The sequence below is a fragment of the Haliotis cracherodii genome, unplaced genomic scaffold, assembly GCF_022045235.1.
Source record: "Haliotis cracherodii isolate W230 unplaced genomic scaffold, xgHalCrac1.p SCAF_10, whole genome shotgun sequence".
Taxonomy (NCBI): Eukaryota; Metazoa; Mollusca; class Gastropoda; order Lepetellida; family Haliotidae; genus Haliotis; species Haliotis cracherodii.
In genome coordinates this window covers 31,819,522-31,947,247 of record NW_027266265.1, presented here as the reverse complement: position 1 = coordinate 31,947,247, position 127,726 = coordinate 31,819,522, and the positions used below count along the sequence as shown (strand labels likewise).

General features: G+C 40.2%; 5 protein-coding genes across 5 annotated transcripts; 4 read left to right on the top strand and 1 right to left on the bottom strand.

The window, feature by feature from the left end:
* Positions 1-2,055: 2,055 nt before the first annotated feature.
* LOC139449126 (arrestin domain-containing protein 1-like) lies at positions 2,056-18,215 on the top strand. The gene is made up of 12 exons (XM_071230613.1): positions 2,056-2,325; positions 5,157-5,383; positions 8,117-8,246; positions 8,355-8,494; positions 8,919-9,023; positions 9,551-9,680; positions 10,858-11,315; positions 11,856-11,996; positions 12,581-12,752; positions 14,286-14,391; positions 15,736-15,881; positions 16,942-18,215. The coding sequence occupies exons 1-12, from the start codon at positions 2,073-2,075 to the stop codon at positions 17,319-17,321; spliced, it is 2,388 nt and encodes a 795-aa protein (XP_071086714.1). The 5' UTR covers positions 2,056-2,072; the 3' UTR covers positions 17,322-18,215.
* A 4,415-nt stretch (positions 18,216-22,630) lies between these two features.
* On the top strand, positions 22,631-23,587 carry LOC139453717 (uncharacterized). Its single transcript, XM_071235192.1, has 2 exons — positions 22,631-23,175; positions 23,572-23,587. The coding sequence occupies exons 1-2, from the start codon at positions 22,631-22,633 to the stop codon at positions 23,585-23,587; spliced, it is 561 nt and encodes a 186-aa protein (XP_071091293.1).
* Positions 23,588-23,765: 178 nt separating this feature from the next.
* Positions 23,766-48,089, top strand: LOC139449115 (uncharacterized). The gene is made up of 13 exons (XM_071230602.1): positions 23,766-23,837; positions 32,133-32,408; positions 35,536-35,762; positions 37,474-37,603; positions 37,696-37,835; positions 38,872-38,976; positions 40,515-40,644; positions 42,792-43,105; positions 43,606-43,746; positions 45,018-45,189; positions 45,941-46,049; positions 46,921-47,066; positions 47,583-48,089. The coding sequence occupies exons 2-13, from the start codon at positions 32,156-32,158 to the stop codon at positions 47,963-47,965; spliced, it is 2,250 nt and encodes a 749-aa protein (XP_071086703.1). The 5' UTR covers positions 23,766-23,837; positions 32,133-32,155; the 3' UTR covers positions 47,966-48,089.
* Positions 48,090-80,666: 32,577 nt separating this feature from the next.
* LOC139449104 (sperm microtubule inner protein 8-like) lies at positions 80,667-89,971 on the top strand. The gene is made up of 7 exons (XM_071230592.1): positions 80,667-80,909; positions 83,677-83,738; positions 85,406-85,464; positions 87,766-87,851; positions 88,284-88,345; positions 89,056-89,120; positions 89,848-89,971. Exons 1-7 carry the CDS (start codon positions 80,687-80,689, stop codon positions 89,909-89,911), a joined length of 621 nt encoding a protein of 206 aa, XP_071086693.1. The 5' UTR covers positions 80,667-80,686; the 3' UTR covers positions 89,912-89,971.
* A 1,422-nt stretch (positions 89,972-91,393) lies between these two features.
* On the bottom strand, positions 91,394-104,399 carry LOC139449100 (uncharacterized). The gene is made up of 12 exons (XM_071230578.1): positions 104,239-104,399; positions 102,963-103,008; positions 102,063-102,237; positions 101,374-101,543; positions 99,743-99,804; positions 99,377-99,429; positions 98,997-99,063; positions 97,571-97,663; positions 96,616-96,693; positions 95,745-95,800; positions 93,679-93,791; positions 91,394-92,193 (listed from the first exon to the last, which is right to left on the bottom strand). The coding sequence occupies exons 1-12, from the start codon at positions 104,341-104,343 to the stop codon at positions 92,030-92,032; spliced, it is 1,182 nt and encodes a 393-aa protein (XP_071086679.1). The 5' UTR covers positions 104,344-104,399; the 3' UTR covers positions 91,394-92,029.
* Positions 104,400-127,726: the final 23,327 nt, after the last annotated feature.

Below are 127,726 nucleotides of genomic sequence, written 5' to 3'. Positions count from 1 at the left end.
CACACCCACAATTGACATTGACGTCTGTGTAATTGAATCAGAATCGGTCCGCAGTATGGCTGTCGTGCTTGAAGGTGAGCAGTTCTCAGACGGTTTAGAACAGTTTGCGCACTGTCTACCCCTAAACAGTTCATTTGTGGTTGATGTAGCCGTCAAAAATCGGTTACGGAGGTGACGTAAGACAATCTGACGATCCTCTGCATGTGACGTCACACGTGGTCGACCTGGCCGAGGGCGATCAGCGGTGGTACCCGTTTGCTGTCGACGCGTCTGTAAATCATAAACAGTCCGTCGACTACAACCCATCGTCCTTGCGACTTCAGCTACGGACGTTCCCGTCTGCAACATGCCGATGGCACGTTCACGTTGCAAATTTGAAAGGCGTGACATGACAAATTGCCATCTAGACTTTTGTTTTCTTGTGTTTTTCTTTTTTTGTTAATGACTGCTAACAAGTATGGCTGAAAACACGTGCGGTATTATGGCCACGTGACCAGTTGCACGTGAAAAAACACTTTTGCCACTTTAGTGCTGTGCACATGATTTTGATCGATTCACCTGCACAAAAACGGGTGTTATCTGAAGACAATACGTGGCCATTACTGTTTAAATACACAATACACACACATATATAATTAAATTCAACAATTCTCCTTTTAAATTATTTTACCTGGCTTAAAACCTGCGATGTAATTGGTAATTTGGGCATTGCCTTTCAGAATTGCCAGTTACTCAGATAATGTAGTGAAAAGTAGCATTTTAACAATATATGCGAAAAAGAAAAGCACGTGGGTTTTGTTATTTAATACTTTAAGTCCGTTTCCTCATAGGCCATTGATGTAAAGCTGTGATATATTGTAAGCGTGCTTCGGCGGATCAGAAAGAGGCGGTTTCACCTCTACTGACTAGCCCGAAGTTGCCATGCATGAAGACACTGACGAGTTGCGACCGTGACTGCAACGAAAAATGTGACATCGCCAGAGAATGTCACGGAAGCCGACACAAATAATGTTCAACATGAGTTAACATCAAAGATGACGAAACTTGTTTTGGTTTTTCTTCGAACTGTCCACACTGGACTACACAATGACGCTAACTGGAGGACAGAAGGATATTCCAGTCAAAACATGCCTCCTGACACAGGTTGAATCTTGTTAATGTGTGAGAACGACGGTATATAATGTAGCAGGACATAAGTACCTATTATTCAAAGATAACCCACACACTTATCACATTCTTGGTATACAATGTCTACGAATCACCTCTGAGGTCTGAGACTAAAATTAACTTTTCGACCTCCCTAGCACATGGCCCTCACGTGACGTAAACATCGTAGCTTGCAGTCGACAGCCACTAGCCGCAGGAAACTGGTAATCTGGTCGTTGTATGTATAATCAACCGCGATAGATCACTAATGTTGTTGAAGTAAATTCAGTGACGGTTTGCAGTCAAAGGTAACCATGATCACCTAGTTTAGGTACCCTGGTGCTTTTGTTTGCAGTCACTGTGTTGGAATTTTCAAAACGTTGTTGAATACAAGTATCTTTTTAATACATTTATTGCGCATCCGCGCGTGTGTTGAGACGGAAGCCTGTTCACTGTATGGGGACAAGTTGCCCCATTTCCCAAATTCACAGCCGAGTCTTCTTTCCGTTACAAAAAGGAGTGAGGTGTGCCGATTGTTCTACGGATATCGTGACGTCATAATGGTCGATGTGAAATATTGGATATTGAAAGGGAAATAATCACACAAAGTTGAATCATCTGGTAATTTCCGTTGACAAATACGGCGTCATTATCTCAGGTGTGTAACTGATTGTATAAATGAACGCTCATCTAATATATCAAAGCGTTATCACTACCACGTATCTCGTTACTATCTACAACGATCGGGTCAGCAGGGCTGTACACTCACAACAGCGTTACAGTCACCTGTTCAACAGTCATATAAAATGTGTTGGTATATAACACCAGTGACCATAACAGCCACTGAACGTCCGATGCACACAGAGTGAACAACTATTCACAAGGATATATAAAGTGTGACAGGTCTGTTTCTCTAGCACTGAGCGATGCCGATATTCCAGACATGCGCAGTGCTCCTAGACGGCAAGAAGGAAGTGTACCGGAAGGGAGAGACGGTGACGGGGTCTTTAGTGCTGGACGTCACAGAGAATGTCATAGTGAAGGGGGTCAGAGTTTACCTGTATGGGGAGACGCTCGTCAAGTGGGACGAGTTCTCTCCAGGCAGCCTTGGAGGAACCAAGGACTTCATCGCCAAGGAAAAATATTTCGGACTTGTGTTTACAGTATTTGGGAAGAAACGTAAGTTTAAGAAATTTTACGTGGAATAAAATATAAAATTTGAGAAGCTTATTTTTCTTTCCATCGAATCTCTTAACTAACTTAGAAAATAAAACAATTTGAACAAATTTAATCAAAACAGGAAGAGAAGTGACATTTTACCTTAACTTTGATTCTGTGTTCATTGCCACTACTGTCTTAACATACATGTTAATGTTCGTCTTTGCATATGTGTTTTCGTTTGTTGACGTCCTTCCTTGTCCTTGTGAAGGTCTTTCATAAAAGGGGAATAAAATTAAAGAAAATCAAAGTTCATCGAGTCTGTCAACAACTTTCATTCATGAAACACTCTTCAATAACGGCAATCAATTCGTGAAGGGAAGTGACCTTTTACCTTGACTTTACGTCTGTGTTTGTTAATACCATTATCTAAGCATATGTGTTTATGTTTGTCTTTGGATATGTGGTTGTGTAAGAAGAATTCCCTTAGGGGCAATACAATCTTATCTTATCTTATCTTAAATTACGTCAGTGTTTGGTAATATATGTTGGTTTTGGGAATGCCAACCTGTCCGTTCACAAAAAACAATCAATATTTTCTTTCTTTTACCATTATTTCAGAAGGTCAAGATTGGAAGGAAAGTAACAGTTTGACTATGTTCAGAAAGTAGATATTAGAAGTGAATTTGAAAAACCCCATATGATTTACAATGTTATGTTCACGTCATGTTTCCAAATATAACTAATTTAGTAAAAGCATTATTGATTTTTATTGGACATATCCGGATTTTGATTTTAATTCTTTTAAGCATTTGTAATCGTATAGAATTTGAATTTAGTTATGGTTTTGGTTACGTGTTATTATGTAAGGGTTGTCTTTTAATAATCAGAGGCAGGCTCCTTTGTACGATTCTGACTATATCTCAGTGAGTGAGTATGGTTTTACGCCGCTTTAGCAATATTCCAGCAATATCACGGCGGTAACTATATCTCAAGCACAGGATTATCTGTGTCCAATCTGCGATACGCCATTCGCATGTACTCACAGCCTTGATACAAGTGATAACAAGTGATATTTGAATCAATATTGAGATAGCTTCCCTTGAAACATAATCTCTGGTATGAAGTAGGTCAACACGGATTGTACGTGAAGGTGTATGTAAATTTATGACTTTGAACCAAGAGTCTGTAACAGGATAGTTTAACATGAACATTCCGGGTTCGTCAATACACAAAAACGATTTGCTTAATGTTGAATTGTAATCGCCTACGCCCTTGAACAACCCACAAATAAGAGAACGGATGAGATGATAGTGAAGGTTTAATGACGTTCTGGCGTTCACTCTCCTCCGAGAACATCACACAGACGTCCTATTGGGGACATGTCAAGGAAATTAAGGGTGACAGTCCAATGTCCGTATGTCTTTTCGTCGCAGGATATCGGAGACGACCTGGGCACGATGTGGAATAGCGTTGTCAATTTCCAGTTGAAAATTTCCACCGAACAATCTAGCAAATGGAACAAGCACTGGACGCATAATTTCGTCTATATATCGCTGGCCAGTCAAATGTCCATTCACTATAACCAAATCAGTTCGCCTGTCATATAATACCACCCGACACCAAGACGACACTGCCCCATACAGATCATGGTCAATACTTTTTGGCCTGGCATACCCCGCGCCGCTAACGCAGTTTCCTGCCTTCTGAGAATTGGAAACAAAACCTTGATTCGTCTGTAAACCTGGTATTTAAAGGTGTTAGGGTCACACCCTTAGCAGGACGCCTTGCTTTCTCGTGGGAAGCACGGTGCCGGTTTTTAACGGTAGATGTTTAAATTCCCATTCGTGTTATTGTGCCGAATTCTCTATTGATAACAGGTGCAGATTTGAATATATTCTGAAGTTAAATTGATGTAATGAGACGATATTGTCTAGGTGTCGTTTTGAGGCCTGCCCTGCCCATGCCTCATTACAACCGTCTGACCATACTTGTCCAACAGTTGGGAAATTACACTTTTTGATTGGCCAAACATTCAGGCAACTTGGGATTTTGACGTCCACCCCCGACCCCGCTACAGACGCTCGCTTTTTGGCTTGTGTGTGCACGTGCTTCACATGCTGTTGAAGGGAAATTTCATTCTGATACGATGATGTTGAGACCACGGTATTGTAAATATGCATCTCAACGATAGCTACATTCAGACCATAAGAACCCTTTTTTGTAGGTAGTATAATTGCGTGGGTAATCATCTATGTAAGAATTAGCTTGGGATAATATCAAAGGATGGTATTTGTTGTTCAAAATATTCTTCACGGAAGCCCAGAAATTTTGCATACACAGACAAACACTCACATCTACAGACACACTAGCATGCACACAAACATGCACACAAGCGAGCACACAAGCAGACACACACAGACGCACATGGAAATAAGAATGTCACATCTTCAACCTTGAACCTTTCTCGGTAGTTTGATAAGGTTACAATAATAATCAGATCTGATAAAATGCACAGCTTGTTGATAAACTCTATAATTCCGATTTATTTTTATCAAAAACTGTTCGTTTTGGCATACTAAAGGTCAAGGTATGCTGCTGGGGCAGAATCGCACACCATTGTCGAATACTTGTCATGAGAGCCAATCAAAGTAGAATGGATGATTATTGAGCCCACACACCCTTGCTCGTTTCTCACACAATCAAACATTGGATCCTGGTCCTGACTTGATTACTACAGGCTGCTGTGATATCGCTGTGATATTGCTGACTGCGGCATTAAACAACTCTCACTTCTCATTATTTGTATCTGTGCATATTAACAACTAAATAATGTCATCTCTGTCTCCCAGAAAACGCCGATGGACCAAACCACACCCTTACAGCGGGACGACACAATTACAGGTACAAGTTCAACCTCCCAAAGGAAGGCCTACCGTCGTCTTACGAGGGCGAATATGGCGCCATCAGATTCTGGCTTAAGGTTGAGGTGGACAGGCCGTTTCCCAACTTCAACCAGTGCTGGTACCGTGGCATCACCATGCTGGACGACATCAACGTCAACGACTCTCAGTATAAGGTACGAGAGTATAGCAATGGTCAACAGGGTATAACTTACCTTTTTAAAGTTAAAACTTTTTGTGATGCACAAGCCACTGTTCGTACCGTTCGTAACAAATAGCACACTATTGACGACCTTCATACAATGCTGTTCTGTATAATAAGTTTTCTACTACTACTACGACTACGACTATGACTACCACTACTACTTCTACTACGTTTACGACTACGAGTACCACTTCTACTGCTACTGCTATTACTACTGATCTACTTAGTGTCTAAATTACATGAAGGTGCTCGACACTGCTGAATTTTTTTTCAACATATACTAAAAGGGATGATGTAAATAGAATCGAGAAAGCCATATTCATATGTAATCTCAGGGTCGATTGTACAGTTCCAAATAAATCATGAGCATGTGTCTATAAATAACTATTAAATTGTGATGATACCAGGTGTTCATAAAAACGAAGGCGTATTGCACCCGTCACATTTGTCTCTGATGATTCAGTTTTAGAAATGTCTTCCGCATGTACATGTCTACCATAAAACCTTTAGAAAAGTGTACTGTATAGAGTTGCATCCCTTCGAATGCTGGTTCACGCCGAATATGTTTCCTGGTTTGTCAGCTCCATACCTGTGCTCGTGAGTTTCATCAAAGTGGTAAACGTCTGAGACGTCTGCTTTCCTCCCACATTAAGATGAAATGCTGTGATATAACTGGAATACTGTTCAAAGCGGTGTTAAACCCAACTCACTCACTCATTTTGACACATTGCCCCCAATCTCCGTAGATAGAGATGTAACTATATCTGTGTCACCACGATTAGTAACATATGGCCCACGGATCAAGGAATATAGCTTTCCCTTTAGTTGAAAATGAAATGTTTTGACAGAATTGATCCTTGGGTTTTTTTAGACTCCACAAAGAATTAATTTCACTTGTCTCAAATATTGTTTGTGATTAAATCAAAGATATCATTTGGTCACCATCCTTTGTGACCATGGCTGCATCTACGTCGGGTGCCGGAAACAGACTTAATACATTTACGTCAGCTTCTTGGTTAGAATGAGTTGTCTTTTATTTTCCATATGGCATTACTGTATCCAAGGATTTTCTCTGTACATCCTATAAGGATGCATTTAATGCTATTAGATGGATGGTATATTTCCATGCAAAGCATAGAGTGATTTTCAGAATTGAAATGTTGGTCAAAAATATTGGAAACATTTCTGTTGATGCCTGATCACTGCTGGCTGACTCATGTCGATAATTGTTATCTCTCGAACAAAGTGAACATTCAGTGCCAAAGGTGACTTTATAGTTTTGCCTTGACAGGTCTTCAAAAGGTTTCATGCAGTGTGTTTTAGCTGTAAAGCTAGATTTAAATTCAGGATCACTTATCAAAGTAGGACAAATTTTGCGATTTGTTTGTGCAACATGGAGAAATATGTCATCCAACTTCACTGATTCTATTGTAAATGAATCTCAGTTTTTTTAAATAGAAATTGCCTTCATGTTGAATAGGCAATTCGCGATTTCCTGAAGGACCACCATTCTATATCATAATAAATATAGTTATGTGTGAGAAGTTGTAGCTTGAAGTCAATTCTGTACTTCACTGGGAGCCAATGAAGGGAGTTTACAACAGGAGGGATATGTTCAGTCCAATGAGTTCTGGAGATCCTGAGTTCCTATTTGTTAGCAATTTTGCCAGCAGAGGTCCTGAGATGTTGATGTTGAATTGGTCACGTATTATTACATTCATATCCCAATGATTGTAAAAAAATAAGTCATGCCCACCAAAGCAGACTCCTGTCACCATAATCGAATGTCGGGAATCCCAATTACATTGGAGCGAATTCCACTACTTCTTACCTGTATCATCATGCTCAGGATTTCCCCCCAATATTCATCTATATTTCAATTGTCCAAATCTCCCTTAGTGGTCAAAGGTGGAGACAGGATGTATAGAAAGGGTACAGGATCGCTCGCCTGGGTTCCACAAATTTCCTGTCTTGGGTTTCATGTCTACCTCGCATTTTCCAACTGTGTCTTCCCTTTTTGAGGGAACTAATGTTAGAATTTGGTGGTTACTGAAGCTGTCAATTGAAACAGCTGCCTTCTCCCTGAAATGTTTGTTCCGGTTTATTACAGTCTGACAGTTGCAGTTCCTCTCGCCTCTTCCCTTGATTAACAAGTCATGTGAACTTTGTTTGCTGCTACTCTCCGTTGATTGGCTACTGACTTTGTAGAAGTGTCAAGTTATGTGCATAAATTAAACAATCAACTGATTCATGTCACGCCATAGTATGTATTCCTAGACCTGGAACTTTATCAATTCTCGCCATTTTTGTCTGCTTTGATTTATGTTATTATTTTTTATTAAGCTGTTGATGCTAACACATATGTTTGTTGTCGAATTTGATTATAAGTATTATCTGTGTATTTTGTTTTGGTTCATTTAGGTATGAATCGAAATAGCGATGTGTAAACTTGTAGCGGATTCACACAGTGTGTACATAGTTGTTTCATATCTCAATTAACCCTAAAAAATATGCAGTCAATACTTCATTGCATTTTATAGGTGATGACAAAAACCCACATTTGCTCCCCAAAGCCGATACTGTGAAACCCATTCCAATAACTCGGGTCCAATAACACTAAGTATGTTGTAAATTTGTTGATCATTTAGTGGGAGCCCATTTTGACTTTCCACAGGGAACTAATAAATATGTTTATATATGGCAGGCACCGGTACGACGTCAGGCAAAGAAACAGATTTCTAAGGCTCTTGGTTTGGGAGATGCTGGTTCTCTGACCTTGACCGCTGCAACTGACAGGGGTGCTTACTGTGCAGGAGAAAAAGTCGCACTGAAAGGTATACTTTAGATCAAACTCTTGGTAACATGTCCAGTATGATCTAACTATGCTGATATGTTTGTGTTTTGTTTCAAGCCTGGAGTATAGAATCAATCCTGTGTTTCAGTTGTGGTGAAGAACGAGTCAACGAAGGACATGGGGAAACTGAAGGCTCAACTGGAGCAGAAAGTTCTCTTCACGGCAAACAACGAGACGAAGACACGTTACAGCGTTATTAGGGTCCTGGAAGGATCTCCTGTCGTTAAGGTTGGTCAACATATTGCCACATATCTCGTTCTTTCAGACTTAGCTGTCACTTCACACATGGAAATTTAGAAATAACGTCCATTGATGTTCCATTTTTCACAGGCCTGCGTCATGCCCGAAGGCTATTACTGGGTGCGGCGTTACACTACAAACACTTTTGTTTTTAATGACAACTGTGTGAGTGGCGGGTGTTACCAGTGGAATAAGACATAGGAACAACTGGTGTTCCAGTAATCTATTCATTCAACTTTCTGAGTATTTTGCCATTTATGCCCTATGGAATCAGTTTCAGCAGATAATCGATATTCTCTGTTTTTGAAGTGATGATTTCCAAGCATAGGCATATATCTTTTCTTCCAGTACATTTGATAGGTAATTGGTCCTTAACAAAATCAAAGAGTTAACACGTTCTCTTACTGTCCAGGGAGACGAACGGGCTTGGAACAACCAACTGCTGGAGGTAGACGCCATTCCTCCAACGACCAAGACCAGGTCCTGTCACATCATTGCCGTCAGCTACTGCATCAAGGTAAATCAGAAAAACTTTCATCAAACAATCTTATTTCATCACAAATTGTCTGTGCCATTCTTAAATCTTTAAAAATGTAAACATTTTGTTGGGTAGAAAAGAGACCATAAATTTGGTTACATGATTTATGAACGATCTCTGTTCTCACCTAAAGGTCTCGGTGGTATATTTTATTATGAAATACATTGTGTCACACACAGAAACACAGGTTGGGTGTAATTACAAATGTCTAAGGACGTTACCAAATGCATCAACTTTAACTCCACAAAGATTGATTTTGCTGCATTAGAGCATGGATCGGCCTGTGTGGGATTCGAATCCCAGAATTGCTGCAGTGAATACTCTTAGCTTATCAGAAGCATACATGTACTGTATGATTTCACCAAAGAGGTTAATTTCTTTGACTTCTGTCACTTTTGTCTTCCCACCCATATGACGCCGATCAGCTGTGAAAGAACTATTCCAAACAATCTTACTCATTCACTTTGTCCCAATAACAGGTAAAGAAAATGTTGTTATTCCATCAGGTACTGGTTGAGGTGCCTCTAGGATTTAACCTTGAGACCATCATGCCCATCACTATCGGCACCATCCCGTACGGCCACGCCCCTGCTGCTGGGGCACCGAGAGGGGGAGCTACTGTAGGCGCTGGCTCGGGTAGGTCTGACCCGGCTGATTCAATGTGTGTCCAGAGTTGTGGTTGCATTTAATTCTGGGACATGACATTTTGAACCACATAAGGATTGTTGATACAAAGAAGAAAAGCCATCGATAAGTTATCGAGTCATGACATCATCAAAACGTTGATAATTTATTAGAATGATAAAATATTATTAAGGCATATATGAGAAGTGGTGAGTTGTTTTTTACGCCGCATTAACAGTATTCCAGTTATATCACGGTGTGACAGGTTAATGTGAGAGGAAAGCCCGAGGTGATGCAGGCCTCAGACGTTTACCATTTTGGTATAACCTGCATACACTGGTATAGTGCTGACAAGGCAAGAAACATAATCAGGGCAAACAGGGATTCGAACCCAGAATCATAGTTTCTGGCGTGCCCAAGGGTAGTTATTTCGTAAGGTATTGATCAAACTGTGATATAGAACAAATACGTAAGTTATATAGTACGTTGTTGCATATGATAGGGTCTTAGACATTTCTTTATTAACCAAAAAAATGATTCATGCACCCTTGAAAGTCAAGAAACTATCCACGTTTCATATCCATTTAACAACGTTTTTCAATCAATCTGAGAACAGCACCCACTCCCGTCAATTAGAATTGAATAAGTGACGTTAGCAATTAACCAAAGCATTTATCCATGAAGTATGCTTATAACATGTATGCCATACCCCAATAACGTAAGTATGAAACTGCACAACGGCACATTTTTCACCATCGTACAAACACAGATTCCAGAGAAATGATTAGCAGTGTTGGCAAATGGCCATCACAGGTTTATGATAAATGGTGTCAGATTGCATATATTAACAAATCACCCTGCATCACAACTTGTCCAAAATAATTATAACAACAATATTCCACCAAAATAGATCATGCTGATAATTGGTCACAATAACATCGATCCTGAGAATAATACCCATCAAATAAATTCTAATAAGCACAAGCAAATATCCAATGTAAGTTTAGGAAACATCCCATCTCACACAGCACCAACCCGTTTTGATGTTCCTGAAACTCCTGTTTTGCATAGCAGCCCATTATTATGTTCAAATCGTCAGTGGACAGAATGAGCCATCTCAATTTATAGTTTCCAGTGGTATCAACTAACGTGTACCAACCGGTCTTTCCTCACCGTAAATTAATTTCAGAGATTGATGTCTCCAGCGCCATAACCTACACCAAATGCAACGCCGGGTTCCATGTCTGCCGGAAGTCGGAGGGGAACTTTGTGAACTACAACTACATCCCCATGTGTGCCTACGTCGTTAACTACACTTTCCCCCCTCCCCCTCGCCCCGCCAGTGGTGCTGTAAGGACACGCCCTGCTGCTGCTACTGCAACTGTTGCTGCAACACCACGCCCTGCTGCTGCTACTGCTGCAACACCACGCCCTGCTGCTGCCACCACAAAAGCACAACCCAAGCCGGTATCTCAAGGCTCTCCAACTCCTGCCCCAGCCCCTCTCCAAACCCCACCCCAGGCCCCGCTGCGAGCCCCACACCGAGACCCGCTCCAACCTACTGCTCCTCCCATGGAGCTACCACCGTCATATGATGATGTGCTGAAGATGGACAATCCGTCTACCACCACAGAAATTGCTATCACAGTAAGTGGACATGGGATCAGCAAAGTAACCTTCAACAGCTGCAGATCTGAAGAACTCGAAGCAGTATTTCTGTGTTCTGTGCCCTTTAGGGGCCATGTCTTAAGTGAAAACATGCTTCGTTTCGTTTATATGAATAAGGAACTCGCATCTGTTGAGATGAATCGATTATCCACAGTAAAATTGGGTGTGTAGTCTTATTTTTCGTTTCCTCCAGGAGGCACGGGTGGCCCAGTCGTCTAAGCCGCCTGGTTTCGCTGTGCAGAGTTGCGTCCCTTGGACACGCCAGAAACCTATGATTGTGGGTTCGAATCCCGGTTCGCCCCAATTATGTTTCTAGGTTTGTCAGCACCATACCCGTGCTCGTGGGTTTCACCGAAGTGGTAAACGTCTGAGACCTGCATCACTTCGGGATTTCCTCCCACATTAAGCTGACTCCCACATATAACTGGAATAGTGTTAAAAGTGGCGTTAAACCCAACTCACTCACTCACTCACTCGTTTCGCCACAGTTCAAACATTTTGTCTTTATTTTGTTTCTAGCCGGAGAAGGCAGACAAGCCGTATGGACTGCTTTTCCTTCGGTTCCCGGACACCCGTGTTCAGGAGTTCAGAGACACCATAGTGAGAGAACACCAGAGTCTTGCAGAATGTGAGGGAGAAATCATTGCATTTGCGCCACAGGTGATACAGAGTTTAGTTTCCATGATCCATTAGTCGAATATAAATTCTATCCATCTTGTAATTATGTGATGCACAGCCGTGTCTCAGCTGTAATGTGCCTTGTTGATAGGGTCAGGAATTAGACCATAGAACATTACCAACTGAAAGGACAATGTATGATGCAGATCATGTAATCATGTGTTATCAGACATCTTTGAATGATTGGTTTTACGCTGCTTTTAGTAAAGTTCCATCAATATCACGGGAATTGGACCAGGGCCTTAAGACATTGTGAATGATATGTGAGGGTATACGGGCTACATTTGAAACACACTTTTGATTAAAATATGCTCACTACTTTGTTTTACGAAAATGTCCATACAATTTGCGCTGGGCGTGCTGGATGTCCCAAAAAATTGTTTGGTTCATCTTCTCAAGAATACGCAAATCCTCTGGCGCACGCTGGTGAGAGGAATGGCGACAACATGGTGTTTAATGATAAAGAAAGTCCCCGTTTGTCATATTGTTTCAAGCAAATTGATAAACTATATTTGTTGTTTCTAACATTGATGATCGCAAAATCCTAAAATAGTGTATGCTTTAAGGTCCTACACGAACCCAACCAATGGCCAGCACGGACGTCTATCGCCATTTTGAAGTTCCTGTCTGCGGAGGTGGCAACTGATTGGTTTAACAAGACGACAGGGGTCGCTGATCCAAAATGGCTGGAAACATGTGACGCCATTGTTGGAACAATGAATGAACAGTTTAGAGAAGGTAGATGAAATTCATCTAAGCTCACCTGAAAATTGAAATGAATGATTGTTAAAGACGACAGGCAAGAATATCATGCTATATCACGGGGTTATAGAATACTAAACGGGCGCCCCTGTAATGCGTATTTTTATGAAACGAGTGAATAGTTCTGGTATCTTCACGAGTCTCATAAAATTGGTATTATACGGGGGCGAATTTAGTATATCATCTGTTACTTGCTGTTTATAACTATGTTTTAATTTCACTGTCGTGTGTGAATAGGCAGACATCCACAACATAATCATATTGAGTTTAACAGAATAATGCTTCAAACACTTCAAACGTTGATGCTTTCACTATCATTTTAATACCACACAACGGCCCACCTTTAGAATTCAGGGGTCCGCTCCATTAAGCTATCTTAGCGCTATGATTATCATAACTCCCATAATTCAACAAAGACTTACGACTGTCGTTGCGCCACGATCGCCTTGTGGAACGGAGCCCTGCACAACAAAGTTTACGATCACGTCACAATACCCTATGACGTTATTTTGTTGCAAGACACACCGGCAAAACAATGCTTTGTGACATCAGCTTTGCAACAGGGTTGCTGGGGTCATCGAGTGTGCATGAACTCCGCTCAGAAATCTATCATCTTTACAGGCAATGTCGATGAATTTTGCAAGGGACGTTGAGAGTTTTCAATATTTGTTTGTGAAACTTGCTCCCACGGTACATAAGCACGTGCTTATTGTTATTAAACAGGTGATACCTTCATGGGCGAGAAATAAAACAGTTATGAACAAAAACCAACCAACCACAAAACTGTATGAAAAGACAGATAACTTCATCTTTCCAAAAGTCAACTTTCTCTTTGTGAGTAATATCCCGCCAGCTCCGTCCTTGGGTCTCTATATTTCTTAAAGTTTGGGGTTCAGTGGAGCATGCCTTCTTTCTATGAATATTTCAAAGAGCATTATACGCCTCAGGCTTAAAGATTGTTTCATCATGGTTACACCTTTTAAGGTCTTGTGAAAGCTTTCAGAAAATTTAGTGTGTATTTGTAGGTGAACAATCGACTTGCCCATGCATGTGTTTGTGAAGGGTGCCAACGATGGCGCAGGATAGGTTAATCTTTTCGCGAACACCTGTTATCATATCATAGTGATTCATAAACACCTGATTGTGATATAGTCGGTGTGACTATAGTGTGTACACAGTTAGATCAAAGTGTTCATATATTCTATATATTAGTCCATATATCAATATATAAAAAGGCTGATAACTGCATCTGTTTTTTAGACGTCAACTTGATGATTTAATGAGAGAAACTGCGAAAATAAAGAAAACTGGAAAAAAAGTTTTTGATTCAGTATCAGTATAATAAAGGCATCTCGCCAATATAAATACACGAGCAACTCTTTCCATATGCATAAGAAATCTCGATTGTACGATTCTGACTTTTTCATGAGCATGTGTTTATGAATCACTATTGTTGATTGTTAACATGAAATATGTCAATACCATAATCTGGATTTTCCTTGTTGGCAGCCAACCATATCTTTTCAATGATAACATCCACATACAAGCAACCAGTCAAAAAAGCCAAGGTCAACAAGTACGTCAAACTGTACCCGAGGACACTGCGTCCTCTCAGGTGAGATTTATCACCCACAGTGGTTTAGCTGATGAATCTTCCGTCATGATGCAATGTAATGTCTTTGAATTCAGTCGGAGATCACGTTTAACTACAGTGCTAGACATTTCACCAGATTAGTTTGTTGTAGTATTCAGCGCAAAACAATTCAAATATATTAATATTTTTTAAGTAATGCTTTAAAAGAAAATTCGTATGTGTGTGAGGTGTGTGAGAGAGAGTTCCACATTCCCCTGGTTGTGTATATGGCGTATGTAGAACCCCCTTGTTTATTGGCATGTGTAGAATCCCCTCGCTGATTGGTGTTTGAACAATCCCCTTGTTGATTGGCATGTGTAGAATCCCCTCGCTGATTGGTGTTTGAAGAATCCCCTTGTTGATTGGCATGTGTAGAATCCCCTCGCTGATTGGTGTTTGAAGAATCCCCTTGTTGATTGGCATGTGTAGAATCCCCTCGCTGATTGGTGTTTGAAGAATCCCCTTGTTGATTGGTGTATGTTGAATCTCATTGTTGACTGGTGTTTGAAGAATCCCCTTGTTCATTGGTGTATGTAAAATCCCCTTGTTGATTGGCTTATGTTGAATCTCATTGTTGATTTGTGTTTGAGGAATCCCCCTGTTGATTGGTGTATGTTGAATCTCATTGTTGATTGGTGTTTGAAGAATCCCCCTGTTGATTGGTGTTTGAAGAATCCCCTTGTTGATTGGTGTTTGAAGAATCCCCCTGTTGATTGGTGTTTGAAGAATCCCCTTGTTGATTGGTGTTTGGAGAATCCCCTTGTTGATTGGTGTATGTAAAATCCCCTTGTTGATTGGTGTATGTTGAATCTCATTGTTGATTGGTGTTTGAAGAATCCCCTTGTTGATTGGTGTTTGAAGAATCCCCCTGTTGATTGGTGTTTGAAGAATCCCCCTGTTGATTGGTGTTTGAAGAATCCCCTTGTTGATTGGTGTATGTAAAATCCCCTTGTTGATTGGTGTATGTAGTATTTTTTTTGTTGATTCGCATATGTACAATCCCATTCTTCTTATTTTTCTGCTGTATTTGTATCCACATGCGATAAATCTTTCCATGATTGCAACATAACATACAAACATTTTAGGTACTGTCCATTTTCAAATCATCACCCCTCTCCCGACTTTGCTTCTATAGTGGAAAAAATAGTTCCTTTTGTTTTGTCTGATAGCGTCCAAGAAGAAACTTATATGAGGCCATCCCTTTATGCGTGTAAATCTTATGTGTCCAAAAGCTTATAACTTGACCAGAACATATCATGACACATTTAATTGAGCTATTCATTACATACCTCCTTTAACTATCTCCTGCTGTTTGCTGTATTACAGACTATTGAAGACTGGGGTGAATCTGGTGTCGACGAACAAGTTCACCACACTGCGGGGCAGCTGGCTGGAAGACAAGTGTAGCCTCTCGGTCACACAGTGGGAAACTATAGATCTTTACTTCGAATACAGAAGCGAAAAGAAATGTGGTAAGCATGTTTGTGGTTAACCTCCGGAAGTTTTGGGTATCAGATTTATGATACTCGTTATAAGTAGTCATCTGGAATTTGCCAGAATCCCCTTATTAATTGCCGTATGTAGAATCCCGTTCTGCATTTGATTTTTCCCATGTCTACTTGCAAAAGTTAGACATTAGGATCTTTGTTAGAACCAGTATATTTTTGCGGTCACTTGCTCAAGATATGCCCAAGTCAAATCAAGTCAAACATTGGGTATCAGATTTATGATACTCGTTATAAGTAGTCATCTGGAATTTGCCAGAATCCCCTTATTAATTGCCGTATGTAGAATCCCGTTCTGCATTTGATTTTTCCCATGTCTACTTGCAAAAGTTAGACATTAGGATCTTTGTTAGAACCAGTATATTTTTGCGGTCACTTGCTCAAGATATGCCCAAGTCAAATCAAGTCAAACCATTATTTCTTTGTTTGTTTGTTTGATAGTTTCACAACTATTTTTTTAGGACATCCAGCATGTCCAGGTTTTTCTAGAACCTTAGGCAAAAATATATTTTTCACAATCAAATTACCCCCTACCCCCATTGATATCTTATGGTTGGTCGCTTAGCTGTTGTTTATCGGTGTCTTCAGTCTTAAATATTGCCAGGCTTGCTTGATGTTATATGGGAACCGTCACACGTTATTTAGCAACGTTCATAAAACGAATTCCGTATTTGTAATTTATTTCTATCATGGTCTAACATAGCCCTAACCAATCATAATGCAGGGTTAAAATATACCATAGTAGAATACCAGTTACTGTTGCACGTTGCCTTGTGCAATCCCTAGACTTATTAGTTGTTTCATCTCTGGAAAGAAGGGATGTTTTAGGACTGGAAGTATAATGTTATGATTGTTTGGGCATCGAGGAGACGGCAGTAAAGGGACGGGCTTCTGTTTTTGCAAATATACATTAAAGCGACAAAAGTACTTGGATGTTCTTGTACACACTTGTTATTATCAAAAGTGCTCCTGATTCATCCTAGGTGTGTACTCCCGCATCAGTAAAACTATTGCATTTTGTTCACAGGTGTCTGTAAAGAATGCCATGATTTGTTCCATGAAATAGTTGACGCACGACCTAGTATTATCTTCAAATCCGAGGATTTGTCTCTCTTTCAAATGACATCCATACTAACGACCGAGAGATCTGACAGCCCGGCCGTCGAGATACAGTCAGAGACTACACAAACTCAAAGCGAGGCTCCAGGGGATGGGACTGAGGGTCCAGGGGAAGGACAGACAGACCTCACAAGATCTGACAGTCCAGCCATCGAAGTGCAATCGGCGAATATCGATAGTGCCGCTACCCAAATCCAAAGCGAGGCATCAGCTGATGGGAATAAGGCTGGAGAGGAACGTCAGGAAGAAACTGCTGACATAAAAACCACAATAGCCGACTTACAATAAAGTCTTTGAAGACTTGCTGCAAGACCCGACATTGGTATGGAAGGTTGTGGACTCTTCCTGTTACAACCTCAGTTGATGTGTGTTCACGTGAAGACTTGCTTCTTGACGTATTCGAACACATGTATGGTCATGTTGATTTGAAAGTTGTTCTCCTGTTTCTTGTCAGCAGCACACGTTCAACTTTAGGTTGATTATCGCTAACTAAGTTCGTGCAATTATTGATATATGTAATGTGCAATACCGTGTTAAACAGATACCTCTTTGTGATACCCGTTCACATACCGATTGAACGAAATCAGCGAGCGGCAGGAGCTGGCGGCAAGTTTCTGACATATACCCAATGAGTGTGACTTCGACCAGTGATTATTGCCACTGTGAACTGCTAGTGCTACTGTGATAATAGCTTAATTTGACTGTCAGCAGAGATTAGTGTTATTGAAGCTAGGATATTACTGCGATTGTGATCAGATCAGATATTAGATCACCAACGAACGTTTGTAGATGACAACATGCAAGATGTGCCAACATGTCGCTACCCGATATTTCAGAAACGAATACTATTACGTCTCACAGGTTGAATTATTTAAGAATTCCATGTATTGTTTTCATTTGGTTGGTTGGTTGTTTTATGCCGCACTCAGCAATATTCTAGCTATATGACGGCGGTCTGTAAACAATCGGGTCTGGACCAGACAATCCAGTGATATCATCAGTTGGAATCGATGACATGCTTCAACCAAGTCAGCGAGCCTGACAACCTGATCCCGTTAGTTGCCTCTTACGACAAGCATACTCACCTTTTATGGCAAGCATGGGTTGCTGAAGACCAATTCTACCCCAGACCCTTCACGGGTCTGTTTTTATATGACCCGTATTCGTCCCTAGCCACGATAAAGGAGCTGATTGATGATTCTTGGTTTATTCCTGTTTGTAATAAAACTATATAGATATATCAGCTGATTTGTTATTGGTAGAGATGAGTGAGTGAGTGAGTTAAAGCTTTACGTCACATCGGCAATATTTCAGCCATATCGTGGTAGAGATGAAAGCACACATTGGTATAACAGCCCAGTCCTACAAGTCTCCATCTAATGGGTCGAAGTATTTTATTGACACAATCCTGGCATCCAATGTTCTGTCTTTGAGATATCCATACGAGCTTGTCCAATGCAGTGTCTACCTGATAAAGTGAATGACAAAAGTGTATGAATATTTGTGTGAGTGGCGCATGAAACTAATGAAAGGTGGTAAAGTGATCAACTTTAGTTAAATTAACGATTGAGAGAAATTACTGTAATTGAATGAGTAGTTACATCAGGGCACACGTCACAAGAGGAAATACACGAAGACATGAAGATATAGGCTGCAAAACTCAAAAGAAATCTTTACTGAAAGCAGAGTTCTTTGTATGCTTCAAAACAATATCATAAGCATGTGTTTTTGAATCACTTTCAAATAATGATGATAACTGTTCTTCGCGAAAAGTCGTACGTATCCTGCCCTATCGGGAATGGCAAGTCAATTTTCACAAAACAATGGAAAATATGGTATAAGTCAAAATAAAGACTTGCATAGGAAGGATTCAGTTGATGCGTAAAATGTTGAAATGCCTTTCACGTGTCTACCATTAAATCTTTTGAAAGCCTTTACTAAGGTCCTGAATATTGTAACCCTGACAAAGTTGAGCAAGAGTCGTATGATGCTCTTTGAAATTTTCGTAGAGAGAGCATGATCCAGTGTGCCTCAAAGGTTATGAAATATAGACCTTAAAGGCTATGAAACGGGGACCAAAAAGGCTGGAGCTGCTGCAATATGTATAGGATAAAACACTTCCATGGGTTTTTATGATATAGCCTGGAAGGTAATTTAAGGTACCAAAGTTTACTACAATATCTGAAAAATTATCGGACCTACACCAGTCAAAGCTGGTATGAGATTATTAAACAGTCATACATAACTGGATATTACATTTGAAGACAATATCGGCGCATGAATATAAAATCTGTATATTTCATCAACAACCAGACCTGTTCGTCGCGGATGGAACAAGCATTCATTGAAACAGCCATCTGCATAATGCTACCCCTGCATCACAGGGCCATATGACAGAGTTGAACCAATCAACTCAACTCGAAAGGTTGCACGGGAATCACACACGCACGAATACGGTGTTAGCGTTGGGCGTCTCAACGTGCGTGATTCCCGTGCACCCTTTCGAGTTGAGTTGAGCATTTGCAGCATTTTCGCATTTTGGTAGACATATCTTATGCTCTGAGTTAAAATATGAACACACAAAAATGTAATATTCATCTACAATATCGGATAGATGAAAAATAGTATGTTTGCACTCTGGTGGGGGTAATTTATTCAATCTTCTGGCTTCAATTGGTGAGCGATAGCAGGAAGTCCAAAAAAAGAGCAAGCGTAAAGCCAAGTGTAGAGCGAGTTTAATGAGCTAGCTTACAAATCTGAGTTTGCTTTTTTAACATATGGTAAGCATCACCTTTTGAGGAATTTGAAATATCCGCTTCCCAATATTGCCGATAGATGTCATTTAGATATGTAGATACCGCATGCTTTAACCAGGCAAATTCTGTGTTAGACACACATAAGATAATCAAGAATTATTTTAAATGGTCTGTATACATGATTAGATTCAAATGATAAGAATTAACAATTGCACCTTTGCAGAGAACAGAGTAAAGAATAGAGGACAATTTTGTGGTTTTGAGAGAAATTCACTTACCGAAAAGCTAATCATTCTTGTTTTAATCGAAATATATGGTTCAAACACATTTTTATTTCAAAAGAAATATTGATCGGAAAATTAGCAAAACTTGCTTATGTAAATACCCCTCCAAGTAATAACTTGAAAATAACTGGTTATATAAGATAGAGCTGAACATAAATGCAGAAATGAAATACATGAAGCCAACATATTGAGTCAGTGGTGTCTATGAAATTTAATAATCAACGTTTCCTTTCTTTCTTTTTGCATAAATATATAGCCACTTATATATTTTGCTTTTGACAATGAAGTCACAGACTTGACATGGAATGAGATCGTTGAGATAATTGAGTGAAATGGTGTTTGTTTCATTTTGTAAAACGATTTTTTTCTTTCCTTTAAAGTTTTAAAATTTGAAAATAAATTGAATAATTATATTTGTTGTTTCTATCATTGATGATTGCAAAATCCTAAAATAGGTCCTTCACGAACCTAACAAATAGCCAGCACGAGCGTCTGTCACCATTTTGAAGGTCCTGTCTGCGGAAGTGGCAACTGATTGGTTTAACAAGACGCCAGGGGTCGCTGATCCAAAATGGCTGGAAACATGTGACGCCATTGTTGGAACAATGAATGAACAGTTAAGAGAAGGTGTGGATTTAGGATAAATATTCCATAGATGAAAATCATTTTAGTTCATCTGAAAAATGAACTGAATGACTGTTTAAGGACAGTGTGCATAAACTCCTCTCATTAATTTATCATCTCAACAGGCAATGTTGTTAGGTTAGGCAAGGGATGTTGAGAGCTTTCAATATTTGTTTGTGTACACATGCTTTGGTATTAAACACGGTGCAATACCAGCTTATTGTTATTAAACGGGTGATCCCTTCACGGTCGAGTGATAAAGCAGTTTAGAGAAGGTGTGAACAAAAAAAACAGACACAAAACTGTATGAAAAGACAGTTAACTTTACCTTTCCAACAGTCAACTTTATCTTTGTCCTCCAGCTCTGTCTTGTTGTCTCTTTATTTCATGACGTTTGCGGTTCAATGGAGCATGCCTTCTTTTCTACGAACATTTCAAAGAGCATTATACACGTCTTGCTCAAAGCTTGTTGCACCAGAGTTACACTATAGAAGGCCTCGGTAAAACTATGAGAAAATTTAATGTGTATTTGTAGGTGAACAGTTGACTTGCCTATGCATGTGTTTGTGAAGGGTGCCACCGATGGCGCAGGATAGGTTCACCTCTTCGCGAAAACCTATTATCAAAATTATTTGATAGTCATTCATAAACACTTGAATGAAATTGAGTCGTGTGACTTTAATGTGTACATAGTCAGATCAAACTGTTTAGGAACATAGTCCATATATTTATAAAGAAAAAGACGTCAACTTGATACTTTTACGAGCAAAACTGCGTAAATTGAGAAAGAAATCGAGTTTTGATTAAGTATCAGTACAAAAAAAGGCATGTTACCAAAGGAGGTACACGAAGATATGAAAACAGAAGTGACAAAACCCTTTCCACATTCATAAATCAATTGTATGATTCCGACTGTATCATGAGCATTCGTTAATGAATCACTATTGTTAATTATAAGTTATAAACATGAAATATGTCAATACCATAATCTGGCTCTTTCCTTATTGGCGGCCAACCATATCTTTTCAACGCTACTATGGCATTCCAGCAAACCATTTCACAGGCACTAAAAGAAATAAATATTGATATATGTAGATGACATAATCATATTTTCCAAAACCTCTAAAACCAAGCAAATGTGAATTCGCGACAAAACATGTTACCTACTTAGGGCATATCTTCAGCAAAGATGGCATCAATGTTGATCCTTCCAAAATAGATTCATTCGCACAGATTCCATCTCCTGAAAATGTCCATGGTGTTCATCATTTCTTAGCTTTGGCATCATATTATCGCAAATTTGTAGCAAACGTTTTCGAGCATTGCCTCCCCTCTTTACAACATATTGAAAAATATGCATCTTTCGAATGGTCATACAATTGTCAACAGGTATTTGAAAAGCTAAAACATGCCCCTACAACTGCACCTATCCATGCATACCCCGGCCAAAACCAACCCTTCATCCTCACAACTGATGCATCTCAAACTGCAAAAGGGTACATCTTAGGCCAACTTGATTCTCAAGGCAGAGAAGAGAAGGTATTAAAAACTTCAGGGCGTACCTTGCAAATGGATCTTTTTCTGTTTACACAAAACACTGACTTGGCTTAAGAAAACCAAAAATGACTCTGGTCGCCTTAGTAGATGATCCCTAATGCTGCAAGAGTATGATTTTGAGATCATACACAGGCCAGGCAAAGCAAACATAAATGCAGATGCCTTATCTCGCATTCCTCATGCAGAGCAAGTACATCAACCTAACACTGATGATATACCCTCCCCATCCATTTCAACAGAACCCATCTCATCAACCCGCACATATGCACAAGTAGCTGCCACTGCTTCATCTCCACTCTTACCCACTCCAACTTCACATTCAACATCACCATCAAGCAGCCCCAAAGTGTCCTCATTTCCTCATCACTCAGGCAATATGAGGCCAACTCCCTCGACTGCCTCCACTCGCCCATATCCCAATTCTTATGCAGGCAACATGAGGCCTACTCCCTCGACTGCCTCCACTCGCCCATATGCCAATTCTTATGCAGGCAACATGAGGCCAACTCCATCGACTGCCTCCACTCGCCCATATGCCAATTCTTATGCAGGCAACATGAGGCCTACTCCCTCGACTGCCTCCACTCGCCCATATGCCAATTCTTATGCAGGCAACATGAGGCCAACTCCATCGACTGCCTCCACTCGCCCATATCCCAATTCTTATGCAGGCAATATGAGGCCAACTCCATCGACTGCCTCCACCCGCCCATATCCCAATTCTTATGCAGGCAACATGAGGCCTACTCCCTCGACTGCCTCCACTCGCCCATATGCCAATTCTTATGCAGGCAACATGAGGCCTACTCCCTCGACTGCCTCCACTCGCCCATATCCCAATTCTTATGCAGGCAACATGAGGCCTACTCCCTCGACTGCCTCCACTCGCCAACATGCCAATTCTAACTCAGCCAATATGAGGTACACGCCCTATCAAACTATCTTCATTCACACATTTGTTTATGTCCAATGCAATCTATTGTATCATCGTATTTTGATCATCCATGTACATTTGCTTCATTTTAATCCTTTTTTTTGTCTTTTGAGGATAAAAGCTCCACGACACAGAAGGGTATTATTACAGTGCATATATTTCATCATACTTTATATATTTTTCACAAATTTAACTTAACCAAGGAAATTCTAAAATTCGAAAGTCGCTAGACCAGTATTTCTCGTTTTTATCGCCACTCGTCGGCCATGACGGCTGCCCTTAGTGAGCTCATTCATGCGAACAGTAAATTACATAATCATAGATAAAATCGGCAGATACGTCCACCCCGGCCCTTGTTCTCTTGATGAATGTTTTGTTACCAGCTGGTGCAGGTTTTGACCATCATCTAAAACTGTAATTAAAATCAACACTTGTTAGGCAATACTGAACCTGTTCTATTACCACCTGTTTTGTGTAGTCAACTTTGACAGCCTATGGCAGATAACATAGACGGAAATGACATCAAAGTAATTGTTTATGTGATACGAGTAGAGCTGCGGGGGTCTATAACTCCTTGGATGTTGGTCCTCAGCACACTTGCTTGGATAAACCTTAAGGACCTCACAGCTCTCTCCTTTCTTGTTTCAAGGTAAGAAACACTTAGATATTCCTATAACTTCTTATTTCATTGATATTATCTAGAAAATGTTACGAGTTAAGTTGAATCAGTACTGTTTTATTGTAACGCTCAATCTACTATATACAAGTTCTAAATGACTGCTCATTATATATTATTAACCGTTTTATACTCATGCACTATCCGGCGGTGTTTGAAGTGTATAGCGTCGTGGGCTCTTCCAGTTTATATGTCAGTAATATGCGAAACCAATATTTATCTCCTATATTTCGACATCCATGATTATAGTCGGTTATTATATGTTCAACATGCCAGATGCATATACAGTTCATATTTCCATGCAGTAGCGTAGCGAACATGTAGCTTGGTCACAAAACGGTTCGTGCGCGCTTACAGAATAACCTATAACGACACATTCCATATTTCTTATGTTTTATCCACCATGAAGTAAGTGTTTGAATGTATTGTAACTAGATCCGTCCCTGATACAGTTGTTTACGGTACAACACAGCCTATACAACAATTTCATTACCGTAGTCATTTAAATACAGTTATAGTCATCCTTTATACTACATAATAATGTGCATTCAATTGTGCACCGTTTAAGTATACAATTACCGTATTCACTCCATTAGCTCTTATCGTCTAGATCCGTTTATATTTAGGAAATGCACGTTGTCAGTAGCAACTTAGCCGTCGTGACCATAGTCACCAAAATAATCACTTATAAAACTAATAATTACACTAGCTAAAACCGAGCTATATATTCTACCGCGTACATTCGTATCTTTATTTGGATCAAATATTTACCTTCCTTATTTGCCCAAATTATTATGTTGTGAAAATTGTTACTAAAACTACAAATATGAATGTTTACCATCTTTTCAGAAGCACATGTCATGTTCCTCATCTGAACAGTTTGTGCAGTCTATCGTATATACTCTACGTATTTATTTTCATTTAATGTTAATAGCCATAACTAGTTTTCCGTAGTTACCCAAATATGCGCGACATAGCACACATAGAATTGTCATGTAGGTTTTACCGTAATGCTCTATTAAAATGTTACGATTACTTAATTTAGCTGTAAAGAAATGTTATCTGGCATCGCCGTTATTCCTCTAGTATATATTGCAACCGTACATACTCCAATATTAAATACATTGCCTTTATTCCCAGATTTAGATTTACACTGTGTTAGCATATTATTATCATTATTATCATTGTATGTCATTGATATATATTAATTAATGTAATTTGAATGATATACGACACTTGATTGAAAAAAAACCTAAGGACCTCACACCTCTCTCCTCTCTTGTTTCAAGGCTAGCTCCTAATAGCTAATTCCCAATATCGAGGCCTGACAGTTATTTGAATCCCCAGCAAGGCTGTCTTAGTAATAAAACTACATGGACCAATGAGCTGATTTATTACTGATAGACAACAGACGTATTTGTATGGTAGCCCAGTCCCGCAACAATCCTGCATCTGATTTGACGAAGTAATGTGGTTTTATCATGGCATTTAATGCGCTGGCTGGGATGTATCCATACACGCTTGTGTTAACTGGTGAAATGAATGACAACAGGTAATGTTTGTAACAGTTAGTGAGTGACACATGTAACGTTGTAAACTGATCAGCTATAGTTAAATGTGTCATTGTAAACGAGGGTAAATCGAAAAGTTCGTGGCCTCATTTACATTGTTTTAACGCTTGTATTCCTGTTTACAATCAACCTGTAGTTGATCCACTAGGTTGAACTTCCAGTGATTATTCCCGTGTATAATAAGCCTATACATTTATCAGGCTGATCATCCAGTGATTATTCCCGTGTTCAATAAGCCAATAGATTTATCAGGCTGATCATCCAGTGATTATTCCCGTTTACAATAAGACCATATATTTATCAGGCTGATCATCCAGTGATTATTGCCGTGTACAATAAGCCAATAGATTTACCAGGCTGGTCAACCTGTGATTATTCCCGTTTACAATAAGCCAATAGATTTATCAGGCTGGTCATCCTGTGACTATTCCTGTTTACAATAAGCCGATAGATTTATCAGGCTGGTCATCCTGTGACTATTCCTGTTTACAATAAGCCGATAGATTTACCAGGCTGGTCAACCTGTGATTATTCCCATTTACAATAAGCCTATAGTTTTACCAAGCTGGTCATCTTGTGATTATTCTATTCCCGTGTACAACAAGCCTATAGATTTACCAGGCTGGTCATCCTGTGATTATTCCCGTTTACAATAAGCCTATAGATTTATCAGGCTGGTCATCCTGTGACTATTCCCCTTTACAATAAGCCTATAGATTTAAAAGGCTGCTCATCCTGTGATTATTTCCCTTTACAATAAGCCCAACTAGCACGAAAATGTTATGAAAACACGCCTAAAGAGTTATACGAAACGTTCCGGAAATGTTTAAAAAAATGTTTTCTTCACGTGATTTTGTATGGTTCCAGAAACGTTTCAGGAACATTTGCCGAAAACATTTGGTGATAACGTTTGAAAAATGTTTTTTTTGTAAAATATTGCAGAAATGCCTTTGAAAACGTTTTATTCATGTGATTCTGTATGGTTCCAGAAGCGTTTTAGAAACATTTTCTGTGAACATTTGATTATAACGCATCTAAAATGTTTCTGAAAAAATTCCAGAAATGCTTTTTGAACGTTTTATTCGCGTGAATTTGTATGGTTCCGGAAACGTTTAAGGATCGTTTTCTGTGAACATTTTGTTATAACGTTTCCACAATGTTTTGAAAACGAACCAGGGTGTTGGAAAAGCTCAGTGTTTTGCTGCTAATGTTAAGATACAAATGATTAGGACAAATAGTCTGTGACTGTACACCCTTCAGGCATGTACTGCAGAAAACGCAATACCAATGATTGACATGGTAATCCATGCCATGTCTTCAACATTCAGTCAACAAAGAACTTCAAGACTCAGTTCTGTGGAGATTTTAATATTTTTAGAAAACTTTTACACCATCTAAATTATTGATTGTCAGAATCTTCTTTCTTTGGTTCAATAGTACAGATACATTGAACTGAAGAGGACAGATAAATTCTTGTGGTAACTTTAGTAGTATAACAGTATCATGCATCACATTGACTACAAAAAGTGGTACACAAGGAACACCCCAGCCAACTTAACGGTCAGTGGCTGAATGCAGATACAAATCCAATTCTTAGCATTAATTTAAAGCCACAAAACCATCAAAAAATACTTGATCTAGTAGCTCATGGTATTAAACAACAGTTTCTGCACTTACGTTTGCATCATTCACAGCCCCCCCATGGTCCCTAGTATGGTGATCTACCTTCAGTTGCTGGCGATCTATAGCCTGTTTTTAAAATGTAATGTATATGTATAGTGCTATTGCTTTTATTATTACATACTAGTTTTAAATGTTATTGCTGTGATACGTCTAGTTGTTTTACTGTCCCTCGTTGGCAGGTTTTTACATCCGTTTCAATATATGTATTATATTTAACTTTTGATAGTCACGATATGGCTGAAATATTGCCGATGTGACTTAAAATTTTAACTCACTCACAGACCCCCCCCCTGGTGTATTTGGTATTCCTCAATACACCTGACATGTTCGTGTGTATCTCCTGTCAAGACTAATTATCATGAACCTCAACAATTATTTACTACCCCTAACGTATCAGTGTTAAGAAACCTCAGCAGATTTGTCTCCTGTATACTTAAAAACATTTAGCGTATATTCTCATACTTATTATCACGTGAATATCCTCTGTTAATCAAACTACTTCCTTGTATTTATGTCCATGTACCACTGTGTGTGGTTAGTTACGGAAAAAACTAAAACTATGCAGAAAACAGCTTGATTGGTCTGAAGTCAGGTAGAGTTAAGTAATACAGTAATGTACGGTCCACACAGGAAAGTCATTGATTGTCATTGTTTGATTTGGCAAGCGCTCCATTGCAGCATTTATGAAGTGTCATTAAGGAACTGCCGTTTGTTTGTTTGGTTGATTAGGATTACATTCTTGGAATAGCTTGTTAGCATCACAGTGAATGTATTGTTGATATTGTCTCACTTAAGATGAGATACCTACAATACACAGGGTTCAGCAGCGGACAACCATGTGATCATATCTTAGTATACGGTTTAGAACCGTGGCTGATTGGTGTATAAGCAGCCTGGAAAATTACCGGCCAATTACTATGTCCTGGAAAATTATTTTTGTGGAAAGTAATACTATTTTCTTCCATAAGGCTTCCAACGACAGATCATATTTTTGTCCTAAAGGTTTGACAGTCAGTAAACAAAAAAAATGTACTGTGTATTTGTTGACTTCAAGAGTTAGCAAAGGTAATGTGATACTGCCTCATATAAATATACTACTCAAATTTACTAAGAACCAAAATAGCCATATTAGTCAAATATGGGGCCCCTGACAAATGTTGAGTGGTATAAATACATTTACTGACTTGTACGTGTACCACTGTGTGTGGTTTTGATGAAATAAAGATCTGGAACAAATATCAATCAATCAATCTTTATTCCTGGTACTTATCAGGCCAAAGGCCTATAGTATATTGTCTGGGGCGTGTTACAAATTCATACATTTTCTTAGTTTCATGGCATGATAAATGAACATTGATAAATTTCTAATAGTTTCTGTACAATCACAAGTCATTAGTTTACAACATTTGTTACCGTTTGGGTTGCGGTAGAAATAGTTATTTAGATATTTTGCTCTTAAATCTTTATACAAATATCAAGTGATGTGCAAGTCGATGCGCAGCTACATGCATTTTCATAGTTGTTTACACCAGGGCATTTAAGCATTGTGAACTTCATTTCAAAGCCACACTTCATAATGAGACTATTACTAACAATGGATTGCAACGACAGATCATGTTTGAAAAGAACTTGGTATCAAACAAACCGTGACATTAACATTACGAGGCCGTGGGAAACACCTAGTTGTATTCGCCTGGTTGTATACTTAAGTACAACAGTCTATTTCTATACAATATGATATGCCACAAGCTGACCTCTGAAATACGCTATAAATACACGTTACGCTCTGCATTCAACACGGGTAAAAGTCATTCATTGCTCATGTGAATTTGATGATTGTTCAAGTACATAAGGGAATATATTTTTCCGCATATGCACATTAAAGTTTTCACTTCGATCGTTACGTTACTGTGCAGGTTGGTGTCTGGTGCAGTTGTAAGGCTTTCAGGAATGCTAATGTCCAACCCCCTCAGCAACCGAGGCTTTCACAAAATGAAAATCCGACAACTGGTAGTCTAGGGGCGCGTTGCAAGCCACGAATCGCTCAGAGAAAGCAAATTAATCGCTGCAACAGTTCGAAACGCATGCGCACTCTTCCAAATGGCGGCGCAACTACCGCTTGGTTGCCTTGACGTTAGAAGAACGTAATAAAAGAGGCTCGATGACGAGCTGATGAAATTTATGATAACTTTGAAGATGTTGACCAGACTGAGGATGATGGGGTGTTGGCTACTTTGCTCATTTCATCGTTGATCCAGTCAAGAATTTCTTGTTCCGGTGTCAAAGTCAGCCGCCATTTTGGTTTGAGAACGAAGCGACTTCAGCCAGCGATTGTTTCGCTTGCAAGCGCCTGAAAGTTAGCGCACTGTTGTAAGGCAAATCGCTGTACATCGCTTGCAAGCGATTCGCGCTTTGCAAAGCACCTCTAGATCACGTACTTTGTATACTCCTCTGACAAGTGTAAATTGGCACGGCTCCCATGGCCGAAAACTATGAATACACAATGCCATTTAGAAAGTGGTCAAATGTAACAAATGTTATATTTAGACAATGTCATTTAGATACTGCTTAGACAAGCGGATACTGCTTTTGAAAATGAACTTACCCCCTAAGAAATCAGAGATCCAGCCCTTGCTGCACAATGCCACTTGGATGTAGAGTAAACTTGTACTGATGATATGGCGTAACAGCGTTTTCGAAACGTTTGTGTGATATCAATGTCCATTTGATACAGTGAATGGGGAACAGTTTGTTTCATTGGTGGCACATGAAAGTTGAAGGCTGAAAACTGATACACCACAGTTACATGCTTCCTTCCATTATGTACTCAAGATACAAATATTGGGATATCAAGGAGACAGTTTAATCCTGAAAATGATATTTCACTGCAGTCCCTTAAAAATAGTACAAAAAATAAATGATACGTTCACTTTAACATATACCAGAAACTGATGGTACTGCAAACGTATTTTGTGAAGTGATTTGACGCAATGATTACGTCGTCGGTGAGAATGTAATAATTATTTGATATAACAAATGACTGGTGACAGTCGGTATCGGTATTTTCTGTGTGTCTGATAAAGCAGAGTGGACAACCGTAGTCCTTTGTACGAAAAGATTTTGTTCCAGAGGGGTTGATGTGTGTGCAGTTATTTACCTGTTTGAACGCCCTTTACCAGACAGTTATTGGAATCAATGTACACAATTTATTACTTGGTTGACACAATCTAACGAAATTTTCACTGTAAATTAGGTAACTTTTGGGAAGAAATTTTGTAACTATCATCAAACTGTCCACACTGGACTACATAATGACGCTAACTGGAGAATAGGAGGATGTCCGGTCAAAAAATGTCTCCCGCCACAGGTTGAATCTTCACGGGTGTGTGAGATCGACGGTATATAATGTAGCAGGAGATAAGTACCCATTATTCAAAGATAACCCACACACTTATCACATTCAGTGGCAGTGGCTGAAGCTCCCCCATTCACCTTACCCTCCTGACCTTACACCCTCTGAATATTGTCTCTATGATTATTCCTGCTCACAATAAACCTTTATAGATCCATTAGTTGATCATCCTGTGATTATTCCTGCTCACAATAAACCTATATAGATCCATTAGTTGATCATCCTGTGATTATTCCTGCTCACAATAAACCTTTATAGATCCATTAGTTGATCATCCTGTGATTATTCCTGCTCACAATAAACCTATATAGATCCATTAGTTGATCATCCTGTGATTATTCCTGCTCACAATAAACCTTTATAGATCCATTAGCTGATCATCCTGTAATTATTCCTGCTCACAATTAACCTATAGATCCATTAGCTGATCATCCTGTGATTATTCCTGCTCACAATAAACCTATATAGATCCATTAGCTGATCATCCTGTGATTATTCCTGCTCACAATTAACCTATAGATCCATTAGCTGATCATCCTGTGATTATTCCTGCTCACAATAAACCTATATAGATCCATTAGCTGATCATCCTGTGATTATTCCTGCTCACAATAAACCTATAAAGATACATTAGTTGATCATCCTGTGATTATTCCTGCTCACAATAAACCTATATAGATCCATTGGCTGATCATCCTGTGATTATTCCTGCTCACAATAAACCTTTATAGATCCATTGGCTGATCATCCTGTGATTATTCATGTCTCCAATAAACCTGTACAGCCCCACTTGCTGTGCATTTCCCTTTTTCATCATGTTTAACATTTATACACTGTACGTTTCTTCTAGATTATCGGGTTATTAGACAAACGTCTCATGCCAGTGTCACTAATTCAGAGCCTATAAGCGCTGTCTTCCTATCGAAACTGTAACATGGAGCAATATCGATGCATGAAATGGACTTTGTAATCTATGTCATATTGCTACAGTTATATTACCTGTTTGAACGCCCTTAACTACACAGTTATGGGAAAAAAATGTACACATAAATATTACTTGATGGCCACAACCTCCAAGAAATGCTACGAATTATTCAATGAAAATAGACAGTGAGTGAGTGACTGAGTGAGTTTGGTTTTACGCCGCTTTTAGCAATATTACAGCAATATCACGGCGGGGGACACCCGAAATGGGCTTCACACAATGTACGCATGTCGGGAATCGAACCCGGGTCTTCAGCGTGACAGGCGAACGCTTTAACCACTAGGCTAACCGCCCTGTTTTGAAGAATTCTGTTACAAGAATACATTATCAAACTGTCCGCAATTGACTGCATACTGGTACATCCTCGTAGGGACGTAGAGTGCCCCATCAGTCAGTGCTTGTGTCAGAGGCGTCCTAAGGGATCATATAGTCAGGTCTGTTATCTGGCTGTAATCGTACACTGACGGCGAATGACGTTGCTCACAATATTACCGGTGTGTGTGGTCCAGGTTCGATTACTGACAGACCACGGTCATACCGCTGGACTATTACCGAGCCCGGCGTTATCAACCTGCAGCTCCGACTCTATATTCACAAGGTAATATAAAGTGTGACAGGTCTGTTTCTCTAGGAATGAGCGATGCCGACATTCCAGACATGCGCAGTGCTTCTAGACGGCAAGAAGGAAGTGTACCGAAAGGGAGAGACGGTGACGGGGTCTGTAGTGCTGGACGTCACAGAGAATGTCATAGTGAAGGGGGTCAGAGTTTACCTGTATGGGGAGACGCTCGTCAAGTGGGACGAGTACTCGTCAGAAGCCTTTGGAGGAACCAAGGACTTCATCGCCAAGGAAAAATATATTGGATTTGTTTTAACAGTATTTGGCAAGAAACGTAAGTTTAAGCTCATTTTTCAAATAATGTTTATCCACCAACAAGTGATGAGGAATCGATTTAAATAAGACATGTTAACAACACGACCTAATTGTTGCCGTTTGAGAAACTTTGTTAACAAGAACTAATACCCAATTATTTCTCATTTACCTCGCTGTCTACGAAAATGTAGACCCATTATTTCAAATGGACAGTTCCGGACTTATTTCGTATTTAGGATTTGTAATAAAACGGACGACACAGATAAATTAATAACTTACTGATTATAGCTGCATGTGTTAATGTGAGGATTCTCTTATTGGAGTGAGTGAGTGAGTATGGATTTACGCCGCTTTAAGCAATATTCCAGCAATATCACGGCGGGGGACACCAGAAATGGGCATCACACATTGTACGCATGTCGGGAATCGAACCCGGGTCTTTGGCATGACGGGCTAACGCTTTAACCACTAGGCTACCCGACCGCCCCCCTCTTATTGGACACGCAGTGCTTTGAGTCCAGTATGTGACCTGACATTAGAATGAACACAATACCTGTACATTGATAACAGGTGATCTGTGAGTCGATGTAAAGCGCCTTCAGTAGAAACGTGATCTCTTATATGAAATGGGACAACACACATTGCGTAAGAAATGATTGAAAGTGCTGTAATTGAGGCAGATAGGCGTGTTAATGTTGTAAAAGGACATTAGGTGTCTCATATACGCACGGCTTATCGTCAGGGGTATGTGGTACATACGGCGTGACACTTAGGAGAATCTGATACCCACACCGTGATAATAACAATTATGTGTGATCACATTGTACGCCATGTCAATTAGGATTATGTGATACTTACGCCATGACAACTACACGTTTGTGATACTTACGCGATGACAACAACACGTATACGATACGTACGATATGACAACTACACGTTTGTGATACTTACGCGATGACAACAACACGTATACGATACGTACGATATGACAACTACACGTTTGTGATACTTACGCGATGACAACAACACGTATACGATACGTACGATATGACAACTACACGTTTGTGATACTTACGCGATGACAACAACACGTATACGATACGTACGATATGACAACTACACGTTTGTGATACTTACGCGATGACAACAACACATATACGATACGTACGATATGACAACTACACGTTTGTGATACTTACGCGATGACAACAACATGTATACGATACGTACGATATGACAACTATACGTTTGTGATACTTACGCCATGACAACAACACGTATACGATACGTACGATATGACAACTATACGTTTGTGATACTTACGCCATGACAACTACACATATACGATACGTACGATATGACAACTATACGTTTGTGATACTTACGCGATGACAACAACACGTATACGATACGTACGCTATGACAATTACACGTTTGTGATACTTACGCGATGACAACAACACGTATACGATACGTACGATATGACAACTACACGTTTGTGATACTTACGCGATGACAACAACACGTATACGATACGTACGATATGACAACTACACGTTTGTGATACTTACGCGATGACAACAACACGTATACGATACGTACGATATGACAACTACACGTTTGTGATACTTACGCGATGACAACAACACGTATTCGATACGTACGATATGACAACTACACGTTTGTGATACTTACGCGATGACAACAACACGTATACGATACGTACCTTATGACAACTATACGTTTGTGATACTTACGCGATGACAACTACACGTGGGTGATACTTACGAAAGAAAAGAAAAATACAAGTATTGAATACTTACATTGTACGCCATGACATTTATGAGTATCTGATACTTACACCATGACAGTTACAATAATGGGATACTTACGCTATGACAATTAGGAGCATCTGATACTTACGCTATGACAATCACAAGAACGTGATACCTACACTTTGACAATAAGGAGCATCTGATACTTACGCTGTTACAGTTAGGAACATCTTATGCTTACGCTGTGACAATAGGGAGCATCTGATGCTTCCGCCCTGACAGTACAAGAATGGGATACCTACGCTATGACAATTAGGAGCATCTGATACTTACACTACGACAGTTACAAGAATGTGATACTTACGCTATGACAATAAGAAAGCGTCTGATACTAACGCCCTGACAGTTACAAAAATGTGATACTTACGCTATGACAACTAGGAGCATCTGATACTTACGCCCTGACAGTTACAAAAATGTGATACTTAAGCTATGACAACTAGGAGCATCTGATACTTACGCCCTGACAGTTACAAAAATGTGATACTTACGCTATGACAACTAGGAGCGTCTGATACTTACGCCATGACAGTTACAAGAATGTGATACTTAGGCTATGACTATTAGGAGCATCTGATACTTACGACATGACTGTTACAAGAATGTAATACTGACGCTATGACAATAAGGAGCATCCGATACTTACGCTATGACAATAAGAAGAATGTGATACTTACGCAGTGACAGTTAGAAGAATGTGATACTTACGCTATGACAACTAGGGGCATCTGATACTTACGCTATGACAATAAGAAGAATGTGATACTTACGCAGTGACAGTTAGAAGAATGTGATACTTACGCTATGACATTTAGAAGTACGACACAATTCTGATACTACGACATGTCATTAGGGGTCACTTACGACAAAACCATTAAGAATATCTGATACGGCATATTATTAGGGGTATCTGAAACCTACGTCATGTCCCTCGGAGTATCAGATACTTACGACATGATCATCTGGAGTCTCTGATGCTTATGACACACGAGAACATGTACGTTAACGTTTACATTGTAGGTGCTTTAACATAATGTCAACCTAACCAACTCCGCAAGAATCAGCCTCCATTCCATTATCCTACAGCATGCCGTAGAGCCAGTTAACACGAGTCCTGGATGAGCTCAAAGTGCTCCGACGTCGTGGTGGATTGTTTCCCACTGGATTGTGACCGACCACTGGTTTCCCAGACTTTATGTTTAGTCAAAGCTGGGAATAGCTGGAATATTGCTGACTGCGGCGTTAAACATGTTCGTGATTTATATCTGAGTATATGAACAATGTACCCTAATCTACTGTTAGCTCTCCCAGAAAACGCCGATGGACCAAACCCCACCCTTACAGCGGGACGACACAATTACAGGTACAAGTTCAACCTCCCAGAGGAAGGCCTACCGTCGTCTTACGAGGGTGAGAATGGCGCCATCAGATTCTGGCTTAAGGTTGAGGTGGACATGCCGTTTCCCAGCTTCGACCAGTGCTGGTACCGCGGCATCACCGTCCTGGACGACATCAACGTCAATGAATCACAGTATAAGGTATAGCAATGGTCAATACGGAATAAGTGTAACTGCTGAAGTTTTGGTACACTTTGTATCAATCGACCTAAAGTGCTTAGAATACTGCAGTTCATAACACATACCATACTACTTAATGGCTCCAAGTGACCAAAAGTAGTGGATATTTTGTTTTGAGGTGAAACTAAAGGAGGATAAACCCCATTGTCTGGAAATGAAAGTGAGTAATTTATTCGGCAAGAACTCCGAACTCCTAAATACAACATTGTCACATTCATGAAGCACGTGACCTTGGACAGCACGTCAAGGGGTGGAATGTCAGATTTACCATTGTCACTCAAACTGTGTTGTGAGCAGACGCATCTTGTTTTCTTGGAACCAAACGCTCAAAGACTTTATTGTACACATTAAATCTATCAGCTGGTAAAAGCATTGGTCATGCGACGTTTGCAACGTGCTGAACGTTTACGTGTCATGGGCATGTTACAGGTGGGCACACGTCAGAATATTGTTGGCCTAACGCTGCATGCTTTTGAATCTGTCATCAGCAGACTGTGGGCCTAATACCAACAAACACATAACATCGATGATCGACGCCGCTCCGGACGCCCAAAGGGCATCACCTTCAGCCCAGGACAGATTAGTCAGAACGATGGCATTAAGAAATCGGTTGCACTACCACTCAGACAATGACCACCCACCACTCTCAATGAACTCGGTGCTTGTCTCACTGATGAGTGGAACAACATGGTCGACTCATCAGAAGCATGCATCGAAGATATTAGTGCCGTTGGCTGCAATATGCAAATTTCGAATTTGATCCAGTACCTCTTTAACGACCTAGTGCGCCACCATCTAATCACACCAACCATTAAAACCCATTTGATCTGATCGCCTACTCCCCAGCATATATGATCATATCATTTCTATTTGCCAATACTATAGAGATCAGAAGATATGTCTTGCTTCCACTATCCCCCACTTTTCTAATTACATTGACGATGTTTGTTGTAAGAGACGACTAACGGGATCGGGTGGTCAGGCTCGCTGACTTGGTTGATGCAATTGACGTGGATCAGTGCTCATGATAGAAATAACTAGATTGTCCGGTCAGGTCTCGATTATCTACAGACCGCCGTCATATAGCTGGAATATTGCTGAGTGCGGCGTTAAACAACAAACAAAACATATTTCTTTTGACTTTTGTCCAGTAAGTGAGTAGGGGAGTGGGGTTCCCTTCTGTTGAATAAGGATAATAGGCACCAAAGCGGGTACAGCTTCGATTCCCCACTTAGAACAACGTGAATGGCTAGTCTTGGTGTTCTCTGTTGTCGTATGGCTGCTACATTGGTAACATTGTGTAACACTTAGGGTCAATAATACTCAGTCTGGTGTGATTCCTGTGATCTCTCTTAACTTACAACCATGTGTATATTTGTGACAGGCATGAATCCACCACACAACACAGAAACAATTGTCTTATTATCTGGGATTAGGAAATGATGACCTTGATCACAAGTATTCCTCGAAGAATCCGTACATGTCTAGCCAACAGAGGTGATTTCACCCGATATTATTGACGTTGGCTGCAAATGCAAATTTCGAATTTGATCCCCGACACCTCTTTAACGACCTAGTGCGCCACCATTTCGTCTCAACAACCATTAGAGCCCATTACATTTGATCGACCATTCCCAAGCTGATGTGATAATATCATGTTTTTTTGTGACAGGCACCAATCCGACGCATGGCACAGAAACAAGTGTCTAAGGCTCTGGGATTAGGAAAAGCTGGTTCTCTGACCTTGACCGTTGCAACTGACAGGGGTGCTTACTGTCCGGGCGAAAAGGTCGCTCTGAAAGGTACAATTTATTTCGCGTATAGGTAATATGACCGGTCTGATTGATACACACGTACTCCAAACCTATTGAATACCATCAATCCCCTGTTTCAGTTGTGGTGAAGAACGAGTCAACGAAGGACATGGGGAAACTGAAGGCTGAGTTGGAGCAGAAAGTTGTCTGCACGGCCAACAACGAGACGAAGACACTTTACAGTGTGATCAGGATCCTGGAGGGATCACCTGTCAAGAGGGTTGGTCAACGCCTAAAGTTTAGCTGTGGTTACCGTTTCCCACGCCAGATCATAGTTTATGTTTAGCTAAATTAGGATGTACAACCGGCTGGAAAAGTCTGCCACTGTGTGCTGTGGTATTTACAGCGCACTTCCAGATATATGTTTGGCTATAAAGTTTCCTTTTCTTCTTGAACCTCCAAATACGTCAAAGTGAACGTATTTGAACTTGAAAACAAAATCTGCCTCCCTCGAACCGCTACCGCTTTTGTTTAATCCTGCTGATCAATAATTGGGTCGAATCAGGGACTTGAACCCATTACCAACGGAACCAATTGAAGCAATAAATAGTGACATTAAGTGAATAAAACCTTATGAAGAAATCCTGACGAGAAAGAATTCATGTCAAAACTTGCCAATTTACTAATAAATTATTTGGCAAACCACAAGAATATCTCCATAAATAAGATTTACATTAGAATTTACTCCAAAATTTACTAATATTGCTGGGCTACATCACGTCCAAGTTTCCCTTATACAAACATAGCTGATAACATTAACAACAAACTATCAGTGTTTTAATAAATCTTTATATTGCATATCCTGTGAACCTTATCGTACTTTGTCCTTTGGAATTAGCCACACAGAAAGTGTTGACGTTGACTCCTTGTTCTTTCCCGGGGGCACGGGTAGCCCGGTCGTCTAAGGCGCCCCGATTCGCCTTGCAGAGTTGCGTCCCTTGGGCACGCCAGAAGCCTATGATTTTGGGTTCGAATCCCGGTTCGCCCCAATTATGTTTCTAGGTTTGTCAACACCATACCCGTGCTCGTGGGTTTCACCGAAGTGGGAAACGTCTGAGACCTGCATCACTTCGGGCTTTCCTCCCACATTTAGCTGACACGCCGTGATATAATTGGAATACTGTTAAAGGCGGCGTTAAACCCAACTTACTCACTCACTCAGCTTGTTCTTTCCCAGAAATGAAAATTCCAGTCCGTGTGGTAGGTTACTGATCCTTAAAGAAATAAAAGAGTTAACAAGGTCTTGTATTATCCAGGGAGCGGAGCATGTGTGGAACAACCAACTGCTCAATGTAGACGCCGTTCCACCGTCGACAAAGCCCAGGTCCTGCCACATCATCGTCATCAGCTACTGCATCAAGGTAGGTAGGTCACTTGGAGCACAACAACTGCCAGATTTCCCAGTTAAAAAATTCGTTGGACAAAATTGTTCTGAAACATAGCAAATGTTCATACGACTGGCTGGTGGCAGGTTCTGTGGTTTATACTTCAATAAGTATTGTCTATTACACTATTATTAGAAACGTCGCTTTTCGCAGTATTAAAGAAGTTGTTATCGATAAAATTGTGTCTACCTCGTCATCCGTCAACTTTTAAGTAATGCCTATCAAACAATTAAAAGGAATGAAATAGCTCGCCTTGGTTCCACAACTTTCATGTCTTCGGGTTTCATTTGTGACTAGCATTTTTCCAACTGTGTCTTCCCGTTCTCGGGGAACTAATGTTTGAATCTGGCGGTAACTGACCATGTCATTTGATACAGACGTCTTCTCCCGAACATATTTGCTCTGGTTCGTTACAGTCTGACTGTCGCAGTTCTTCTCGCCCCTTGCCTTGATTAACAGGTCCTATGAACTTTGTTTTTATCATACTCTCCGTTGATTGGCTACTGTTTTTGAAGGCGTATCAAGTTATATGCATAATTTAAACAATCACCTGTATCACGCCACAGTATGTATTCCTACACACGGAATGTTTATCAATCTTGTCATTTTTGTCTGCTTTGATCAATACAACTGTTTTTGGTTAAACTATTGTAGATAAAACATGTTTTCGTTGTCGAATTTAATCATAAGCATTGACTGTGTATTTTTTCGGTTCATTGAGGTATGAATCGAAAAACCGATGTGCAAACTTTGTAAGAATCCGCTATGGCTTTGCAGACCGTTGTGACGTCGTTGTTACCATGACGTCACAATCAAATGACATCACTTATGGATCTGCCACTTAAGTTGTTAGCAGTACTTAAGACACTGCTTATTACAGTCTACAAACTGAAAAAGTTCGAAGAATGATGTTGGATGATTAATAGAATCTCACATTTGTGTCTTTTGATATCAAATATATCAACACTCGTCAATAAAAGTTTTAAAATCCGAGGTTTGCCGAACTTGTATTGACTCGAACCTCTGATAAATCAATCAGAATCGAATATTTCCCAAATTCATCTTAGAAGTTAAAATATCGTAACTTGTTACGGGGCACTGCATTAAAGGGACTTAAACAAGGACTTGTAGGCTCGGAGTATACTCAGTATACTGTGTCTGTGCATGGTATCTCAGTGGTCATAAAACCGGCACTAGTAAAGCAATCACACGCACGCACACGCGCGCTCACTCACACACACACACGCACACGCACACACACGCACGCACGCACGCACGCACGCAGGCACACGCGCTCACTCACACAAACACACACACACACGCACGCGCGTATGCACGCACACACGTCGTTATACATACGCAACAATCTTAAATGGGTCGTCAAACCCCATTTCACCTAATGAGTTCACCCACTTAGGCTGACATACAGAGACACTACACATACACTGTTGAAAGAGGCATCAGCACCACCCTAGGTGTTGAAGTTCAGAAATGGGTTTGCTTTATTCCACCAGGTCCTAGTTGAGGTGCCTTTCGCATTTGACCTTGAGACCATCGTGCCCATCACTATCGGCACCATCCCGTACGGCCACGCCCCTGCTGCTGGGGCACCGAGAGCGGGAGCTACTGCTAGCGGCGGTGCAGGTAAGTCTGACCCCGGCTAATTCAATGTGTTTTCAGATATATGGGTGTAAGGGAACATTTAATGCCTGGACAATGTAATCGACACTGTACATAAAAACGTTATCTGTAAGTTCGAGAGTTTTCAACGTGTATTCAAGCACATGTTTTTAATGGATTCTTCATTTCAAAGAACTACCTGGCCAGCAGAGTGCTGAGAAAGGTCAATTTATTATGTAATATTTGTTATTTATTCAATTAAGTACTTCGTTTGCTTCCATGACAACTGTAACGCCTTGTCACTAGCATATGGAAGGTTAGTTTATAGAATGGTAGTCAAGCTATGTTTGTAATAAATATATAATAAAAGCAACAGAACTCTGCTAAAAACAGTAATGATTGTACGATTCCGACTATTTCACGAACATGTGTTTGTGATTCACTATAACAATGACAAGTACACGTTTATTTGAAACAAATTCAGTTCAGTTTTAACAAGTACATGAAAATCAAAGTGATCTTTAACATAGCATAACGACATATATTCATCTTAGTGTAAAGACATGTTTTAATGCATGGCTAATGATTTGATGACATTTTCAATTTGGGAATTCAACAAATTTATCATTAATCGATTTGTGTTTAATTTTCAAATTAAATAGAAACTTTGATCTCAAAGTATTATGTTGTTTAACAAATAAAACGAACATGATACTCGTCTTCAAATTCCTGCTTGGCACAATAAGTACATATACAATTATCAGAATCAATAGCTTTGGTTCTACAATATGTAACATAAAACGAGTTTTAATACTTTTTACCCAATATTTAACAACACGAGGCTGGCCATGACTATACTACAGCGACCAGTTTCACCAAACACGGCCTTATTTGAAGCATAGTTGTGGATTTGTAACTATACCTTAAGCTGATTATCGGTACATACGAAACTTAAAATAAAAGTGTCAAAACCCTTTCCATACAGATAAAGACTCCATTCTACGATTCCGATTCCGGATATATCATAAATGCTCGTTTGAATCACTGTTAAATAGTGATGATTCCAGGTTTTGCTAAAAGGTGTGCGTATCATGCCCTGCCGGTGTCGCGGGTCACAAACAGAAAGGCAGGGGCAAGTCAGTTATTCACCTGAACAAACACGTGAACAGAGGGTGCGAGTCTAAATAGGGTCTTGCATTGGAGATGTTTTTGGTCAGTGATACGAACAAATTGGAAATGTCATCTTTCGTTTAAATGTTTTTAAGCATTACTGAGGCATTGACGGATGTTACTCTGATCAAACAACTTTTTGAGCAAGAGTCGTGTGATGCTCTTTGGACTTTTCGAAGAAAGGGCATACTCGACGTATCTCAAAGGTTGTAATGTAGACGCCAAATGCTCGAACGGCTGGAATATTGCTCACCTGAAACGGACAAGTTGACTATTAGAAAGATGAAGACATCCTTACCTTTTTCCACTCGGAATCTGGACGCAAAGATCTATATATGTGTGAAACAATTGAAGTGGTTTCGCTGCTCTCGTTATTTCTAGGTCAGGTCTAAAAATCAGTTGGAGGGATTGGCTGTTTGACCATTATTAAACAATACCAGATCATCTTTGTGCCTGAATATTAAGTATGTATAAAGATGAGAGCACAAGTGGTGCCCATGGTGATAACTATTTCTTGCCAAAATGACCTATCCCCAAATTTCACACAGATGTTATCTGTGAGTGAAGTCGAACTTTTCACATACTGCTTTCTCAGTAAACTTCAGGCATTTGCTTTCTCTTTTGGCAAATTGTCCTGAACCTTTGAGATGTTAATACGTGTATACCTATGGTCGCCACGTGCAGCTGCGGGGCACACTGTGACACTATCAGCATCGATCTACACAAATGTGAAACGATGACATGCATCATCCAAGACAGGGAGCCTGACAACTCGAATTGTCTCCTCTTACAAGCAAGAGTTGCTGAAGATCAATACTAAACCATATCTTCACAGACAGCTCAAGTCATTTAATCTAGAGTCAGTGCAGCTGTCATATAGCTGAACTATAGATATCTAGAGCGGGCGGAATTTCTGTTTTTAAAGGTGCATATGACGTGTCATTAAGTGATGTTCCAGACAAGATTCCACCCGGTTGCTCGTCATTGAAGATTCATTTCAGGGATCGATGCTTCCGCTGCGATAACCTACACCAAATGCAACCGTGGATTCGAAATGTTTGATGGGTCGGACGGAAATTTTGTGAACTATATCTACACCCCCATGTGTGCCTATGTCGTCAATTACACCTACCCCCCTCCTCGATCGGCCGCCACTGCTGCTGCACGACCACGCTCTAGAGAACAGACCAGGACAGTATCGCAAGACGTGAAGGTTCCTCCAGCAGACTTTGCCCAAGCCCCACTCCAACCCTCTGCTCCTCCGGTGACTATGCCCCCGACTTATGAAGATGTGTTGAGGAAAACTGCTATTACAGTGAGTAAGACTCGTGGAAAGATAGTATCAAAGAAAGTAACGTTCAACACTCCATTTCGCCATTCTCATTTTGAAATGATGCCCTGGCCATGCAATGATTAGTCATGGAAGCGAATATAGTTGGTCACACGTTTGGTATTGACGCGACCAACATTTTATCAAACATAAAAAGGAATTTTAAGCTGTACCAACATTTATCTGGTAATTAATTACAGCCTTTACATTGTCACTGTTTTGATGTCGATCGTGATTTATCAAAGAAACCAGTGGCAAATACATTTTAATACATTTAAGTTTTCTGGTAACAGTTCGCATTTATGTTGCGACAATGCGTGCTTTAAGAGGCACTCCTAAGCTGCAGCTGGGTTGGTGTTTTGAATCAAAGTCAGTTGGATTTATTGAGGTGAATCGAATATCCAGTAGTATATCTACACTTTACTCATCTTCGAACGTTTATGGCCATTGTCCCTCACGTGGTATATGCCCTGTTTCTTTTCCAGGTAGAGAAGGTCGACAAGCCCTATGGTCTACTATTCATTCGGTTCCCAGACGCCTGTGTCACAGAGTTCAGAGACATCATTGTGAGAGAACAGCGGAGTCTTGCAGAGTATGAGGGAAACATCATTGCATTTGCGCCACAGGTGATACAAAATCTTGCTTTCCTAAGCCGCGTTGTCAGTCGTCCGAAACTTAATTATGATGTATATGACCATAAGAAGGCTTAAATTTGTTTTGGAGTTAAATCCAACTTAAATTTGTTATAAAAATATTAAAAGAAAATGTAATGATTAAACACTTTAAGGATATATTTCTCGGAAAGCGGAAGGTCTAGAGAACTGGAACTTAATGAAGGACCATAATGTCTATAACTTGGAAATTTAGTTTTTTGTTTTAAATTTAAATTAAAAATTTCTTCAAATGAGTAATAGGTTTAATAATCTCAAATATCAAGTTACTCTGAGTGAGTGAGTGAGTGAGTGAGTGAGTATGGTTTTAGCAATATTCCAGCAATATCACGGTGGGGGACACCAGAAATGGGCTTCACACATTGTACCCAGGTCGGGAATCGAACCCCGGTCTTCAGCGTGACGAGCGAACGCTTTAACCACTAGGCTACCCGACCGCCCCAAACTGCTCGGGAAGCTGACATTTGGTGTTCTAAATAGGACCTATGTACCTCATGTTTCTATAAAAACGAAGTTTGTATACACAAGGCAAGGTCAACAGCCCATCATGATTACCCTTTCCTTAATCCATTGTACAATTCCAACTATATCATAAAATAATTAGCATGTGTTTATGTTGGATGGTATCCTGCCCCATTAACGGCATCCCTCATCCGTCACCAAGTGTTTATTTCAACACGAGAACATCGGGTACAGGTCAAAATAAGGAACTGATTTTAGTCACCGAAGGAACTTTTGGAAATGTCCTCCACAGTCCTGGAAGGTCATAATCCTGATGAAACAGCTTTTGATCAAGAGTGACGGTCGACTTAAAGGGAATGTTGACTGTTATTAAGTTGAAGTCATCCCTATCGTGTGGATATTATGTGTCACTCCGAATCTATATGCATAGGTCAAAATATGAAACAGATGACATATTTTCACTCGTCTATTTATTTTTAGTTCAGATTGGCAACCAGTGTACGGGATAAGGATATCAGATAATCGATATTGCTGAAGCGAAAGTTGAACTTCTTGGCCAGATTCCAGTTCTGTTTCGATGCAGAAATGCAGAGTAAGGGGGTTCAAGAAAGAAAAGTGCTTAGTGTTTAATAATGAAACATGGTTTTGTATGTTTTCAGATACGTATTTGTCGCATTGCCTTATAGAAATTGATTGCCTACTTTTTAAAAACTTTTTTGTAAGGATTAATGATGGCAAAATACTAAAATATTGAATGCTTATAGGTCATACACGAACCTGACCAATGGCCAACACGAACGTCTATCGCCATGTTGAAGTTCCAGTCTATCGATGGGGCAACTGATTGGTTTAACAAGACGCTAGAGGTCGCTGATCCAAAATGGCTGGAAACATGTGACGCCATTGTTGGAATTATGGAGGAACAGTTCAGAAAAGGTATGGATTTAGGGTGTAAATTCCATGGATGAAAATTCTTTTAGCTCACCTGAAGTGTAAAGTGAATGACTATTTAACGCAATACCTGATATATCACGGGAAAATGAACAAAAAGTTCAGAGAATACGTTAGCATAAACGATATTCTACAGATACAAATAAGTGTTTATATCGTTAGTGGTTAGTGAACGTCACTGAATTAGATGCTGAGATGATTGATATGGTCAGAGACCCGTGAGCATCCGGTGAAGAATAGGTTTTTCAGCAACCCATACTTGACGTAAAAGTCGACCATGCTTGTTATAAAGGGCGACTAATAGGATCGGATGGTCAGGCTCGCTGACTTGGTTGATGCATGTCATTGTATAAGACAAGACAAAATTGCTAAATAGGTTAGTTAAGCACATGATCATTATTCAAGTTTTGTATATTTTAATGAGATTAACGTCTCTCTGTGTGTCTGTTTTCTTTATTGTTCAAGGTATGGTTACTTGCATTCCCCTCTTTTGATGTTTAACAGTGTGATGATAATAGAAACTTGCCATGTGACTATATTTCAATCAAAAACGCATTGAAACGACACACAAAATCCAAGGTCTGTCAAGTATTCTTTGACAGATAGAAGATCGATCAATCTGTAAAGATATCCATTCCGGTCATCGTAACTATATTTAATAAAATAATTATTAAAAAACCATGATATATGAAAATGAAACATGTCAATGTGATAAACCGGTGATTTCCTTTTGCAGCGAACCGCATCTTTTCCATATCAACATCGCGATTAAAGGTTTTACCACAACTAAAGGCCAGGTTGACCAAGCTCCTGAAACTATACGATAAGACGTTACGTCCTCTCAGGTGTGTTCTGTCGGTCACCATGTTTTAACTCCCGTCATGTCGTAATGTCATGTCTATCACTGAAAATTACAAAATGTATCCCATTGTTCTCATAACGTTGTAGGGACGTCACGATTTCGTATTATTTTCCTGTTTGTTTTCAACCTCCATTATATCGCAATGTCCTGTCTTCTGAAATTTACGAAATATTCCATTGTTCTTTTTAATTTATCTTATAATATTGTGAACATTGGTATTGCTTTCCGTAATTCACAATATTTCTGTTTCTTAGATTCTGACAAGAAAATTGACCAATTGTCGAATATAGTCGAATGTATTGAAATATTGAGAAAAGAGAAAGTTTTGTGTCAAGACATCATTCAACCTAATGTAGAATGACTACATATTTTCCTGCTGGTTTACCGACTTGAGGGTGGTGGAGGAGCCAAGCGGTATAGGGTGCAATGTTGGTTCACTAGGGTACAATGTATCAAGCCCATCTCGGGTGTTCCCGTCTTGGTATTGCTCGAATAAAGCGGCGTAAAGACATACACCGGGGACATATTTATACGCCACATATACCTCTACAATGAAGTACAGTCAAGTCTCGTTAATCCGACACTCGGCTTTATCCGACACAAATGATGGGAACCGATTGATTCAGCGCTATTTAGTCCCGTTAATCCGACATTCTCGCACTCCGACTCCGACACACCTAATTTGCAACGAAATACCGAAATCACTCATTAATCAGTCTCGTTAATCCGACACAGTGATCAGCGTACTCCGTGGTCATCTGCCCGCGAGTACACAGATTACAGAGTAGATTACGGAAGGCAATCACTCTTGCTTTACAAAACAAATTGACGGTGACAACACTATGCTATTACAGGATAAAGAAGACCGGCGTGTGTCTAGTACTGACGAGCAAGTACATAACACTCCGAGGCAAATGGGTAGAAGACAATTACAGCATCACCGCCACACAGTGGAAGAGTATGGATCTGTTTTACGAGTGGAAAAGCGAAACCAAATGTGGTGAATACAATTATTGATTTGTCATCAGGGGATTCTGACATATTTGGTGATACTGGTGTAATGTAGACACATGACTTGATCTCTCTTTGGGGGGGATGTGAGTGTGAGAGTGTGTGTGTGAGTGTGTGTGTTTGTGTACGTGTGGGTGTGTATGTGTCTGTGCACGTGTGTAAATGTTTGTGTGAGTGTGTGTGTACGTGAGTGTCAGTGTCTGTGAGTGTGTGTTTGTGTACGTGTGTGAGGGTGCGTGTATGTGTGAGTGCGTTTGATGACGTGTGAGTATGTATGTGTTTGTGTACGTGTGTAAACGTTTGTTTGAGTGTATGTTTGTGTACGTGAGTGTGAGTGTCTGTGTGTGTGTGTGTGAGTACGTGTAAGTGCGTGTGTGAGTGCGTTTGTGTACGTGTGAGTATTTTTTTTTTGTACGTGTATGCGTGTGTGTATGTGTGCGTGCGTGCGTGCGTGCGTACGTCCATGAGTACTCACATGAGTAAAATCATTGGAATTTGTTCACAGGTCCCAATAAAGAATGCTATGACATGTACAGGGAACTGTATGACGAAAAAGAAGGCATAGTATTTCAATCTGAGGATTTGTCTCTCTTTCAAATAACATCCATACAAACTGAAAACCCGGCCATCGAAATTCAGTCAGAGTATTCCCAAGCTGAAAGCGAGGCTCCAGGGGTTGAGATCGAGGGTTCAGGGGAACGACAGACAGACCTCACGAGATCTGACAGTCCAGCCATCGAAGTGCAATCGCAGAATATCATTAGTGTCGATACCCAAACCCCAAGCGAGGCATCAGCTGATGGGAATGAGGCTGAAGGGGAAGAGGAAGAGGAAGAGGAGGGGGAAGAAACTGCTGACATAGAAACCACAATAGCTGACTTACAATAAAGTCTTGGACGATTCCCTACTGTTTGGTACGGAAAGTTTGTGGAGTCCATAGTTACGGCTTTAGTTGATGTGTTTTACGGGAAGAAGACTGTTGCTTAATGATGTATTTATGATGTATGTTGCTTTATGATGTATTTATGATGTATGTTGCTTTATGATGTATTTATGATGTATGTTGCTTTATGATGTATTTATGATGTATGTTGCTTTATGATGTATTTACAATGTATGTTGCTTTATGATGTATTTACAATGTATGTTGCTTTATGATGTATTTGGATCGTCTGCTCCAGACTCGATTTTTTTACAGACCGCCGTCATTTAGATGGAATATTGCTGAGTGCGGCGTTAAAAAAGAAAGAAAAAAGGGTACATTGAAGTGTCTTACAATCAATCCTTACCTAATCTCGCAATGTCGGCCACCATTTGACATTTTCAAATCATATAAGATTACAGTTCGGTGTACGTAGTACATATGGAAATCATACTCGTGATTTGTGGATGCATGTTCATATTGACTGACATCTGTAGATACTGAAATGTGTCAAGTTTGACAATTATTGGATTATCTGGTGAGGACCAATAGGTTAAGATTGTTGTTGTACGTGAGTTATTTTAAATTTTTTTTCCCCGTAGCCTTCAGAACTGTGAAGCTGCAATTAGGGATTACTATCGACAGTCTTAGTCTTCATACAAACACAAAAGTTGGTCGTGATTGGACCACTGGTTTCTGAGGTACAGGTGGTTGCCAAACGGTTCGTAGAAACACAAACACAAACACGTTCTTGACACTAAAGCGGATCAGTGAAACGCATTCGAGAGGCCGCGGTAACAACGACAATGCTTGGTATTTTAACGTAAGGGTCAACGGACAAACCAGTGATGGTTAAAGGTACAAGTGCGACCTCTGTAATGACATTGGGGCCATGGTTGAATAACAAACTTATATACTCGTTCGAAACCAAACATTGCTGCGTCGTTGCTTTAATATTATGTCTTATGTATTGCTTATGTATTGCTGCGTTGTTGCTTTAATATTATGTCTGTACACCATACATCGGGAGTTGTGCAAATAAAAGCATGGAATCTTGAAATAGTACAACATTTGAGGTCCGCTTCAAACATGGGAAGAGGAGACAACTCCTTGGAACAGAGACAATTCTTTGGGGCGGCTTTGCAGTCGGCAAAAGCTTGATGTACAACTTTTAGTTTCTCTTAATCCGTGTTACATTCAACAAGGATGATACAACTTGCAATTGCATTATATGCAAGTGCTTTGTTGGCTTGTTATTGCTACGATTATCATTATTATTATAGACGTAAGGAGTTCGACCGTCCGTCCGTCCGCTTCTCGAGAGGGACAAACTTTCTCAAAAACTATTTATGTTAGAGAAATGAAATTTGACACACCGATTTACTGGTCATGATCTAAAATGATTTCGAAAATTGGTGTCTTAAGTTTACTTGTTACAGAGTAATGGCCCTTGTTCCGTGTTTTACATTTGTGCATACTGCGTGAAATGGAGACAAGTATTCTCAGAAACTACGGAAATAATTTGGTTGAAGGTTTGCAAGCTTATATCAGAGATACTTGCCAAGACAGAGTTCGAAAATTGGTGCCGTAAATGATTTTGTTCAAGATTTACGAATCTTTGTTCCATGTAAATTTACTCATTTTATCTTTTCTATAGGTTTTATATGACTCTTTTTTTTAGTTTATATTCACTATCTTTGAACAATAAACATTCTAATGTGCCCGTGGCGGGGGCTAGAGGCACACGTAAACACGTGTCAACAAATGTGCGTGTTTTCGAGTATTCATTAGGTTTATCGACATTATAAAATCCAAAACTATTGGGTGGTGACAACATTTGTCAATAACACCCAAGCGGACCGATAAGCAGCAGAACGAGAAACATTAACGACGTTTTACTGTGATACATTAACATTAACCCAACTCAGACACAGTATACTGACTTCGAGCCGACCAGTCCTTGTTTTAACCCCTTAATGCAGAGCCAGGCAGGGTAACAACAAGTGCCATATTTTGACGTCTCTTGGTATGACCTGGGATCGAACCCCGGACCTTACTCTCTCCGTTCACACGCTGTACCACTAGACCACGGAGGCGGTCAGAGAATGACAGAAGCCATAATGAAAGGCGGCCAAGCAGGAATTCAAATCTTACAGCAGGCATTCGGATCAAGAGGTGGCATCTGCGTGCAGAAGCGAAGCATTGTTAAAGCTACTGTCAGCTATCAACCCGCAATTCCAAAACTCACTACAATCCATCACGGTGGGTAATATCGTCCGCTCTGTGGTCATGTGTCAGCCAACGCCAATGTAAATATCTTCCAGAGTGCTCCGAGCAGAACAGAACAAGCTCATAGAGGAACTGTACAAGTACCATGTATCGTGTTTCTGTGATGAGGTGTGAAGATTCAGAAGATCGGCTTTTGTTTATGCTTCAAAAGCAAAATTGTTACATTGACTGAGTGAGGCTACTGTTGGTGGGTCTGTGTAAATCATCATCGGTTTCTTCGACGCTGTGATCAGTTTAGAGAAACACCGGCTCGAATTTCAGGCGGGTCTGGACTGCCTGGATGGTCTGGACACTCAAAAAGCGGAAAGGAAGCGACTTGGCCCATGGGTGACACCATTCGGACCTTCATACCATGTCACCATGTCAGAGGACTTCGTACAAGCCCGAGTCTTCAAGAACGTGTGGTAAAGGCCAAGACGCCTGACTACAATGGCTATGATACACGGCTCTGCCGTGAGGTAGGAATGCACATAAGTCAGCAGTGATCTATCTTCCTCTCATCAACATGAAGGCAGGTGATCCAACTGCCGTCCTAACCTCAACTTACCGCAGGTAACAGAAGCTTACAATACGCAAAAATAGCTTACAACACATATCATCTCTCATTAGCAAGACATAACACACAGAACACAGGACATGACGTTCAACCTTGTGACTCGTCGTGGCATAATGAATCAACTCTTATTATCTGATCTCAGTTTAGCGAGACATGGCAGTGACAACCTTCCCCTGGAGGCAAACGACAAACACTTTTTGCTAATTTTGCTTTTTCCATTTTAAATATTTAATTAACTCCTCTTAATAGGAACTATATTTAGCAACAACACACGACAACTCGTGGGCACGCATTATTATGAGAACATCACAACACATAAAAAACAAGGGGACAATAAAGCTTTATCATGTTTCAAATGAATACCGTTATTCCAAAGCCCTGCAATACGAGAGACAGTATTAGCATTTCAAGTCTACACAGATCTAAAAGATCTAAATTCTAAAACATCAGAGAATAACCAAACAGTTTCTATGAGGAAATATAGATTCCTTCTACCCAAACAAATTACCTCTAAAAGCGTCCTCTTTGCTTGTAGTCCTAATTTCTAATAACCTTTGTTGGTTTGTTGTCTAACGCCGCACTCAGCAATATTCCAGCTATATGACGGCGGTCTGTAAAATATCGACCAGACAATCCAATGATTGACATCGTGAGCATCGATCCACGCATTTGGGATCGATGACATGCTTCAACCAAGTCAGCAGGCCTGAACACCCGATCCCGTTAGTCGCCTCTTACGACAAGCATAGTTTCCTTTTACGGCCAGCATGGGTTGCTGAAGACCTATTCTACTCCGGATCTTCACGGGTCCACATGCGTATGGAAATGAGAATGAATACGGAACTCGCGAGTAACGTATTCATTGACGTCTTCTGCTTTCTCAAACAGATAGGCAGAAGGAAAGCAATGACATTCAGGAGAGACAACTGGCGCATGTAATAACGATTGGGACAGGAAACCTGATATACTTTCATGGCCTAATTGGCATGATGCTTATTTGCAAGTAGGGATGTCATACAACAACATTTCGACATTTTGTGTTTGTTGACTTGAACAAAGTGTGTTTGCTTGACGATTAGCATCACGAACATATATGCATTAAAATTTTAGTGCAATGCATACACAATTATGATGCTATATATGCCCTGCTTGTCTCATTATATTAATATCGAGTTATGCATCATCATGGAAGAATTGTGTAAAGGAACCCTCTTTACTCAGTCTGACGATTTGTAATGAACCTAATAGAACTGGGGAGGAACAACGTACAGCAAAATCCTTGGTCCAAGGCGAAAGATGCCATATTGCATTACCTAATTCAGCGAGACCCAGTCAGTACAATCTTCATTCTCATATTATGTTGGTCACTTTAAATTCGTCATTTGTTGTGCCAATGAATTGCAGTCCTCTCCAGACCCAGGATGTTCTGGCATGGATGTATCTGTTCTACTGGAATATCCGGGTCAGATCTCTGTCTCTTCCCATACCCGAATAAGCAAGCCTCTCATTTTCAACAAAACAGATGCGATTGCATATGCATACAAATAATTTGTCATGATAAGAGGTATTCCTTGCTCATGATACGATAATAGCTCGGCCACTGCTTTCGTAAAAGGATAAAAATTCAAGAACGCCTTTAAATGTTAAGTAACATATATATCCAAAGCCTCAGTCACACAAACAATGCTACCACGATGCAACCTCCTTGCGACCAAAATATTTTCGCAAAACCCATTCGGTCGCAACCAGTCTTTTGAGCATGCACATAAGATTGGCTGCGACCGATTTGGTCGCTCGGAGGTTTCATTGGTCTCCTAGAGGTCTCCAAGTATGTTATTTTAATCGCAGATTGGTTTCCACTGTGCGGCGATCGGTTTTGTCTACTCGTCGACCCTTTGCAACCTAGTGGCGACCTATCGGAGATTGATCAGTGATAAGGCGGTGATCGACCGGCGCTTCGTCGATGACGACTTGCAAAGAAATGATTTGATTCAGAAAAGCACCCTTTTTATATGCATTATGGTTTGATCGGTGATCGATCGACAACTAGTCACCGACAAGTCCCCGTTCAGTTGCAACAAGTCACCGAAGATTCGCTGACTAGTCACCGATTGGTCTCAACCAGTTGCCAACATTTCGCCGTATCTGCGGTGAACAATTGCCGATCAATCACTGACAAGTTGCAAAACCTATCGTTGATCGGCGATCATACCCTAATTCCAAATATGGGCAGAAGAAGTTGCACCGGTCTCAGCGATCGCCAGTCGGTCGCACAGGAAATCAGTCGCCAAGAGGTTGCATCGCAGGTCTCATTGTCTGTGTGACTTTAGCTTAACACTTCCACCTTCTAAATGACGTTCGGAGCCATTAACTGAACTTAAGATCCCGTTTGTCTGTTTGTTGTTTAACGCCACACTCTGCAATATTACAGCTATATGAGGGCGGTCTGTTAATAATCGAGTCTGGACCAGATAATCCAGTGATTGACATCATTGGCATCGATCCACGTAATTGGGACACGATGACATGCATCAACCAAGCCAGCGAGCTTGACCACGCGATCCCGTTAGTCGCCTTTTACGAAAGCATAGTGGCCTTTTACGACAGGCATGGGTGGCTGAAGACTTATTCTACCCCGGATCTTCACACGTATTGAAGGAAGTCGGCTGGCCTGAAAAGTGAAACAGAAGGCATGCTGTTTGCTGCTCAGGACAAGTCACTTCCCACTCGAAACCGTCAATGTGTTGATTTTACTTTAGAATGAAATGTAGATTATGCAATGAATTTAATGAGACTGACACATTGTCATAGGATGACCAGCTTTGTCTCAAACACAATATGTTAAGCAACATGACGGAGTGCCTCGATCCTTTTATAATCGTCTTCGCCATGCTTGTGGTTTTGACACAGAGGTCATAGAAAATGATAAACATATAATTCTTTGGAATAGGCCCGTATACAGCCTCAGACCTCTCCATGCCAACAAAACCCGATCTTTTACTTTTTGACAAATCCAATGAAATCATTTACGTCATATAATTTTCAGTCCCTTTTGACTCAAATGTGATTGACAAGATTCAGGAAAAACATGGCAAATATACGGACCTCCAACGCCCGATCGTTCTCGGAGACTTAGGTTTGGTAACTCCCAGTCTGTTAGGAGAGTACCCAGGTTTGCTGCCAGATATTCTTCGGTCTTCTTTGAACATCAACTCGCGCTACATTCAGCTAGATAAATTTAAATTATAGAAACATGACACAGATGAGTTAACCTTTATTACAACCGCAAATGAAACACTGTTAGTCTAGAACAAACGCCATTGTACGAATATTAAAAGCAACAAAACAAAAAGTGAACAGGGCTCACTGATACCCCCGACTTCAACTTCAGCATATTTCTCATTTCAAAACATGAAAAAGCATTATTTCTCAGAAAATCCACTCATCGAAATGAAACTTTGCACCCCTCCTATAGGTATAGAAGCTGTACCCCCAATTGGGAAAGAATCTATGAAGTAGTTTTTAAGTAGCAGATCGCTCATGTTTCAGTTAAAAATAATTCTAAGTGGAAAATAGCTGTATTTTTTCAGAAAATCCCAATAATGAAAACAAACTTCGCACTGCACCTCTCCTATTGTTATAGAAACTGTACCCCCAATTGGAAAAGAATCAACGAAGTAGCTTTCAAGTTATAATGTTGAAGTAATGTGTTTCACAACACGAGAAACATCTTTTTCAGAAAATACACTTAACAAAATCAAACTTTACACGCTACCTCTTTTATTAGTATAGACACTGTTCTCTGAATTTGAAAAGAAACAATGCAGTAGTTTATAAGTTATATTACGCACAAATGTTTCGGTAAAATATTTCTAAGTAAAAAAATGAAAAAAGCTTTATTTTTTCAGAAAATCAAAATATTGAAATCAAACTTCGCACTGCACTCCTATTGGTATAAAAAAGTGATCACTTAGTTTTAAAAGAATCTATGCAGTAGTTTTCAAGTTGTAGGTCACCCACAAAAACGGAATTCCTTGGCGCAACTAGTTTCCATCGCTCTTTAAGGTCGGAGTTATAGGAAATAAACAAAAAACAGGCAATTAAGCTACTATGGTGGACAGACAATTATTCCGCTAAAATCAGGGCGGTATTGACGGTCACAAAATTGATATTGAAACAAGGAGTCTAACCGAAGGCAGGTAAAAAGTAATGATCGCCATGAAAAAAAATCATCATTTACACGGCATCACTAAAGTACGCTACTATTTATTAGAAACACTTTTCACCATTTTACGACCTAACGTACAAAAGAAATCTCTGACCAACTCTACAACAATTTGGAACGTCCTGGTAGTACAATATTTAGAACTACACCATGTCAAAAAAGTGTATTCAATTTGTATGAATGTTTGACTCTGTCATACTGAAAGGTTGTCTTGAAAGCTATATCAAATACTATTGTTTCCTGTGTAGAGTTCATATAGGAGTTTGAAATATATTTAAAAGAGTGTTTGGGTTTGGGGGAGTTAATGAAGCCTAATGTTGCAGAAATATCATTTCACAACTTTTGAGATACAATGGGGCATACTCTTTTCACACAACTCTTGCTCAGAAGTTTTGATGAAGGCTACAACATTCAAAGTTTCCAAAAAGCGTTTTGACAGACATGTGGAGGACATTTCCAAATTTGACGCATCAGTGACAGAAGGATGTCCTATGCAAGGATGTACTATATGTTTCTGTGGGGTTTTTTTCAGGTGAACAATCGACTTACCTTTTCATGTGTTTGTAACGGGTGCCACCTGTGGGGTAGGATACGGTCACCTTTTCGCGAACACCTGGATCATCATTATTTTGTGATTCATAAATATATGCTCATGATAAAGACGAATCGTACAATCGACACTGTTTTGGGCAGACAGATCATAATTGAAATATCTTAACACAGTGTCTTGCATCATTTAAAAGATTGATAGGCTATGACATTGTCAAATCTGTTGGTTTGTTTAGCTATGCCGTGAGTATATCCTGATACTACTAGTCGAACTTGATAGTGTCAAGTACTAGTATTATTGGATGCATCGTCTTAAGAGGTCAATTCTTGATCAGACGAGTTTGCATTCTGTTCCATCTATACAAAGAAAACCAGAATGCTGAGACCCCACCATATGAGAGATATTATGAAGGAGAGCTTGTGTAAAGTATGTGTACGAGTATTGTCATTTGCGTTTTGGGATGCGTCAGTTTGGGAGGTTGTTATATTTCTCTGTCGAGAACAAGGTCTCCTTTTCATCCAGCAGCCACTGTTGCTGATGACCATTGTTGTTATGATGGTGAGACAACTCTGTGTGAGGACTAGGATCAGATACACAGCCATTCTTGACAGGGACCCCGACTTGGGCATCACGTCGATGATGAAGACAAGAAACACAGAATAGGACAAACATATAGAGATGAGGTACGACATCCTTTCTCCCGAGTCGATGGGCAGTAGGAAGGAGCAGGCGTTCAGGAGAGACAACAGACACATGGGAAACAAAATGGTGGTCACGTAGAACGTTGACTGACGTTTCATTTGAAGCGTGAAGAATATTGCACCAGATACTGTTTCTGACGATGTGTTTACAATGTGCCACTCAGATGAGTTTTCTATTTCAACAGGCATTGGCAGTCTTACAGATGGTATAACATGGCACATAAAAGGAGACAAAATGACCATCTGACATCTCTGACTGTCAAATGGAAACATTGTGCCATCAACATTACAAGTGGTCTGGTAGGTACTCACAATTATCTGAAACACACTACCGACATTATTCACCACCAAAGAATTATCACCTTCAAGAAGCGACTTTGAGTCCACACTGTTTAATAGTAGAGGCTTTGGAGTCCAGATATCGGTGGTAGAGAGAACAATCCCTTGAATGTCCTCATAGTCGTCAATATTCCATGTCAAATCAGAATCAACCCACCTCGATTCAAACACTGCAGAAATTGTTACCACCGAGTTAGCTAAGTCTAGTCCAAGAACGGAAAAAGGCAAAAAGGACAGAGATATGTTGAGAAGTTCTGAATCTTGAGTGGTAGGTACGATCTCAGGAGTATAGTTGGTAAGTAGTTTGCTTCTTAGTTGTTGGTAAATCTGTCGACTGATGGTTAGACTCAATGGAAGGTTCATGATCACCATCAACGCAGTTATGACTGGAAGATGCATGGCCTACAAGCTCTAGCTATGACCTGTCGCTTCTGTGTGACGAATGCGAGTGCAGGTTGGATCGAGAGAGCAATTGCTGTGGTCAATACAGTTATGTCAGGTAACGACGCACTTATATTGCAAATATCCTATTGATTATAAACGATATATAAACGAATTTAATTGCATTATTCTATGTCTGATTATGAAGTGTACATTTCATAGCCTTGGACGTAACCGGCTTTGATCAATATTTACAGGCACTAACATAAGCTTTAAGTGGCAATTAAGTTGTTGTCCTCTGTTCAGTGGATTCTTTTAAAGGTACAGACGTAAAAGTGAAGTCGGTTACATAGCTCATAGAAACCAGGTTTTGGCCAGAGACTTTAACATGATAATTTGTATTATTGAATTCTTCTCAGTTGTTAAAAATACTTGAGTGGCTGAGAACAAAAAAGGTGTTTTGGATAGGTTTGAATCATTCCATTATAAAACATGCTGCTAAATGTTCGTAGTTCAATGTAAATGTGACATATACCAATGTAAATCTACCAGGTATCAATCAATCAGTCACTCAGTTGCATTGACATGCCGGTCATCATAGTTTGAAACAGAAGTTTTACACAATCATATTATTCTGTCCCTCGTAAAATATGTCCATCATGTAGTGCTATGCGTCATCACAGGTGTTAATTAATCAATCCAATTTTTCGAAAATGTCACCCAATAAATCATACTGACTACCCATGAAGATTTGTATGATATTGGTATCTCTTTGTTTTTGAAACAAAAGTTGACAAAGTAGTTCCTTACAATCATCAAGTTTTCTGCTATGGCTGTATATCCTGAAGGCAAACTAGTATTAAGTCTATTTATTCTATAATATAATTCTTTTCTATTCTATTATATTGCAAAATGATCTATTTGCTTATAATCACTAATTGTATCATGACATAAATAACCCCAAATGACATATTTAATACAAGATTCATTCCATGTAGATATGTGTAAATGCTACATTTATGAAGAAAGATTAGTAACATTTGTTATATTTGACCACTTTTTAAATGGCATTGTGTGTTCATAGCTTTCGACCACGACAGCCGTGTCAATTTATACTTGTCAGAGGGGTACACAAAGTACGTACCCTTTGCAACATATTTTTCAAACCACGTGAATTATGACTTTGTGACTTTATAATACTTCAACCTTATTGCTGAGGTTTAGAACATTTGGTGCTCCAGATTCTCATGAAAAGGGAAAATATGTTAGTCGTGACGCTTTGAACAATCTTGGGCATGCTTACTGGCATTCATTAACATTCAGCATGCGATATACGATATATTACAGCCCTTTTATAAATCTTGTAGTGAAATATTTAAATAACAATAGAAATACAACGACTTGAACAAAGCATCCTCAGATAAATACGCATAACCGGATTTTTGGTGTGGGAATTTGCTGCACATTTGCTACACATTTGAACACTTGAGTAAACACTTGGGTGATGGCATACAGGACAACAGGAGGCACATGTCCGATATGTAGACATTACACGGAAAATACAAAGGTCATGGTCAAGAAAAGGAAATCTGGCTATTTAAAGGGCCACGAGAGGAAGGAACTGTATATTGTGGATGCATCTGACATCAAGCCATCTGGCATTGTCGTGTTGTAAGATGACATTAGCATGGTTCATGGTGGGAATAAAACGCAGCAGTAGGTTTTCATCAGGATAGGGGGGCACGGGTGGTCCAGTCGTCTAGGGCGCCACGATTCGCTGTGCAGAGTTACGTTCCTTGGGCACGCCAGAAACCTATGATTGTGGGTTCGAATCCCGGTTCGCCCCAATTATGTTTCTAGGTTTGTCGGCACCATACCCGTGCTCGTGGGTTCCAGCGAAGTGGTAAACGTCTGAACCTCCATCACTTCGGTCTTTCCTCCCACATTAAACTGACACGCTGTGTTACAACTGGAATACTGTTAAACCCAACTCACTCACTCACTCTCGGTTTGGTGGTGCAGCTCTTAAGTTCATGTGCGCAAGTTTGACCTTTCATCGAGTGTGATATTATTCACCACCTCATAGAAGCGATAAACATTTGGACGGTGCAACAGGCTGTGAAATCCGTCGTCCGTGGTCTAGTGGTCTCAAAGGGGTTTCATTTGGACAAGAGGAATCTCGTTTCACCATCTACCCAGGTGTTCACCGCGTTATCGTCCACGGCATGGTCAATATCAGGTGACGAGTCAATGGCTTCTATACATGGGTCTTGGACAAAGTTCTGGGGAAGCATGCGCAGTGGCAGACCAGCAGCTCTTCTTAACCACTGCCTCAGTTAGGGGTCTTCCTTGTAGAGCACCGCGAGTCCAAGGTTTTGAATGTTTCTCAACAGGGTTTGACAGTAATGGAAGAAGTAGCCCTTGATAACAGCTTGGGGGAATCCCATCTCAATAGCAATGACTGCAGCCTGTTCAAAGTCTATCTGAACTATCTGGTGTTTAGAGTGGACTAAATAGCCTGACTTTTGGTCTGCGATCAGAGAGTAGTACGAAGACAAGATGATATTGGCTTGAATGAGCACTAGTGTATATGATGTACTCACAGTAGATCATCTACATGTCCGGTGTACCAGCAGGATTTAAATCCCCTCCGTCGCAATTCCTTTAACCGACAAATAAAACAAATATACTGCAGTTGAATACGTGTCAGGCTTAAAAATATTTTTGTATAGAGCTTACACACCCTATCTGGGTTATAATTATTTTATGCTACCTCAACCCACTTCGATGGTAGAGCCACTAACACAACCAGTGTATTAAATACTGTCTTTTGATATAAATCATCCATATTTAACCAATAACCACACCAACTGGCGTGTAAGTGACTGGATAGGTTGTGTAGACCTATCAGCAATATCCCAGTAATGTCATGGCAAGGGAGATAAGGAACGTGTTTCTCATCTTATGCCCCTCAAGGGAATCAAAGCAAGCGATCTGTTTTTCACGCGAATGCTTGTGATCACTGGGCTACTCAACCGCCAGTTTAATATGATAGTATAGAACATCGGGTTACAGTCAGTTAAGTAAATGTACATAGCAGAAACAAGACACAGATCATTTAATCTTTATTACAACAACAAATACGGTTACAATGATACACTGTTAGCAATCCAGAAGATCACTGTTCGGAACGTATATTCTGAGTAATAAAAACGCAATGCTAATTTTGTAATACAAAGAACCAATATTGCGAACTGTACAGTTCTAGTCTCATCACATCACGTTACGTCACAACCGTTACACGCTAACCAGGCTGTGTAATCACAAAGCAGACAGTTAAGTTAAATGATGGAAAGAAAGTTATTCCATCATCACAAAATTAATATTCGAACAAGGTTTTACTAAAGGTAGCTTAACATCAATAACCCCCATGAAAAATAATTGTTTACAGGGCATGTTGAAAGTGCTGCCGTACGTTTTATGACCTTAACCTTAACGTACAAGTGGCTGTCCAGCTCTACAACACATTTGGAACGCCTTGAATTGGAAACTATATACCATGTCACAATTATACTAAAAATTCATGCAACGTGTTTAACTTTGACATACTGAAATGGTTGTCATGAGACCTAGATCAAATATAACTGTTTCCTGAGGTCGAGTTATAGAGGATTCATATATATATATTGAAGAATAGTTGTGTTTGGGGATCATAAAAGCCTTATATTGCACAACATCAATGTTTCTTTGTCAGTAGTATTCACCACTCGTGATGGTATACTACTGTCAACACTCGTATATGACGTAATTGAATAAAATAGTAACTCGCAACACTGTGTAGTAGGTTACAACACACAAAAGTAGCTTAAATATCTCAATAGTAGCTTACACACACACATAGAGTAGCTTATTTCCTTCAGTACCTGACAACCCACATGTTCAGCTGAGAACACATTCCAATAGTTATCTTCCTTCAATAGTTGCTGACAACACTCGGTAGTGTCTGACAACCCACATGTTCAGCTGAGAACACATTCCGATAGTTATCTTCCTTCAATAGTTGCTGACAACACTCGGTAGTGTCTGACAACCCACATGTTCAGCTGAGAACACATTCCGATAGTTATCTTCCTTCAATAGTTGCTGACAACACCCAGTAGTGTCTGACAACCCACATGTTCAGCTGAGAACACATTCCGATAGTTATCTTCCTTCAATAGTTGCTGACAACACTCGGTCCTCGTTTACAACACACGTCGGGGTGCTTCCTTACTTTAGAAGTAGCTTATAGTTTCATAATCACAACGGTCAATGGTATCTGACACAAGGTTACATCTCTTATCCACCTGTTATCACACAAAGGTGCAAGAAGTTGACAACACCCAATATTAGCTTACATGTCTCAATGGCAGCTATTTACACAAGCCAATAGCTCAATGGTAGCTCAATATAGTATTCCAATATTGTAGCTTACAACACTCATTAGCAGCTATGTCAGGACTTGATTGTTTACAGGCCGCCGTTGTGTGGCCGGAGTACCGATGTTTGGCATTGTGCTACAAACACTTAAGTTTTTATGCAAAACGTGTGAGTGGCGGGTTCTACCGGTAGGGCAGGACATGCTTACCCCTTTTGGTAGCACCTAGCGTCAACACTGATTTTCAATGATCCACTCGTCTATTCTTTTGCCTTTAATTTCGTCAGATGTTGTGCAAATGATAGCATGAATTGCAGATAACCCAGACCTAGCATAATAGGCGGATCTGGCACGGCTGTCTCTCTTTCTCTCCGTACCTGATTAGTCAAATTTCTCACTTTTACATAACACCATATCTTATCAACACTTGTGGTATTACACAATGTATACAAAGAGAAGAGTTGGTTAACACATGGTATTTGACGAAAACTGTGGAATGACATGACGTTTCTGATGACAAATGTTGGATAATCTATGGGTTAATTGAGGAAAGTATGCAAATGTAAAAAAAACCCGTGCATATAAATGTAAAGAAATACCTTGAATTGGTAAAAAAAGAGAGTAGAAAAACAAGTCATACTACTGTTGTTAATTGAAATATTAGTGTCTTACATACTTTAGAAAATTGATATGATATGATAAAGTCCAAGCTGTTTGTTTGTCGTGAGGATATGTTGATAATTCAAATCGAAATTGATAGCATCAAAGATTAGTATTACAAAACGTCTCAAGAGCTGAAGTCTAGATGTGACGAATTGTCATACTGTTCTATACGAAGAAAACCAGAATGCTGAAACCCCACCACATGAGAGATATGATGAAGAAGATTACGTGTAAAGAATTAGTACAAGTAATGTCGTGTGCGGTCTGAGATGCATCAGCACAGGAGGTTTTTTGTGTGTGGCGAAAACAACATCCGCTTTTTATACAGCGGCCACTGTTGCTGATGACCAGTGTTGTTATGATGGTGAGACAGCTCTGTGTGAGGACTAGGATCAGATACACAGCCATTCTTGACAGGGACCCCGACTTGGGCATCACGTCGATGATGAAGACAAGAAACACAGAATAGGACAAACATATAGAGATGAGGTACGACATCCTTTCTCCCGAGTCGATGGGCAGTAGGAAGGAGCAGGCGTTCAGGAGAGACAACAGACACATGGGAAACAAAATGGTGGTCACGTAGAACGTTGACTGACGTTTCATTTGAAGCGTGAAGAATATTGCACCAGATACTGTTTCTGACGATGTGTTTACAATGTGCCACTCAGATGAGTTTTCTATTTCAACAGGCATTGGCAGTCTTACAGATGGTATAACATGGCACATAAAAGGAGACAAAATGACCATCTGACATCTCTGACTGTCAAATGGAAACATTGTGCCATCAACATTACAAGTGGTCTGGTAGGTACTCACAATTATCTGAAACACACTACCGACATTATTCACCACCAAAGAATTATCACCTTCAAGAAGCGACTTTGAGTCCACACTGTTTAATAGTAGAGGCTTTGGAGTCCAGATATCGGTGGTAGAGAGAACAATCCCTTGAATGTCCTCATAGTCGTCAATATTCCATGTCAAATCAGAATCAACCCACCTCGATTCAAACACTGCAGAAATTGTTACCACCGAGTTAGCTAAGTCTAGTCCAAGAACGGAAAAAGGCAAAAAGGACAGAGATATGTTGAGAAGTTCTGAATCTTGAGTGGTAGGTACGATCTCAGGAGTATAGTTGGTAAGTAGTTTGCTTCTTAGTTGTTGGTAAATCTGTCGACTGATGGTTAGACTCAATGGAAGGTTCATGATCACCATCAACGCAGTTATGACTGGAAGATGCATGGCCTACAAGCTCTAGCTATGACCTGTCGCTTCTGTGTGACGAATGCGAGTGCAGGTTGGATCGAGAGAGCAATTGCTGTGGTCAATACAGTTATGTCAGGTAACGACGCACTTATATTGCAAATATCCTATTGATTATAAACGATATATAAACGAATTTAATTGCATTATTCTATGTCTGATTATGAAGTGTACATTTCATAGCCTTGGACGTAACCGGCTTTGATCAATATTTACAGGCACTAACATAAGCTTTAAGTGGCAATTAAGTTGTTGTCCTCTGTTCAGTGGATTCTTTTAAAGGTACAGACGTAAAAGTGAAGTCGGTTACATAGCTCATAGAAACCAGGTTTTGGCCAGAGACTTTAACATGATAATTTGTATTATTGAATTCTTCTCAGTTGTTAAAAATACTTGAGTGGCTGAGAACAAAAAAGGTGTTTTGGATAGGTTTGAATCATTCCATTATAAAACATGCTGCTAAATGTTCGTAGTTCAATGTAAATGTGACATATACCAATGTAAATCTACCAGGTATCAATCAATCAGTCACTCAGTTGCATTGACATGCCGGTCATCATAGTTTGAAACAGAAGTTTTACACAATCATATTATTCTGTCCCTCGTAAAATATGTCCATCATGTAGTGCTATGCGTCATCACAGGTGTTAATTAATCAATCCAATTTTTCGAAAATGTCACCCAATAAATCATACTGACTACCCATGAAGATTTGTATGATATTGGTATCTCTTTGTTTTTGAAACAAAAGTTGACAAAGTAGTTCCTTACAATCATCAAGTTTTCTGCTATGGCTGTATATCCTGAAGGCAAACTAGTATTAAGTCTATTTATTCTATAATATAATTCTTTTCTATTCTATTATATTGCAAAATGATCTATTTGCTTATAATCACTAATTGTATCATGACATAAATAACCCCAAATGACATATTTAATACAAGATTCATTCCATGTAGATATGTGTAAATGCTACATTTATGAAGAAAGATTAGTAACATTTGTTATATTTGACCACTTTTTAAATGGCATTGTGTGTTCATAGCTTTCGACCACGACAGCCGTGTCAATTTATACTTGTCAGAGGGGTACACAAAGTACGTACCCTTTGCAACATATTTTTCAAACCACGTGAATTATGACTTTGTGACTTTATAATACTTCAACCTTATTGCTGAGGTTTAGAACATTTGGTGCTCCAGATTCTCATGAAAAGGGAAAATATGTTAGTCGTGACGCTTTGAACAATCTTGGGCATGCTTACTGGCATTCATTAACATTCAGCATGCGATATACGATATATTACAGCCCTTTTATAAATCTTGTAGTGAAATATTTAAATAACAATAGAAATACAACGACTTGAACAAAGCATCCTCAGATAAATACGCATAACCGGATTTTTGGTGTGGGAATTTGCTGCACATTTGCTACACATTTGAACACTTGAGTAAACACTTGGGTGATGGCATACAGGACAACAGGAGGCACATGTCCGATATGTAGACATTACACGGAAAATACAAAGGTCATGGTCAAGAAAAGGAAATCTGGCTATTTAAAGGGCCACGAGAGGAAGGAACTGTATATTGTGGATGCATCTGACATCAAGCCATCTGGCATTGTCGTGTTGTAAGATGACATTAGCATGGTTCATGGTGGGAATAAAACGCAGCAGTAGGTTTTCATCAGGATAGGGGGGCACGGGTGGTCCAGTCGTCTAGGGCGCCACGATTCGCTGTGCAGAGTTACGTTCCTTGGGCACGCCAGAAACCTATGATTGTGGGTTCGAATCCCGGTTCGCCCCAATTATGTTTCTAGGTTTGTCGGCACCATACCCGTGCTCGTGGGTTCCAGCGAAGTGGTAAACGTCTGAACCTCCATCACTTCGGTCTTTCCTCCCACATTAAACTGACACGCTGTGTTACAACTGGAATACTGTTAAACCCAACTCACTCACTCACTCTCGGTTTGGTGGTGCAGCTCTTAAGTTCATGTGCGCAAGTTTGACCTTTCATCGAGTGTGATATTATTCACCACCTCATAGAAGCGATAAACATTTGGACGGTGCAACAGGCTGTGAAATCCGTCGTCCGTGGTCTAGTGGTCTCAAAGGGGTTTCATTTGGACAAGAGGAATCTCGTTTCACCATCTACCCAGGTGTTCACCGCGTTATCGTCCACGGCATGGTCAATATCAGGTGACGAGTCAATGGCTTCTATACATGGGTCTTGGACAAAGTTCTGGGGAAGCATGCGCAGTGGCAGACCAGCAGCTCTTCTTAACCACTGCCTCAGTTAGGGGTCTTCCTTGTAGAGCACCGCGAGTCCAAGGTTTTGAATGTTTCTCAACAGGGTTTGACAGTAATGGAAGAAGTAGCCCTTGATAACAGCTTGGGGGAATCCCATCTCAATAGCAATGACTGCAGCCTGTTCAAAGTCTATCTGAACTATCTGGTGTTTAGAGTGGACTAAATAGCCTGACTTTTGGTCTGCGATCAGAGAGTAGTACGAAGACAAGATGATATTGGCTTGAATGAGCACTAGTGTATATGATGTACTCACAGTAGATCATCTACATGTCCGGTGTACCAGCAGGATTTAAATCCCCTCCGTCGCAATTCCTTTAACCGACAAATAAAACAAATATACTGCAGTTGAATACGTGTCAGGCTTAAAAATATTTTTGTATAGAGCTTACACACCCTATCTGGGTTATAATTATTTTATGCTACCTCAACCCACTTCGATGGTAGAGCCACTAACACAACCAGTGTATTAAATACTGTCTTTTGATATAAATCATCCATATTTAACCAATAACCACACCAACTGGCGTGTATGTGACTGGATAGGTTGTGTAGACCTATCAGCAATATCCCAGTAATGTCATGGCAAGGGAGATAAGGAACGTGTTTCTCATCTTATGCCCCTCAGGGGAATCAAAGCAAGCGATCTGTTTTTCACGCGAATGCTTGTGATCACTGGGCTACTCAACCGCCAGTTTAATATGATAGTATAGAACATCGGGTTACAGTCAGTTAAGTAAATGTACATAGCAGAAACAAGACACAGATCATTTAATCTTTATTACAACAACAAATACAGTTACAATGATACACTGTTAGCAATCCAGAAGATCACTGTTCGGAACGTATATTCTGAGTAATAAAAACGCAATGCTAATTTTGTAATACAAAGAACCAATATTGCGAACTGTACAGTTCTAGTCTCATCACATCACGTTACGTCACAACCGTTACACGCTAACCAGGCTGTGTAATCACAAAGCAGACAGTTAAGTTAAATGATGGAAAGAAAGTTATTCCATCATCACAAAATTAATATTCGAACAAGGTTTTACTAAAGGTAGCTTAACATCAATAACCCCCCTGAAAAATAATTGTTTACAGGGCATGTTGAAAGTGCTGCCGTACGTTTTATGACCTTAACCTTAACGTACAAGTGGCTGTCCAGCTCTACAACACATTTGGAACGCCTTGAATTGGAAACTATATACCATGTCACAATTATACTAAAAATTCATGCAACGTGTTTAACTTTGACATACTGAAATGGTTGTCATGAGACCTAGATCAAATATAACTGTTTCCTGAGGTCGAGTTATAGAGGATTCATATATATATATTGAAGAATAGTTGTGTTTGGGGATCATAAAAGCCTTATATTGCACAACATCAATGTTTCTTTGTCAGTAGTATTCACCACTCGTGATGGTATACTACTGTCAACACTCGTATATGACGTAATTGAATAAAATAGTAACTCGCAACACTGTGTAGTAGGTTACAACACACAAAAGTAGCTTAAATATCTCAATAGTAGCTTACACACACACATAGAGTAGCTTATTTCCTTCAGTACCTGACAACCCACATGTTCAGCTGAGAACACATTCCAATAGTTATCTTCCTTCAATAGTTGCTGACAACACTCGGTAGTGTCTGACAACCCACATGTTCAGCTGAGAACACATTCCGATAGTTATCTTCCTTCAATAGTTGCTGACAACACTCGGTAGTGTCTGACAACCCACATGTTCAGCTGAGAACACATTCCGATAGTTATCTTCCTTCAATAGTTGCTGACAACACCCAGTAGTGTCTGACAACCCACATGTTCAGCTGAGAACACATTCCGATAGTTATCTTCCTTCAATAGTTGCTGACAACACTCGGTCCTCGTTTACAACACACGTCGGGGTGCTTCCTTACTTTAGAAGTAGCTTATAGTTTCATAATCACAACGGTCAATGGTATCTGACACAAGGTTACATCTCTTATCCACCTGTTATCACACAAAGGTGCAAGAAGTTGACAACACCCAATATTAGCTTACATGTCTCAATGGCAGCTATTTACACAAGCCAATAGCTCAATGGTAGCTCAATATAGTATTCCAATATTGTAGCTTACAACACTCATTAGCAGCTATGTCAGGACTTGATTGTTTACAGGCCGCCGTTGTGTGGCCGGAGTACCGATGTTTGGCATTGTGCTACAAACACTTAAGTTTTTATGCAAAACGTGTGAGTGGCGGGTTCTACCGGTAGGGCAGGACATGCTTACCCCTTTTGGTAGCACCTAGCGTCAACACTGATTTTCAATGATCCACTCGTCTATTCTTTTGCCTTTAATTTCGTCAGATGTTGTGCAAATGATAGCATGAATTGCAGATAACCCAGACCTAGCATAATAGGCGGATCTGGCACGGCTGTCTCTCTTTCTCTCCGTACCTGATTAGTCAAATTTCTCACTTTTACATAACACCATATCTTATCAACACTTGTGGTATTACACAATGTATACAAAGAGAAGAGTTGGTTAACACATGGTATTTGACGAAAACTGTGGAATGACATGACGTTTCTGATGACAAATGTTGGATAATCTATGGGTTAATTGAGGAAAGTATGCAAATGTAAAAAAAAACCGTGCATATAAATGTAAAAAAATACCTTGAATTGGTAAAAAAAGAGAGTAGAAAAACAAGTCATACTACTGTTGTTAATTGAAATATTAGTGTCTTACATACTTTAGAAAATTGATATGATATGATAAAGTCCAAGCTGTTTGTTTGTCGTGAGGATATGTTGATAATTCAAATCGAAATTGATAGCATCAAAGATTAGTATTACAAAACGTCTCAAGAGCTGAAGTCTAGATGTGACGAATTGTCATACTGTTCTATACGAAGAAAACCAGAATGCTGAAACCCCACCACATGAGAGATATGATGAAGAAGATTACGTGTAAAGAATTAGTACAAGTAATGTCGTGTGCGGTCTGAGATGCATCAGCACAGGAGGTTTTTTGTGTGTGGCGAAAACAACATCCGCTTTTTATACAGCGGCCACTGTTGCTGATGACCAGTGTTGTTATGATGGTGAGACAGCTCTGTGTGAGGACTAGGATCAGATACACAGCCATTCTTGACAGGGACCCCGACTTGGGCATCACGTCGATGATGAAGACAAGAAACACAGAATAGGACATGCATATGGAGATGAGGTACGACATCCTTTCTCCCGAGTCGATGGGCAGTAGGAAGGAGCAGGCGTTCAGGAGAGACAACAGACACATGGGAAACAAAATGGTGGTCACGTAGAACGTTGACTGACGTTTCATTTGAAGCGTGAAGAATATTGCACCAGATATTGTTTCTGACGATGTGTTTACAATGTGCCACTCAGATGAGTTTTCTATGTTAACGGGCAGAGACATTGTTACAGATGGTATAACATGGCACATGAAAGGAGAGAATATAATCATCTGACATTTCTGACTGTCAAATGGAAACATTGTGCTATCAACATTACAAGTGGTCTGGTAGGTACTCACAATGATCTGAAACACAGTACCGTCATTATATACCGCCAAAGAATTATCACCTTCAAGTAGCGACCTTGAGTCCACACTATTTAAAATGAGAGGCTTTGGTGTCCAGATATCGGTGGGAGAGAGAATGATCGATTCAAGGCTCTCATAGTCGTCAATATTCCATGTCAAATCGGAATCAACCCAGCTCGATTCAAACACTGCAGAGAATGTTACAACAGACTTAGCAAAGTCTAGTCCTAGAACGGAAAAAGGCACAAATCTCAGAGTAATGTTGAGAAGTTCTAAATCGTGAGTGGTCGGTAATATCTCGGGCGAATAGTTTGTGAGTAGTTTGCTTCTTAAGTGTTGGTGCATCTGTCGATTGATGGTTAAACTCAATCGAAGGTTTGTGATCACCATCAAGAGAGTTACGACTGGAAGATGCATGGCCCACAAGATCCAAGCTGTGACTTGTCAAGACGAGTGTGACTGCAGGATAGACCGAGAGAGAGGGAGAGCAGTTGCTTAGTCAACACAGTGATGTCACGTGACGAAATTAAATTGCAAATATTCTGTTGACTATATCAGAAAAACAATTTAGTTGCAATATTCCATGTCTGTAAATGAAGTGCACATTTCATAGCACTGGATGTAACTGGCTTTGATCAATATTTATAGGTACTAACATGCGCTTTAAGTGGTACATAAAGTTTGTGTCCTTTGATCTGTCGATGCCATATACATTTAATGAGAACTATGAGGGGGGAACTATTTGGAGCAAAAGATAAAAACAATCTATTTTTTCAAGCAATATCTGCGCAAATATTTTCTATAAGAGATATCCATGGTGCCATAGAACGATAACAGATCAATAAGTTCCAAAACAATTTGAAACCTACACACAAATATAGTATCATAGAACCTTATGCAATCAATGTTGTGCCAATGATAGTATGAACTGCAGGTCCCATTCAAGTGGGGTGTCTTCTTACCTGTGGACTATACATTCGTAGGATGAGTTTCAATATTAAAATGATTCAAATTTTTATAGTTGTTTTCCATTGTTCTAATATTTCATTACCTCAATACAGGTCTATTGGAAAACTTCCATATGCACTATTACGTTTGGAGCCATCAACTAACCTGGAGGATCTCATTTCAAGAAATAGCATTGACAATCACATTTCAAGTTCTACTAAATAAACATAACAACATCAAGCCAAGATTGTGTTGACTCAAACACATTGATACGTGTGTGGAATGACTGTGGTGTCTTCAGTCCACCTGTTTCCCTTCCCTTGATAATATGCGGATGTTTCATAGAAAAAGTAAAGTAGCTTGATGGTGTTTACAAAAGCAACTCAGTTGAAATAGTATAGAATGCACAAATAGCCACTGGAATCTTTAGTGGTGTCTACACAACATATATTACGAAGTTTGAGTGATGGGATAAATGTAACATATTTTATTCCAGCTAAACAAAGTTTGTTGAGCTATATAAAAAATATCACATCCATCACGGAGACTGAGCATAAAGTAGTCATACGGACTGACTGGGTGACAATTTCTTCATATTTCTTCTTATGTGTCTTTGCTACTTCTTGCCAATGCATCCATAACAATTCATGTCGTTACATCAAGCATGCTTGTATTAACAACATCTCTGGGATTACACAATGTGTTTGAAGATGAGTGTTTGATAAAGATTGTGTTCCAAAGGCAAGTTTGGGATAACACATGATATTTGACGAAAAGTGGGTAACATGTCATTTTTGAAGACACGTGTGTCATAACATATGTTATCTTATGACAAATGTGAGATTTAGCAGGAGGCCTGTATGGGATAACACATTGTATCATGAATGTTGAGAAATACTTCGCTTTGGTAAAAAATGTTGAAAACAATATCTTATTGCCTTTAATAATTGAAGAACATATCGTATACACAAGATCTTGTATCGTTTTTCAACATCGTAGGATATGAAATTGTACAGTCCAATCTGTTGGTTTGTTTTGCTATGCCGTGAGGATAACTGGATACCACCAGTAAAAGTTGATAGTGTCATATGTGCTGGTATGGAACGTCTCAAGATGCCAAACCTTGAACTCTAAAGAGTTTGCTAAATGTTCCATTTATGCAAAGAAAACCAGGATGCTGAGACCCCACCACAGGAGAAAAAATATGAAAAAGATCATGTCTAAAGTATGTGTACTAGTAATGTCACTTGCTGTCTGAGATATGTCAGAACAGGACGTTGTTATATTTCTGTCGTGAAAACAAGGTCTTTCTTTAATACAGCGGCCCTTGTTGTTGATGACCAGTGTCGTTATGATGGCGAGACAACTCTGAGTGAGAACTAGGATCAGATACACAGCCATTCTTGACAGGGATCCCGACTTGGGCATCACGTCGATGATGAAGACAAGAAACACAGAATAGGACATGCATATGGAGATGTACGACATCCTTTCTCCCGAGTCGATGGGCAGTAGGAAGGAGCAGGCGTTCAGGAGAGACAACAGACACATGGGAAACAAAATGGTGGTCACGTAGAATGTTGACTGACGTTTCATAAGCAGCGTAAAGTATATTGCATTGGAAAAATTTTCTGATGAGGAGTTTACAATGTGCCACTCAGATGAGGTGTTCATCCCAACAGAACTAGACACATTTACAGATTGCATAATCTGACACATAGGAGGAAAGATTATAATCATCTGACATCTCTGACTATCAAATGGAAACATTGTGCTATCAACTTTACAAGCGGTCCGATAGGTACTCACAATTGTCTGAAACACAGTTCCGCCATTTACCACCACCAAAGGATAATCACCTTCAAGAAGCGACCTCGAGTCTACACTGTTTGATATGAGAAGCTTAGGTGTCCAGATATCGTTTGGAGAGAGAATAATCTCACTAAGGTTATCATAGTTGTCGATATTCCATGTCAGATGAGAATCAACCCAGTTTGATTGAAACATTGCAGAAAAGGTTACCACAGACTTAGCAAAGTCTAGTTCTAGAACGGAAAATGGCGCAAATGTCAGAGTTATGTTGAGAAGTTCTAAATCTTGAGTGGTCGGTAATATCTCGGGCGAATAGTTTTCGAGAATTTTGCTTCTTAGCTGTTGGTGTATCTCCCGATTAATAGTTATACTCAAAGGGAGATTCATGATCACCATCAACAGAGCGACGACAGATACAGAACTATACATGGCCTACTAGCTCCAGCTATAACTTGACACTACATTTCGACGGATGCGACTGCGGGTTACTTAGAAACGACAATTCCCATGGTCAACACAAGGATGTCATGTGATGAACTTATATATAGTTTTATGGCATGTATTCAAATGGTTATTCAAGATTAATATACCAGTCAAGTTGATAACGTATTAATGGTCTTTCCCATTCAGCTATGGGATGTTTGGCTAAGAGCATTTGTTTCCCACTCATCGGTTATTTATGTATTGCATACACCGCCATGCAGAAAGTGCAGTGCACACATGGATGCAAAACTGCTGCTGTCAACTTACTTCATGGCAAATGTGTTTTCTATATGTGTCATAGCGACCGATTTCGGAAAACCTTTGACTGAATGAACAAAAGCTAATACCCTGTAGCTATAAAATGTTTTTATCGAGAATCTTAATCGTCATTACTCATAAGAACAAAAATAGCCAATTCCCTTATTTACCCGCCTGAACTAGAAATAAGGAGACCATTGAGACTGCCTCATCTGTTTCATTCTTAGATCTATGCATGAAGATTCAGAGTCACAAAACACTCTCCACAAGGCGGCATGACATGTACAAGAGGGATGGCTTTTATTTATAAGATGCTGATCCCAATTTTTAATCTTTATTGTATTATACTTTGGCTGCCAAGCTTCTGTTAGGCGAGGTGCTCTGGGGCACCAAGACAACAACCACTTGGCACATGGTGCTTCTTGGACGCATATATCTACTTGTATAACGCATGTTTGTATATACCACAAACTATCGACTCCATGTTGTCACTTTCTACCGAGAATCGTACATCGGCCCCTAGCGCATATCATAATTATCAACGTCGCGAGCGTCTTCATTGGTTTGTTGGTTGGTTTGTTGTTTAACGCCACACTCAGCAATATTCCAGCTACATGACGGCGGTCTCTAAATAATCGAATCTGACCAGATAATCCAGTGATTGACATCATGAGCATCGATCTACGCAATTGGGATCGATGACATGCATCAACCATGTCAGCGAGCCTGACCACCCGATCCCGTTAGTCGCCTTTCACGACAAGCATAGTCAACTTTTACGGCAAACATGGGTTGCTGAAGACCTATTCTACCCTTGAATCTTCACGGGTCACGTGCGTCTGCAATGCGCCGCAATTGCCCGTTTTTAGATGTATAAGACAGTCCATATTTATCACAACAAAATACTCTGTTTATATTCCGAGTCACGTTTAATATGAATATGAAGTCAACATCATTAAATAGCGGCTTAGGTATAGACAAATATATAAACAAATAACTCCATTTTTGCAATGTGTTTCTTGCTCTAGACGAATAAATGTAATATTATCTAACACAGTTGCAAAAGTAAAATTTGCTTGCCACAAAGGTTCAAACTTGAGTCTTATATGACTTCAAAGCTGAATAGCTTTTCTTCTGTCCTATAATTGGTTGGTTTGTTGTTTAACGCTATATGACGGCGGTCTGTAAATAATCGAAACTGGACCAGACAATCCTGTGATTGACATCATGAGCATCGATTCACGCAATTGGGATCGATCACATGCATTAACCAAGGTACTACACATGTACAAATGTTGGCTACATTTTGAAAATGGATAACCAACTTATAGCCAATAGTTGTCCAGTAATTATTGCTAACATTTTGAAATCAGATTCGGACCTCTTTTTACAAATTCAGTAGTTATCAGTGGCCACAATCATGTCTGTCCCCGGGGCTTCGTGTATGGCGATTAAATTATCCCCTGGTGGTCCCTTACAAAAACTAGTTCTACAGAGTACACATGATTCAGGAGGACACCATGCACGTCTACGTGCTCATCTTATGAAACAACCAACAAAAAACGTAATTTTCTCTTCAGCTGGAACTATTAAGAAAGTTCGCCACATCAGCAACATTCCAGTTGCAGTAGTAGAAGTAGGTTATGTCACCTGCCAGGGACATTGCATGGAAACGACGAATTTTAATACAGGCAGGTTTGTCGAATGTTTGCAAAATCGATCCACTCTATGCCCATCCTAAAAACAGAAATGTAGGTTGGGAATACCCTTCACCCCGTCGAATACCATTTTATACCCAAGGTAAGGAATTAATTCATACAGAAACAAACATTCACATTAATCTCAGATGACATGGAATTGATGTCCCTCTCTACAGTTATAACGTTTGGTATCCATGGCAATATATTGAATTCATTTTGGTATATTTGACGATCATGGAACTATTTGTGCATGCCGAAACCATTTACATGTATATGCAATGTTTTGAAATTGATTTCATATCCTTATTATGTTCGTTTAATGAGAAACCTTTGAGATAAAAGTAACTAGATTCATGGGACGCCTGTGTTTTAATCTGATTGTAATTGTAGAAAAGGACTCCTGCAGGGAGACTGCCTAAATTACATTAACAAGTGACCTTCTAGAGATTATAGAACTACATAACAATTTTTCTACTTGCCAATTCTATATCCTCCTCTGTTTGCAACTCAGAAAGTTACTCAAAAGCCCGAATCAGCTCTTTACAAACAGTCACATCCACTTCTTATTAATTACGCTCGGGAACGTATATAAATATGGCACACCCAAGCTTTTGGCGAAAACATCTTATGCGCTCACCTTTTGATATTGATTGAACATAGGAGGGATGACTTCAACTTTCCATTTATGTCGAGCGATATTCCAACTGCCTGTGGTGTTGACATTTCACAACGTTTAAGGTACAATCGAGCATGTTCTTTCAACCAAGAGCGTCAAACAAATGTTGCTCAAAAGTTGTTTGATCAAGATGTGTTTGTTTGTTGTTTTACGAGGAACTCAGCAATATTCCAGCTATATGACGGCGGTCCGTTAATAGTCGAGTCTGAACCAGACAATGTAGTGATTGACAATAAGAACATCGATCCACGCAATTGGGATCGATGGCTTGCATCAACCACGTGAGCGAGCCTGACCACCCGATCCCGTTAGTCACTTCTTACGATAAGTATAGTCGCCTTTTACGGCAAGCGTGGGTTACTGAAGACCTATTCTACCCCGAATCTTCACAGGCCGTTTGATCAAGGTGACAACATTCAAGTTTTTTAATGTTAGCAATTGACATGCCGATGCATGTGTTTGTGAAGAGTGCCCTCGGTCTGGCAGGATACATACACACTTTCGCGAACACCTGGTACCATCACTATTTGATGGTGATTCATAAACAAATGCTCATGATATAGTCAGAATCGTACAATCGATTCTGCTTTCAGCAGAGTTTCTTGTGTTTTTGTTTGTTTGTTTGTTTGTTTGTTTGTTGTATTCCAGCTATAAAAGATGGAACGTGTTTCATCATTTTTGTTTAATATGGTCGGAATTGCGTGGATCGATGCTCATCATATGAATCACTGGATTGTCTGGCCCAGACTCGATTATTTACAGACCGCCGTCATATAGCTGGAATATTGCTGAGTGCGGTGTTTAACAACAAACAAACAGCATGTAAACAAAAGAGACAAAACCCTAACTTTATTCAGGGTTTATGAGTCGATTGTACTATTCCGACAATATAATGAGCATGCGTTTATGAATCACTATCAAATAGGACTGCCTCCGTGGTCTAGTGGTACGTCGAAGTTTCGAGGGTTAATTCCCCGGCCGCGTCATACCAAAAGACGTTAAAAGATGGTACCTCTTGTTACCCTGCCTGGCGCTCGGCATTAAGGGTCTGAATCAAGGACTGGTCGGCTCGAAGACAGTGTACTGTGTCTGAGTGGGGTATTCATGTTAAACTGTGGCCGGTTCCATTGTTGGAAAGCGCAGAAAGCTGTGCGCTTTTGCAGATAAATGTAGACAGAACTCAAGTTTACGACTTCCGTACCTCCGAATTTGAAGATTTCGATAATAGCTAAGCTAAGATACGATCTTAAATTCAAGATAAGTTGGTGAAAGTTGAAAACGACTTGGGGGCCAAGATCGATTGTAACTTAGTTGATCAGTGTAAGTGTACATAGGACATACATGTTTACGATTAATGGTGATGGTTTCCACTCCTCACCAACGTTTGTTATCACCCAGTGAATCACCATATTTACTAAGCCATCAATCATTCCAAGAACAGGCTAGAGCCACGTTGTATTATTGAACGTGGTTGTCCTCTTCCCATGCACATCTACACTGATGGGGCCATTAGTGAAGCTGGAAAGAGAAATCCAGTTTGCATACCTCGCCAGGTTTGAAAATATGTATTTTTTAAACCTGACTGGTGAATATCTGGTAACCTGACCACTTGAAACTGGAAAGAGCTTTCCCAGTAGGCGGCGACATTAGAATGCCTGTGCGTACTTAAGGGACATTCTCAACTGGGCGTGGAAAATATATTGTCATAACGCTAACCCGTTAGCTTTAATTTGCTTTTATGTTGAGCAACCTATGCTTGTCGAAAGAGGCGACTAACGGGATCGGGTGGTCAGGCTCGCTGACTTTCTTGATACATGTCATTGTATCCCAATTGCGTGGATCGATGCTCATGATCTCAATCACTGGATTGTCTGGTCCAGACTCGATTATTTTACGGACCGCCGTCAAATAGCTGGAACAACAAACAAACAAACAAACCATCCAACTGATGACTCTCGTCGTGATATTGCTTGAATGTTGCAAAAAGCGGTGTAAACCCAACTCACTCAAACAAACTCGCCAAATGACAATGTATTGCAAAGGAAGATTTTATGACGCTTCCTGTTGTTTGATTATGTTAATGTGTGAGTTGTGGCAGAAGAAGAATTTGATTTTGAGTTCCTCCAGCTAGCCGCCCGCTTCTCAAAGAGTACAAATTCTCTCAAAAACTACTTAGAGAAATTAAATTTTAAGCACTAGGATTACAAACGAGTTCGAAGATTGTTGTCTTAAATTCATGATCTACAGACTTATGACCCTTGCTCTAAGCTATTCAACTAAATGCTTGGTGTCTGCAAGTTTTTTAAGAAACTACTGAAGTTATATAAAAGAAAGATTGCATGCTTATCTAAGAGATGCTTGTCAAGACTGTTTGGAAATTGGTGCCGGAAATAATTTTTCTACAGAGTTATATCCCTTGCTCCGTGTTTTTCAACTTTGTACACACACTGCGAGAAATGGGGACAGGTTTTCTCAGAAACTACCGAAGTTACATGAATGAAAGTTTGCAATCTTACATAAGAAATATTTAAGAGAGTTCGATAATTGTCAACATAACAACTCCGCAGATTTTACTAGTTCAGAGTATATTCAATCACAAATGCTTGACCAAAAGTATATCTGAAAAACGGAAATACCGTAAAACAGGATAAAAAACGAGAGAGAGAGAGAGAGAGAGAGAGACAGAGAGAGAGAGACAGAGAGAGAGAGAGAGAGAGAGAGAGAGAGAGAGAGAGAGAGATACGATGCACTTAACAAGTTTACAGTAACATTAAGTACTAATTTAGAATATAAGACTACGTATTGCTGTAGACATGTATATGTCTATATAAACGTTTCCTACCATAATGTACATGTGTCAATTATTACTTCAATAGTTACTGAAGCGGACGTAAAATCTCTTAAGGCCTTTTCTTGCAACAATGAAAAATTAAATGTCCCCCACTAATTATTGGAGCAAAGTATCTTTATACTGATTTATCCTGGAAATAAAGGTGTCTTAAAATATATTATTGGTATTTTTCATAAGTAACATTCCATGCAAACAATACATGTACAGTCACGTTAAATCAAAACAAAACACATTTGTAATATGTTCACAATGCATGTATTTCCTATTCAATTAAACATAATCTCCGTAGTCCCTTAAGACTCTGTCAAAGGCGGCACTAGGATAACTTGTTCATGTACTTGTGGCCAAGTCAGAAGTTGCCCTTTGAACTGTTTTGACCCCTAAACGGAAAAAGGGAATTACACTTTCCAAAACTGCATGCCTCGAATGGGTAGGACTTCCCAAACGTTACTGGGAAACTGTTTTATGATTTATTTGTATTACGCCAGGAGTAGTTTGGCAATGCATCCTCATCAATGACGGATTTATACACAAAAGCGAAGACGCGCTAGGACGACCTCGGTCATCCCTCGCTTGCACTTGTTTATCTTGTGATTGAACTGATGACACAATGCATGTGTCAACATTAGTTTGCAACACCAGCAACAAGAATGGGAAAATTAAGAAATGGCTTTAACTGCGTGTTGAATCTCGAGAGAGCAGACTTAGCCAACATATCTCCAACCAATTATAATAAATATAAGCACACACACACACACACACACACACACACACATACACACACATACACACACAGAGGCTCGGTGACTTGGTTGATGCATGTAATCGTATCCCAACTGCGTGGGTCGATGCTCATGATATCAATCACTGGATTGTTTGGCCCAGACTCGATTATTTACAGACCACCGTCATATATCTGGAATATTGCTGAGTTCGGCGTTAGACAACAAACAAACAAAACAAAATGATTTCGCCATGCCCCCTTTCGAAAGATGACTGTAGATCGCCATCGGGAAGGATGAAGCTGAATTCGTTTGTGTCTGGTTGTACGCAGAGTGCTGTCGCTGAAAGATATGTGTGAAAGACACCTTTTGTAGCGAGTTTTGTCATGAGTTCTTGAGTTTCTTCTGTTTTCAAGGATTCGGTCAAGCGAAGTAGGGGAAATGCTAATTAACTGCTGGGCAAAAGAAACTATACTAAATACACACCCATGTTTGACGGAGTCTGAAAATGAAACGATCAAAAAATGGTTATTCGATGGTAACTTGATACGGATATCACAGCTGTGTTTTGGACGTTAGGTTTTCAACCTAGTAACATTTTGATAACGTTTGTATTTTGGGGGGTCAAATCCTCTTTTCAAGTGTATACTTTCTTCTGTCCGGCAGTTTACTTCAAGGGTCACCATCGCACTAATCGTTGGACGAACACAAATTTAGAGGACCAACTTTTATAAAGACAGTATAACATCAAAAGCAGAGAGGGTTTGCAATAAAACAACGCTCTATGCTTCATCCTGACAAAAAAAATGGCATAAAATCATCACTGCCTATTACCATCAATATTGCAGGAAATGATTTAGAATCTGTTGAGCAAGATATATATTTGTGGTTTTGTGGTTTTGCTCAAGGAAATTTCTGTTAAACATTCATTTTCTGTAACTTTGTATTAGACAAATAGCATCAGGACTTGGACCCCTGGACACTGGTCTCGGACAAGTCGGACAAGGTGCTGACAATTGAAGAAGAAACCGGGATTCGAACCAACGGCAAGCGGGTCCTGGCACAACTAAGGGACACTACTCTACACAGCTAACTACGGCGCACATGACCTGTGTTCTCCACACTGACAATAGTGAATAAATGATTGAGTTGTATCAACGCTACTTGGAATAGTATTTCATCAATTCATCGTTCAATGTCAGTGTTTTCTATATGAAACTACTACCATCGACACCCCGTACGAGTAAACTTGGTTCCCGTCACGACCACGTTCCCGGCGACATGTATTACTATTGAAGCCGCCACCGTCTCCCTCGCCGGTACACCTTGCCCGCATCCAGAGTGATAGTATAGTTTTACAATATTCCAGCAATATCACGGCTGGGGACACCAGAAATGGGCTTCATAAAATAGTATCATAAAAAAATATATATATTTTTTTAGAGTCATCAAAAGTATTAGAAGCTAAGGTACACTGAAAGCATTTGTTTTTCTTGTGTCTAACTGAAGAACTAGGGCTGCAATAACCAAAAAAACAATAGTCCTTTTATGTTTAGTTTATGTTAAGTATACAAGGTTACTTAGATCAGACGAAACAAATCAGAGTCATTATTCTGAAGGAAATTAATTCCTAATCGTCCACATGTAACACATTGGTATTAGTTACAGCGACAAATCTTATCAATGATAAATGCCCCTCAACGCGCCGGGTTATTTCCGGTAGGCCGCGGCGCGTGAAGGAAGCCTTTGTTGATCGTTGCCAAGGGCAACGTTCTGTCGCTTTACTTGTCTATGCATAGGTAAAGGTTAGAGCGTTATTGTCGCGCAACCTGTAAGAGCGGACGTAGTAGACTTGAAGAGGCCCTCGTACTGGTTATTAGGTATTAGGCTGTGCATATAAAAGGTATTCGTATTAGCTTTGCTATTTCATAATTTCTATTCATAAGAAACGTATCGTTTAACATCTTTGTCGACGTGCACGATGACGACGGTGAACGTTCATACTAAACCTACTGAGAGGGTGTGTCCAATGAAGATGCCCAGCTACTCCTACAACTACCCGTCCTTGAGGAAGGTCCAGCTGGCCGCTGTGAAGGAGGGGCTGTTCCACCCGAAACTCCCGACCTTCCGCCGTATGGACATGGATACGGCCGGACACAAACTCCCGGATGAGCACTGTAGGACTACGACAAGCAGTGGTCCAGGTGAGAACATGCCCCACTCGACTAGCATCTATACCAGTATATGTCCGTTCTGGTTCACATTAACCCCAAGTCCTTTAATGAACACATATGTATTGAGAATCAGAAATTGGCACTCGACCTAATGCCAGACCAAATGATGACAGCATACATAGAACTAGTGGACATTACCTGATATGTGTTCCTGTGCAGGTACATTCATAAACTGAGGTCATGTTTCGGAATAAGAAAATATAAGGAAAATTAAGATAAATATTTCATTTATTTTGAAATAAGATAATTGAATACATCATCAACATAATTTTAAGAATGTCGTGTCCTTTGAAGCGTATTATTCTTTCTTCTTTGTCTGTGTGTGATTAAATACAAGATCGCTTCAATGATTGGGATATTGAGCAAACATTCATAACAATGTTTCCGTTTTCAAATAAAGCATGGCTCTATTGCAGCAATACATATACTCGTAGGGTGCTTTGTATGAGAACGAATATGATTATCACACCTAATCCCCAGAGATCCAGGATTTCCGATAAGGCTCAAGCAGGATTGTACGACAAATCTGATGATAGATTTCTGTAATCCGTCCAAGTCACCTTATTTCTTTGAAGATTACATTGTATACGAAACAATGACATTTAGTGACCTTGGTTTATTTCTAAATTACCGATTGTGCTGTTTTCAGAATAGAAATTATTTGACGTGTAAGTAGTATCGATAAATTAGTGATCATATGTACAACAGTGTAAGTTGTCGTGTTTCTTCACTCGGGGGACCTAGCACATATGCCGGGCCTTCCCTTTGCTAACTGTGGCATAACCCATTTATACCCCGTACAAAAATCGTGTACCTCAATTCATAAGACAAATATTTGATCTACTTCAAACGAATATTTGATAACCCTACAGTGCATAACTATAGAGAGCATAACTATAGAGAGCATAAACATACCATATGTTTAAAGTTTTGAAGCAAACAACCAGGTCTAACAAAAGTAAACCACGGTACTAAAAAAATAGTGTGATCTTATAGGTTTCATTTTCATGAATAATTGATGAAACCGGCAACGATTCGATGCAGAGTTAGCAAAAATAACTGTAGAAGAAAATGTAAAAAAACATTCGATCAATAAATATTTCGAAAATATCCAGGGGATTAAATATTAAATATTGACAGATATCGGCCAAATGGTTACATTATATGCCATATCGACGTACGGTGTCTTGTACTGTCTACATCATATCTCACATGTGGAATAAATATTTCTTTAGTTACTCTGTGATGTCGAAACCAACCCGCTGTCATTCAATGAATGACATACATATGTGAACAGTAATCTCTACCGTGAAAGACTACCCAGTGTCGACTTAGGTAAATCGATAATTTCAGTTCAACTGGTACTTACCTACCAAGCCATAACACTGTAAGCTAAACAAGTGGTATTGGTTCGGGCTAGTGTGTTAATCTTCACTACAACTAGGTCTAGTAGAAAAGGCTCACAGGATTAGCTTATCTTGCACTTAAGATTTGAATTGATCCGTCACAAACACCTGGACCATAAATGACTCGACAATACACCGGCAAGGCAAATCTAAATGCATACCTCAGCAACTTATTATTTACACCATTATTCTAGCAAATCCTTGGTTTATCGGGATTCAATTTCAGAGTTGAGCAGCCCCTATTCATAGAACAGTTATCATAAAGTCAGAGTTAAAAATACCCGCCTGTCCGACAGTCCCACACCACAGGCCCCTCAAGCAGGATATTTATATAATGAAACTCCGGACCAATAGATATAATTACCTTTATATCTATGGGTCCAGTGTTTCAGAAATATCACTATCCAGTTTCAGGGGCCTGTGTCCGAGACGGCGCCACGATTCGCTGTGCAGAGTTGTGTCCCTAGGGCACGCCAGAAACCTATGATTGTGGGTTCGAATCCCGGTTCGCCCTGATTATGTTTCTAGGTTTGTCAGCACCATACCCGTGCTTGTGGGTTTCACCGAAGTGGTAAACGTCTGAGACCTGCATCACTTCGGGCTTTCCTCCTACATTAAGCTGACACGCCGTGACATAACTGGAATACTGTTAAAAGCGGCGTTAAACCCAACTCACTCACTCACTCACTCAGTCAATGTGTCCGAGACGATCTATTTTGCTGACGGACGGTCAGTTTTTATGTGGAAATTCATCAAGTTCATTGTTATTTTCTGTGAACTAACATACAATAGCATTATTCTTTAACTACCCTGTTGTTACCTTTGTTCGTTAGTCTACAATATTCTGAAATGGAAACTTTGCCAGTCCGGTTGCCTGATTGAAATTTCAGGGAATTGTTTACACTGATAAAAGGCACTAAAATTTGATTTAGTTTTTCATTTTCATTGAACTAATACGACCGCTGAATTATTTAGTTCATGCTGAGCGGACCATGCTCTGCACACGTCACCCAGCAACTCCAATTCCCAATGACTCTCGCGAATGATCAAACAGTTAAATATTTTGAGAAATTGCCTATTCTATTCTTGACTGTGCTGAACGATTACGCTGCGATAAGTAACAAATTCGACGGTTTGTTAAACATTGTACCTACCTTGTGGAACGTCCAGTATTGCGACAACATGTTGATAATCACTGTCTCTTTTTTCATCAATGCTTAAGATCAGTTCGATCCCAGTTCAATATTTTACGGGCTTCTTTAGGCTTCTAAATCACTAGAAGTCAAACGATAGCAAACCTTTGGTTTATCTTTTTATTCATTTCATTCCAGTGGACTTCAGGCGAGCTACCACTACACTGTTCCAGCCTCCCAAGCAGCGCCTGTCCAGCATGGTAAGTGGCCGACACTGGGCTAAATCACTCTATATTAAAGTCTGTTTAAATATCTTGTTCTTCAACGCGTGACTTATAATTATTATAAACCTCTTGTTCTGTGATTACCAGGTTAGGGGCACGACTCAACGTCTTTGATATGTTACTAATAATACTTCTTGAACATATTTTTGGTTCTAAACATCTTTGCATACACATTTTATAAGGAACTTAAGACAATTTTGCATGTACGTCTTTACTCTTTGCGTAAGTGATGATTTGTAAGAACAACTTGGATACTAGAACCTTCATCCACGAGTGTACGAAGAAAAGGACGGAGTAATACTTCAACAACGTAAACCTGGTTAGTGAGAGCATTGCTTCTCCACATTTGTAATGACCATATCCGGATCGCACTCGTAGTTTCTTATTATTACTGTCTAACAGTAAAATTTATCCTGTCATCTTTTTCCCAACCCTCACCAAATTGTTTGTATCCGACTTTTTCTAAAGTATGATAAAACGATGTACACTGCGTGAAGTTGTACAGCTGTAGCAACCATGGGGATAAAATGTAGGGTGGTGCCTTCAGCCAATATGTTCGTCTGGAAAACATGGAGGTAGATTTTGCAGTGTTAGATGTAGCCGATCTGCTCGTCGGGAAAACTCCTAATCATATACTTTCCCATCAGGTATTGTAATACCTGTCTGTTGAAACCGTTATCAAGATGAGTGGTATATCCCCTGTCGATACTGGGTAGACTTACCAGGGACTTACACACTGATACTCGCTAACACAGCGCTTGTACGTAGTCCCATAGCGTCAGCACTTTACCCAGGGCGATCAAGACCGCGTGTGTAAGCCACACGTGTACGTTGTATGTTATTACGTCTCCGGTTACTCACGACTCACTGCCAGACTTTACCAGGAGTTACTGTTGAAATCAATACAGCCATTACAATTTTCCATCGAATCGTTGTTTTCGAAGATTTAACACTTTACAAACTTAGATCGACCTATAGTGAATTATGATTAAGGTGATATTATGTAGTGTACCATGAAATGCCATGTATACATACGAATGTTTGTTGTATTAGGTATTTTGATATACCGAGGGGGTGTACTCCCTTTGTCTGGTTGAAAACGCTGAAAACATATCACCCGTGCTCGCTATTTTGTTTATATGTAGAATCGAAATTATAGAATCGTTAAATAATCCTCTGGACATGGTGAATGTTCTGAAAAATAATGTTTTGTGGGCAAAAGAATTGGGGGCTCCAAGGAAACAAATACTTTCTGAAATTCCAAATTTAGGTCGATCCCACCCCAAGTGGTTTCGCCGATTAATAGCTTACTTCTACCCATCTTTATCATCATTCCCCGTACGTACGTATTTCCTTGATTCAACGTAGCATACGTACGGTATCACTGAATAGCAGGTGAGAGTAAAAAAAGTATTCGTATTCTAGAGATACAACATTTAATCAATGAGAAACAGGCGGGTTCATCCCTGCAACATTCTTCTCCTTGCAGCATTCTATTTAAGAACCGTCGTCATATAGCTGGAATATTGCTGAGTGCAGCGTTAAACAACAAACACAAATCTATTGCTGATTCGCATTGTCTTCGTGTGAAATACTTTTGTTTCTGTAATGCGTACTCTGTGCATGTCTACTGTTTGTTACAGAATGTCACAGACACAGGTCGCGAGCTCCACAGTCACTACACAACGCCCGAGGAATTAACGTAAGTCTCACCAAGTCAAAACTACATCTCCCGAACCGAACGCCGACTGTGAAACGCGAACTCTGTAGCGATAGGGATGAATATGAGTAAAGCTTTGAGTCCATAATCACATTTCAACATGGTATGTCCAAGTATGTACATCAACATAAAATGTATCACCAATTTCCTTTAGCGGCACAGCTACTTCGTAAGCAAAGTTGACAATAAGTGAGCACCCCTGAAAGACCATACAAGGCTTCTAAACTGCGCGCAGCTATTATGACGTCACAAGGTCGATTATGACGCAATATGTGCGACATCACAGTCTATACAACTCACACTCCGGCGCAGTGATGACTCAGCATAACTATGCTGGCTGCCGACCGCATAGACTAACATTTAGTCTCTGAAATCTTATATTACACAATATCCTTCTTGACTCTAATTTCTTTTTTAAAATCCCTATGCTGATTAATAGAGCTAGCTAGAGCTGGCTAGACTTGCTTTTGTATGCGTTTCTAGATTTTTTATTTTTTCATAAAATATATATATTCGACGGTCATGGTGCAGGACTACCGACCGCAAGGAACACTGGGTAGGAGAGTGTATACAACTCTCCCCCTCTCCGACCCAGAGTTCCATGCGGCCAGCTAAGTTAGAATCAAGTATTAGGCAACGCGGTTCCGGAATATATTTTATTTTATATATGTGGACACAATCATTTATGTAATTATCTTCATTTGATTCCCATAATTCATTTGAATCTAAAACACATTATCTTGCTAAGGATATGGAGTTTAATCCTACGTTTTGCTGTACAACAAACTGACGTTCAGTACTTACAAAGGAAACCGCTCTCCGCAGTGTTAATTAATAACGCATGTTATTTCACGGCCGGTGATTATGATACCCCGCATTGTGGTTTAGTGTCGCCGCGGCACAGTGTACGCCGACAACAATACCCGACATGAAACGTTAATACGTACATGATATACCATACCACAAAGCCATGAAGCTATCTAGTACAAGAAACGCGCAAAATACACCCCAACACCTTACCTCACACGCCATTCTGTCGGCTGTCACAACACACTAAAACATTTGCGAGGTCAAGTGATCCGTACCAGGGGAGCTAACTTGGCCACATTATGATACCCACTGAAAAAAATACTAATAATCAGAGACATTGAATTCCATTAGTGCTGCGTTTAGATGTAACTGGTGAACCTTGGTATATTTCAATGGAAGATCACATGGGTTAGGTAACAGCTGGCGATTGTTGTATGTGATTAACTGCCCTTCAAAGTATATATTGACTAAATAGTGGCTCGCGACACGCGAGATCGATATGACGTTATCGATCTGGCTTTACGCTGAGATAAGACTTTTACTTTAGTTGGGTCAACGTGACCTGAAATTAATTCTTATTTAATTTGTCTTAGTTTGATAAGAGGTTTTTGGAAGTGGCACATGAAAAAAATAATCCAATTAAACGGCAGTTGAGTTTATTTAAATAGGTGAGTGATGTTTGAGCTGCATTTCAGTTTACAATGTACCTTAAGGAATTGGGATGTTTATCTGACTTCGAACTCTTGACCTGCTCCCCTAATATTATACAACACAGACTTATTGATCGGACCTAACATCGGTCACACATCATGTGACCTACCTGGGTGCGTGCAGGTATATTAGATTTCGTGCCAAGATCGAAGTCAGCACAATACTAGTATGTTTATTCGTTTCTCAATCTCAAACATTGTCGAATAATCACAAGCAAGAGAAGGACGACGTTTCTTACAGTGACAAAGGTCTGGCAGCACACGGTATATGTTCTTGGCTTTCACGAGTGTTAAACACCTTCAACTTGAACCACTTTAATGTGGACTTACAACAGAATATTACCAGGTCCGTCGTGATAGAATCTTACGTCGTTTTTTATGAGGCCTAACATATTGTTATTGCCAATCTCAGTCAGAATATAAAGTGAAAATAGAAAGAAAGAGTTTAAGTTGACGTACCACAGTATTTGTCCTTCCTCTCTGTCGTGATCGATTAGAAAAATAAATGTTTCATCGAGATAAACATAGCCCCCCACCCCCCCCAAAAAAATAAAAAAAATAAATAAATAAATAAAAAAAAAAAAAAATAAAAAAAAGAATAGAGAGAGAGAGAGAGAGAGAGAGAGAGAGAGAGAATAAAATGAACTAATAGATATATTAATAAATAAAGTAACAGTTAACTTGTATTTGGCCATCATACTTGAAACAATTTTGAAACAATTGTCTTGCATATGAATATTATATATTTACATTTGTTTGACAGGAAAACGCGCCAACAGTGGTCGGACTTTCTCAACAGGTCTCCAGAACGCTATGATATCAATCTTCCTGAGCTCCCGGAAAACAAAGGTACTGCGGCATAATGCATGTATATAAGGTGTAGCCTTGTTAATCAGGACGATGCCGTTATATGCGACCCATGTGTATATTGTAATATCGCATTAGTATAGACATTGATAACAGTAATCATTCCGGATTAACGAGGTTCAACCTGCCGGGATTTCACTGTATGCTCTATCACGGACATTCCTCGAACGAATTTGCGAGATAGACTCGTGAAGGATTTTAAGATTAATTTGAACCTGGAATTGACTGGAACTGATGGAAGATTCAATTCAAGGCGAAACAAATACATGGAGTCCTGAAACAAGCATAGTCTTGCACACTCATTTTTTTTAAATATTGTATACAAGTCTATATTTGAAGATCAACCTTGTATGTAATTGAAATCGTTGTGGTGACTGAAATCTGAATATCTATAAGCATTTTCTTTCCTTATAGACCTCCGTTTCGTGGGATATGCTGTGCGGTACCTTCGTCCTGAGGTCACGAGGTCATGGAGGGTAGGTTCCAAATGATGCCAACCACGGGATTAGTGGAAGAGTTCTGTCCCTTGAATGTTGATCGCGTGGTAGCAGAGGGAGGTTGAACCCCGACCGTTGGTTGGTTTACGAGTTTACCCGATGTTTCCGACACGATTAAGTTACTTGCCCCTGTGGGATATGATGTATGCCCAACCATCCTCGCAAAGCTGACTGAGCTTAATCAAAGCCGTTGGGTTTCCAGGGCATAATAATGCTGGAGACTTGCAGCCAGGAGGGAGTTTTAGACTTGAATGATTGTGTGTATCAATTGTCATGTCCCAAAGGCGCGGATGTTACTCATGCTATCAACCACTGGTCTGGCTGAGATAACACTCTTTACAGACTGCCGTGATATAGTTAGGATACTAGCTGTTGACAGCGGCGCAAAATAACATTTCTTCACTCACTTACGCAAAAATAACTATGGCATTCCATTTTTTGTGTTACTAGTAGTGAAATTAATATTGTAAATTGAATCTTTCATCTCCAACCTTATTTATTCGATGCTCGTGATGTCAGTCACTGGATTGTCTAATCCAGACTCGATTATTTACAGACCGCCGTCATATATCTGGAATATTGCTGAGTACGGCGTTAAACAACAAACAAACAAAGAAACCTGATAACGTAATTGACAGATATTATATTGTATATACATGCAGTGACATTTGGTTCCTTCTCGTTTACAGTACACCCTGAGGCAGGACCCTATGTTGGATCAGTATGGACAGCGGCCAATGCCAGCTAATGTCTTGTAAGTGGACCATACTACGTGTTACTCGTCGTTTGTTTAAAGATTCATTTGTGTTATTTTAGATCTTATATTAGGTTCATGTTGACCGTGAGTAGCAGGGGTGGGCAAATATTTTTTCATTTAAAATTAAACCCAGAGATTTATAGAGAATCTTCCAGTGAGCACAGAAGCGCTGGGTGCAGGGATCACCATTACAAGGGAGATAACTCTAATTTATAGTTGATTTTACTTATTCCGCGCTTCTTCTGATGGTTTGAATTCTTGTCGGCGGGAAAAACCGGGTCACGCGGAACATAAATCAATGCATGTGTAATAAATAATGAATTTATTATATAACCCTTACCAGAAGATAAATATAGAGTAGTTAGAAGGGACCTTGCAATTTGTTTATTGCTTGAAGTTTTACATAGCTATAATGAAATGGTGTGACGAAATACATTTATGTCCTTGGAGAGGCTATTTACAAAATCCACTAGTTCATGTTTTAAATAAAAACTATCAACCGTTTTGCGATTTACAGCTACACGTTATTATTCATAACATGCAAATCTACGTCCATTTTTTTAATTTCAGTCATCAAATCTATTTACTTTAATAATTACAGATTCAGGCTATCACAAGAAAGTCGAGAACATCTTTTTCAAGATGACCCAAAGTTTTATAATTCAGAAATCAAACAAGACCATCAGACGTTTAACTGATTCCATTTTGTTTTGTTGCGTTTCAGCGCCCGCTACCGTGACACCTACCCTCAGTACAGCCGAAACATCGCGTCTGAAGCCTGGCGTTAACACTGTTACCGTCCCACCGCTCATGTCATTTATTTATTCATCATTAACACTTTAAACTAAACATGCTATAACTTCGTGTATTGTTCACACGTATTCTGTAAATGTTTTGTTAAGGCATACGGATGTATTTACTTCAGTATTAATCGTGATTCGTTTTGTTTGGTAGTAACTAATATCAAAACGTACCAACGGGATATTTTACATCAGAATTATATTTATGTGTTGGTAGCCTTGCATTACAAGTGATCACAGTTTGAATTACAAATCATGGGATCTTGAATGTAGCTCCTGAATACTGTTAAATCGTCATGTAAATTCACGATTTATAGCTTGATGCCAATGTCCTGGGCCCACTTGCACAAAGCAATCTTAGCGCTACGACTATTGTAAGCCTATGTTAAAGTATGGGAGTTACGATCATCTTAGCGCTAAGATCGCTTGGTGCAATTGGGCCCAGGAGGACCTCTCATTTCGTTGTACAAGGCGACTCATGTACGTACTTCAATGTTTCGTATCTACCAGAGGTCTAATTATTTATGGACGGTATTATGCTTCGATGTATTCAGCCACACCTGTATATAAGTCAACGCCCCTGAACAGTATTATTGTATTGCACAACAGTATTATTTATTCCAAGTTTTAGTCAACGCCCACTGAACAGTGTGATTAGGTTATTGCACATCAGTAGTGAACAACAGTATTAATTATTACAAGTTTAGTCAACGACTCTTGAACAGTGTGATTATGTTATTGGAAATCAGTATTGAACAACTGTATTAATTATTGCAAGTTTTAGTCAACGCCCCATGAACAGTATTATTATTGTTACACGCATCAGTATTAAACAACTATATAACAGTATATATACTCTGGATATTTTGCTGTCTATTTATTTAGCTGCGACTTTGTTTACCGCAATGATATATGCTGCTTGAATGGACATTGCTCAATTTGTACTTTTGTATTGTAACGAGGAATATTTGTCAGTCAGTCTGACACTTATCTTTCATTGATTATCACACGGCCTGCTCTACAAGAGAGTATTCGGCAGTATTAAGTCACATGACCTACCGAGCCAGTATTAAGCTTTGCTCAATTGTTGTTGTATTTTAATATTTGTATGGCTATGTTTGTGTTTTGTTGTAAATAAAACGCATGAATCATATCTCTATTGTATTAGATCCTCGTGGTAGTGTGTAGGTTAACTGTAGCTCGGGATCAACAACGCCGATATGATTTGCTGTTGGTAAACTATACAAATTGAGTGAGTGAGTGAGTGAGTGAGTGTCAGGTTTACGTATCAGCTTGGTTTGAGAGGAAAGCTCGAAGTGATGCCAGTCTTGCACGTTTGCCACTTTAGTGAAATCAACCAGCACGGGTATGGTGCTTTTAAACATAGAACATAGGACGGGAACTTTTCCCTAGTATTGTTCGCTTAAGCAGTTAAGAAGCTGGATACAATACAAAACACCATTTATGAAAAAGAAACATTTATATCTGTTGTTCCCACACGTACACATGTCCATGCAGCTACACAGGGACTATCCGCTCATGACATGAACTGGCAGTAGTGAAGATTTAAGTAGAGTGAACAAATAAGTAACGGAGCGTGATGAAATGTACCATTTCGATGTTCAACATGTATACTTTACGCCAAGTCAAGCACAACTCCCAGCAACACATGCTCGTTCTGTGTATGTGGGCCCTGTTTATCGTCGGAATGATGTTGAAACATATCTACCCAATCTATATTTACAATTTAAGCGTAGGTCGATAGAGCTTCCCGCAATTCATCCCAGTGGCCTTTTAATTATTAAGTACGATTGCACACAACACATATACTATACTGTAATAGGTCGGAACGTCCTTGTTAATCATCATCAAACGTTCAAAAACGTAATTGAAATAATTAATTTGTAAGTGTTTCTCATATCTACAAGGTCCAGTGTTTACATGTGTAACTTCTAAACCATAAAGTTGTACACTGTTACATTCCTAAACAACCCTTTAGCTTGATGATGAATATTCATGAGGCATGTATGATTTACATACATCTAGGGATAGGTCATTGTCAAGCCAAGCTCCGCCCATTCACACATATACACTGCGGGTCTAGCACTACAGTTCCTCCCGGGGGAGCTGCGAGTTGCTCTTGGGCTGAGCGGGGATCACCTTTCCTACAGGGATGTTTTTGGTTGGGTCGTAGTTCTTGATAGATGAGGCCATAAAGTCAACTATGTTCATTTTTCTCACGAAGAAGTCTCGCTGTTTCTGCGTCAAACCTGAAAAAAACAAACCCGGTTATCATTTACATGAAGACTACAAGAACTAAACTAGAAAACAACATGGACAGTTATACTTTTAATCTAATGTAACCAAAGATGTCCTTTACCTACATTTGAGGCAAATATTTGTATAGGATTTCCAACCCCAAGCCACTACCACTATATGTCATCTTCCAGAGGCAAGGGAGTTATCTGATTGTAAAAGTCCAGTTTCATCCTTTGCCGAACTAGGCTGGAATTATGAAGTTATATTTTGGCTGGAGTAACGAGAGCATAGTCCAATCTAAATCGCGTAACGAAATCGACATCCGGTTCGTTAACTGCCTTGCAGATTTCGGTCGATTAGAGGATTTGTAAAACATGTGTACCGTCAACATGCCGTCAACAGAAATTTTCCAAATCTCTTCATGTTTTTATTCAAGGTACTCGCGTGATATGATGCACTTAGCAAAGTAGGACCTGTTATATTACAATATAGATCTTGATTATCGATCTTTACTGGGCGCCGCCATTTTGTTTCAAGCAAATGTAAGTGATACGAGAGGTGGAATCTGATTGGCCAGTAGGAGGGATATAACTCGTAATAGCCACTAGTGGCGCGCCCAGAAATTCCAATCTAGTTAGGCAAAGGTCTATACGGTCAGTTAACTCCCTTGCCTCGGGAAGATGCTACATGTTCATTGTACATAGGTCTGGATCCGTGATCATCCGGGTTAGATAAAGGTCTTCAGCAACCCATGCTTGCTGTAAAAGGCGACTATGCTTGTCGTAAGAGGCGACTAACGGGATCGGGTGGTCAGGCTCGCTGACTTGGTTGATGCATGTCATCGTATCCCAATTGCGTGGGTCGATGCTCATGATGTCAATCACTGGTCCAGATTCGATTATTTACAGACCGCCGCCATATAGCTGGAACATTGCTGAGTGCGGCGTTAAACAATAAACAAACAAAACATATGTCTCAAACCTGATCCATATGTGTCTATGATCATATATACATGTAGTCGGAATCAGTGGACTGTGCTGCTTGGAGAGATTTATTACGGACAGGGTTGTGGTTTTAATACATGACCTTTATGTTTGATCCATGTCCTTTACAAGTGGACGTATGTCTGGGGGCTGGGAAAGCGCGGAGCGTCTGCCGGGATGACCAACACAGAGTTGGCAGGTAAGGGCAGTTTATTAATCCCAACCAAGATGCTCACATTGCAGCAGAGGGTATGACACCATATTCTTCATGGTCTGGACACAGGGGGCAAGGTGTCTAAGGAGACGTAAATCTCTGTGAAGAGTTGCCTCCCTTAATCGTAAAGGATGCGCTATATTGTGGGTTAGGAACACGGATTTGCCCTGTATATGATGCTGCGTGATAGTTGGTTTCACTACGATTCTTGCCACATTAGACTGAGACGATATGGTATAATTCAAATAATGTTGAAAATGGCGTTAACCTCACTCACACATTCACTCTTTTTGACCTACCGTCGATATCGTTGACCATTTCGAGAACGGCCTCGTGCTCCTTCGACAGGGGCACGTGGTTGCTTCCGGTCTCGATCATCCGCTCAATCATCTCGCTGTAGTACTCGGCAAAGCTGGGAGAAACGGGTACTTTAAGTAAAGGTACTGACGTATGTGCATTTGAATGTCATATGGTAATTAACTATAGGTAAACACATATGCTTTGAAAATGTGTATTTTGTCACAAGTGGTCGCCATGCATGCGATCCTAATAATTTTATTAATTTTTAACTTGTAACAGGGGCCAGTGCCACACTCTCGCGGGACTGTGTACATTGTCGCGTCAACAGCTAATTCTAACATGTAAAGTACAATAGTAACTATGCTGATATTAATTCAGTAAGAACTTTAAAGATCTCAACAACGTAATGAACACACTTATTCCCATCACCCCTTACAAGATGGGTACTGGCCGTCCCAGTTCCTCTTTCTAGAGTCACAACGCATGCGCAGGTCTCGTCTTTTCTGTGTTTACCAGTACAAGCGCCTTGTGCGCAGCCATGATAGCACTACAACTATCGTATATCTCAAACTTTAACAAAGCCTGCTCTAGTTGAAGAGCTAATATTGCTTTATGCAAGTGGGCCCATGTGTTGACGCACATACCATTGGCGGGAGTAGCTCAATGACACCTGCATTTGACGTGGCGCTGTACTCCCGTGGAAATGATATACATGTATCAGTATTTTAATGGCATAGCATAGTGTAATGTCATGACATGGAGGTGATGTTATTGCATGCTTGTTACATTATGTGAATAGTCCTGGCATTACCGTATGCGCTCTAATAGCATGGACATTGCTTGGTTACATATTCCAATATCCTGCCAATGATGATTCTTCGGTGTGATATAGATTGAGATTGCTAGTGATAAGGAACCTACAATCTGATATTCTTGAATAATTTGTTGAAGAATATTTTGGAATAACACTGGAAAGTTTTGTTTTGTCATCAGTACTTTACAAAACAAATTGTTCGCGGGAAATGACGGATGTCTTTGCCCCCTCCAAACTATTAAATGACCGGTCCCTAGTCACACTGAGGTAGTAAGTCATACACATACTCGGCCTCCAAACTATTAAATGACCGGTCCCTAGTCACACTGAGGTAGTAAGTCATACATTTACTCGGCCTTCAAACTATTAAATGACCGGTCCCTAGTCACACTGAGGTAGCAAATCATACACTTACTCGGCCTCCAAACTAATACATGACTGCTCCCTAGTCACACTGAGGTAGTAAATCATACACTTACTCGGCCTCCAAACTAATATATGGCTTGTCCCTAGTCACACTGAGGTAGTAAATCATACACTTACTTGGCCTCCAAACTATGAAATAACCGGTCCCTAGTCACACTGAGGTAGTAAATCATACACTTACTCGGCCTCCAAACTAATATATGGCTTGTCCCTAGTCACACTAAGGTAGTAAATCATACACTTACTTGGACTCCAAACTATGAAATAACCGGTCCCTGGTCACACTGAGGTAGTAAATCATACACTTCTTCGTCCTCCAAACTAATAAATGACCGGTCCATTGTGACACTATGTTACGTAGAAAATCATACACTCACTCGGCCTCCAAACTAATATATGGCCGGTCCCCAGTCACACTGCGGTAGTAAATCATACACGTACTCGGCCTCCAAACTACTAAATGACCGGTCCCTAGTCACACTGAGGTAGTAAATCATACACATACTCGGCCTCCAAACTACTAAATGACCGGTCCCTAGTCACACTGAGGTAGTAAATCATACACGTACTCGGCCTCCAGACTACTAAATGACCAGTCCCTAGTCACACTGAGGTAGTAAATCATACACGTACTCGGCCTCCAGACTACTAAATGACCGGTCCCCAGTCACACTGAGGTAGTAAATCATACACGTACTCGGCCTCCAAACTACTAAATGACCGGTCCCTAGTCACACTGAGGTAGCAAATCATACACTTACTCGGCCTCCAAACTACTAAATGACCGGTCCCTAGTCACACTGAGGTAGCAAATCATACACTTACTCGGCCTCCCAGGGATGTTGCAGGTCGGCTCCCTTCAGCTCAGACACAGCCGCCTTCTGAGATATGAAAAAAACATACACCAGTTAGTATTAGTCACATAGTCATACTACATGTACATTGTACACCAGTTAGTATTAGTCACATTGTCATACTACATTGTACACCAGTTAGTTTAAGTCATTAGTCATTCTACATTGTACACCAGTTAGTTTTAGTCATTAGTCATACTACATTGTACACCAGTTAGTTTTAGTCATTAGTCATACTACATTGTACACCAGTTAGGATTAGTCATTAGTCATACTACATTGTACACCAGTTAGTTTAAGTCATTAGTCATACTACATTGTACACCAGTTAGGATTAGTCATTAGTCATACTACATTGTACACCAGTTAAGTTTTAGTCATTAGTCATACTACATTGTACACCAGTTAGTGAGTCTCGGTGACCTTGTTGATTGAATGCTGCCGGCGTGGATTGTCGTTCATGGTGTGTCACTGGTCACTGGTTTGTCTGGTTCAAGCTCGAGTATTATACACAGTCCGTCCTGATACAGTTAGAGCCAGAACAACATTCACTCCACGTGTAACAACAAATGATGTTATTCAAAGTCACTGTCTATATATATTTGATTCTTTTCTGTACACTATGTAGACTGATAGTTAGTTGTAGCAGCAGTTGTTTATGGTATGACAAATAAATCCGAATAACGTTGCCTAGTTATACGATCTTCCCATCGGCCTTATTGTAAAGTTCGCTCTCGGTCGTGTTCCCGATAAACCCGCATCGTGCAAAGACTGAGCCGACAGACGCGTCCGTCGCATGGGGTCATCCTGAACTTAACGGGCACTTTGTGGTCTATACTTACCATTTTAGATATTTTCATATCCTTAATACTCGGAACATACTTCGTGAATATGTTGTCAAGGTTCTCGATACGACCAGACTGAAAAAAGAACCATGACATTCACACATGATCTCGTGTACGTGGAATACAATCTAACGCAGTGAAACAAACCCACTAAATATGAAGACATGAATTTGTCGGCAGTTCAGTTTCTTTTAGACAGTATTTCTATCTAAGAAGATAGTCAGCACACTTTTACCGACTTCCTTTGTCCTTCAAATTCCTTAACCAACATGTGGTCTATGAGGCTGCCAATAATGGTCTTACAGGGGGTGAGGCGAGGTGAGGTGAGGTGAGGTGAAATGGTTTAATGTCGCGTTCAAGATTGTTGCACTGACATAGCGACGAGAATTCACGTGTGCTTGTGTGGATGTTTGTATTAGTCCGGACTAATGTCAGTTTTATATTGCTAGTCCACTGAGATACAAAGCCGCAGTTTAACATGGATACCCACTCAGACACAGTTTACTGACTCCTCGACGAGCGCCAAGCAGGGCAACAACAAGTACCATCTTTTGAGGGTTTTGGAATATGCGGCCAGGGGATTTAACAGCCGATCTTCCGCTCTGCGGGCAGACGCTCTACCACCTCGCCACGAATGCGATCCCGACCGTAAGCAGGCTACTCACATAATGTCTGACTACTGCTCTACATGGTTATATTTGAATTGGGTTTGAACAACTTTAGGACTCTCAAATGACCAAAGTCACACTCATTTGTCAAAGAAGAAATACTGATAAAATACCCACGTGTAGAACCATACTAATTTAAATACAAGATAATCAAGAAACGTAACATTGGTACATTAAAAGACGGGCAAAACAAACGAAATATATAAACAAAAACACAACACATGTCGAAGTCCAAACAGGGGAGACAATTGTAAATAGGGGAGACAACTGCGTATGCCACACACCCGAGGTTCCAGTCGCCCGTTCGCCTTCCTCCACAAGTTGGTCTTCTCGTTGACAAACTGCAGCAGGGCCTCCGGGTGGATTTTGCCGCCATACTGAAACACGGATTAAATTACAAGAGGTCGGGAGCAGTGTAGTAGCCTATGATTGAATGTGTTTACCTTACAATCTACCTGTGTACCTGGGCCACTTCATTGGTGTGCCCAGGGTAGGAGCTCCATGTATACTGGTGTGACCAGGGTAGGAGCTCCATGTATACTGGTGTAACCAGGGTAGGAGCTCCATGTTTACTGGTGTGACCAGGGTAGGATCTCCATGTATACTGGTGTGACCAGGGTAGGAGCTCCATGTATACTGGTGTGACCAGGGTAGGAGCTCCATGTATACGGGTGTAACCAGGGTAGGAGCTCCATGTATACTGGTGTGACCAGGGTAGGAGCTCCATGTATACGTGTGTAACCAGGGTAGGAGCTCCATGTATACTGGTGTGACCAGGGTAGGAGCTCCATGTATACGGGTGTGACCAGGGTAGGAGCTCCATGTATGCTGGTGTGACCAGGGTAGGAGCTCCATGTATACTGGTGTGACCAGGGTAGGAGCTCCATGTATACGGGTAAGACCAGAGTAGGAGCTCCATGTATACGGGTGTAACCAGGGTAGGAGCTCCATGTATACGGGTGTGACCAGGGTAGGAGCTCCATGTATACAGGTGTAACCAGGGTAGGAGCTCCATGTATACGGGTGTAACCAGGGTAGGAGCTCCATGTATACTGATGTAACCAGAGTAGGAGCTCAATGTATACGGGTGTGACCAGGGTAGGAGCTCCATGTATGCTGGTGTGACCAGAGTAGGAGCTCCATGTATGCTGATGTGACCAGGGTAGGAGCTCCATGTATACTGGTGTGACCAGGGTAGGAGATCCATGTATACGGGTGTAACCAGGGTAGGAGCTCCATGTATACTGGTGTGACCAGGGTATGAGCTCCATGTATACGGGTGTGACCAGGGTAGGAGCTCCATGTATGCTGGTGTGACCAGGGTAGGAGCTCCATGTATACTGGTGTGACCAGGGTAGGAGCTCCATGTATACAGGTGTAACCAGGGTAGGAGCTCCATGGATACTGGTGTGACCAGGGTAGGAGTTCCATATATACTGATGTGACCAGGGTAGGAGCTCCATGTATACGGGTGTGACCAGGGTAGGAGCTCCATGTATACGGGTGTGACCAGGGTAGGAGCTCCATGTATACGGGTGTAACCAGGGTAGGAGCTCCATGTATACTGATGTAACCAGAGTAGGAGCTCAATGTATACGGGTGTGACCAGGGTAGGAGCTCCATGTATGCTGGTGTGACCAGAGTAGGAGCTCCATGTATACTGATGTGACCAGGGTAGGAGCTCCATGTATACTGGTGTAACCAACCTACCAGGAATTTATCATGCTTATTATCCGCTTCATACCAGAACACTGCTGGGTTTCCCTGGTGACCGAATCTGGAAATGCAGTAAACAAAGAATAGTAAACCAGTACACAAACCACCCTCTATACAGGCGCACAAAGTCTCAATGTCAGGCAGCATAAATGGTGTATCCCTGCTATAGTATAGCTACGCTGCTACATATGGTTTTATATCAAATATTACGTAAATTAATGTTGACAAAAAAATCAAAAAAAAGATTATACTGGTTGGAGTATTTTGTAGGGGTACAGACACTGTCCGTTTTGTTTTGAAATACTATACCACCGCTTCTACAAGTTTCTTCATATCATTTTGTGGGGTCTTCGGTTCAAATGAAAAACACAAACCTTTCTCGTTTTAGTTGTGGATATTTATCCGAGTCAATGGCGCAGAATATCACCTGCAATACAGAAACGATACATAGACATGTTTTCTATCAGTCACAATTCTGAGAGAACATGGAACAAAACAAACAGAATACCCATGTAGTGCAATGTTCATAAGCCTGGAAACATTCTTGATATGTCGGAAAAGGAAAACAAAAATTAATTAGTACACAGCGTTCTTTTACATTAGTTCTATTTGGATGTAATTTGAAATTATATCCATTCGAATGTTTATCTTGGGGCACGTTTCTCGGTGGGTATTTAACAAACAGATTAGTTTGAAACTATGATAACAAATCCATTATTTAATTCACCGAAGCTTTTTACCTGTTCGTCAAATCGGAATGCTGTAGCTATTTCTTCGTACGAAAACCGAAGATTTCTTTCCTCTGAAAATGTAAATATGTTTATATGTTTCATGGCTTATTTCAGCTAAGCAGGTAACATCATTGCACCAATCACGTTAATCACACTCAGGTAACGTAGTCTGCACAAATCACGTTAACAAATAACCACAGGTGACGTCGTCTGCACCTTCCCGGTTAACCACAGTCGACTTAGCTTGCACCAATCACGTTAGCCACAGGTTACTTGTCTGCACCAATCACGTTAACCACAGGGGATTGGTCTGAACCAATCACGTTAACCACAGAGGTTTTCTCTGCACCAATCACGTTATTCACATGGGACTTATCTGGACCAATCACGTTAACTACAGGGAACTAGTCTGGACCATTAACGTTAACTACAGTGAACTAGTCTGGACCAATCACGTTAACCACAGGGAACTAGTCTGGACAAATCACGTTAACCACAGGGAACTAGTCTGGACCATTAACGTTAACCACAGTGAACTAGTCTGGACCATTAACGTTAACTACAGGGAACTAGTCTGGACCATTAACGTTAACTACAGTGAACTAGTCTGGGCCAATCACCCTAACTACAGGGAACTAGTCTGGACCAATCACATTAACCACAGGCAACTAGTCTGGACCAATCAGATTAACCACAGGGAACTAGTCTGGACCAATCACATTAACTACAGTGAACTAGTCTGGAACAATCACGTTAACCACAGGGAACTAGTCTGGACCAATCACGTTAACTACAGGGAACTAGTCTGGACCATTAACGTTAACCACAGGGAACTAGTCTGGACCAATCACGTTAACTACAGGGAACGTGTCTGCACCAATCACGTCAACCAGGGGGTGATGTAGTTTGCGCCAATCACGTTAACCACAGTTGACGTAGTCTGCATCGTCATCATAAATGACGTAGTCTACACTGTTACCTTGACGTCAAGAACAGACCAGTATCTTAAAATTGTCACCACTGGTTTACCTGTGCAATTCAATTGAATAGATGATGTCATAGTTGTAGGACAACGTCGCTATCAAACCGTTATCATATATTACCATTATGATACTTGGGTAGAATGACATCAATACAGTAATCTTACATCGTTATTGTAGTAGAGTAGTATGACATCAATACCATACCGTTATCATAGTTGAGTAGTATGACATTAATACCATACCGTTATTGTAGTAGAGTATTATGACATCAATACCATACCGCTATTATGATTGAGTAGTATGATATTAATACTATACTGTTATTATAGTTGTGTAGTATGATATTAATACCATACCATTATTATAGTTGAGTAGTATGACATTAATACCATACCCTTATTGTAGTTGAGTAGTAGGACATTAATACCAAACCGTTATTATGGTTGAGTAGTAGGACATTAATACCAACCGTTATTGTAGTTGAGTAGTATGACATTAATACCATACCCTTATTGTAGTTGAGTAGTAGGACATTAATACCAAACCGTTATTATGGTTGAGTAGTAGGACATTAATACCAACCGTTATTGTAGTTGTGTAGTAGGACATTAATACCAACCGTTATTGTAGTTGAGTAGAAGGACATTAATATCATACCGTTATTATAGTTAAGTAGTATGACATTCTGTTTCGGTGTGATGACCAGTTCGTCGTAGTTTTTGTCGGAGACCTCGATGACGTGTTGGCGTTTCACCTCCCCGATGTAGCCGGGCATTGCTAGGGCGATGGTGTTGACGATGTTGTCAACGGTGATGTCGCCCTCCAGTCTGTTCAGGGAAAAGGTAGATTCAAACATTCACCAAACAGTTGACACACGAATAAAAAATTATAGAATTCAACTACACGAATACAGTAAATTCGAAGTCATGAGGACAATGGAATAGAAAAGTTGGGTGAATCCGACGAGCACGGGTGTGGTGCTGACAAACCAAGGATCGTAATCAAAGGAATCGGGGATTCGAACCAGCAGGTGGCACAACCAACGAAACTATGTACAACTATGTACACAAAATCACACTAAAATCTGAAGATCTGCTGGTAACAATATGTGCCCTGCCCGTTTGATGAATTAAATCACCAAGTCGAATATGTGATGAAAAAGATTAATGATTTTAGATATCATTAAATCGATATTCTGATATTATAAGCTACCTTCAAGTTTTTGATATCAGTAATTCATTTTGTGATATCAATAAATGAATCAATGCTATCATAAAATAGGAAAAAAATCATTATGGTAAAACGGCGTCTCATACGTCTCCCGCCATCACTCAGCTGCCACCCACCTCTCCGCTTCCTTCTCCCCCTTCTCGTGGAAGAATATGGCGGGCAGTTCATCGATCCCCCACTGCCGTATCAGCGTTTTGTCTTGAACCCTCCCGAAGATGATTTCCCTGTCATCTTTAAATATCTGAGAAGCGGCGAAGAAAAACGGATAGAGCACCCGGCAACGGGAACACCCTGAAACAAGGGAGGTAATTCATCAATAACGGCCCACACCCAACAGGCCAGTGGGATTGACTCGTTTGATCGTCACGTCGAAAGAATGGGCTAGATGTCCCACACAGGTAATGTGGGTAGAACTGATTTCTAGTGTCCCCTGTGGTGATAGCGCTGGAATATTGCTTCAAATGGGGGTAAAACCATACCCTCTCAGTCACTCACTCACTCTCTTCACGTGGGCGCAATTTATATTGTCCTCTTTGTGGCCTAATATCTCCCCCTTAATCTTTAACCGTCTACGAGCTCAAATCGGACACTAAATCCAGTTTCTACTACCTTCAAGATTCTGGTGTCAGTTTCAACATGTTCTTTTTTATACAGCGAACCCTTGTTAGTCCGGACGGCCGATGATGGGGAAAGTCTATTGAACTGCCGGTCATGACAATAATTTGCTAGTCCGGAAATGCGTTAACCTGGGAAATCTCACTGTAACTCTGACCGTGTATTGGATAGAGCGTAGCCCAGGAGATCGATCCTCTGACCGCGTCATACCAAAACATCTTACTTGCTTTTACCCTGCGAGCACCATACAATCCGGACTGGTGCAAGCAGCCACACACACACACATGCACGCACGCACGCACGCATGCACACACACACACTTACAAGTGAAATATTCTTGAAAGTTTACCAACCAAACATGGCGTATTGAACAGTTGGTGTGATTTCATTAACATGCTTACCTGGTGAGTCGACAAAGTAGATTGGAAAAGAGGCTGCCTCTCTAAACTGAAATATTAAAAATGGCATTAATATTGACACTACTACTACTACTACTACTACTAAATTACTACTAGTAGTACTACCTCTACAACTACTAAATTACTACAACTACTAGTATTACTACTACTGCTGCTGCTACTACTACTACTACTACTGCTGCTACTTCTTCCACTACTAAATTACTACTAGTAGTTCTACCTCTACCACTACTAAATTACTACTATTACTACAACTACTAGTATCACTACTACTGCTGCTACTAATACTACTGCTACTTCTGCCACTACTAAATTACTACTATTACTACTACTACCAGTACTACTACTATATATGTTTTACACTACTACTACTAGTAGTAGTAGTAGTAGTAGTAGTAGTAGTAGTACCACTATATTACTACTATAAGCTAATAAAACCGATAAACTTTTTCTACTTTTACAACTGTTACAAAAACTACTATTAAAAGGAATAGTATTAATACTCCTAATACGTTTACTGCAATATGAAAAGACACGTAGACAGTCCATGGGAATGATTCATCAATACAATCTGTTCAAATGCACATTTGCTGTTTGTACATTGAAACATCACTATAATTATGAGTATATAAAGAATCAACACCTATCTACAAATGACCTTTTCACGCTGTTGAAAACTATACTCGTTATTTTTATTTTTTTTGTCACTGTGATCGCATAGGTGCTGTGGTGGAAACACAGCCTTATCAGCACTATCGACTACAAATATGGGATACAGCTATTGATATGCGTGTGCCAGTGCAGGTTCACCCATGACACCACGTGTTGCCAACCTGGAGATCAATGAGTACCACGTTGTCGTGCCGGTGTACATCGCGCTATAGCGAGGACACCTGGGCATCAAGGGAGAATTGCATTTCTACGGTGATTTCATTCGATGATAGAACCATTTTCATTAAAATACAAACGGTAAAACGCTCCATATGACAACGTTATTCCCGTGACGTTTAATAGGATGATATAAACCTCGGAAAATGACAGTAATTAATAAAATAATCATTTCATATGTTTTCTTGGAATTGGAACCCAAATATACACGGTCCTATCACTTTTTTTATGTATTACAGTACCTTGTAAAAAAAGTTAACATTGTTTTACCTTGTAAACGTTTCCGAATAATATAAGCCACCCTTCATTTGGAAATATCTCTTTGTTTTCCACGTGACCCGTCAAAAATGATAATATACACATGTCTTACCTTGTCAAAGTTAGTTTTATCCAGCTCCCACACTCCATGTATACTTAGAAAATTCAAAGATAAAATAAAAACAATGAGCGAAACCGGCGACCTGCACATCACCATTGTGAATGATTTTACGGTGTAACAGGGACAATCACCCGCGACAGTGAATGACGTGGTTCCTTATGATAACGCGCCGTCAAGAGTTTAGTGCAGCGGTGGTGTAAGGAGTTTGCAAAGTTGAATTTAGTATCACAAGTCGATATGGGAAAAGTGCGCATGTGTCGCCAGATGGATAGAGTCCGATTCAATACACACAGGCTTTCCCATTCATATGGATATTAACGCCGAAGCAAGACCGGTGGCTAACATTGGTAGTTTATTGATTTTGTAACTTTAAATTATATCTGAAAATTGAACTTGCTTTTGGCGATACAAATATAGGAATCAAAGCGACAAAATACAGAACTGGTATGTGCATTTTCTTTAAAGAAACCATTATTATGTATCCTTACCCGTTGGAGAGTCCGGGCAGAATAGGCCCACGAACCCAAAGCAGGTATTTAGAGATGGCCAAATTGCAGACGCTTGATGTGAACAATTTGTTGATTATTTCGTCGTACCCCGACTGCGTGTATTGATGGGCTGACTTGAATATATGATATACAGCGTGCCATAGCCCAATATATCTGGCAACTATTAACCCACTCATTAATGTTTTAAACATTATGTTGTTTATTTATGTGTCAATGAAACCACTGCACACAAGAATACAATCAGAAGTCACACCCTAAGTCATCCCTCAGTCACACACTAATCCTCTATCCACCCGCTCGACCACCCACCCAATCATTCACTGACCCGAGGGGATTCTGGAATGGAATATAGGGTGGCGAGGCTAGGTGACTGTTGATAGAGTGAAAAGCAGTGGATTTTTTTGCGCATATTTACAGACTGTCCTCATACAGCGAGAATAGTGCTAAGTGCGGCCTTAAAGAACACTCACTCACTCACTCCCTCCCTCTGCACAGCAGGTATCCTGGAAACAGTAACGGAGGCGGACGCCACGCTGAACGCCACGCGATGCCAACTGTCACCACGATCCATAGACTTGCTTACATTGCTGTCACAAACCATGGTCGTGTGTTGTATGTACGAACAATGCTTGAAGAAATATATAGATTATATTCCTCAGTGGTGGATACATATTCTCATTTTCAAATAATTCATAAGTCCACATCTTATTTTGAACTGTCATTCCCAGGGTAGTTGATGCGAATTCCAAAGCAATGAAATTATTTGTTTGTCAGATAGTATTCATGGAATTCAATAGTATTTATTTAATGCGCACGTCGCTCACCTTCATACTGTCTAATGTGTGTTTTATCTTCCGTCAATCATTGGTCGGGTCACTTGCGTATTAACATAATACTGACCTCTTTAATATTTTCACAGAAAATAGAATAACGTCTGGGCATACGATATTAAAATCAAACACATCCTGATAAGACATGTTGTCGTTCATTTGATGTAAAGTTAGGGCTTTATATACGATGATATTTGAAAGCAACTATGTGTTATTTGCACCGCGTAATGAGTGTTCCAAGGAGGATAACTCTACCAGTCTTATTGTCCCGTTTACAAATGCAGATTTAAAATCCTTACATTGAGTATCTCGCTTTAATCTTAAATAAATATTCGAAAATAGTGTTCATGATATGAATATGTCTTAATCAGGAGTTAACTATCATGGCGGAACGTTTTCCAGACTAGAAGAAACATGTGTATTATCTAAACGTAATTAAATAAAGCGCCCGTTAAATATTGGACTCTGAGTCAGCGGGACCTTAAGGTATTGCGTGAAAAAATACATTAAATATATATTATGTTAATAAGATATTTCATAAAAACTGTTTACACAAAAGGTTGTTGCTGATTAATTCAACAGTTAGCAATGTTTTTTTGCTGATTAATTCTATCAGAAATATGTTTTGACGTGCATTCTTCTTACCGATAAGGACGTTAGTGACAAATTCATGTAGATGTTCACACATCACACCATGACAGGCACAGAGAGGTAAATTGGTTAAACTCGAAAAACAACACAATGGTTATTTTTATGTTGACCTGACAAATCTCACCTTAAGGTAAAAAAAACAACCAATTGACTAAGTATTTTTTTCTAACATGTATTGCGCCCCTCGGTCACATGCAGCAGCTGAACAAGATGTAGTGAAAAGCCTGTACCGAGATGCTGGCACTTTCCCGTCCCCGGGGGCATTCAGGATGTCTAACTACGCAGCAACGGAAATTTGAATTTGAAATCGAACGAAAGAAACGTCTTGACATCCAGTTATTTAGAAATTAAAAGAGTATTGGTAAATCTCTTTGTAACCAGGACACAGTAACCTTAGCAACGAGTGCAAGAGGTATAGCTTTTTGTGTGTTTCAATGAGACAAAGATCTTTGTTTTTCTGGCTCCCTTTCCTTCTTGAGATGTTTTCGAAATTCAACTGTTCACCTCGAAGTATTACATACACTCGATGTTTCTGAACGTCCAGGAGCGGCGACAAAGCATATATGCATAATGGTTAAAGGGTTTCTGGAGTACAGGAATCGATTTGCCTCCACACCCCCCCCCCCCCTCCAACACACACACACACACACACACACACACACAATCATCACCTCCGTATCAACACCTCCCCATTTCAACCCCTAACCACCTCTGTATCAACACCTCCCCATCACCCCTTAATCATCACCTCCGTAACAACATCTTCCCATCACCCCCTAATCATCACCTCCGTTTCACCATGCACCTCCCCATCACCCCCTAATCATCGCCTCCCTATCACCCACTTATCGCCCCTAATCACCACCTCCCTATCATTCCCCAATCATCACCTCCGTATCAACACCTCCCCATCACCCCCTGATCATCACCTCCGTATCAACACCTCCGCATCACCCCCTAATCATTACCTTGGTATCAGCACCCCCCACCACCCCCTAATTATCACCTCCGTGTCAACACCTCCTCACAACCCTCTAATCACCACCTCCATAAACATAGACTTACGATTAGTTTCTGAAATAATATATGTGGATAGCAACAAGTAACTACATTTAAAGGGGCCCGTGGAACATCTAGACTTACTTCATTTGGGCCAGTAAGGGCTGGATGGAAGGGACAATGACATGGTTGCGGGGACTGAGACTAACAAACACATTGTTGTGAAGGTTACACAAGGGGCTGACAAGCAGCATCTGGCAATACTATTTCTCAAGTAACCACGTCGGTGTAATGAAACGAGACGTACACGCCTCTACCAATCACATCTAAGTTATGTTAACTCAAACCTTTGAAGAAAACGAACTAAACGTGGAAACCTAATTATCTGGTAGCCCCAAAGGTTTTCGAAAGTGGTTGAGGGAATTATGTTTCAGCGTTCACTGGGAATAATCTAAATTAATCAACCAGTAGCAGTACACACAGTGACTGTGGCAAACCACAGCCTTCCGGGATGCCTGAATATCTACTTGATTACCTTAATGTTTTGGAGGTTTTCGTGGAGTCTTGTGCCCATTGTTTACATCACGTGGTCACTGCATTAGATAACGACGAGAACGCGGTGAGGATGGAAGCAGGATGATGCACTGGGTGCACGATAAGGCGAATCCCCAAACAACAATTCAGTGGAGACTGTAGAAATCTGTTTTGTACATATTGACTGGTCAAACTGATGGATCTTATACACCAATACGTACACCGTAGACATATATCGTTCGCTGTTATATATGATTACTCTCGGACAAATACAGCTCTTTACTGATTTGTATGCGACTTTAAACAGTCCGAAGTGACGTACCACTTTGTGAAATCCGCGAGCTTGGGTAAGGATAAAATTCACAACTCTATACAGCGACATTTGCTGCCTTAAACCTCCGGGTCCCGTTCCACAAAGATGATCGCAACTTCTTTACTTCAACATAGACATGATAGAGTCATAGCGCCACGATCGTTTAGTGGTACGGAGCCCAGGGCCAGTTACAATTAGTTAAATATATCTTTTTATCATATAATGGGTAGGTTTCTCGGCAGAATATAGCCAACGGATAAAAACTATATCCGTTGGGTCATATGCGGATAGAGATGCAAATATGATAAAATATCAAAGGTCAAGTAGGGACTACTTTAACTGTTTATAAACAAACATGGCGTCGCCCTCGTCATTCGGCGATCGAGTCAGATTTAACCATCGGGAATCTGGATAAACTACAGGGATAATTACTATCATTATCAAAAGAACAGTCTAATATACTGAAAATCAGTGTCTAACTGTGACGTAGCTAAGGCATTTCATAAGTTTTGGCAACTCTGGTGATATAAATTTCGAAATTTTGCGAGGGCACTAGACCTACCTGAGCGGGGTCAGTGGCCATGTAGATCTGTGCTTGTAGGCCTCTGCGGCTTGAAACCTTATCCACAAGTTAAAATAGTTGGAGTTGGTCGAAATATGTTCGAATTGTTACCTTGTTTCGTTTTGTCGCTGTGTGTACATCTTACTGCACTTCGTAACGTTATGACAGGACAGGCCGACTGTCAACAACATCTGACCGTGGCTGTGACGTCTCATAGACTAGGGTTATAGTAGCTTCCCTTTGACAAAGGGCAGTTACTCTAGCGGACAGTCCGATGCATTGCTGCGAAAGGCAAGTAAAACAATTGTTGTTTTGCGTTTGTGTTGTTTTGGCACTGTATAAGAAACAGATTTCAGTTGAGACTATATTGGCTACTGTCCGATTGACACATCACTTACCCTGTGACGTACTAAATATCAATGCACACATTCCAGGAATACTCGCAATGTATCGGTAATGTTTGTGAGAGAGGGAAATCGATTTTCAAGCACAGAATTGAAGAATGGCATTATATGATAAAGAGGTTATCACGCTTGTGTGTTTGGGGATGGTAAATATCCTGTTTTAGGAATAGATATTATATATTTAGCTCGCCAAGGGTCGCTAAATACAATACAACCTCTATTTATCATCCCCCCATTTTATCACTGTGTGACAAATTAACCTTAAAAATGTAAACAACAAATAAGTTGCAATATACATGTATGTTTTGCTATGGTCTAGAAAAAACAATATACTTTTTTAAAGTATGTCTGCCAAAAACATTTCTAAGAAATGATAGAAAGAAGTGTTAGTCTGGATCCAGGCGCTAATCAGGACACCCTGCCTTCAGAACGATTACCACTGGCCACTTATATCAAGACATATCACCATGCTGATAGTTTCGCAAGGGACGACACCGTCCGGCAAATATAGTTTTTAATGTATACTTTACCTCTATTGAACATTTAGCATACATGTTACAGATGTTTAGACGTGATCAATGTTTTCATCGTAGACTCAATGCAGGTAGATACATACCAGACATTCCCGTTACATAGACATATATTGAGATCGCACCAGATCTCTAGATCATGGTTACTGTATACAATAATCAAACTGTCAAATTATTGAGTGAGTATGGGTTTTACCGCTTTTATCAATATACCAAAATCACGGCCGGGGACATCGGAAATGGACTTCACACATTGTACCGATATAGACATTCGAACACGGGTCTTCAGCATGATGAGCGAATGCTTTAACCACAAGGCTACCCCACCGCCCCTGTTAAATAAGAAAATAAATATTAGTCATCGCCAACCCAAAAGGCTAGCTAGTCATTGCCTGTAAAATGGCCGACGTCCGGATCCCGGAAAGGTAGAGACAGGTCAGCCAAATTAACGGATCTGAAGGAAACCGAGTGGTCGTCCCTTGACGCTGTCACACGTCATCGTCAACAAGACCGAGAGCCGTCATGGCGGCAGTCCAAGCATGAGAACACTCAATTTCATGTTGTATAACAAACCAGTAGCAATTCCATGGGTTCAACAAGTGCTCTCACCAGGGAGTGGATTTAGTACACAAAGTTGAAGTAATTCAGATCCGTCCAGAATGCCCCACAAGGGAAACATGATCTAAAGAGAGCTCAATTCTATCACAGTATTGCAGAACCAGACATGTTTGACTAAAGTCAATATTTGAATAAACATGTGTTTTCATCTCTTAGATGTCTTTATGGGGCAAATATTTTCAATTCGTCCAAACATGTAACGCTTATTTAATCTTCGCTTCTACATTTTGTTAGCCTCATTTCACATTTGTTTACGTCATTAACACTTTCTCTTCTTCTTTGTACTATGCACAAGGCAGTGTCACCATGCTAACAAACACCAGGCACTCGTCGTGTCTCGGCAACAATGACATGAGACAAAGTACGTTAAATAGTTGACGCCAAAATCCATGCGCCATCTGAATGTGCCGAAAACAGGTTATTCCGTCAGGCCCTTAAACCAGGAGGACCCATGTTTCAGCTTGAATATAGACGGAACATGAGGCAGACTAGGAAGAAGAGGACGGGGATATGACCCTCTCGATCAACTGTGCTTGACAGTCTGCTGGTACGGTACAATGAATATAGCGTTTTATAATGACCCTTTTAGTCTATTAAAACCACTCGTTTTCCCTGTCAGTGATATGAAATCGACCGTTTTTAAAAACACCTGTTGTTTCAGTGATATGGAAATATCCGTTTTCCCTATCCTCTTTTGTTTCAGTGATATGAGACATAGTAAAAAAATTACGTTCTCCCGAACACCTGGTGTTTCAGTGATATGAGACATACGTTCTCCCAAACAGCCTGGTGTTTCAGTGACATGGTGACATACGTACTCCCAAACAGCCTGGTGTTTCAGTGACATGAAGACATACGTTCTCCCAAACACCTGGTGTTTCAGTTACATGGAGACATACGTTTCCCGAACACTTGGTGTTTCAGTGACATGGAGACATACATTTCCCGAACCTGATGTTTCAGTGATATGGTGACATACGTTTCCCGAACACCTGGTGTTTCAGTGACATGGAGACATACGTTCTCCCAAACACTTGGTGTTTCAGTGGTATGGAGAAATACGTTCTCCCGAACACTTGGTGTTTCAGTGACATGGTGACATACGTTCTCCCAAACACTTGGTGTTTCAGTGATATGGAGAAATACGTTCTCCTGAACACTTGGTGTTCAGTGACATGGTGACATACGTTCTCCCGAACACTTGGTGTTTCAGTGACATGGTGACATACGTTCTCCCGAACACTTGGTGTTTCAGTGATATGGAGACATACGTTCTCCCGAACACCTGATGTTTCAGTGACATGGTGACATACGTTCTCCCGAACACTTGGTGTTTCAGTGACATGGTGACATACGTTCTCCCAAACACTTGGTGTTTCAGTGATATGGAGACATACATACTTCCAAACACCTGGTGTTTCAGTGACATCGTGACATACGTTCTCCCGAACACCTGATGTTTCAGTGATATGGAGACATACGTTCTCCCGAACACCTGATGTTTCAGTGATATGGAGACATACGTTCTCCCGAACACCTGGTGTTTCAGTGATATGGAGACATACGTTTCCCGAACACCTGGTGTTTCAGTGATATGGAGACATACGTTCTCCCGAACACCTGATGTTTCAGTGATATGGAGACATACGTTCTCCCGAACACCTGATGTTTCAGTGATATGGAGACATACGTTCTCCCGAACACTTGGTGTTTCAGTGACATGGAGACATACGTTCTCCCGAACACTTGGTGTTTCAGTGATATGGAGAAATACGTTCTCCCAAACACCTGGTGTTTCAGTGACATGGTGACATACGTTCTCCTGAACACTTGGTGTTTCAGTGATATGGAGGCATACGTTCTCCCAAACACCTGGTGTTTCAGTGACATGGTGACATACGTTCTCCTGAATACCTGGTGTTTCAGTGACAATGAGACTTACGTTCTCCCGAACACCTGATGCTTTAGTGATATGGAGACATACGTTCTCCCGAACACTTGGTGTTTCAGTTGTACGAATCACCCGTTTTCCATAACACCTGGTGTCGTGGATTGAAGTAATTTGGTTTCACACACACGTGGTGTCGTTGGGGTTGCAATCGTCAGTTTTCAGTACCACGTGTATGTATTTGGGATTCAGTGTCAGGAAATTATCAGTGTTCCCCAGTATCTTGTCGTAGTGTTGACAGCTGTTCAAGCAAGCTCCTTTGTTATTATTCTTACAAATGCACCACAGAATGTGTATAACTGAGCTAAAATAAAAGGAATTAAATGAGTTTAAAATAGTAGCAGTTTATATTCATGAGAACATTACCATCAAGAATTCAATTCAAGATGTCATTTTATCCTTCAGAAACCCGAACACGTCCCACCAGGGACAGAAAGCCACGGCGTACTCCGAGACTGAGGCACCGAAGACCACAAAACATGCACCAGGAATGGATTCTATATGCAAGGTCTGACCAGTGTCAATTAGGGCAATGAAATAGCTGGCCTCGTCCTTGTTCACAGCATGCATGGTATTTGTGTGTATGTCTCACTTGAATTTGTAACCTGACAATTACTTTGGTGGTAATGGATTGTAGACCTCACCCACAATATTGACTTTCATTTAATGACTCAACACGGCAAAAACGAAATGCATGATGCTTCTTCCTCTGTCACTGTTCAGAGCTAGGTAGCGAACTTCAAGGGGGGAGAGAAAGCCTCGAAGATGATCCAAGATGAGGAAGACCTTCATCTTCTACATGATGATAAAATACATGATGTGATTATGGATGACCACCAACAGAGTTGGCATCTCTCTTGAGATGGTTGAGAACATGCCGAGGAATGAACCGGACTTCACAAAGGTTTAAGCACACGGGATTTCAAGGCTTGTGATCTCTGTAACCATGGGTGAGTCTTGGGTTCACCACTATCAGCAAGGGACTACGCAACAGTCAAAGCAGTGGAAACATCTAACGTCTCATCCGACGAAGGAGGCAAAGTCTGTTCCATCAGATGGTAATGGCTTCGGTTTTTCTTGGACACCATGCCGCAGTAATATCAACTTCGAACGGGACAGTCCATTTTCCCCCGTAATGTCGAACGTCAGGCAGGGTAACAGCTCGTACCATCTTTTAACATACTAGTTTGGTATGGGGCAACCGACCTTCCGCTCTTCGACAAACACTCCATCCACTACACCACTGGCGGTTGTAAGCTCCAGGACACTGTCATGTACACATATGTACATTGTTAGCGATAACTCAGTAACGGTTTTCAGTCGTCTGAAGATAAGTGGTACTGCTTTTAGATTTGTCTGCACCATGCCCGTGCTCTTGGGTTTCACCAAAGTAGTACACATCTACGAACTACATAACTTCTCGATTTCACCTTCACCAAGTTCACATGTCTGGATATAACTGAAACACTGTTCTAAGCGGCGTTAAACCAGACTCACTCACCCACTGTAGTGTTTTAGTGTACAAGACGACATTTGGCACAGAAGACCATCCTCACATGCGATATAATCCACATAAGATGCTACATGTTGCCGAGCCTTATTCACTGCCTGGCAAGCATGGGAATGGCTGTAACAATTAATGCGTTAAACTCAGCGATGCATCTGCAATATTTGAGCCATATAGCGACGAGAATATATGTTGCATAGAAAATGCACGGTTAAACAATAATGCAAATATTAATAATTCTAGAGAGATAAAAATATATTGCATTGTAGAAGACTGCATAATCTCACATAGCCTTGGGCACAACATGTAAATGAAGTATTTCTGTCACCAGTTTCTATACTTCCGGAAACCATCGTAATGTCGATTAATAGTTAACAATCATTCAAATTTAGTTTTCATATAAAAAGTAGCTTCACAAATATGAAAACTTCAACGACAGAGAATAACGAGTCTCCATTATAATTCCACTGACACTTATTCCATTGGGCGTAAAAGACAAATAGCATGACAATAACAAAAACAACATTTTCCAAACACAAAGTCAACGTTATGAATTATTCCATGAGAAAGATAAGTAAACGTTACTATGTTTCCAATTTGTGGGCCTAAAGTTGACATATCTTTTATGTCATATAATTTGTTTGCAACAGGCCCGATAACTGTTTGAGGTATAGAGCTAGATGTTTATTACGAACGCGCACTGGGTTTTACAAGAAGCGGGTTAGCAAGTAGTCCCTTATGAATTTCCAAGAGGTACAGAAAATTGATTGAATTACCATACCTTTCATTACTCATAATGTTTGTGTCTTGACATTTTAGACGAGGTAACCGCTTTAGTTTAACGACGGAAAACATATTTGTTTGCAAAGCAATATATATTCAGATAAGAGAGCGAACTCTCGACTCGCCAGTAATAGACGCACGGAGAACGTTTCCTTATTCGTTTGCAAGGCACCACCAGTGAGACCACAGTCCATCTATGAAGTGAATCTTCAATAACAGTCCCATGACTGCTCCTTAAGAAGCACAAGGCTATCAAATACATTATGACGGCACTCAATCTCATGTTGTACCTCCCTAACCCTTAGGGCGGTCATCTGTATGCGCTTCAGCGCTGTTGGAATCACCACTTCTGTCAAGCCATCCATGGTTCCCTTCTGACGCTCCCCGGACGCTAAAGTTGACGTGAACGACCACGGCATGTCATTGTGGCATTATCAGAAGACGAGGATCTTGGTTTTGCAAGTGCTGCCTATCGGTTCCTTGTGTGGTAATTGAAAGTGTTCTGTTACTCCAAGCGTTTAAGTGGAAGGTTCATCCAGACAGGGTGTTATTATATTGAATTTCTTTTCAACCATTATTGGTATTTACAGGGTTAGATTGATGGCCGTGCTGGTAGGTACGCCAATGGCAAGGGAATGGTCGTTACATTTAATATGCAAAACACATCCTTGGGTTATGTTATTCTTTACCGTGTGTTTGTGACGGGAGCCACCATTGGGGCAGGGTACACTCACCTTTTCGCAAACACCTGGTATCATATTGTACATCGATATATATATATTTGATCGTGATTCATAGACTCATGCCCATTACACAGTCGGATTCGTACAATCGACACTGCTTTTAGCAGATATTAGTATTTCTTGTCGCTAAGTGTTTTGTCGCTAATGTATTTCACATGTTTTCATTGGAAAAAAAGAGACCAGTGACACCGTGAACCATCCCTATGTGATGATCATTCATAACCACATGCTTAGCCGGAAAAGGGTAATGGACTCTGCGTCCAGCAAAGATTCCTTATGATCATGGAAGGGGGTGGTCGCTAATTTCTACATGTCTAAAGAAGTCTTTTAGGAGCTTAAAGTAGACGATTTCGAAAAGATCCACTGAAATTGAAATAAAACCACAAAAAAGTCTTCAAAGACAAAATTGGCGAGAGATAAAATCTGTCATTTTTCCTCTTTCGGACTAAATTGCCATGGCTTCTATTTCCGCACCGTTCTTGTTTCAGACCTTCTTCGCTCTATAATGTATCTGCTTTCGGGATAGCGAGAATAATAATAGTCTCTAAACTACGTAAGCCATGTATTTAGAAGCGTAACCAAACCAGTTCCTATGCACGTTCATACGTTTTAAAGATGCGGTTAAAGGTAGGACTACAATTACAGCAAACGCTGCTTTCGTTTGATGTTATATTTGTGCATCTATTTTCACAGATGCATGGTACGAATTTAAATTCGCCGAGACTCCAAAAGCACTGCGATCAAATCAATTGCTTGATTATTGATGTTGAGTATTGAAGGCCTTCCCGCATGTGCAGCAATACGCAATGAAGGGAGGCTGAGGCAGTTCTGGCATCTCAAATTTTAATTATGAGGTGGAAACATTAAATGCCAGACAGACGGCTGAAATTGGATTGGCCTTTAGATCATGTAGACAACGGTCGTGTGGGTTATTATTTGCCTGAGGGAAGAAAGAACGGATGGCAATAACCGTTAGACTGCATCAGTCACATTGTGTTGTACCCACCATCTTTGCAAATATGCTGGTATATATTGAGTTATAGAACATACATCACGTCATCAGGTGTATCACTACAACATACATCACGTCATCAAGTGTATCACTACAACGTACATCACGTCATCAAGTGTATCATTACAACATACATCACGTCATCAGGTGTATCACTACAACGCACATCACGTCATCAGGTCTATCACTACAACGTACATCACGTCATCAAGTGTATCACTACAACATACATCACGTCATTAGGTGTATCACTACAACGTACATCACGTCATCAGGTGTATCACTACAACGCACATTATTACGTCATCGGGTGTATCCTCGCGGGGACCTGGAAAAGATTTCGAGTTATCCGGGGTTCGAGACAATAGGGGAGCTTTATGCTTTATTTGAATACTTGGGACTCCCAAATGAATTCCTACAACTGGGAATTCGACACATCGAAGTTCGATACAACGAGGTGCGACTGTACATCACTTCAGCAGGTGCCTCACTGAAAATACACACAGGTTCACGTCGCCACGCCTGTACACATACATCACCTAACCGTTTATTAAGTTGGGATATCTTAAACCTAATGCTGCAGCTACCATGCTAGGTAACAAGAGTTGCGACAGTTGCGTCGTGACGACCACGTTGTACAGCATGCCCTGATGTAAGCTCGGTGGACACACCAGCCTTTTCATGTTTGTGACAGCGACAGGCGAACAGAGTCGACACGAGAGAAGATTGCTCTCAAGCCAATAGTGACAATATAGCCAATAATACACACATGCAGGAATTCATTAAAGGCCTTCAAACACAGGTGCACATGGGGTTATATACAACTGGAAACCACATGCTAATGTCCTGCTTCACAAAATAGTCGGCGAATGAATAGAATGGTACATGGATGATTGGAAATGCAATCGGAGTGACATTGGTGTGCGTTGGTGTGGAATAATCCGCGGACAGTGAATATGATGGCTGCAATATTGAAATAGTTGTTGTTGCTGCATCTGTTGTTGCAGCTCACAGCACACTGACGCAGTCTGACAAGCCGTCATATCAGTGATGCAGTGTTCAATGTCGACCTGACGGTGAAATAATCCACACTGTCTTGATGATGCAACAGCTGATGTGACTACTAGCTCTATTTCCAAACGTAGTTCATTCTGAGCGAATGCAGTATGACAGCGAGAGCGTTGTGAGCCTTTCGATGTGGCAGCATGGTGTTTACTTCTTCAAAGCATCGTGACGGTTGCAATGTCATGGTGTGACATGTGTGTTGTGACTGCGAGGTTTTAGACATGACGTCACAAGGCCCTGAACTTAGGTCGCAAGACATTTCATACGCTGTGGTAGAGCATTTTGACATGTGACGTCAGTCGGGTTTACGTGCGACTTCAAGGGCGTTATATTGTGAGGCTGCAAGACTTCCATCTCTGCGTCACGACGTGTACCGAGAGAAGCCATTTTTTAAGGTGAGACTTAGATCTGTTAAACTTTATCCCCCTGGATGCCACAGGGACATATATATCCTCTACAACCCTCACTTTGAAGTCGAATACAAATACAAATACAAAATACATCACCCACACAAATCCACTTCACAGTTTTGAATAAGGTGGGAAATTCCCTGTTCTGTGATATTATCCACTCGTCTGGCATTTTAGGCCAAGCAAAAGTACTGAAAATGACCTCTGAAAATTAGGTACACCGTAAATGTCGCCATTTTTTACACATTACTAAATCACCACTCACGGCGTTATTTACAGCATGTTTTGAAATCTTAATTTAGGATATTTACTCGGAGAAATTAATTTTTAAAATAGCATGTTAGTGATCACGGGTATCTGTCTTTTATGAAATCACCAAAGATCATTCCAAAACGTCTCCGATAACCCTAGAATCGTTTAGAATGTTTTGGAAAATACGCAAACACGAACGCCGAAGTGAACTTTCCGCCATATTGGCTAGTGTTTACAAAATCACGTTTCAGGTACACCGGTTATGAGGCGCATGTAACATCGCGTATATTTCAACCTTAGCTGCGATACACACATCCTTGAATTCCTCATACATTTTAGAATCAAATGACCAATGGTCTTTGTCACCAATACAAAGTGGCTGGATGAAATCAAGCAAAATATGTTAGGCGTGAAAACGAACGCTGTGCTCGAAAAACTGCACTTGTTTGAAATGTAAACATAAGAAAGATTTTACACAGTGTATCATTTTCTCCTATTTTGAGCTATCCATTCGTCTATTCTTTCAAGATATTGGCTCAACATTTTCAGAATATGCATGGAAAGAGAATAGTAGGAAAAATTAGGGAATTTAAAAAGGATACATTGCAATGATTTGATATTTTCAACAGAAATTGTCAAAGTGACCGTCCTGTGTGACGCCATGACTGACGCAAACTCACGCACGACAACGGTATTTGTCGGAATTTCTGACTATTTCTGTTTGTTTCAATGAAAATTATAACAACAAATAACAGTACATAGCTTGTCAGAATGTTTCTGATTACTTACATGTCACATTTATGTACATACGATCCCTGAATCAACGAAAGTCCCCTCGTAAAATCCCGCGTACTGTTGACAGTGAACACGCCATTTTGTAAAAGTCGGTCACAGGTAGTGACGTCATACGTCAACATTGTTGTACATATTTAGTAATTTCTTTGAGGCGAAGGTCCTTGAATGAGATTGAACACGATCATTGTATAATGCTGTCTACAGTTTCAGTTATGATGTAGATTTTGCATGTCTTTTATACATTTTTTTCACACAATTAATTTCACTTTTGATATTTATCAATTTTCAAAATGATATCATACGTAAATATGGGCCTAACATGTATGAACGAACATTTGATAATCTTCTGTTTGTTTGAACATTGTTTACATAACAATTGATAGGTATTAGTGTCGAATACGATCATTCTTTCCTTTGGACATCTGTTACAAGATGAAGTGTAAATGTTGCTGGAATATTGCTAAAAGCGGCGTAAAACCATACACACAAATATAACCAATGTCCTTGAATATCTGTTTCATTTTATTTTATAACTAAAACTGAATATATTACTTTAACAAAATGGATAATATGTTTTGTTAAAATATATGCACACATTTCTGAAAGAATTGTCTTGGTCTTGGAATTGTTTTTTATGTCGTTTGATACACAGAACAGTGATATCTAACGATTCGCTAGATGCGCGTTATAGTCACAAACAATTTAAGAATTATTCCTCTCGTTTTGCAATATATAATCTATGGATTCATTCTTTTTTTCAATATTGTGATCACAGGATATTAAACTGTTTACTTTATTTCTCCAGGAATCGTAAAATGTATAAAGATAAACTCCATGCCAGGTACCCCGTTGGTTCAACTTTAAACGATTATCCTGATAATTCTATATCAATAGAGTGAGTGAGTGAGTATGGTTTTACGCCGTTTTTAGCAATATTCCAGCAATATCACGGCGGGGGTCATCAGAAATGGGCTTCACACATTGTACCCATGTCGGGAATCGAACCCGGGTCTTCGGCGTGACGAGCGAACGCTTTAACCACTAGGCTACCCGACCGCCCCCTATATCAATAGAACTTTCTTCGCATCTTTTATTGTGTAATTCGGTGACGAGATGACGAGAAATAATGACATAGTAAAGAACAAATATGTGTCCAAAATTGAATATAATTTTGGTTGTTTTGAAATATTCTTTTGGGTATTTCATTACGTGCATTGATGCCAAACAGGTGCGTGTCTTGTCCAATTAAGATACACGATAAACTATCTAATTGTTATCATATTCAAGACATTTTTTACTTGGTGAAAGCAATCATTTTATGTTGTGTTGATAGAGCGTCAAATTCCGTTTTACACATCGAAATTTCCCATACCATGAACGAAAATTAGGGGAGATATATGTTAATCAAAATACCATTGTCGTCCTTCTCCGACGTTATCAAAGCCATAAAACCAGCCATGACGTCAAATAGAATGGTGTTATTTTTTGGTATTTCATTACATTTGATGATCATAAGGCTAGTGCTCCATTAATAATGGTGCAACATTAGTCAAATTACACTTACACATTCAGGAGAATGTTGAAATCTAAGGACTAAGTTATAGGTTAGATAGGGCAATCCATTTCTCTATTTCCTCTTTTTTATGAAGTACGATTTCATCATTTCTTATGGGTTTTTTTTAAATTATAGCTGAACGTATACAGTTTCTTTATCGATATTTGTGTTTGAATAGTTTAGTTCCTCCTGAACAAAACACCACAATAATATATTATCCTTACCAACAGCTAATTCTCACGAAGTGACCTGAGTTACAATAAACTAGTGCTAAGCATAGCGGAGTTATGCCCCCTTTTCTTTGTACTTGTGTAACCTCTCTGTCGCCTTTTGACGTCATAGAGAAAAATCAGTTTTCGTCATTTACGGCATGCTATTTTTGGCTTTGAATGTATGTCGTTATACATACGCATATAACTCCATTTGATATATAGTTATGTCCTTCAGATATAAGGCAGTATTTTGTTCGCTCACAGTTTCCGTAAAGCTTCTAAATAAAAAAAATCGTTGCACAGTACTTTTATCGGTGTACGATAAAAAGCGGAAAAATTTACTGTTTTTCAACGCAGAACAAATTCTCGGACAACACTTAGAAGTGTATTTTTTTTTAAACCAGTTAACTTTACACCATCTAAAAGGAAATTTAATATTCTCCACCTCTGCGTAATTTTATAGCCAGAGGTAGATCCAGTGCCGCGTGAGCACAATTCTCGCACAACCTTTACTTTTCCGATCTTAGGAAAATGTGCGTCAGAACAAAAACTCGGCATCCGGAGGGTTAAGCACATACAGAACGTCAACCAGAGAATATCAATATTCGCAGTCTCGATTATCCGTCGGTATAAATTTTATTGGGAGTAAAAGGCAAAATAGATTTGGATACATGTATATGAATGGATCACTGAAAATATGTGATGACATCAGGTGTTCCTGAAAGGGATAAACATGTCCTGCCCTACCGGTCGCACTCACTGCTCACACCATTTGCATAAAAACGTTAGTGCTTCTTTGTGGCCTTATTCAAAACATCTTGTCCTTGATTTCCAAATTTGACGCATCAGTGACAAAACTTGTCTGATGCAGTTACCTTTTTTGACTTGTACCATGTGTTCACATGTGTCCTTTTTTTAAGGTGAACAATTGTCTTGACTTTGCATGTGTTTGTGATGGGTGCCATGGGCAGGTAGGATACGCTTACCTTTTCGCGAACACCTCGTATCATCTCTATTTGATAATGAGTCATAAATACAAGGTTATATAAATAAAGAAATAAGATTCATATACAGCGCCTTGTTCCAATATTTGCTCAAAAGCGCTTAGCCAAAGGCTCTGCAGAAGAGAACTATTTTGAGATGTTTGGGAAAGTCCGAGACGCTTGAGTCCATTCAGCATAGCATTACACTTGTCGACGTCACGACCTGACACATCAAGTTGACTGCACGCCATGGTAAAACTGTTACAGTAATAATCTTCAAAGCGGCGTTACATTTAAACATAATCTGCATACTGCCGTAAAGTAATTTGCAAGAATGCCAAGCTTTGAAACAATCTGTTCACCTAAACCAGGACGTACACAAATAGCTGCGAAATTACCGGTGCGGCATTAAGCAAAATTCACTCGCCCATTCAATCATTTTGTAAAAGGCCAAGGTCACAAGTTGAAGGTCGTACTCCGGACCTTACCAACAACGTTTAGTTGAAGGTTTAATGTACTGCCATCAGGACGGCTCATAGTTCTAAATGCAAACATCATCCTACCATACTTAAGGCGTATCTGTGAAACTGTTACGTTGTACAACTGATGACGCCAGCCGTGAACCTGGCTTCGTATGAACAACGTGTCGTTAGTAAGCAGATACAGTGCAACTGTAATATGACTAAGCACATTGTACCTCGTCCTACTGCTGTTCCCTCTGTGGATTCACGGCCAGTCGGGTTCCTAATAGCCTTGTGGTATCGTATATTTTCCGCTAATGACAGCAACACTTTCACATCCCCACGCGCCAGGATCCATGACAAGTATTCATTACAAAAACTTCAGCCAGACACTTTTGTTGTAAGGCTATCTTCAACATTTATGAAAAATCAATTTTTATAGCAGCGTCATATTATGTTGTGAAGCGGTTCGTTCAGAGCCGTTTGAAATGAATTCATGGCTAGTTTAGTTTGAAGCAAGTTGAATTGATAACTACACAAAAATGTTCATATTCGGAAACTCCAAGGCCGTTATTTTTTAAGTCTTCGTCGGTATGTTTTATATTTGTTTCTTATATTGTTTCTCGTTTTTATTCTCAATGTAATATCCCATATTTTTCAATAAGAAATCAACGTTTATGTATAATTAAGAATCTTCATGTGTCCATGATTCCTGTCTACGTAAAAAAAGATCTGGTGTCGCTTATACCAGTATTCTATATTCTCAATGTCTTGGTGGGGGGAGGGAGTCGTCTAAGCCGCCGCAATTCACTGTGCAGAGTTGTGTCCCTTCTTCACGCCAGAAACCTATTATTGTGGGTTCGAACCCCGGTTCGCCCCAATTATGTTTCTAGGTTAGTCAGCACCATACCCGTGCTCGTGCGTTTCACCGAAGTGGTGGTAAACGTCTGAGACCTGCATAACTTCGGCCTTTCCTCCCACATTAAGCTGACACGCCGCGATATAACTGGAATACTGTTAAAAGCGGCGTTAAACCCAACTCACTCACTCACTCAATGTCTCGGGGGCAATATACACTTGGACTCATTGTGTCGGAGGACAGTACATTCTAGTTCACAATGCCTCTGGGCAGTGATATCGAGTGACCATCATCCACGAAATATCATTCTCGAGGAACCATTTGTGAAGAGTTAAGTCTCCATGTCATATTAATGTCTCTTTAAGCGCTCGATGGCACATGTCCTAGAACCCAATGTACGTGTTCAAGCATTGGGGAAAATATGCATCACATATTGACCTTTAAACGCCTGGGTATTCCACTAATTATACATACCTAAAAAGATAGAAATTACTGTCAACCGGCTCCTCTGTATCGGGGTAAATAAATTACAACAAAACCTACGTTTTCACGTGAAGGACATTGCACACTGAGAGGGATCTGGTCCCATGGTGTGTCACAGTAGTCTTGCAGGCGCCCTGTGTCTTCACGGGAAACTGGCCAATCAGTATCCAATAATCTACAAATACATAATGTAGCTGATCCTATCCCTTACACGGAAATAACATCCTGTCAGAGCTTGTCCTCGTCAGTATCAGGCTATTCCAGCCGTCAGCCTTAAGAGCCAGCCGTAAAATTAGCAGCTGCAACCCTAGTCTGATGCAGTGTCTTTACTCTTGTCCTGTGATGTTCTCAGCATGTGTTTGAACATGGAAATCGTATTTATGCATGACGGTTTCGTTTAACTTAGATGCCAATTAGCGGCGAAGAACTTAAATCTTTTTTGACCGCAGGGCTGTGGGTAAGGATTGGGTAATGGTAGGCTTAAATCCCGATTGTCTTATTCGAAAAACCTATAATGTATACACAATTGGGAATTCTTTTTTCTTTGAAAACGTCAAATCGCATAGTTCAAAATCCATGTTGGTTTGATGCTGCTTTAAACAGCATTTCAATGATATCAGGCCTGGGATGCCAGACCCTTAATAAAACGAACTCTGTGTAAACCGACATACAGTGACACTGACACAGTGTCTGCAATGTTGGCAAGGGGCAGAATTCGGCTTATTCAAAGTATACTATTCAATAATGACATGTAAACATTTCACAAAGACCATACTGTACTGTCGATTTTGACAATGTTACTATACTCAGATACCGGCTATGGTAGAGTCAACTGTAGCGGGGGGTGTAGATTACACACAATCCCCATTCGAGTCTCATTTTTTTACACAGTATTCTGCTCACACAAAATCAACATTCAGCGTCGGCCAACCAACAAGGCATCACACGCCTACTTAATACCCAACTAGCCATGTCTTTATACTAATACCTTAATACTGTATGATAACATCGTCATAGCCTGCATCAGACGCTTGCTCAGAACACGGCGAAGTGGGGGACGGCATCAAAGAAATACCCATATAATACCTCACGGACCCTCACTAATACCCCCATGGTAGGGGCCGGGGGGGGGGGGGGGGGGGGGGGGGGGGGAGCGCGTTCTCTCCAGACTAGGCTGGGGACAAATCCCCCTCCGACTACCTTAATATGTAATGCTTAGACTGGGCTGACTGTCAGTTTCCGTCTTGATGCATCTAACTCCCATGTTTCGCTGGACAAATACTTGGGTTGAAATGATGGTTTGGTTGCGAAGACAGAAGACGCTCGTAGGCGGAATGGCTTAATTGACTAGAAGTAGGCAGGGAAAAGAATATGGACAAGCACATTTCATAAATCTTAAGCTTAAGTAGTATAAACCATTGGGAAAGTTATTCCAGACTTTCTTATTTTTTGGTACGTACATATAAAGAGACTGGAATTGGTTAGACCCAAAAAAGACTGCGTACATCCGACCATAGGACAAACTAATGCCCAGCTGACGTAGTTCATATGAGGTTTTATGTTTCCATCTCAAATCACCCTCGAATTTTATTGGAATTGTCATATTGTTTATTTTGTGATCGTGTGATCATTTCTTTGAAGCTGTTACTGAAACACTGACTTTAGCTATTATAAACTACATTTGCAAATACGCTTTTGGTTACATGGCAATAAATTCCTTACGCTTTTGTTTTAAAGTTAAAAATATAGATCTTCATTTGACCTGGACTCCAGTGCACATTGCGAAAAGGATGCTTCTTATAATGATAGGTAGGGTCGGTTGTTCCCCCGGCATTTTGTGTACATTCGTCCGACTAATATGGAGTCCCCGGGTGTTTGGGAAGCGGAAGTAGATAACACGAATTACACTGGGAAGATGGAAACAGGCTTCAGTTCACAAGCAGTGGAGTTGCGAGTAGGTTGACGTAGTGTGTGTGTGTCGATGAAAAGCGGCAAATCGATTCGCTTGGTCCACAGTTGAACTCATGTCAGAATGCCCAGGGTTTTGTGTTACGACTGTGACTCTTTTAGCTGATACTGAGACATGATTACTTTGACATAAAATAGGCACTCGATACATTTGATCCGCGGTTCTACAATTCAGCTTTCCATATTTATCATTATAAGATGGAAAGCTCAAAAGCTAAACAAAGCTATCGCATTACAGCCTTTCGCCATCAAAAACCTAGTTAATTCATTCTACAAATAGTATGGTAGACATTCAGAGGAGTTTACTGAAGACGACACGTCGCTTGTCTACATGGTGAGCGATGTTATACCATGCTGCGCCCTTTACATGGAGTTTTCATACCTCTTTACTCACGGCCACGTACATTTTAATGGACATTGTGTGAGTGGCGAGTGCTACTGGAAGGGCAGGGCATGCTAACCCTGATGTCATCACTGATTTTCACTGATCCAGTCACTATTTCAATTTCAACGCCCTATGGAATCTGATGATACAATGGGGACTGATTATTCTCTGCTGTTGACATTTTGATTTTTAAACTTTTGTTTTGAAATATGAAACGCTCGAAACGTAATTCTGTAATTCAACTTAATTCAACTTTTTAACTCATCAAAGCTCATTATTTACTACAACTATTTGGGTTTTTTATGTAAATAATGTGGAAATTTAAAACTACAAGAGCCATTAGCGCAAATATTATTCCTACTTTTACGACATTCATACACGTTTGGGGCAAAGCATGCAAACCAAATTGTCATCTCCAAATTTGTATTCCAATAAGGCTTTAAATACAAACGTGACAACATTATACATCCGCGAATGAATTCCGTAGAAATGATATTAAGGATATTTGACGTACGCGGAAGATACAAGCCTAGAAAGCCCACTCTGTTCTAATTGTCAACATTATGACTTAGAAGCAAAAAGCTGTTGCTGTTAGTGGATAGTTGCATTGTGATGTGATGGAAATATGTTTTCGAGCTATCTTTTTCTTTATGTAGGGAACGTTATAAGTGAAAAAGAACATTGTGTTTTACGTGTCTCTGGGGGAATGAGAGAGTGAGTGAGTGAAAGATAGAGTCGAGTTTGCCTGAGGTTTTTGCGATCTTGCATCACACGTTTGTGTCCAAAACATCGACGCCACGTTTTTTGTGGTTTTGTGGTTGACAGGCGAATGACTTGCAACTTAGGAACGCTTAAGACGTGTGCAACCTTTACTCGAACATATAAGGAATGAAGTGAGCGAGAGAAAAGACGTCCATTCATACACTCACAGGAAGCAAGGGGTAGACGAGCGGTCTAAACTCCCACACAGTTCGCTGTACAAAGGTATGTAGCGTAGTCGAGCCGGGATCCGACGCGGTCGGTTTGAATACAAAATTCATCCTGATATTAATTATATAATGGTATTTATGATACTTTCGAGTTATCTATTTATCAAACACTGCGACACAATGGCAGAGATGCTAAGTTAGCTGTGCTATGATCTGATGATCGTGGGATCGAATCCCAGATTGGGCCTGATTCTGACTTGGTTTCTAAGCCTTTACCCGTATGATCTTGATATGCAAAGAGACGTACATGTAATAATTATAAAATGAAGAAATATTCGCTCAAAAGGGTCATGGTCATGAGTTCAAGGTCAGATACTCCAAAACTACATTAAACCGAACTCACTCACTTCATGCTTAAATAAGATATACATATTATTCCAGAGACGTCAGAGGCCATATATGTTCCGAGTTGGAGACTGCGGTAGCCAACAATATGAACCCACATCCCAGGCTCGTGTTAATTTTAATTATGTAAAAACAGGTCGTAAACATGTCGTATTTCCGCGTCTAAAATATTGAACGATATGAAAGAAGGTGACACATGATAATTTACAGTGAGTGACTGAGTTGGGCTTAACGCCGCTTTTAACAGTATTCCAGTTATATCACGGCGTGTGGGAGGAAAGCCCGAAGAGATGCAGGTCTCATACGTTTACCTCTTCGGTGGGACCCACGAGCACGGGTATGGTGCTGACAAACCTAGAACCATAATCAGGGCCAACCGGGATTCGAACCCACAATCATAGGTTTCTGGATTACCCAAGGGACGCAACTCTGTACAGCAAATCGCCCACCCACCCCGATAATTTAGAAAGGCCTCGTTAAGATGCGCTTAATTCCACATAAATCATAGTCCATGTGTAGCAAATGAACTTTTATCGGATGTGGTTCAAGCAGATAGAAAGCCCTGTCATACCGTTGGGAGTTCCCCTACAGAAATAGCCAGATACGCTGCAGTGTCCAGGAGAGGCTGGTGAAAGCTGGGGCACAGGATGTGTTCTTTCGGCCTTTGCAATCTTCGTCGACTTGGCTCCCGAACAGCTGATCGAGGCGACAGACAATGGCCGATTTCTCGTACGCCTCTAAATATGATATGATTTGTCCTCGGAAGTGAATGAC

Bases quoted from the DNA above. Each gene is read 5' to 3' on its own strand.
- LOC139449126 (XM_071230613.1), top strand. From the start codon at position 2,073: ATGCCGATATTCCAGACATGCGCAGTGCTCCTAGACGGCAAGAAGGAA. The intron at 2,326-5,156 runs GTAAGTTTAAGA...TCTGTCTCCCAG, and splicing joins TACAGTATTTGGGAAGAAAC to AAAACGCCGATGGACCAAAC. The intron at 9,681-10,857 runs GTAGGTCTGACC...AATTAATTTCAG, and splicing joins TACTGTAGGCGCTGGCTCGG to AGATTGATGTCTCCAGCGCC.
- LOC139453717 (XM_071235192.1), top strand. From the start codon at position 22,631: ATGAGGCCAACTCCCTCGACTGCCTCCACTCGCCCATATCCCAATTCT.
- LOC139449115 (XM_071230602.1), top strand. From the start codon at position 32,156: ATGCCGACATTCCAGACATGCGCAGTGCTTCTAGACGGCAAGAAGGAA. The intron at 37,836-38,871 runs GTTGGTCAACGC...TGTATTATCCAG, and splicing joins AGGGATCACCTGTCAAGAGG to GGAGCGGAGCATGTGTGGAA. The intron at 40,645-42,791 runs GTAAGTCTGACC...GATTCATTTCAG, and splicing joins TACTGCTAGCGGCGGTGCAG to GGATCGATGCTTCCGCTGCG.
- LOC139449104 (XM_071230592.1), top strand. From the start codon at position 80,687: ATGACGACGGTGAACGTTCATACTAAACCTACTGAGAGGGTGTGTCCA. The intron at 80,910-83,676 runs GTGAGAACATGC...ATTTCATTCCAG, and splicing joins TACGACAAGCAGTGGTCCAG to TGGACTTCAGGCGAGCTACC. The intron at 83,739-85,405 runs GTAAGTGGCCGA...TGTTTGTTACAG, and splicing joins AGCAGCGCCTGTCCAGCATG to AATGTCACAGACACAGGTCG.
- LOC139449100 (XM_071230578.1), bottom strand. From the start codon at position 104,343: ATGGTGATGTGCAGGTCGCCGGTTTCGCTCATTGTTTTTATTTTATCT. The intron at 99,805-101,373 runs GTATGATATTAA...TTACATTTTCAG, and splicing joins ACTACTTAACTATAATAACG to AGGAAAGAAATCTTCGGTTT. The intron at 99,064-99,376 runs GTTTGTGTTTTT...CTGCATTTCCAG, and splicing joins CCACAACTAAAACGAGAAAG to ATTCGGTCACCAGGGAAACC.